Consider the following 114137-nt stretch of genomic DNA (forward strand, 5'->3'; position numbering starts at 1 on the left):
GCCCGGTGCTCATCTGTAGTAGATTTTCACCAGCTTGTGGCAAAATGAGGAAATTAAGGACAAAGTAGGGTCTTTTTATGAAGCTAAATTTAATTCAGCTAAAGGTTTATATTTATTTATTTATTTAAAGATTTTATTTATTTATTTGACAGAGAGAGACACAGCGAAGAGGGAACACAAGCAGGGGGAGTGGGAGAGGGAGAAGCAGGCTCCTCACTGAGCAGGGAGCTCGATGCGGAGCTCGATCCCAGGACCCCGGGATCATGACCTGAGCTGAAGGCAGACGCTTAACGACTGAGCCACCCAGGCGCCCCTAAAGGTTTATATTTATTCTGAGATGATCACATTCCTATTTTGTTGTTAAAATTTATTTTTATTTTTTATTTTTATTATTATTTTTTAACATACAACGTATTATTTGTTTCAGGGGTACAGGTCTGTGATTCATCAGTCTTACACAATTCACAGCGCTCACCATTAAATTTCCTTTTTTAAAAAAAAAGATTTATTTATTTATTTATTTATTTATTCTTAAAGATTTTATTTATTTAGTTGAAAGAGACAGAGATAGCGAGAGCAGGAACACAAGCAGGGGGAGTGGGGGAGGGAGAAGCAGGCTTCCCACTGAGCAGGGAGGCCGGTGCGGGGCTCGATCCCAGGACCCTGGCATTATGACCTGAGCCGAAGGCAGACACTTAAAGACTGAGCCACCTAGGTGCCCCTCTTCATTGTTTTTTTAAAGAACTAAGGCATGTTTCTAAATATCATCTCCCTTGCTCTTCACAACATCATGTTTATTAGCTTCATTTAGGTGTGAGGAGCTGAGGCTCAGATGTGGTTAACCGCCTGCCCCCCGTGTGGCCTCTCCATTCTCCTGTCCCACCTCAGAGTCTTTCTTTTGTTCTCCTGGGCTTGTCTTTTATCACTTATTCTTCTCAATATAATTTTCTGTTGACCTGTCAGCAACTCCCTCTGGATGTGAGTTCTTTACTTCCTTGAATGCCCAGTACCCAGGGCAGGACCTCGCGTAAGCGTCATGGTGTATGGAAGGGGGCGGATAGTAAGTCTTGCTGGACATGACGTCAGCGGGGCTGAGTGGATTTGATGCTGGGTGTCTCAGGGCCTTCCCTCTCAGGCTGTGCCACAAAGGTGGGGTGGCTTGGGGCTAGAAGCAAGGAGAGGCTGGTTCTTGGGTCAAATCCGCAGGAAGACTGAAACTCTTCATCTTCTCTAGCTGTGGTCACTACCCCACCCAAGAAGTGGGCCTGTCCTTTTCTGTCTCCAGCTCTGCCCAGAGGCTGCAAGGAAATCAAAGAGGGGTGCCGTAGTGCACGTGGTGAGTGATGAAGAATTTAAATAGGCAGGGCAGGGGCACCTGGGTGGCTCAGTCGGCTAAGCATCCGACTCTTTTTTTTAATTTTTATTTTTTTAATTTTTTTAAAGATTTTGTTTATTTATTTGACAGAGAGAGACACAGTGAGAGCAGGAACACAAGCAGGGGGAGTGGGAGAGGGAGAAGCAGGCTTCCTGCGGAGCAGGGAGCCCGATGCGGGGCTCGATCCCAGGACCCCGGGATCATGACCTGAGCCGAAGGCAGACGTTTAACGACTGAGCCACCCAGGCGCCCCTAAGCATCCGACTCTTGATCTCAGCCCAGGTCTGGATCTCGGGGTCATGAGTTCAAGCCCTGCGTTAGGCTCCACGCTGGGTGTGGAGCCTACTTTAAAAAAAAAAATAGGCAGGGCTGTCAGGTTTTTGTCCTCTGGGAGGTTATTTTTTAAAATTGTGGTAAATGATATATAATATAAAATTTGCCATTTTAATCATCTTTATGTGTACAGTTCAGTGGTATTAATCACTTTCACAGTGTTGTGCACCACTGTTTATTTCTCAAAGTTTTCATCATCCCAAACAGAAACTCTGTGCTTGTTAAGCAATAATTCCACATTCCTTCCATCCCCCAGCCCATGGTATTCTTTGTTCTACTCTTTGTCCCTATGAATTTGCCTATGCTAGGTGCTTCATATAAATGGAATCATACAATATTTATCCTTTTGTGTCTGACTTATTTCACTTAGCATGATGTTTTCAAGACTTATCCACACTGTGGTGTCTGTCAGAACTTCATTCCTGTTTATCCATTGTATGTATAAAGTACATTTATCCAGTCGTCGCTGAGGGACACTTGCGTTGTTTCCACGTTTTGACCACTGTGAATAATGCTGCAGTGAATACTGGTGTACAGTGTCTGGATCTGTTTTCAATGTTTTTTTGAAGATTTTATTTATTTATTTGACACAGAGAGAGAGAGTACAAGCAGGGGAGCAACAGAGGGAGAGGGAGAAGCAGACTCCCCACTGAGCAAGGAGCCCGACATGGGGCTTGATCCCAGGACCCTGGATCATGACTGAGCTGAAGGCAGACACTCAACCAACTGAGCCACCCAGGAGCCCCTGTTTTCAATTCTTTTGGGTATATACCTAGGAGTGGAATTGCTGGGTCATATGATAATTTGATGTTTAAATTGTTGAAGAGCATCTTGTGTGCTGGAGTGAGTCACTGGGTGTAACAGAACATGTGAATCCTTGTGGGGATCAAGCAGCACATGTGTAAGGTTGTATGTGTGTGTGTGTGTGTGTGTGTGTGACCAGATGCGTGTGTGAGGGTGGTATGTATGTGTGGGAATGTGACCTTTCCTTACTCTTTGCTGAGTCTCAGGGTCAGAGCTGTGGGACCCTCTGTCCAGGTACGGACAGCCTGTACCTTTGAGGACCAAACTGCAAGGGTTGGGGCTTCCAAAACACCATTTTAGCATCATGATGAAATGATATTAGTGGTCCTAGCAGAGATGTATGGATACTAGGGCATTTGTCCCTCCTTGTGTCCCTCCCTCCCTCTCTTTCTTCTGTGATGCCGTGGACACCTATGAACCACCCCACAACCCAAGAACTAGAATGTTATTATTAACCTACACCTATCCACTTGCTTCTCTAGATCACTCTGCCCCCTGCTTGCTTCTCCCTCAGTAGTAGCTGTTGTCTGATTTTGTGTTTATCATTCTATTGTTCAAATTACTCTTTAACAATCACACATACATGCATCCACATCACACATATGCCTAAGTGATACATTGTTTAATTTCTTTGTTTTCAAACTATATGAAAATACTGTATGTTATCTTTGGCACATCCTTTTTTCCTATGATATATAACTATGATTATCCTATGCTGTTACACATTCATATGTTCATTTTCTTTCTTTTTTTAAGAAGATTTTATTTATTTATTTGAGAGAGAGAGAGCACAGGAGCAGGGGTGAGTGGCAGAGGGAGAGGGAGAAGCAGACTCCCTTCTGAGCAGGGAGCCCGATGTGGGACTCAGTCCCAGGACCCTGGGATCATGACCTGAGCCGAAGGCAGATGCTTAACTGATTGAGCCACCCAGGTGCCCTCTTTCTTTCTTTTTTTTAAAGATTTATTTTATTTATTTTAGAGAGAGAGAGAGACAAAGAGAGAGAGCATGCGAATGGGGGAAGGGACAGAGGGAGAGGAAGAGGGAGAGAAGCAGACTCCCCACTGAGCCCAACACGGGGCTCTATCTCATGACCCTGAGATCACGACCTGAGCTGAAAATCAAGAGTCAGACGCATAACTGACTGAGCCACCCAGGCGCCCCTCATGCATTCATTTTCAATACTATTTATATATATCATTGTATGAATACAGCATATTTTTTCTGCTACCCTGCTTTTGAGCATTTGTTTTGTTTCCAGATTTTTTTTTCCCCAATGAAGAACAGTTGTTGAGTGTGTCTCCAGATCCATATGTGCTCAAGTTTCTTTTGAGTATGTGACTAGAAGTCAAATTCCTGGCTCATCATAATTTATGAATATTCAACTTTACAAGATAATACCAAGTTTTTTCCAAAAAAATTGTACCAATTTATACTTTCATCAGCAATATATAACTACTCAATTGATCCATATGCTCTTGAATACTTGTTATCATAAGGCTTCTTTATTTTTGTCAATTAAACTCTGAATTTGCATTTCTCCATTCCTAGGGAGGTTGAATATCCTTTCATGTGTTTATTGGCCATATGCATCTCTTTCTCTGTGGAGTGCTCATTCGTATATTTTACAAAATTTTCTATTGGATTATCTTTTTCTTTTTTATTGATTAATAGAAATGCTTTATATATTAGTATTAATTGACACTAATCTTTTGTTAGTTATATGTGTTGCAAATATATTCTCTCAATGTATTATCTTTTATTTTTATTTATTGATGGTATTTCTTGAGGAACAAGAACTCTCAATGTTAAAGATTTTTCTGCTCTTTTATGATAGCATAGGGTTAGGAAATAAGAAAAGTGTGTGTTCTGTAGTAGTTGTGTGGATATTTCCTATGCTCAGGACCTTTTGCTGGAAATGGCTGAGCTTTACTATGAAAAATTCTTTTTTTTAAAAAGATTTTATTTATTTATTTGACAGAGAAAGATACAGCAAGAGAAGGAACACAAGCAGGGGGAGTGGGAGAGGGAGAAGCAGGCTTCCCGCCGAGCAGGGAGCCCGATGCGGGGCTCGATCCCAGGACCCTGGGATCATGACCCGAGCCGAAGGCAGTCGCTTAACGACTGAGCCACCCAGGCGCCCCTACTATGAAAAATTCTTATTGTCAGAACAGTTCACTCAGGATTTTGAAGATTCAGAGAAATGAGGTTGGGTAAAACTGTTGTAATGGATATGCCAAATACATTTATTTATTCATTCATTCATTACTATTACTATTACTACTACTACTATTATTATTTTTGGATATGCCAAATACATTTAAAGAAAGTTTGAAATCTTGGGATCCTAGGGAAGTTGAAAGGAGAGTGAAAGGGTTACTATCTCTCTTGTTCACATTCTCTTGAAATTTTAAGGAAGTGAATAACTGTAGGATCCCACAGCAAATCCCTAAAGAATGGGAAAAACAACTCAGCTATGAAGATTCTGCTTCCATCTCTTGCACGGTTTCTCTGCACCGTTTGCTCTGAGGAGAACCCAATGGCTTTCATTCTAGATACAACTAAGTCTTGGAAAATCAGTAACGGTTGAAATGATAGAAAAACAAGAATTCCATTTGTCTTTCATGAAGCACCGCGTATTGAACATGTTATTTCATCAATGTTATCTATAAGTTTAGGCTGGTGGGATTCCAAGTGGGGTGGAGGGTTTAGTAATCAAAACAAATGTCGCTGTTGTGCATGCTGGAGTCATTATATATGTATGACGCACACACACACACACACACACACACTATGTATGTACAAAAAGTATTTAAGATACATGACAAGCTCGACTGGGCTAAAAAGTGTGGATGCAAAGTTGGCAGCCGAGCTGCAGCCAGGAGAAAAAACAAAATTTTAAAGATTCGACAAATTAAGAGCCAAAAGAAGAACAGGGCAGGAAGAACCACTGCATTTAGAAAAGACAAGCGTCTAGAAGTGAAAGATAAACTGTTATTTTTACGACTTGAAAAAGGGCTTGGGAGTCACATTTCTAGGGTCCAAGACCCAAAAGTTGGCCTTTGATATAGGTTGAGAAGAATTACTAAAATCAAAGTACAGGACAACAAAAGTGTCTACTGAAGGCTTCTATACCTGAAGTGATGCTTATATACCTGGAATGAAGCTGATCTATTTTTGACATTTAGTGGTGTGTCTAACTGCCTGAGCTTGGGCTGGGTTGTACAGCTGGACTGCAAGACAAGAGAGAAGCATCAGGGAAGAGAGTGGAGTGAGGGCAGGTCAAAGCATGTGACCCCAGGTCTCCGTCGTAGCAAGAAGAAAGCACGCAGGTGCGCTAAGGAGCAACATCAGAGACACCTAGAGGGGCAGGCCTGCCAGAGGGACTCTGAGAACTTTGCAAGAATAGTTATGTAGGGAGGTGGGAGAGGGGCAAGGTTGGGGAAGAAAAAGGGAAACTCTGAGGGGAACAGGAAATTCAGTCTAGGCTCTTCATCTTCTGTGGTGTATTGAGTGGGTCTGTGCGCATGCGCAACCCACACGGTAGGTGTAACTACACATAGACAGGGAAATTGCCAACACTGATAACAGCTTATATAAGACAGACAATAACATGGAATAGAATAAAATCCTCCAGGATGAAGGTTTGCCATGTCAAAACGATTTGATTTACGGTCAGTTGTGAATGTTCATATTGGTAAAATGGTAAGTCGACTCACTTGTAAGTTTTAGATTACAATACTGAGCTGTGATCACACATACATTTTTGAGAGGCGCCAATGTAACACAACTTAAAAAGTTAGAGGGAACATGGGCTTGAACAAATTACCTTATCCTTAAAGCCTTAAAGCCTTGATTTTGATCTTCTATATTATAATTCACAAAATAGGTATAACTCACAAACATGGTGTCAGGGCATCTGGGAGTCATTCTGTTTTTCTTTTTTGCAAACCACTCTGATATATTATTACATCAAACATAAAATCTCAGTATATAATTTGGTACTAATCTGATTCTGATTTATATTATATATTAAAAGATACTAATGAATAAGACAAATTTATATTTATTTTTCATTTGTATAAAGCAATTCACTGATGAATTTCTCCTGCGATTTGTGAAAACTTCTTTCATTTTTTATGTAGAAACACCTTTTTCAGGGCGCCTGGGTGGCTCAGATGGTTAGGCGTCTGTCTTCGGCTCAGGTCATGATCCCAGGGTCCTGGGATCGAGCCCCGTGTCGGGCTCCCTGCTCCACAGGAAGCCTGCTTCTCCCTCTCCCTCTGCCTCTCCCCCTGTTCATGCACTCTCTCTCTGTATCTCTGTGTCTTGAATGAATAAATAAAATCTTAAAAAAAACCACACACACCTTTTTAAATTTTTTATTTTTTTAAAAAGATTTTTATTTATTTATTTGAGAGAGAGAGAGAGCACAAGCAGGATGAGGGGCAGAGGAAGAAGCAGACTCCCCGCTGAGCAGGGAGCCCTAAGCGGGACTTGATCCCGGGGCCTCCAGGATCATGACCTGAGCCAAAGGCAGACACTTCTTTTTTTTTTTTTAAAGATTTTATTTATTTATTTGACAGAGAGAGACACAGCAAGAGAGGGAAACACAAGCAGAGGGAGTGGGCGAGGGAGAAGCAGGCTTCCCGCCGAGCAGGGAGCCCGATGTGGGGCTCAATCCCAGGACCCTGGGATCATGACCTGAGCCGAAAGGCAGACACTTAACAGACTGAGCCACCCAGGCGCCCCAGAAATGCTTTTTTTTTTTTAAAAAAAGATTTTATTTTTAAGTGATCTCTATACCCAATGTGGGGTGCAAAATCACAACCCCAAGATCGAGAGTCGCATGCTCCATGGACTGAGGCAGCCGGGTGCTCCTGTGGAAACATCTTGTTCCAGCGCCGAGAAGCGGAGATTGATCCCCGTTTCCTACACCATATTGCTAGTGTTGGGGAGTTAGCTTCCAGTTCTCTGATTGTTAGAGCTATTTCTCCATGCTGAAGCCAGGATAGCAGGTTCCTTATTCCTGAGATGAGCCCTGACATGGATTGCACTCTTTGGCTCCTGGGTCTTTGACTCAGATAGGGCTCCAGCAGGTTATTTGCTGTCCTGTGTATTGGTGGGAATATCGCCTTCCTCCAATTTAACCTGAGTCATCACACCCAACAAACAATACCTGGCAGATTTCTTCTGGTAAGTGAAGGCCCAAAGAAGATAAATACACATAGAAGGAGAAGCAATGTTCTAGCCTTTCTGAGAAAGACCGACAGAAAAAGGCCCAGAATAATGGCTGTACTTGTTAAAAACCCAGTCATGGCTTCAGAAGCACAGTGTTCAGGTGGTTGGGAAATAAAGACAATGAGTTCTTATTCAGTGACCACTGCCTTCTTTTTCTTCTGCAGTTTCAAATGAGAATGTTTTCTGTTTTCCTGGAGTCCTAGAATAGAACTTCCCCTTTCACTGGCTGCTCACTGGTGGTCTTTGAACACCCTTTCCAATCTCTCCTTTATAGTCAGTCTTCTTGACATGCTCCCGGATGGCTCTGCATCCTGGGAAGGAAGTCCGCAGATGGCTCAGACATCTGCTGATCAAAGATAAAAGTTTTTTCATTACTCATTGGTTATGGAGCCTCAGGCGTTGATTTGTGGTCATTCGGTCACCGCCTAGACCTGGAGCACTTAAGTGTCGACTGGGAGTGTTTACTGCTGTGTGTCTCTCTCTCTCTCTTTTTTTTTTTTTTGAGAGTGGGGGAGGGGCAGAGGGAGAGAGAGAATCTCCAGCAGACTCCACGCCCAGCAAAGAGCTCCACGGGCTCGATCTCACAACCAATGAGATCATGACCTGAGCGAAAACCAAGAGTCAACTGAGCACCCAGGTGCCCTCCTGCTGTCTCCTTGATGCCCATAGGATAGTTTCATTTTGCATCTCAGCCTGGCATCTCTTCCAATTTATGGATCTGGGACCTCAGAAAACAAGCCTGGAGCTTCATCCAGCTCAGCCGCTATCACTGGCTCTGGGATTTACTCTCGCATTTCAACAGGTTCCAAGGAGTTTTCTCTAGTTCTGGTGGAGATTCTCAGCAAGCCTGGGAGACGTGACTTCTAGCAGGGGGAATCATTACTCCTGATCATGAACGCCACAGGCCCATTGCATTTAGGAAGCCTTGCCAAAAGCCTGCAAGATAATGAATGGCTCCTTTCAGGCCTCCTGCTCCCATTTTTCCCTTCCTTTCCCCTGCTTCTCTCAGCAGAAGTATATAAAAGTTGTTCTTATTTTCAAGCAGTTCCCTTGATGTCGTCAGTTGTTTGCATGATTAATGGTTCAGTGCCCAGGCTTTCAACTCAGTCTGGGGTTCAAATCCCAGCTCTACTTGTAACTTGGTTTTCTTTCTTTCTTTCTTTCTTTTTTTTAAGATTTTATTTATTTATTTGACAGAGAGAGACACAGAGAGAGAGGGAACACAAGCAGGGGGAGTGGGAGAGGGAGGAGCAGGCTTCCCGCTGAGCAGGGAGCCCGATGCGGGGCTCGATCCCAGGACCCTGGGATCATGACCTGAGCCGAAGGCAGATGCTTAACGACTGAGTCACCCAGACATCCCACATGTCAACATTCTAGTGCATACAACATATGTTCAAAAAGTGGCAGAAAACTGCCTGTAGGAGGAGATCTTAGTATTATAATGAGCTACAGGTAACTTCAGGACAACTCAGGGGGGCTTCTGCAAAGGTCCTCAGCTCCAATCCAAGTCACATTGGCTCACATAAGGGGCTATCAGGCAAGACACACATAGCAAGGGGCTATCAGTTGAAAAACTTAGTTGGGCCACTCTTTGGCTAGAACTGTTGGTTCTGCAAAATAAAACACATTCCTTCCTTGCTTTTGTCCCTTCCCCTCCTCCCTTTTGCTGATAGCTTTAAGCTCTCTTATTTGAGTAACTTACCGTTGCATTCTAGCTAACAAGACCACAAGATATAATAACATGTCTGCTCCCAGTTCAGTTTCCAGGGGATGGTATGTATCCATGCGACTGGTGGAGAAAGGATGGAGCTGGTGTTGGGGTCAGGATCAGTGAAGCAGATTAGTAAATGTTGTTCATTAGTTGCTTTGAACAGTTGGACTTTGTCCTCCATCTTTCATGGCAGGAAATGTACCCTTACTTGTTGCATCATGTCTTGAGCACTACTTCTCAAAGTCAAGGGCATGGCCAGATCGGCTCTGAGGGAGCTCCGTAGGGGTGAGGGGCTGCCCCGTGGCAGAGCTGATAACCATTGAACCCGTGGGAAAAAGCCATGCAAGGCTAAATTAAGAAAAATAAAATGCAAAAAAGAAAAAGAAAAAGAGGGATGCCTAGGTGGCTCAGTTGGTCAAGCATTGGACCCTTGATTTTGGCTCAGGTCATGTTTTCAGGGTCATGACAGCTGGGCTCCCTGATCAGCAGGGAGTCTGTTGGAGAGTCTCTCTCTCCCTCTCCCTCTGCCCCTACCCCACTGGCTCTCTCTCTCTCAATAAATAAACAAATCTTAAAAAAAAAAAAAAGAAAAAGAAAACAGGACTTACCTATGTCCAGACTTCTTTTTTGTGTGTACTGTCAGCTACAGTTATTGATTTGATCCTTAAAACTACCTTGTGAGGAATGTGAGCCAAGGACTGACCCCACAGGCTCAGAAGGTAACTTGGCCAGGATCACACAGGTTGTTAAGTTGCTGAACTGTCCCTCAAGTCTCCAAATCTGTGCTCTGTCCAGAACACCCTGCTTTCTTCACTAGTAGTTGAGGCTCTAGTCTGCCTCCCCTGAGCCCAGCTTCAGACGGGGTGATTGGAAATGGATCAAAGGATGGGAAAAGAGAAGAAGGGCTGATCGGAAGGGAACTGAAAGAATTTGCTGCTAAGGGGAAAGCAGAAGGAAGAACAAGTCATGGAGCCCCAGGGTATGGCCTCAAAGCAAATGCTTTCTGGGGAAGGTGGGGTCCCACCACCTCTCCCCCTCTGCGAGGGCCTAAGAAGGATCAAAGCTTCCTGGCCTTTGTGGAGGGCGGAATTGAAGTATGGGCAGGGGAGGACAGCAAAGATGAGTTTGGTTCCTGTCTGGGTGAGAGAAGGCAAGAGAAGGAAGAGAGAACTACTATGGGAAAGGAGCAAAAGAGGAAAGGATGGGACATAGAAGCACAGATAGGAAATGAGCAAAAGCAAATCTCTGTAAAGGTATTTCAGTTTGCATGTGCTTAAACCTGGTTATCAACTTGCAGAACATCCCCGGGTCTTAGATCTTCCTGGTGTCCCTACTCCTTTCCTTCAACATTTCACCTGCTTATCTAGGGCTCCACTTCTCAGACCACACGCCCCCAACCCCTCCTCCCACGTTCACAGTGCCTGTTGGAATGGGACAGTCTGGGATAATGGCTGTTTTGTCCCCCTGCCTCTTGGCAGCTTTCTCCATATTGCCAGTAGGATGGAGAGAACTGGAACATTTCTTCCTCTCTGTCCGTTGAATGAGGCAGCCTGACTGGGGCAGAGCGATGGACAGGATTTTGAAGCTGGTTTTGTGAGTCACTGCAAACTGAGAACCCGCCCACTTGAGGCCAAATTTGAAAGTTCAGCTTGTGTGAACTGTAGGACCAGGTCAAGGTACTGGGGCTTTCTCGGTGGCCTTGTGAGCTCTCAGCTGCTGAGAACAGCCTTGAGTTGAGGAAATTGTGGCCGGACAAACAGCGAGGCAGTTCTGCTCCTTCTCACCCTCCAGCTGGCTGGTTGCTGCTGAGCCTGGGCACGAGCAGAGCGTCTGGTGGGCGAGGAGCCGGCTGACCCCTCTGTCCTTTAGGGATGTTGGGGCAAGCTCTCGTCCTCACACTCCTCCTGCTCCTCAAGGGGAATCAGGGCCAAGGTAAGGAGGCCCAGCCTGGCGTGGGGGGTGGGGGATGGCATGGACTTGGGGCCATGGCCCCCGGGGAGATCAGAACCCAGAGCCCCTGGATTCAGCTGTTTACAAGGTCGCCTGGCACCGTGACGATGAGCAGCTCCTGACAGCTCTGGACAGGCTAGGTCAGAAGGAACCGGCTGGCAGCGGGTTGGGAGGTCTTTGAGAAGTGCGTCTGGTCATGCCTTCAGCAATCCAGCAATCTCCTTGTTCCTGGGGAAGGGAGACTCCTTTCCACTGGCTTCAATTTATCTTTCTGTGTAGTGGGGAGAAAGCGTCCTCTCTGCTGGCCGTAAGGACAAAGGAAATATTCTCTAACGTGGTGTGATTACCAGCAGAGAGAGTGGCCCCTGGGCTTGGGTTTCTCTAAGGAAGTTGGGTGGTTCTGGATATCAGAGACTGACAGATTGCTCTCCAGGCAGGGAAGCTGAGCTAGGAGGAGGGAAGCGTGCGGCCAACAGCCACTCTGCCTGAATGGCCTGGCCCCTCACCCCCCAGCAGCCTCCAGCAGCCCAGAGGCTACACAAACCTGAAAATCATTAGGGAAATGCTGGCTTGGAGCAGGAGGTGGGGAAGGGAGAAGAAGGAGACCATATCAGGAAGCTCCAGAGCACATGGAGAACTCAGCTTGGGGAGATCTCAGCTTCGTCCACCTTCGTCCAACCCTGGAGTCGAGGGTGCCCTGACATGCGTGTCTGCATTCTAGGTCAGTGGCTCTTCCAGGGCCATCAAGGGTGAGGGAGTGAGTGGAGGACACACTCTGGGTGCAGAGGGAGGAAAATTGGGCCCAGGGTAGTGTTTGTCTGGGGCCTGTTAGAAGCCCCATATAGACCCATCGCGGGCACTCTTGTGTCCTCCCAGACACAGTCTAGGCTCCAGAGGACTGGGGGAGACCAGCAGTTGAAACACATGCATTTGTATTTACAAATCCGTAACAAACACAGGGAAAGAAGAGCAGAGAGCGCTGAGGACAGGGAGCAGTCAGAAAGGTCTGGATGCCAGAAGTTGAGGCGGTCTGAGAAGATGAGCCTGAGTGACAGGAGAACGGGCTGTCCCACGTCCACGCCTGGGGCGCGGCTGAGCACACCCACTGCAGGGAGACCTGGGGGGAGCTGGCCCCGCCAGGGCATGGGCACAGGCTGACGGGCTTTGGCCTTAGGGAACTTCTCTCTCTTTCCGCTGCGCCCTGTGTTTGTGGGGCTGGCCTGCTGAAAGCTGAATGAAACTGCTGCTCTGTTTATTGGTTTTCAGTTTTAAACTTTTATTTTATTTTTAAAATTTTTAAACTTTTAAAATAAAAAGTTTAAAATAGTAATTTCAGAGCGCCAGAGAAGTCGCAAGTATAGTACAAAGACTTATATTTCCTTCACCCAGACTCACCAGTTGTTACCATTTTATCACATTTGCTTTATTTCTTTTTGTCCCCATATAGGTAAGTGCGTATAAATGTGTAATAAGTATGTTAACTAACAAAATTTAAATAAAAAAATAGAAAAAAAAATTTTGCTGAAGTATTTGAGAGTGATTACAGGCATCATGTCCCTTTACTCTTAAGTTTTGTAGCATGACTCTTCTAAGAACATGGGCATTCCCATATCCTATTATATCATGTCAGCATGATTATCAAAGTTTAGTAAATTTAAGATCGATACAATCAAATACACAGTCCATATCTAAATATTACCAGTTGTTCCAATAATGGGCTTTATGGCATTCTCCCCTCCCCAGTGCAGAATCCAATCAGGATCATGTATTAGATTCAGTTGTTAGGTGCTTTTTTTGTTATGTCTCTTATTTTTTTATTAAAAAAAGTTTTTTTTAAAGTAGGCTTCCACACCCAATGTGGGGCTTGAACTCACAACCCCGAGATCAAGAGTTGCATGCTCTACTGACTGAACCAGCCAGGCGCCCTGTTTTGTTTTGTTTTGTTTTGTTATGTCTTTTGATATACAACCCTCCCTAGCCTTTCTTTGTCTTTCATGACTTTGACATTTTTGGAGTACAAGCCAGTCGTTTTGTGGAAGGCTCCTGAATCCGGGTTTGTGTGAGGTTTCCTCATGTGAGCCGGGCTATGCTTTCTGGGCGGGGTTACTATACAAGTGAGGCTGTGTGTATTTCAGAGCATCCCATCGGGACACATGAGGGCAGTGAAACCTTTTCTTTTTTTAAAACTTGGCTTACTGAAGAATTTAATATGCATAATATATATGTAAGAAGCTCCTATCACTCTCGAGGTTTGCCGAGCGTTTTCAGAAGCTTCTGAATGCAGAGTAAAAGCCACACATTTCACAGTGGCCTACGTGATCTGGCCTTCCTGACCCCCCTCCCCTTCCTCCCTCCTTTCTTGCACACCCTGTGTTCAGCATCCCTGACCCGCTGCTCCTGGAGCACACTGCACTCCATGGCTTTGCACTCAGTTTTCTCCACCTGGAACACCACTGCCCCGCTGACCACCTGGCCTGCTCCCTCAGCCCCACAGGATTCTGCTCATACCACCTTCCCAGTGATGGCTTCCACTAAAATTGTCAAGCCCGCCATCCTGTCACGCCTTATCTCCCTCTCTGCTTATTTTCTCTGTGGTCCTCATCTCCATTGGACACGCTCTCCTGTTTACTCCTTTGTTTTCCTTTCTGTCTCCTGGGCTCCTCTTTACCTCACTAGAAGGTAAGCTCCTTGAGGCCAGGGCTTTTGTCTGTTTTGTTCACTGCTGTTTCTTCAGCCTCTAGAACAGTATCTGGCACAATTAGAGTCTCAATAAATCTTGTCCCTTTATTGAATGAATGGGTGGATGAATACTTTAAATAATCTCTAGAATAAAGTGAGAGTTTATCTGTCTATTGGCAAGTTTCATTGGGAGAAGCTGTTCTAGATTTTAAACCACGTACTCCCTCGGTGGCACTGAAGAAGCTAACTAACCTCTTGTTTCTCAGTTTTCCATTCATAAGGTGAAGTCAACAGTGGAGCCTGGTCTATGGGGATGTGTGAGCGTTAGGTGAGGTATGGTATTACAACATGCTTAGAAAGTTCTTATATCGGGTCCCCCCAGATGATCACTCATGTTACTCAGTTATTTGGAGGCAGGGTCTATGTTTCTTTTTTTTTTTTAATTTTTTTTGTTTTGTTTTATTTATTTATTCATGAGAGTCAGAGAGAGAGATAGAGAGAGGCAGCGGCAGAGGGAGAAGCAGGCTCCCCGCCTAGCAGGGAGCCCGATGCGGGACTCGATCCCAGGAGCCTGGGATCATGACCTGAGCCGAAGGCAGATGCTTAACGACTGAGCCACCCAGGCACCCCGGCAGGGTCTATGTTTCACTTAGTTTTGTGATCAGAGTCAAGAAGAGAGACTAATTTGTTGGTTAATTATTTAAGACAAAAGCGAGTTAGAAAATCCTGGATGAGGGGCAGCCGCGTGGCTCAGTTGGTTAAGCGTCTGCCTTCAGCTCAGGTCATGATCCCAGGGTCCTGGGATCGAGCCCTGAGTCGGGCTCCCTGCTTGGTGGGGAGCCTACTTCTTCCTCTCCCCCCACCCCATGCTTTTTCTCTCTCATGAATGAATAAAATCTTAAAAAAGAGAGAGAGAAAATCCTGGATGAAGGGTGCCTGGGTGGCTCAGTTGGTTAAGTGTCTGCCTTTGGCTCAGGTCACGATCCCCGGGTCCTGGGATTGAGCCCTGCATCAGGCTCCTTGCTCACTGGGGAGTCTGCCTCTCCCCCTGCACCCAGCTTGTGCTCTTTCTGTTGCTCATGCTCTCTTAAATAAATAAATAAAAATCTTTAAAATAAAAGGAAATCCTGGATGAGATGATGTTTTATTTATTTTTAAAGATTTTATTTTTTTATGAGAGAGAGAGAGAGAGATAGTGAGAGAGAGCACGAGCAGGGGGCAGGGAGAAAGAGAAGTAGTCTCCCTGCCTAGCAGGGAGCCAGGACCCTGGGATCATGACTCAAGCCAAAAGCAGACGCTTAACCAACTGAGCCACCCAGGGGCCCAAGATAATAAGTTTTAATGGGTAACTCTTTTCTGAAGGTTTTCTCATTGTCATAACTGGGATCTTTGGGAGAATGCAACATTTTTAACTTAAAAGAACACACATTCAAGACACTTAATCCTATTATGACATTGTACAATGTGACATATGCTAATTGTTTTCACAGGGACATCTCCCTCTCAATTCTCACTCCTTCCCTGATGTGCTTGAACACCTTTGGGCCAGGCCCTGCGCTAAGTATTGAGAATTTGATGGTGAATCAGTACATGGGCCCCTCCTTCACAGAGCTAACATCTATCACAGGACTCAATATATAATTACAGCTGTGATTAGTTCCCTGCAAAGTGCCCACACAATAGGTACTCAAAATGTTGAGTGAATAAATGAATTCTTTTTAGGCATCTTAGAAGCAGATTGGGATGATTTTGGGGTCAGGTGTGTTGGGGAGCAGGGACCTTCAAGTAGCTGCCCACAGAAGTGGGTCCAGGCCCTAAAGTCAGGTTTGCTCTGTGCATTCTGAGGGAACCCCGAAGGACACACTGGAGACTGTGAACACGCAGGGGCTGCAGACAAAACAAAAGGGCAGAGCAGCATCTCATGGATTAGCTCTAAGGCATGCTTACTGGCTCTTCTTATAGACTGTGTTGAAATTTTCACTTCTCAGGAAGGAGTCTCTGATTCTGACTACTCTGTCTGGGACCCAGGCAAGTTCTAAGAAGACTGTATTTGTTTCTGTTTATCTCTTCCTCACTGCACTTCCCCTGAAACAAAGTGAATGGTGAAGTTGTTGGGCACGGGGGACAGACGGGGACTCAGAGAACTCAGGGCTGCAGCACCATCCTGGAGGGAATTGGTTCCATAGAAATCACTCCAGGGTTTGCTGGACCATTGTCTTCATAAACAGATATTTAAAAATTTAATTTAATTTAATTTTTGTTATTTTTAGAGAGAGCGAGAGAGCATGAGCAGGGAGGAGCAGAGGGAGAAGGAGAGAATCTTAAGCAGGCTGCACACTCAGCACATAGCCTGATGTAGGGCTCGATCTTACCCCCCTGAGATCATGACCTGAGCCAAAATCAAGAGTTGGACACTTCACCCACTGAGCCACCTACGCGCCCCAACAGACATTTTTATTAAAGCATGACACATGTACAGAAAAGCATACAAATTAGAAACATACATGTCTGTGTTACTGTTAAATGAACACGCTTGTGTATCTACCACACATTCTCTCCATTCATTAGCTCTTCCCTCTTTCACAAATACAACCACTGTTCTCACTTTTGACATCATAGGTTAGTTTGGCCTGTATATAAAGGGAATTATATGGTGTGTGCCTTATGTTTGGCTTCTTTTGCTCAACATCTGATGAAATTTATCTATGTTATTACTTGCACCTGGTCATTTCATGGCTTTTCAGTGTGTGACTATACAGAAGTTTATTCATCCATTCTGCTATTGATGAATCTTTGGGTTGTTTTTTCCCCCCTATTATAATAATGGTGCTAGTAGCCTATTGTACACACTTTTCATATATGCATGTCTGTTGGGCATATCTCTAGGTGTAGAATCATGGGGTATGTATATAGACTTGTAGCGGATGCTGGCCAGCTGTTTGCCAAAGTGGTTGAACCAAGCAGTATATGAGAGGAGTCCCATGATGCTTCAGGGCTGTTGGCTTTTTTGAGGCCCTGCAAATGGCAAGTGAAGGTGCAGGTGTGTGGAGCCTGGAAGGCAAAGGCTAAAACCAAGGGAGCCACATCTCTGGTATTCTGCACAAAATTCCTACAGTATACTTGTTTCTGGGAGTTAGCTGAGACACATTCTTGAATTTAATTAATTAATTAATTAAATAACTTCATTAAGCATTTACTATGTTCCAAGAACTATGCAAGATTCTGTTGATGAAACAAAGATGAAACATGTTGATTGTATCCTTAAGAATCTTTCAGACAGGGGCACCTGGGTGGCTTGATTGGTTAAGCAAGCGTCTGCCTTTGACTCAGGTCATGATCCTAGGGTCCTGGGATAGAGCCCCGCATCGGGCTCCCTGCTCAGCGGACAGCCTGCTTCTCACCCTCCCACTGCTGCTCCCCCTGCCTGTACTCTCTCTCTCTGTCAAATAAATAAATAAAATCTAAAAAAAAAAAAAAAGAATCAGACAGAGGAAAACGAGCATGTGCAGCAACAATTGTAAGGGAAGTGTCACCGACAGGCAAGACCCATTTAGAGCACAAAGGGAGCTAAGAAAATGGAGATTCCTTCTGGTGGGGGGCAGGGGAGTGCTGTGGGACGTGGCCTTGAAGGATGCAGCATTGCTCAGGAGATAGGAATAAGGAAGAAAGATAATGTGAGTAGAGGGAACAGCTGAATGGAAGTAGGGAAAACACAGGGTTTGGACGGGAAATGAAAAGCAAATGCACCTGTTAGCTTGGAGAAAGATAGCATAAATGAACTGATTCAGTTAACTGATACAAGGAGTTGGGGGGGCATGGGCTGAGAAAGGTCGATAGAGGTCAGGGGGTTGCATTGTCTGAGGAGAGGAGTCAATATGGCCAGTGAAGCCCCCAGTGTGGGGTTAAGTGGAGAAAGAGGGGAAATGAAGTGGGATGTGGGCCCTGGAGGGTGCTTTATCTACTTTATGATTTTGCCTTGACTGGGGCTGTCCCTGCCCCAGCACTTTTGGGATCTTACTGGGCTCTATCCACTCAGTCCCCAACGGGTGGCCCCTCTTTTGCCTTCCCCCAAGCCTGATGGCACAACCCCAAGCTGAGAAAAACCTCAACATCCTTTTGTTGGCTGGTGGAAGTGTACTGCTCTGAGACTTGCCCCCGCCCCCCGCCCCCCTCCCGGCTCTCAGCCCTCACCCCTCCTCCCCCAGCAATCCAGGTCAGAGTTAGCCGAGCTGACTGTCGACCCTGCACAGCTTTGGAGGCTGCAGCCCCTGCACTTGAGCGGGACTCCCTGCTGGCCAGATGGTCTCCTTGACCACCCTCCCTGCTGGCTGCCCATTTCTTCCTGAGGAGGCAGTGGAGTTAATCACCTAACTTCTGCTCTCCCCCTGCAGAGTTACTGTTTTACTCCATTTGTTCTTAACCACCGGAAGAGGGGCCCCAAAGCTGCTGAGCGGTAGCAGCAGCGGTGGTGGCAGCCCCAGGACCTCCCCTGACCACCGGAATCTGCTGTGGCCTCTCCCCTCTGAACAAGCCAGTACTCTTTGTCAGAGCGTCCTCCATCTCTCAGCATAGGCTAACTTGGGTGGAAGTATGTTTTCTTTTCTTTTCTTTTTTTAATTATTTGTTTCAGGGGTATAGGTCTGTGATTCATCAGTCTTATATAATACCCTGTGCTCATTACACCCCATACCCCTCCCCCACAACGTCCATCACCCGGTTACCCCATCCTCCCACCCCCCCTCCCCTCCAGCAACCCTCAGTTTGTTTCCTATGATTAAGAGTCTCTTATGGTTTGTCTCCCTCTCTGGTTTCCTCTTGTTTCATTTTTTCCTCTCTTCCCCTATGATCCTCTGCCTTGTTTCTTAAATTCCACATATTAGTGAGATCATGTGGTAATTGTCTTTCTCTGATTGACTTATTTAGCTCAGCAAAATACCCTCCAGTTCCATCCATTTTGATGTAAATGGTAAGTATTCATCCTTTGTGATGGCTGAGTAATATTCCTTTGTGTGTGTGTGTGTGTGTGTGTGTGTGTGTGTGTGTGTGTATGCCACATCATCTTTATCTATTCATCTGTCAATGGACATCTGAGCTCTTTCCATAGTTTGGCTATTGTGGACATTGCTGCTATAAACATTGGGGTACAGTTGCCCCTTCAGATCACTACACTTGTATCTTTGCGGTAGATACCTAGTAGTGCAATTGCTGGATCATAGAATAGTTCTATTTTCAACTTTTTGAGGAACCTCCATACTGTTTTCCAGAGTGGCTGCACCAGCTTGCATTCCCACCAACAGTGTAGGAGGGTTCCCCTTTCTCCGCATCCCAGCCAACATCTGTCGTTTCCTGACTTGTTAATTTTAGCCATTCTGACTGGTGTGAGGTGATATCTCATTGAGGTTTTGATTGGGATTTCCCTGATGCTGAGCGATGTTGAGCACTTTTTCATGTGTCTGTTGGCTATCTGGACGTCCCCCCTGGAAAAATGTCTGTTCATGTCTTCTGCCCATCCCCCGACTGGATCACTTGTTCTCTGGGTGTTGAGTCTGATAAGTTCTTTATAGATTTTGGATACTAGCCCTTTATCTGATATGTCATTTGCAAATATCTTCTCCCATTCTGTTGGTCGTCCCCTGGTTTCGTTGACTGTTTCTTCCTCTGTGCAAAAGCTTCTTATCTTGATGAAGTCCCAATAGTTCACCTTTGCCCTTGCTTCCCCTGCCTTTGGCGATGTTTCTAGGAAGAAGTTGCTGTGGCTGAGGTCGAAGAGGTTGCTGCCTGTGTTCTCCTTTAGGATTTTTTTTTTTTTTTAAAGATTTTATTTATTTATTTGACGGAGAGAGAGATAGTGAGAGCAGGAACACAAGCAGGGGGAATGGGAGAGGGAGAAGCAGGCTTCCCACCTAGCAGGGAGCCCGATGCGGGACTCGATCCCAGGACCCTGGGATCATGACCTGAGCCGAAGGCAGACGCTTAACGACTGAGCCACCCAGGCGCCCTCCTTTAGGATTTTGATGGACTCCTGTCTCACATTGAGGTCTTTCAACCATTTTGAGTCTATTTTTGTGTGTGGTGTAAGGAAATGGTCCAGTTTCATTCTTCTGCATGTGGCTGTCCAATTTTCCCAACACCATTTGTTGAAGAGACTGTCTTTCTTCCATTGGACATTCTTTCCTGCTTTGTCAAAGATTAGTTGACCATAGAGTTGAGGGTCCATTTCTGGGCTCTCTCTTCTGTTCCATTGATCTATGTGTCTGTTTTTGTGCCAGTACCATACTGTCTTGATGATGACAGCTTTGTAATAGAGCTGGAAGTCTGGAATTGTGATGCCGCCAGCTTTGCTTTTCTTTTTCAACATTTCTCTGGCTATTAGGGGTCTTTTCTGGTTCCATACAAATTTTAGGATTATTTGTTCCATTTCTTTGAAAAAAGTGGATGGTATTTTGATGGGGATTGCATTGAATGTGTAGATTGCTCTAGGTAGCATTGACATCTTCACAATATTTGTTCTTCCAATCCATGAGCATGGAACGTTTTTCCATTTCTTTGTGTCTTCCTCAATTTGTTTCATGAGTATTTTATAGTTTTCTGAGTACAGATCCTTTGCCTCTTTGGTTAGATTTATTCCTAGGTATCTTATGGTTTTGGGTGCGATTGTAAATGGGATCGACTCCTTAATTTCTGTTTCTTCTGTCTTGTTGTTGGTGTATAGGAATGCCACTGATTTCTGTGCATTGATTTTATATCCTGCCACTTGACTGAATTCCTGTATGAGTTCTAGCAGTTTTGGGGTGGAGTCTTTTGGGTTTTCCACATAGAGTATCAGAAGTTACTTTTTCATCCTGGTGTTTCTTGTCTCTCCATTTGGCGTATAAGCCCTCCAGGACAGGGAATGAGTCAAAGCCCCCAGCATATAGTACGTTGCCCACTCACTTTTCCGTCATTCCTTCCCCACAACATCCTGCCCCATCCCCTTCCAGCCCTGCCCCACTCTGACCTTCTGCCTCCTCCCCTTTCTCTAATCTCAACCAGACACTCAGTGTCCTGACAATTCTTGTTTCTGGCCCTCAGCACCTCCCATCCCCAGAGAGATGATTCCAGACCTTCACTATCTCGTTGAGGGCCAGTCCCATGGTCACAGGCTCCATCAACCTACACACTCCTTCTGCAAGAAAGCAGATGCCAGTGAGGGGTTCCAGCAACCCGCCAACCATTCCTCAATGTCAGAGACACCAGAGGGGGGTTCCTCAATGTCAACCACCTCGTTTACTCCCTTAAGCAACCCGATTCACCTCTGCTTGGCCCGTCCTTTCCTACTTCATCCACAAGGCTGGCCAGGACCTGCTTGTCCCTGATGACATCTCTGACCTTTCTTCAAGCTGCTCCCTTTCTTCTGGCTTTCCACTCCTAGCTCATTTCCTTTGCATTTTATTTATTTTTATTTTTTAAAGATTTTATTTATTTATTTGACAGAGAGTGAGCAAGTGAGCACACAAGCAGGGGGAGCAGCAGAGGAAGAGAGAGAAGCAGTCTCCTCCGCTGAGCAGGGAGCCCAATGTGGGGCTCGATACCAGGACCCTGGGGTCGTGATCCGAGCAGAAGGCAGATGCTTAACCAACTGAGCCACCCAGGTGCCCCTCCTTTGCATTTTAAAAACTGTATTGCAGGACGCCTGGGTGGCTCAGTTGGTTAAGCGACTGCCTTTGGCTCAGGTCATGATCCCGGAGTCCTGGGATCGAGTCGGACTCCCGGCTCAGCGGGGAGCCTGCTTCTCCCTCTGACCCTCTCCCCTCTCATGCTGTTTCTCACTCTCTCTCAAATAAATAAATAAAATCTTTATTAAAAAAAACTGTATTGCAATGCCACCTAGTTTTTCTCTCTTGTCTTCCTTTCCTATGTGACTCCTTTACTACTCACACTTTATTACTTCACTTCTGAAACTTCTGGCCACCAACTGTGTGTGGGTTTTTGCAAGCAGGTCTCTGTGACACTAGCTGGGTGTCCTATAATTCAACTCAATTCTGACACTGTCTGCCCAGAGATAGTGTCAGATCCTGCAAGTTCAGGACTCAGTCCTACAAGACTGTGTCTCCCCACTTCGGATGACAGTCTCAAGCCCTGGTTTTCAACTGCGCTTCTGACCAACTGTTGTAGATCAAATGACCTACAATCAACTGGTTGTAGATAGAATGGTTCGATTAATTTGCTGGAGCAGCTCGCAGAACTCAGAGAAACACTTATGTTTACCAGCTTATTAAGGGATATGATAAAGTGTACAGATGAAGAGATACATAAGGCAAGGTCTGGTGGGGGGGGGGTCCCAAGTGCAGGAGCTTCTGTCCCCATGGAGTTGGGGTGTGTCATCCTCCCAGTGGGATGTGTTTACCTTCCTGGAAATTCCCAAAACCTGTGCTATTGGGATTTTATGGAGGCTTCCTCACATAGACATGACTGGTTATTAACTCTATCTCCAGCCCCAGTCTCCTCTCTGGAAGATAAGGAGTGGAGCTAGATTGGATGACTACCAACTCTTCCTTCCCCACTTTATGTTGTCACAAATGATGTCCTTATACATTGTGTGCCTATTAACATAGATTTATAATGGTTGTTTTAAGCACTTGTCTTTTTCACATCATAAAAAACAGTTATAAACCAAAAATGCAATTAATACTGGCTGTGATAGTTACCTATGTAATTCCCTTTAACCCTGTTCTTTATTCCTTCACATGGCTTTGAGTTACTGCCCGTGTCTTCATCTCTTTAGGCATGCCTAAAGATCTGTTAGCAAGAACTCCTAGCTTTTCATTATCTGGGAATGTTTTCGTTGGTCCTTCATTTTTTTGCAAGATAATTTTGTCAGATATAGAATTCTTAATTGATAGCCTTAATAAGCTTTCAGCCCTTTACATATGTCATCTCACCGCTTTCTAGCCTCATGGTTTCCGAAGAGAAATTGGTTGTTAATCTTACTGGGGATCCCTTGTGCATGACAAGTTGCTTCTGGCTTGTTGCTTTCAAGATTCTCTGTCTTTGGCTTTTGACATATTATTTTATTTTATTTTATTTTATTTTTAAAGATTTTCATTTATTTACTTGAGAGAGAGAGAATGAGAGAGAGAGAAAGCACATGAGAGGGGGGAGGGTCAGAGGGAGAAGCAGACTCCCTGCTGAGCAGGGAGCCCAATGCGGGACTTGATCCAGGGACTCCAGGATCGTGACCTGAGCCAAAGGCAGTCGCTTAACCAACTGAGCCACCCAGGCGCCCTGGCTTTTGACATTTTAGAATGTATCTTGATATGAATCTCTTGTGTTTAACTTACTTGGAGTTCACTGAGTTTCTTGGATGTGTATATTCATGTCTTTTATTGAATTTGGGAAGTTCTGGGCCATTATTTCTTCAGATATTCTTTCTGCCCCTTTGTCTGTTTCCTCTCTTTTGGGACTCCCATTATACACATGTTGGTATATTTGCTGGAATCCCACAGGTCTCTTAGGCTCTGTTTATTTTTCTTCATTCTTTTCTCTTTCTGTTCCTCAACCTGAATAATTTCAGTTGACTTAGTTGTGCTGTTGAAACTCTCCAGTGAATCTTTCATTTCAGTTATTATACCTTTCAGCTCCAGAATTTCTTTTTTTAAAAATTTTTTATTGTTATGTTAATCACCATACATTACATCATTAGTTTTTGATGCAGTGTTCCATGATTCATTGTTTGTGCATAACACTCAGTGCTCCATGCAGAATGTGCCCTCTTTAATACCCATCACCAGGCTAACCCATCCTCCCACCTCCCTCCCCTCTAGAACCCTCTTTGTTTTTCAGAGTCCATCGTCTCTCATGGTTCGTCTCCCCCTCCGATTTCCCCCCCTTCATTCTTCTCCTCCTGCTATCTTCTTCTTCTTCTTTTTTTTTTTTTTAACATATATTGTATTATTTGTTTCAGAGGTACAGATCTGTGATTCAACAGTCTTGCACAATTCAGAGCGCTCACCATAGCACATACCCTCCCCAATATCTATTACCCGGCTACCCCATCCCTCCCACCCCCCACCACCCCAGCAACCCTCAGTTTGTTTCCTGAGATTAAGAATTCCTCATATCGGGCGCCTGGGTGGCTCAGTTGGTTAAGCGACTGCCTTCGGCTCAGGTCATGATCCTGGAGTCCCAGGATCGAGTCCCACATCGGGCTCCCTGCTCGGCAGGGAGTCTGCTTCTCCCTCTGACCCTCCCCCCTCTCATGTGCTCTCTCTCTCTCTCTCATTCTCTCTGTCTCAAATAAATAAATAAAATCTTAAAAAAAAAAAAAAAAAAAAGAATTCCTCATATCAGTGAGGTCATATGATACATGTCTTTCTCTGATTGACTTATTTCGCTCAGCATAACACCCTCCAGTTCCATCCACGTTGTTGCAAATGGCAAGATCTCATTCCTTTTGATGGCTGCATAATATTCCATTGTATATATATACCACCTCTTCTTTATCCATTCATCTGTCGATGGACATCTTGGCTCTTTCCACAGTTTGGCTATTGTGGACATTATTCAGCTCCAGAATTTCTATTTGATTCCCTCTTATAATTTCTGTTTATTGATATTTTCTTTGTTGAGACATCAGTCATCTGGCTTCCTTCAGTTCTTTGTCTATAGTTTCCTTTGGCTCTTTGAGCATATTTCTGACAGTCCATATAAAGTTTTTGACTAGGGGTGCCAGGGTGGCTCTGTCAGTTAAGGGTCTGACTCTTGCTATCAGTTCAGGTCTTGATCTCAGGGTAATGAGTTCAAGTCTCATACAGGGCTCCATGCTGGGCATGGAGACTACTTTAAAAAAAATAGTTTTTGTCTATTAAGTCCAATGTCTATGATTCTTCATGGTTGCTTTCTTTTTCCCCCTTGTAAATAGGCCGCACTTTCTTGTTTCTTTATGTACTTTGATCTATTTCGTTTGCTAGTCTTTTGCTTAGGATTTTTGTACCCATGTTTCTGAGTTCAGAGCCTTTAATTTTCTTCTCTTGTGATATCCTTGCAGATTTTGGTGTCAGCCTAATAAATATGTTAACCTCATAAAACAAGTTTGGAAGTATTATCTACTTCTATCTCTGAAAGCATTTGGGTAGGATTGGAGTTAAATTTTTTAAACTATTTTGTAGAGTTAACCAGGGATGCTAACTAGGTCTGGAGTTTACTTTGTGAGAAGGTTTTTCAGTATAGATTCAATTTACTTAATAGAAATTTTCTATTTAATCTCAATTTTAAAATCTATTGATGGAAAGCAGTTTATAATTCTTAAGGTCTTAATATCTGGGGGATCTGTGGCGATATCTTTAAAAAATTCTGATATTGCTTATTTGTACCTTTTCACATTTCTTTTAATCAATCTATCTATGCATTAACCATACTTTGATTTTTTTATAAAATAAAAAAATGGCTTGTTGATCCTCTGTTGTATAATTCTTTTCTTTCTTTCTTTTTTTTTTTTTTTTAAGATTTTATTTATTTATTTGACAGAGAGTTAGCACAAGCAGGGGGAACAGCAGGCCTAGGGAGAAGAAGAAGCAGGCTCCCCACTGAGCAGAAAGCCTGACATGGGGCTTGATCCCAGGACCCTGGGATCATGACCTGAGCCAAAGGCAGACCCTTAACGACTGAGCCACCCAGGCGCCTCCCTCTCTCTCTTTTTAAAGATTTTATTTATTTATTTGAGAGAAAGAGAGACAGAGAGATCACAAGCAGGGGGAGGGGTAGTGGGAGAGAGAGAGGGAGCAGCAGACTCTTGGCTGAGCATAGAACCTGAGGTGGGGCTCAATCCCAGGACCCTGAGATCATGACCTGAGCTGAAGTCAGACGTTTAACTGACTGAGCCACCCAGGTGCCCCTGGCACAAGGTCATTTTTGCTGCATTGTATTCAGAAGGCCAGCCCAGTTACTGGAGATGGGGAAGTGAGCTCCATCTCTTGAGGATGGGTGGAGCTACAAAGTCACATTGCAAGGGGCATGGCCATTTTTGCCTTTTTTTTTTTTTAAAGATTTTATTTATTTGATAGAGAGAGACACAGCAAGAGAGAGAACACAAGCAGGGGGAATGGGAGAGGGAGAAGCAGGCTTCCTGCGGAGCAGGGAGCCCAATGTGGGGCTTGATCCCAGGACCCCGGGATCATGACCTGAGCAGAAGGCAGATGCTTAACCTACTGAGCCACCCAGGCGCCCCCATTTTGCATTCTATCACACTGATTTTCTGCTGTAATTCTCAAACTTTAAATAAAAATTTAATTTAATTTAATTTTAATTTTAATTCCTTGAAACATAATTACAGAGTTATCTAGATGCCCCTTGAGCCTAATTCTATTGGTTATTTTTTCTTTTAGGTTTTGAACATGTTTCCTCTCCTTATGCTTGTTTGTTTTTTTATTTCATTTTGGACATTATGCATGAAAATTCCAGAAATAGTTTAATGCTCATGTTGATGTTATTTTTCTCCAAGAATAACTTATATTTTTATTTTTAAAAAATATTGTATTTATTTATTTGACAGAGAGAGAGAACACAAGCAGGAGGCGGGGCAGAGGGAGAGGGAGAAGCAGACTCTCTGCAGAGCAGGGAGCCCAACTCAGGGTTTGATCCCAGGACCCTGGGATCATGATGAGCCCAAGGCAGACGCTTAACCAATTGAATCACCCAGGCACCCCTAAAGATTTTATTTATTTATTAGAGACAAAGAGGGAGATGGCGGGGAGGGGCAGAGGGAGAGGGAGAGAGAGAATCCCCAAGCAGACTTCACGCTGAGTGCGGAGCCTGATGTAGGCTCCATCTCACAACCCTGAGATCATGACCTGAGCCAAAATCAAGAGTTGGATGCTTAACCAACTAAGGCACCCAGGTGTCCCATTATACCCACTTCTTCTTAACATGAGATCCCTGAACTCTGTGTTCTTTTAGTTCCTTGAGTTTACTGTAAGCCTCCAGGGAATAGGAGTCAAATATGCTGGTCTCACCTCTCTGAGTTTCCTTCTTCCAGATCTTAGCCCCATAATATTTCACTGCTTTATTAGCTCCCTGATGCCTTTAGCAGTAAGCTTTTATATTTTGCCCATTTTTTTCCTGGTTATTCTCAGTAGCAGGGTTGGTTAGCATGTCTTAATGTGGTCTTCATGATCAGAATTAGAATTCTTTAGATGAATATTTATCTCACCTATTAAGTGTATACTGTGGAATAAAAGTATGTTCTGCTTTCAGATCACAAATTCTCTGGCGTCAGGAACCATGTCTTATACACAAAGAGGCCCCAACTCTTCGGGGCCCTGGTTACACTGGGGATTGTAACCAGTGGGGATTGTTCTCAGGATTTTTGTGCAATGCTTGATTGCACCTCTTGGCCTGTTCTTATATATAGGACCATGGGAGACAAAGAGACAGTCTCTGTTTCTGGTTTGGCAATGAACAGGGCCAGTTCAAATCATAAGAATATGAATAGGAACCCTATGTGTTTTTTGTTTGTTTGTTTGTTTTGTTTTTAAAGGTTTTCTCCCTAAGTAATCTCTACACCCAAAGTGGGGCTCAAACTTACAACCCTGAGATCAAGAATCTGGTGCTCTCCTGACTGAGCCAGCCAAGTGCCCCAGAACACTATGTGTTTTATTCTTTGGACTGTCAATATCAAAGAAACACAGTCTATCAACCAAATAGTTTCTTAATTATTTACTCTGGCTCCTGAGGAAATGCCAGGGTGAAGGTGTGGTTGGGAGTGAGCATGTTTATAATGCATCCAGATATCTAAAAATCCCCCTCTCCATTGTTCTCCTCTCAGTGTCGTCCATTTTAACAGATCTGTTCATATAACAATCCCCATCTCCTATTCTATCCTCCAAATTCTTTCTGACCCTCCCTGGCAGACCTTTTTATTTCCTACATTTATTATGTGGCCATGCCACATAGCTTCCCTGCCAAAAATGGCCACTCAAACTTCCATTTTTCTTTACTGACTGCACTGGGCTTTCCTAGGGGAGGCAAAAACTAGCAGCTCTATGTCATACCCTCATTTTAATTAGCACACATCTTGATCTCTAGAGAGGACAAATGCGGGGATGTATCAAGGTCGTGTAGTTTTATTTTTCTCTAATTATTCTTAAGGGAGCAATGGCTGTGGAGACTTCTTAGTGACTAAAAATTTGGCAATCATTAATGAGAAATGACCCCCGTTTGATGTGTTAAGTGCTTCAAAAGAGGATTATGAATCTAGCTCTATGGGAGGACAGGGGAGGGAGCTATGAAGGGAGCTTGGAGGGTTCATCTTACTGGGTCTGGCCATACAGAATTTCCAGCAGTCACCACTGGCCACTGGTGGTTGCCTCAGCCCTGCGTGGAGGGAGTCACGTCAGATACAGTGTTTATAACATTGTAGTTAAGAACTCATCCTCTACAGCCAAACTGACTGGATTTCAAGCTCATCTTTCTTGCTGTGTAACTTGGGCTAGTTACTTTTCAGTTCTTTCCAGTCAGTTTTTTCACCTGTAAAATAGGGATAAAACTCTCATAAGGTCGTTGTTAAGACATATAGTTAAACATGTTTAAAATGTTTTTATATAACTTTATATAAAAGTGTTTTATGAACTTTATATAAAGTGTTTTATAAACTTTATATGAAGTGTTTAAAACCTGCTGCCCCGCAGAAAGAAGTCAAGAGATTTTAGCTATCATTATTGGTTGGTGGGCTCCTTCAGAGGAGGGGCATGGAGCTTGGGGAGGGGGGAGACCAAAGGGAAGTACACTTTCAGGTTCTCTTAGGCTCTGGTCTCCTCACACATGCCTCCTTCCTTTTAGCTCAAGGGAAGTCACATCCAACTGCCTGCAATGCTCAGGGCTGGCACCTTCCTGCCGCCTCCAACCTGGGTTCTCTTTTCTGGAATCCCTAGATTCTGCTGAACATGTGGTTGGACTCTCAGGAAATCAACTCTCGTTACTGCCCCCCAGGACACAGACAAAGCAAATAAACTCTGCTCGATGGAAGATGCAGAGGCACTCAAGTTCAGGATTTTCCGTGATACTGATTTGGAAGAATGGGTCTGAAGTTTGGACTCCGAATCATCTCAAAAAGACATTCAATTTTATAAAAAGGAATTTAACTCTTCTCATCAAAACAGCTCAGCAGAATGACAGTGGCCTCTACCTCCTGGAGGTGACTGATGACAGTGGGAGAGTTGAGAATCACCAGTTCCAGGTTTCTGTATTTGGTGAGTCCCTAGGACAGCTCAGCCTGCCTCTCTGACTCCTGCAGGGCTTTTATTTCCAGTGCCTTTCTGATCAGAATCTCTGCTTCCAGATCACGTAGGGACACTTGAAGTAGTGGAGGAGAGGAAGGTCCTGGACAGAGGGAAATGCCAAGTGTCTCTGTCCTGCTCGGTCTCCAGAGGTGATAATGTGAGCTATGTTTGGTATAGAGGGAGCAAGCTGATCCAGACACCAAGCAATCTCAGCAAACTGGAGGAACAGATTGATGTCAATGACTTGGACATATATACCTGCAATGTCAGCAACCCGGTCAGCTGGGTAAACCACACCTTCACCCAGAGCTGTCGGAGTGTTGACAAGCGTAAGTGGAGCACTTTGGACTAATAGGGGCTGAAAGTGTTGGACCCCATAATCAGTCTCATGCCAGAGATACTGGGGTATAAGATCACTTGGCTGCCTCCTCAAGTGCCTTGGTGCCCCTCCCTGGGGTGGTCCTGGTCTCTGGGCACACAGTTCCCATAAGCCCAGGCCTATCTTAGTCTGGGAAGAATTTTATCCCCATCAAGAATCTCCTAGGAGATGCAAGTTTTTCTTTCATGTAGGGAATGTTTAGCTGTTTGGTGGGTCAAAGCCCTGCTACGGCTGCTGATCTTCACTTCCTTCCTCTGAGAGACTGATGGAAACTTGCTTCCTCCTCCCAAGGAAGGATAACTCCCACAAGCCATGTAGTTCCCCAGGAGGTAACTATGGTGTACAACAGTGCCCTAGGTCATGGAAGGATGATCACAGGGGTTCCTGGAAGAGTTTCTTGGTTTATTGCTTATGCTCATCCTAAGAGTTATCTATCTATCTATCTATCTATCTATCTATCTATCTATCTATCTAATCTCATCTATCTATCATCTATCTTTATTTATTAATATATAATGTATTATTTGTTTCAGAGGTACAGGTCTGTGATTCATCAGTCTTACACAATTCACAGCGCTCACCATAGCACATACCCTCCCCAGTCATCCTAAGAGTTTTTTTTTAAGATTTTATTTATTTGACAGAGAGAGGCACAGCGAGAGAGGGAACACAAGCAGGGGGAAGGGGAGAGGGAGAAGCAGGCTTCCTGCTGAGCAGGGAGCCCGATGTGGGGCTCGATCCCAGGACCCTGGGATCATGACCCGAGCCGAAGGCAGACGCTTAACGACTGAGCCACCCAGGCGCCCCCCTAAGAGTTATCTTGAGTTAAGTTTGCACCAATTTTTATCGGATAAATAAAGACTTAATGTGTCGTCAGCATGGGCATCACAGGGAAAAACCTACTTGCTGTCCCTATCCTTAAGGAACTTACGGCCAAATAGGGGCAACAAAACTAGGCATTCCTAGGCAAAAAAGAAACCAGCGAGCTGAAGCAATCTGGAGTGACAAGGACAGTGGCTTTTGGGTCATGTCAGCTGTGGTTTCATTATTCACCAGCTCTGTGATCTCAGGCAGATTCCTTACCCTCTCTGAGCCTCAGTTTTTCTCTTGGGTAAAATGGGGATGATAATAGGTAACTCCCAGGATTGCTGGTGGGATTACATGAGGTGATGTTTGTGAAGAGACTCACCAGCTAACATCTGGAACACGTAATTCCTTTCCCTGCCCCCCTTGTCGGTGGGCTCGCACATCAGGGCACATGTGTGACACAGACGGTAAGTGTAGACGTTCCAATGAGGAAGATCAGTGGTGGCAGGACTGGAAGGGAAGGGGAGGGGAGGGCTGCCTGGCACAGAGTGGGTGCGATATGTTTTGCTGAGTTAACAAAACAATGGGTAGATGTCACATTTGCTGTGCCGGATGCTTTACATGTATTAGATCATATGCTCCACTCCCTTATGTAGATAACATCATTTCCTTTTATACATGAGAAAATGGAAGCTCAGAGAGGTTAAGGAAGTTGCCCAAGGGCACAGAGCCAGGCCGGTCAGATATTGGTACCCATGCTCTTAGCATCAGTTGGGGAAGTCACCCAACTGCAGAGAGACAGCCTTGATGGTGCAATCAGTGGGACGTGAGGGAGGAGTGCGGGTTTGAAACAAGTCCTGCAGCAGACAGGTGGGAAGGGAGGAGAGAGAGGCTGAAAGCTCAGGCCTCGTGCTTTCCATGTCCCTAGAATACACCTCTGTGAACTTTCTGATGATCATCGTGATTTTTCTAATCACGCTGTTGCTGGGTGCCCTCACCTGCTTCTGTGTGTGGAGGAGGAAGAGGAAGCAGTCAGGTGAGTGAGGGTCCCCAGGAGGTGCTGTTGTCCCACCTGACATCCCCAGCGGCATGCGCCTGGGAGTACAGCCCCTGCTTTTCCTCTGGAGCTTGGGACATGTGTGTGTGCATGTTTAGGGGAGGGAAAGCTGCTGGGCCCTTTCTCCCAGGTCATACCTTCTGGGGGTCCTCGGCGTGTTTACAGCGCAATGTGCAGATTTGCCTGCTGGTGGCTGGTTTGTTGGGGGACAGCCCGGCCCGATGGAGTAACTATGTCGGGTGGTTGCTGCTGCTGTGGTCTGTGGGCATCTTGGGGAGAGCACTAATCTGCCTCCTTCCTAGAACCTTTCTCAAGGTCTTGGCTGTCTGGGGTGGAGGTGGAACTGTGAGAAGCAGAAGCCTGGACAGGATACCCTCTGGAGGTCTCTGCAGCTCTGTCTTTGCTGCTTTTCTCCCACAGAGACCAGCCAAGGGGAAACTCTGACAGTTTATGAAGACGTCAACACCATGCAAAACAGAAGTAATCAAGTACGGTACACGAGGGGCTGGGGTCTCTCTCCACTAGCCTGGAAGAAGCTTCTGGGGAGGATAGCCATTAGGAGCAGGGAGACAAAGGGTACCACACAAGCGTCCTCTCAAAGTGATCCTCAGCCCTCCCATCTGTCTTCCCCACCAGCCTCCTAGCTCCGGCTGTGGAGGAAAAGCAGGACACGAGGGAGAACCTACTGAGAAGGATGGAGCCCAGCACACCCACTGCAGCGGGCAGAACGTGGCTCTTCTCTCCCCAGACGGCACCCTAGTGGCCCTGTTTCTGCCCCAACTTCCCAGCAGCACTAAGCCCCAAGAAGAATCCAGCGTTCTTGTCTTTTGTGTCTGGCCACAAAAGACTTTTGTCTCCGGCCCCTGCACGTCCAAGTTTACTTCTGTGGGTCCCTTGATTGTTGCCCTGGCTGCGGAGGATGCCAGCCTGACCAGCCAAAGCATCCAGTGTGGTCGCTAGCTCAGTGGTCTGCGCTCCCAGCTTTCTGGGGGGAGGCCTGAGTCCGGCTGAGGTGCTAGAGAGAGAAACCGGGTTAGCTCAGAATCAAGGAGCCAGAGCGGCTTCCTCCGAGAATCCGCTGACAACCTCTCCCGCCGTCGTCTGCGGGGAGTGGCCGCCTCAGCCTGGCATGCAGGGCTGTAGCCGGGGAGGGCCCTGCAGACGCTGCAGGGCGCCCCCCACGGCTCTGGTCCCCCCACCCCAGCAGGGCAGGAAGGGAGACAGGCCTAGGGGAAAGGCAGTGCCTAGCTGGGGAGGCCAGGAGGGGTGGGAAGGGCCCTCTTCCCAGCGGCATTCCTGGTGCTCCACCTGAGGAGGTGAGGCGGGCAGTCGGCGCCGTGGGCTCTCCCGCTTTATCACACGTGTGAGGCCTTGTAGAAGAGGCAAGCCTCTTCCCTCGGGTCCGGGCTCAGTGGGAACCAGGGATCGGGGCAGCTTCCCCGGCCTGTTTCCTTGCCCCATTAGTGGAATATCGGGATGTGAAACAGCTCCTGGGACAAATTCCTGAGAGCAAGTGCATCTATCTACAGCTAGAAGCCCAAATGCTCGTGACAAATGGCCTTTCTTCCCACAAAATGAAGATTGCTTTAGGTTAGGTAAATGCAGGAGGAGAGTGGAAAATGACTAGTCAGAGTATAAGTGGGGGGGATTCAGGCCTGTTTCTCTGCCTCTGACTCAGGAGCTCCTCCCTCTGCGGCCTCATCCCTTGCTGGCTTCCTGCTAGCTCCAGGGTTCGGTCTGAAGGCCTAAATCTCAAGTTCATGTGTTCTTACTCTGGGGCCCAGTTCTGACCTTTCTGGAGACACTTCACTCAGGTCTGGGCAAAAAAGAAAAGCAGGAAACTTCTGTTTCTTGCCTGATGCCCGTGACTCTCTAGCCTCCAAAGATAGTGAGCGTTTTTCTGCTCCTTTGAGCTCCTTCCTCGTCTAATGAACCCTGCTGGCCTCTTCTTGCTCCCCATCAGAGCCCAGCCTGGCAATATGCGCTCAGGGGTGAAACACCTCCAACCCAGTCTGCTGTGGGCAGGAAGGGAACAGGAAGGGTATGGTCTCTCTGCCTCTGGCCTCGGGTGCAAGGCTTCCCCCAGCTCTGTAGCTGCCTGGGGACTGGCTTGAGGCCAAGGGCAAACTGGCCACGAAGTCTCGATCTAGAGAGGGAGCTTTAAAACAGTGAAAGCCTCTGAATTTCAAGGCTCAGATCACAGCCCCACTCAGGGCTCAGCCCGTTATCAGTGGTCATGTGGCAAATTTGGCTGAGAAGTCCGCAAAGGCAAGTTTCTAAGTTACCAAAGTAAAGCCAGTGATCGGAGCCCCCTTGGGCAGGGTCACTCGGTGCAATCCCTTCACACGTGGGTGGTCCCTTGCACGTGACACTAAGTCCTGTGAGTCGCTCTTTCTACTGCGGCTCCCCATCCTGGGGTGACGAATGACCACCTCCTTCACCAGCTTCCGGAAGCCCCTCCTGTTTGCTGTGTCTCTCCCCACCCAGTCCCAATCTGGACAGACACAGCCATCTGACCACGTGCCCCTTTACTCTTTCTTGTGCAGGAACAGAGGCAGAATCGCCCCGGAGAAGGAAGCACCATGTACTCCGTGATCCGGTCCCAGGTACCACGTTGGTTTCTCGAATCTGTTCCAGGCCTGTCTATGGGGCTTCCTAATGCCTTCCAGAAGCTCACAGTTCTTGAATGGCAGAATAAGGGCTTGGTGCTCCTAGAATCTAAAAGCGTGGCCTCAGCTGCATTAAATTGTTTGAAAAGATCTGTGTGGCTCTGGAGTGTCTTGGCAGAGCTGAACAGAGCCGGAAAGTCTGATGTAGGTCTTCTTTTTCCCTCCATATGCCTGGCAGCAGGTGTGGTGCAGAGAGCCGGTAGGAGGAGGAAACTCGTCAGGGGACTCAGCTTCTGTTTTCTCTCCCTGCTACTTCCAACACTTGGGGCCCTTATAGTTTGTTTGTTTTGTTTTGTCTTAATCTCGGCTCCTTATATCTGTTTTCAGGAAAGGATGTATCTGGGTTGTTCTCTTTTATCTTACAATGCCTTAACAATAACAATTTTTTAAAGTTTACTTACTTGATATATATATAGAGAGAACAAGCAGGGGAGAGGGGCAGAGGGAGAGGGAGAAGCAGACTCTCCGCTGAGCAGGGAGCCTGACATGGGGCTGGATCCCAGGACCCCAGGATCATGACCTGAGCTGAAGGCAGATGCTTAACTGACTGAGCCACCCAGGCGCCCAACAATAACGTTTATTAAGTACTTACTATGTCTATTTTCTTAATGAATCTCACAAAACAGCCTCATGAAGTGGGTCTAATACAACCTCCATTTCGCAGATGAGGAGACAGACACAGGTTAACTAATATGCTCTAGGCTGCAGAGCTGAGCTAAAGGGCTTCTGAGCCTCCACTCCAACTGCCCCCTCCCTGACTTTAACGTTCTGGGATTATAGAAATTTACCATAAACTGGAAAAGCATCCTCTAATTTTGACAGCTAAAATGACATTATCGATAACCCAGGCTGGGGCATCTGTCTCAGGGGAAACACTGCCTCTTGGTGGCCAGTGATGAAAAATTTCTGATAAATATGACAATTTTTTTTCTTTTTTTCTTTTTTAAAGACTTAAGTCCTGAAGCAGTAACCTCTTCAATTTGGTGGCTAAGCTGCCGGGCAGAGGAATGGTGATAGGCTTCAGAGAAAGATCAAGAGAAAGAGGAGGAGGAGAAAGTGAAGGACAGAGGGGAAGGGAGGACAATGAAAGAAGAGAGGAGCTGAGGAAGAAGGGGGAGAGGGAGGGAGGGAGGTGCTCAACCCTCACAGCCACTCTGGAATTCCCAAGTTGGGGGTTGTCTCCTCCTGTTCCCCACAAGATAATATGATTCACTGATAGTGGGTCAAAGTCCAAGAGCCTTAAAGAGAGATGTAGGAGTGACTGTTACCTGCTAGTTTTCTGGCTTTAGCCACATTGGATTCTCGCATGAGGAATCTGAATAAATGCAAGGAAGAGCTCATCTCAGACTGAGATGTTGAGTGAGGAGCCTCCTCCTCTGGAGCTTCTTAGAAGAAGGATGGCTACCTGCCTTTGAGAACACTTGGTTCAGGTGCAGAGAAAGCAGTCATGTTGCCAACGGGAGGCACTGAGGTGTTGAGGAAAGACCTCTGGCGAGTCTGGGGTTTAAATTCCGCTTCTACTGTGAATACCCTGTCTGACTTGGGCTATTTACCCTTTTGGAACCTCATCTGTAGAATGGGGCAAATGATGATCATTCCTCTCATGTAGGTGTATTATAAGGGTTGCAGAGAATACATGTACAGAATAATGCTATCTTCACTGACAGAGGGGGACGAGCATTCAGGTTGTCTGACCTCCTGAGTCCAGGGTTCCTTTCACTAATGCTTAGGGCTTCTGTCTGGGCAGGGTTGGGGGGAGGGGCGGAAGAGATGACCTCCCTCCCTAGGATTCTGTTGGATCTCTGCTTCTGAAATACCTTTATTTCTTTTCTCATTAGTCTTCTGCTCCTACATCACGAGAAACAAAGACATTATATGCATTGGTACAGCCTTCCTGGAAGGTGAGTCTCCTCCTCCAGGGGGTTCTGTGGATGCGGATGTGGATTTCGCGTGTGCACATGAGTTTGCACAGGGTGTGTGCGCTTCCATTGTGTGTATCTGAGCAGCTTGGGTTAAACGGCTGTATTTAAATGTTAATGCGCCAACTAGAAGTGCCTTTCTGGTTCTGTTTGGAGAAAAAGAACAGCTCTGAGACTAAGAGAACAGTGGATTAAAGGAGCCTCTAGGAGTTTCTATGGGACAAGGACAATCAGAGACAGAAAGGTGGTGCTTTGTAGAGAGACCACGCCGTCTTTTGGAGGCCAGCTGAGGCTATGACGAGAGATACTAGAGGGGTTTCCAAGGTGGGGGAATATAGCCCAGAGCCAGAGGAGTTGCCCAGACCTAGAGAGACACAATGTTGACTTTCAGGAAACCAAATATAGGTTCTGACCAGTCATCTGCTGGTGGGGGCCTCTGGGCTGAGGCAACCCATCACAGTCCCCTCAAATCCTACTCCAAGCTAAGCTCACAGCTCTTTTGTGGACCTGGTGCCCATGGTCATTTTTTCACCTTGGCTGGGAGAGGGGTTGGAAGAATGGTATTTCCAAGGCTGGAGTCACAGTACAAAGACATAAACTTAATGTGGTAGTATGGGAAGTTGGGAATATGCCGAACTGTGGAAGTGTTGAGTACGTGCAGGTCAAGATCAAATGGGGGAGAGGTTACGGATTTTCAGACTTTTTATTCACCCTCCTTCCAATATGTCATTCAATCTCTTAAGATTCCACCATGAGAGATATTTATATTTAAGTTATATGCTGCAATGCATGGCCATATGGATGGTCACAGGCACCATGGTCACATGCTTGTTGTTACTAAGGAGACTCTACCTACCACTGAGAGTGCCTCTGAATTCCAGTGTTTCTAGGGTTTCGCCAGGGTCAGGGGATGTGTGTGCCAGAGTGCTTACACTAGGGGTGTGTGTGTGTGTGCTGGGAATGTGTGTATGTGTCAATCTGAGAGGTATGTGGGTGTGGGATACCAACCTCTGACTTGGGTTCAGAAATGTCATGTCATACACAAGTGCCTTCTCCGGAAACTATAAACCCCATTACTTACTCTTGGGGTAGGAGATTCTATTCACCCCTGGCTGTGGGTTCAGGGATTTTTTTGGGCCCTGAGTCTCTTTGGGGGCCTCTCATATCAGTGAGGAGTGGGACATTTCCTGACTTGAAGTTGAGCACTGTTAACCCTCTGAATTTCCAGTCTGAATCGAAGAAGAAGAAGAACCAGAGTTCTTCCTCCAGTTATACCATCTACGAAGAGGTAAGATTCTGGAGCTCCTTCTGAATGGGTTCAGTGCCCATAGAAAAGCCTTGAAATTGAACACTCGTGAAAAAGCCATGCATAGAGTCTCAGAGTTGTAGAGATTTTAGGGATTTTCTTCTCTCTTTTTTTTAAAAGATTTTATTTATTTGAGAGAGAGAGAGAGAGCACACAATCAGGGGGAGGGGCAGAGGGAGAAGCAGACCTCCCGCTGAGCAGGGAGCCCAACATCGGGCTCGATCCCAGGATCCTGAGATCATGATCTGAGCCCAAGGCAGACACTTAACCGACTGAGTCACCCAGGTGCCCCCGAGGGATCTTCTTACCCACATTTTCGTTTTAGAGACGAAGAAACTGAGGTCCAAGGAAAGTAAGGGTCTAATTCAAGGTCATAGCATGTGTTAGGGTTGGACTCTTATTGGGGAGCTTGAGTTTTAAACTAGGGCTGTCCTCCAGCTAGTTCCCCAGCTGTGGGCTTTACACTGGACATCTCTCTTTTCCAAGGGTGTGTGGGGTGAGGGAGCAGAGAAGGGAGGATAAATAAATCTAAATGATTTTCTAAAGTTAGCAAGTAATTGGGAACCATTCTGGGGCATAGGTAATCTTAAGCTGCTGCTGGAATGGACACTGTAAAGTGACCATTGAGCCTGGTGGCTGAATTGAGTCCCATCAGGCCATTTAGGGAATGAAAAATAGGGACTCAAAAGTTATTGGGGGTGTATTATGTATTTGGTAGCCTGCTAGTGGCTTCATGTGAATTATCTCATTTAATCCTCATAGAATGCCGCGAGATAGGTATAATTATACTTCCCATTTATACCCAGAGAAATTAAGGCATGGAGGGCACTCCCACCCACTAGCTTCCACCTGTGGTCCAATAAAGACGCTGCTGGTGGTCACAAGGGAGAAGGTGGATGGGTGCCCACTGGGATTCCTGGTGCTTCAGCTGTAGTCCCACATCAAAGCCAACTGGACAGCCCAGGGTTGTAGAGGACACTGTGTGGGCCAAAGCAATTTAGGTCATGTTAAAAAAACACTGGAATTGGAGCCAGAAGAACTGGCTTCAAGCTCCTCCTTTACTTCATACTAGTTGTTGGCCCTGAGTTATTTCACTTCAAGGTTCATTTTCTTAATCTGTAAAATGGGGGTAATAATTTGTATGTCTCAAGGTTGCTATGAGGATCTCCTAGTGGGAGAGGGTCTGAAGTTCTTCTTTTCTCCCACAGGTTGGAAAGAGACGACTCAAAGCCCAGAACCCTGCACGACTGAGCCGCAAGGAGCTGGAGAACTTCTGCGTATATTCCTAGCTGCTGCAGCTGTCCTCTCTTATATCCCAGCATTGCTTTGGGAATCAGCTCCATAGAGGACACCACATGAGTCTACAGAATGGTGCACAGTCTAGAGAGGACATGGGACTTCGTTTATAGTCTATGTCTTATTTTGAAAATGATTGCTAATCAGAGCAAGACTGTTAAATAATATCTCTCAACTTACAGACTGGACGAGAATGGGTAGACAGGTTGGGTAGTTCATAAAAGACTGCAAAGCAAGTTCAGAGCCACACAGCAAATTTATCAAGTGCTATGCAAATGCAGCGTGCTGTTATTATTAGCATCAAGATCCCTTCCCCTGGTTTTCTAATGTTTTACTCATCTTTCCTCCTCTCTAATCTGGAATGACCACATTTCTAGAACCTCCCCTTGCCCAGGCCCATCTTCCAAAGAGGGAGGAAAGATAATGGCGACTCAGAGGAAGAGAAACGGCGCCCCCTCTTTGAGGAAGGACTGAGTAGCTGTAAGCGGCTGGCCACTCCTCCAAGGGGGACGGGTCTAGGCTTTCCTCGAATACAGAGGAGAAACTCCCCCACCACATATTAAACCTTTACCTCTGGCCACTAGGTCAGAATGGGCAGGAGTGAGAGTAGATGGGGCAAAGCAAGCTGATCTCCGAGTGGAAAAATCACCCTGAGCCCATTGCTGTCCTGATAATTGGACAGTGAGACCAGCTTTACCTACAGTATGATGTATGACTTACAAAAACACATTATTAGAAATCTACTTGAGCTTCTTCACAAATTCTTCACAATTGAAAACCATATTCTATTTAAGTTCTGAGTCCTGATAAGCGCTCCCCACGGCATATGCTGGAGGAAGGGCTCAGCCGGCTGCGCAGCTGGGAACTGGACACTCTGCTGGGCTCCCCTCAGTCGTCAGGCCAGACTCTTCCACGAGGCTGTGGGGGCCAGAGTTGAGACTCCGGCTGAGCCCAGGAAGGGGGTGAGTGTGAACCGAAAGAGGTCCTACTCAGAGACCCCAACAGTGGCTATTGCATGGAGCCTGGTTCTTCAATTGCCCCATTCTGTATTTAACATATGAATTTAATATAAAACTATGCTGTTATTCAGAGGCATTCTGTTTCTTTTCTGAGTTAAATTTATGTGTCCCTTCCATATTCTGTACTTTTCCTCTCTATAGCTGCCAAAGGGCACTTGTGTCCATCAATAAACACCTGTCTGTTTAATTCCTACTAGAGAGGGGTCTGGATTCTTTGCAAGCCATCGGAGTCTCCCAGCCTTGTTCACATTGGAGCAGATGATCCCAGGATCCCCAGATCCCCAGATCCCAGGCCATTCCGTCTCATGGGGGATAGCCACAGCTTGCACTTGCTCATGCCCTGCCTGATCCCTCTCCCGTGGGGGCTGTTTGGCTGGCCCGCTGGTTTCCTCCTGGAGACAAGTGTGGACAGACCACATTTTGAAGCAGGTGTCAAGGGTAAAAAACCAGGAAAACATATACAAAAGGAGTCTGGGGGCTCCAAGGTACGTACTGGCAGGTCAGTGCCAGAGTCAGGAGTTTGGTGAGCAGAGGGAGCAGGAAACGATGGGGGTTGGAACAGTTCAGATGAACACCAGAGACACTGACCATTGACCCGGGCTTTCATGCATCCTGAGTTGTGTAGATCTTGAACTGGTCAGTTATGCTTTTAGGGATGCTGTATTCTAGAGTGTAATAATGTACAGCATTATCATATTACATGTCTTCACTGAGCTTCTGTAATAATGCCTTATGAGGATGATTATCCATGCAATGACCACCCAGTGAAGAAGCAGTCGTTAAGCTTCTGCTGCGTATGAAGCACTGGTTGGTCCCCGGGAGTACTCATTACAGGACACAGAAGACATATTGGCTCCACAGGACACGTGCAGGAAAGTATGACAACAGAAGCACAACATTAAAGGACAGACATGGGCTTCCAGGTGCACGTGACACAAACGTACACTACAGTATCGGGCGCCTGGGTGGCTCAGTTGGTTAAGCGACTGCCTTCGGCTCAGGTCATGATCCTGGAGTCCCGGGACCGAGTCCCGCATCGGGCTCCCTGCTCAGCAGGGAGTCTGCTTCTCCCTCTGACCCTCCCCCCTCTCATGAGCTCTCTCTCTCTCAAATAAATAAATAAAATCTTTAAAAAAAAAAAAAACGTACACTACAGTATCATGAATATAAGTCAAAGGTAGTGCAACTTACAGGCAGGGAGATAGGGCTGAGCCACAGCTGTGGGGAGAGGAGAGGTACTATGGTTGTTCCCCATCCAGACTGAACAACGAGGAGAGAAGTTCTTTGGGGTAAATATGGGAAGGTTATATGCTAGAGGCATTTTAAGCACTTAAAAATATATCAAAAGAATGATACACATATATGGTTAAAAACAGAAATCTGCAGTACAAAAAAGTATGCAGCAAAAACAACAACCCAGTTTACTCCCTGGAGGCAGCCACTGATAAGTATTTCATATTTTCTTTTGGAACTTTTGTATAACTATATAAGCATATAGATATACATTTCTTCTTTATCTAACTGGTAGCATGTGATACACACTGTCCTGGGCTTTGTTCTTTCCGTTCTTAGCGCTTATTCCATATTAGCACATACTAGTCTTTTTCTTCCTTTCTTTCTTTCTTTCTTTCTTTCTTTCTTTCTTTCTTTCTTTCTTTCTTTCTTTCTTTCTTTCTTTCTTTCTTTCTTTCTTTCTTTCTCTTCTTTCTTTCTTCTCTTTCTTTCTTTCTTTCTTTCTTTCTTTCTTTCTTTCTTTCTTTTTTCTTTCTTTCTTTCTTTCTTTCTTTCCTCCCCCCCTCCCTCCCTCCCTTCCTTCCTTAAGATTTAATTTGTTTATTTGACAGAGAGAGAGAGAGCACAAGCAGGGAGAATGGCAGAGGGAGAGGAAGAAGTAGGCCCCTGGGATCACCACCCAAGCCAAAGGGAGACGCTTGACCACTGAGCCACTCAGGCGCCCCAGTCTTTCCTTTCTTTACAGAAGTGGCAGGGTTTGTTGTCACATGGGTACACTATCACACATTTAACCACATTCCTACTAAATGGACATTTAGGTTATTTCTGTCCTTTTATTTAAAAAGATACTACAGTGGACATGATTTACATAGATCTTTGAGTCCCTGTGTGAGAATATCCATCGGATTCATTTTAGCAGCTCTTTAGAAGATGGTGTGAAGGTCCAGAGTCCTTTCAACAACACTGGACCAGTCTTGGCTGAGCTCTGAGGTGGTGCATCTGAGCTGAGAGGGGAAACTGTATGAGCACACAAGGAGACGGACAGAGCAGGGACAGCTTGAAGGCTGGGGACTCCAAGAAGGAGCCTGTGTCTGATCTGTTAATGGGCTTGGGTAGTCACAGGGGTGGAAGGAAGCGGGAGGGGGAAACCCACGCATCTTTGAGACACTGAAGACAATTCTGAAGTGCTTCTGTCTGTAAAAGCGCAGGCCCTACACCATCCAGCAGACTCTCCAACTACAAGGAGAGAGGCAGCAGCTGCTTTTCTCTGCAGGTGAAATTTTCATAGGTAGAGCTTTCAGGAGACTCAAGATCATTCTGTTGTGGTGGTGGCATCACCTGTGAGCCAAAAGACACACAAGCATATGGTTAATAAAGCCTGGGAGGCCCTGGTTTCCTTGGCCCTGTGCTGGTGAGAGAGGGAGGTCAGGCCAGGCTAAGACTGGTCCATGCTGTAGGTAGTCAGGTCATACGGACTGGCCTAGGGATGGAACAATCCATCAAGCTGATGGCAGGCATTTATGCAGAACCTCCTGCTGGGAAGTTGGCTAGGCTCTCTGTAAGGGAGATAGAGGGTGATTTAGTGCAGCAGGTTGAGGGAATACAAAAATGGCAATAAAAGGCCTTGCTCTCAAGAAGCTACTGTCTAATGAGCTCAGTCTCTGTCCTGGCTGGAGAAGCAAGACAAACATCTGTAGAAAGATATTCCAGGTGGTAGAGATTATGCATCAAAGTAATGGTCCAGACTTGTAGGCCTTCATGTTCCCAGGGTTCTGAGGACTCCTTGTTCACAGAAGGCCCTGAGGAGCAGGTGAGATGTGAGCTGATGCAGAGAGGAGGGGAGGCAGGGTGTCAGGAATAGCTCGGGAACAGCATAAACCTTTGAGATATCATGCAGAGACACATGTCAGAAAACAATGGCTAAAGTAGGTTTGAGAATTTCCTGACCAAGTGGGCAATGATAGCCTCAGGGGACCCAGAATCAAGATTCGTGGTCCTAAAAATTCTGAAGGCAAGGGATAAATTCTGTCAAGACCTTGGCTGAAGAAACGCATTCATTTCCAATTCATTTCCACTTAGACTGTGAATGAGGGTGGTTGCAGGGATCTGGAGTCCTTCGGGTGGTGTGGGAGCCATGCAGGACTGACCAGACCAGAGGTGACTCAAAGCCATTCTGAAACTCAGAGTAGGGACTGATGTCCATGACTTTAAGATTGACCAGTATTGGCCCAAACACAAAGGGCCAGGTCGGAGTAGAAAGCAGCTTTGGGAATATAGTGAAAAGTACAGATGAGGTCTCAAGGCCACAGGTGAAGTACCTTATTGGCTCAGCATAGGCGACATTTCACAAGACAGGACGTGAGGTAGATGACGGCTGATGGCTGCATATCTGCACAAAAGCGTACTGAGCAAATTGTATCCATCTTTTAAGGTGCAATCCAAATTATTTTTTTCATGAAGGCTTTCCTGTCTACCTCAGTGCAGTGGTATCTCCCACTTCCAATATCTGGAAAACCCTTGGGAACTGCACACCTAACAAGTAGTCTGTAGAGCGTTTTCATTTCCCTTCTAGGTGATTGAATTGGCTCCACTCCTCCTCCACTGAAAGCCAGGTAAGACAACAGTCTTCAAGGTTAAGGATAGTGCCTTAGATATATCTAAATCCCCACAGCATTCAGCCTAGTTCTGGGCAAACAAAAGATGTTCAATAAATATCTATTGATTGATTCATCAGTCACAGATAAGTAGTATAACTGACAAACTTTGAGAGTTTTTCTTTTTTTAAAATCTTGTTTGGGGGTGCCTGGGTGGCTCAGTCGGTTAAGCATCTGACTCTTGATTTCGGCTCCGGTCATGATCTCAGGGTGGTGAAACGGAGCTCTGCGTCTGGCTCGGCGCTCAGCAGGGAGTCTGCTTAAGATTCTCTCTCTCCCTCTGCCCCTCCCTCTCTAAAATAAGTAAATAAATCTTTGAAAATATTTTGTTTGAGCATGTTAAAACAAGGAGGAAAAACAGGGAGGGAATTCTGGGAGAGATTTGAAAACAAAAGTATATATGGACCCAATGTTTTCAGGGAAAGTGAAAGCAGAGCCGGCAGCTAGAATCAGGTCAAGGTTAATTGGTTAAGATTATTCAGGATTATTTTAAAACTCTTTGTGGTTCTTCTTTTATATATATATATACACACACATATATATTTAAAGATTTTATTTGAGAGAGAGAGAGCACGAGCTGGGTCAGGAGGGGCAGAGGGAGAAGGGGAGGGAGAAGAAGATTCCCCACTGAGCAGGGATCCCGACAGGGGGGACTCAATCCCAGGACTCTGAGATCATGATCTGAGCCAAAGGCAGATGCTTAACCAACTGAGCCACCCAGGCGCCCCGTATTTTTATATTTTTTAAAGATTTTATTTATTTATTTGACAGGGAGAGAGAGAGAGAACACAAGTAGAGGGAGGGACAGAGAGAGAGGGAGAAGCAGGCTCCCAGCTGAGCAGGGAGCCTGATGCGGGGCTGGATCCCAGGATCCTGGGATCATGACCTGAGCCAAAGGCAGACGCTTAACCACCTGAGCCACCCAGGCACCCCTCTTTCTGGTTTTTAATCCTGAAAGTCCAACTACTGTCTGTGTTAGGCAAAATTAGCGTCTGTGAATCTCAGCTTCTTTTGCTAGAAAATGTGGATGACAATACATTTGTAGAGGTGTTCTAGGGATCACATGAGAATATGTTTGTCAATGTTTTATGAACTTGATGTGAAAGTTAGTTATTATTATTATTATTTAATGGTAAATTCTACCATTAAGGGATCTTTTAACATCACAATGAAACCAATATGTTGTAGTTAATAGCACATTTTCCAAAAAATCTTGACATTGGACTATTGGCTAATTGCCATTGAGGTGGATTAAGATTAGGGTTAGAAGTAGATTTAGAAATATATATAGATCATACAGTATTTGTGTTTACAGCTTCTCATTCTGGTCAGTGTTAATAATCAGTATAAAACATTATTAAATCAATTAGAAATGTTCAGCCTTTGGCCAAACAGATGTGAATCAGAAATATTTGTTTAAGCATGTCTGTTGACCATGGAGTGTGTCAGGGGGATGCATAGTGGAGAGAACCTAAGCTCCTTTGCCATGGGGATCTAAGACGTTCAGTTAAAATGGTCTGTGTAATAGTTCTTTGCTTTAGGAGCCTTGGGATACAGAGAAAATTGTTCTCACCTTCTGAGATGTCTGTACACAGCTGTAGATTGTGGCTGAACTTTCTTTCTGCTCAGGAACTGGGGTCTTTCCCTGTAACAGACCAACATCAGACTATCCATAATCACCAGATGAGAGCTTTCCAGAGTTTCACCTTCAGCCCGTAGGGAGAGGGGACACCCCATCAGGTTTAGGTTTCACGCAGAGGGTGGTGGCTACCTTAGTGCAGTGGGGACCTTGCTTCTGGTTGCTCACATCTCCCTTATCAATGGCCCAAGCTTGGGAGCTGAGGATGAGCTCTTTCATTCCAAGGGACCCCAAGGTTTGGTAAACATGGATAGAGCTACAATTATCTGCCCATGTGCTGCTGGTTCTGGCCCCAGTTTGGAGGGACTAGTCATCCAGGATATTGGATGGTCCTAGAAGTAGAGGAGGAGGGAAGGTGTACTGATCCAAAGAGTTCACCTGCAAGTTGAGGAACACTTGCGTATACACCGTGTTGTCCACAGACGCAGGCACCATGCTTTCCGGAGTGACGAGATCATACTCTGCTTGCCCTTCAGATGATGAGTCAGATCCAGTGCTTTCCTGAGTGAGCAAGTCATACTCCTGGTGTCTTCTAGCCTCGGCTGTGCCAGTCCTCTCCTGGTTCTTCTCCGTTGTTTCACTGCTGTCGGAGGTGGGCCTATGCTCTTGCTTGGCAGTCTTAGGGAAAGTGTCCAGCTTCTGACACCCTTGGGAGAGCATATTGCATAGTGGGTGGCCAGCAGTGAGTTTTGAACACATTGTGCGGGCTTGGTAAAAAGTGTGCCAACCCCCACCTCCTTCTTGTTTTGTGCAAGGATCCAACCTACTCTGACTTCTACTCCAGGTGAGGCCCAAAGAACTGGAGGAGAGGTTGTTTTCCTGTCTCCCCACAGGGGACTCTATTCCACTCTCCCTTCCTCCTTCCTTTCAAGCATTCACTCATTTCCACTTGGTAAACATTCATGGAGTGTGACATGAGATGGACTTAGCAACGCTCAGTGAGCCAAACTGGCTCTGTTGGCTAAGCCATCCTAAGTGCCATGGTGTATACTCTGGGAAAACACAAAGGTCATTTGACCTGCTCTTGAAGGAGGACACTGTCTAGCGGGGGGTCAGATCCATACAGAAATCAATGAATGCAAGCCCAGCTCTGGCGAGGGTGACATGAAAAGTGTGAGGAAAATGTGAGGACATGGTCTCTGGTTAGGAAGCAGAGAAGAGCTCATGAAAGTGATGGGATTGAGGTGGGCCTTGATGGAGGGGTGGGATTTTGATGAGTGACAGGCTATTCTTCGTTGAAGAAGCAGCATGATTAAGGGCAGGTGTGAAACCCTTTCTTTTGGGAAAAGATGGTATTCAAAATATTTAACAGATGCAATGGACTGGGTGTAGGACAATCAGAATGGGTGTCTGTATTGAACAATTGGTTGGCACACTAGGTACATGTCTAGCTGCCTTTGGGGACACAGCAAGCAGCCCATTCTGTGTGTAGAATAATAATGGCTTACACTTACCAAGTGCCTAGTATGTATCAGACACCAGTCTAAATACTTTTCACTAATAAACTTATTCAATCTGCATGAAACCACATAAAACAAAAACTATATATATATATTTTTTGCAGATGAGGAAACTGGAGCACATAAGGGTTAAATATTTGCCTGAGTAAGTGGTAGGGTCAGGATTTGAATGTTGGAAACCTAGTCCCTGATGTTCTTTTTTTTTTTTCCTGTTGTTCTTAACTAATACTCAAAACTGCTCCCTATGGGATTTGCATAGGAAAAAAGTAGGTAAAGCGTGGTCTGGTTAAATACTGAATGAGAATATAACAGTAATTACCACCTATTGAGTTCACACTGTTGGCACTGACCCACTCAGTACTCACAGCAACTCTAAGAATTGGGCGCACATATTTTACAAGGTAGGTAAGGAAACTGATGCATAGAGATTGAATTGCCCAAGATCACTAATGAGCAGAATTGAGATTCAAATACAGGACTATCTGACCTCAGAACACATACACTTGGGCCCTAGGTTTTATTGCCTTTTGAGTAACAGACAAAGGCCATGAGGAGCCATTGATGGTTTTAGAGCAGTCAGTGTTGACTTGGCAAAGTGATGAGCAGAAGGGATAGAAGAGAGAAACCCTGGGGAAGGAATGGCCAGTTAGGAAACTGGTATACTATTTTAGAGAAGAATTAACAAGGAATGGGAATGTCTGTTAATGAGGACTAGTTAAATAAATTAAGGCACATCTGTAGGATGGAATAAATGGGAGTCAGTCTTACATATGTTAATATTACTAGGATATTCTCTTAAGTTAAAAAAGCAAGGTTCAAGAAAATGCTATAGATTGCTCCCATATGTGTAATTAAAGGAAAGGTACCTACACACACACACACACACACACACACACACAAACACACACACATGCTCAAATATATTTAATGCCCATAAATGCATTAAAGACCCCTAAAGGATTTTGAAATGCATCTTAATTATGAAGGCCTTTTGGGGGGACCAGGAGATTGGGATTGAGAAGGAGATTAAACTGTATACTATGTGAATATATGACTTTTCAATATAAAAACCCTATTCAATAAACAAAAGAATTGTGACATGATGAACCTCGGCAGTGACAGAAGATCTAGAGAAGAGGAGACTTTGGAGAGATGCTGGGGAGGTTAAAGAAGCAGACCTTGGGAGCTGAGGAAAGGTGCTGGGGAGGGAGGAAGAGCAGGGGTGACAGTGGTGTCCCTACTTCCTTACTCCCGTGCCCAGAGCACCAAGGAACAAGGGCACAGGCTGGGGGAGACCAGGGTCTGCCCCCCAGCTGTGGGGAGGGAGCTGATGGGAAGCTCCACACTTAGCCTCATTCCCACTTCTTGGTCCCTTTCTCTTGATTACATTTTCCCATCCGAAAAGTCTGCACTGTTGGATTACTTGAGCCGCTGGCATCCCACCCATCCCACCCATCACTCCTTCTGTTCCATCTCTTTGAGGGATCTCCTCCATGAGAGGTTACCTGGGTTTTTTTATAGCAGGGTTGTCCCAGTGGGTGGAGTTTGGGAATTCCTTAGAACTCCAGAGCTTAGAGTTCAGGGTGGTAATTGAGGACTGAGCAATGGGAAAGGGGGGTGGTAAGATGCAGGCATCTCAGCTCAATGCTCCAATACCCATCAGGACAGTTCCACTTTTGCACACTTTGTGCTATTGGGGTGTTGCACAGTATTTTGTTTGAAGAAAGCATTCCTTAGCTTTTTTTTTTTTTTTTTTTATTCCTTAGCTTTTTTAAAAGTTGGAAAACCACTGCCTCAGTGATGTTCTTGGGTAATAGGTGTCCTAGACAGTCTCATGGGTTTTAATTTTAATTAGGTTTTAGTTTTGCTCCTACCACAGTTTCTATCATTCTATCTGGCCTTTGTTCCTCCATTCTTGGAGTGAGGAAAATAACTCCATCCTCACCGGAGGCCACATTTAAGTGATGATAATGCCCGAGGAACCTTAGAGACCCCAGAGGACAGGCTGCCTCCCCTAGCTCTGATTACCATCTTTCCTGAGTCTGTCCTCGTTGTGGTTTCTGTTCCCCAAACCACCTTCCTTCTCCAAACCACAGTACTTCTTCAACTTTAACAAGCTTATGATTCACCTTAAGATGCAGGCTAGAGCTCAGTATCTGGGGTGGTGCCCAAGATTTGCATTTCTAACAAGCTCCTGGGTGGTGCTCATGTTGCGGGTTGGCAGATCACACCAAATAAATAGCCAGGCTTTGGAGCTTCCATCTGACCCAGGGACCCCACAGCCTGTCTCATTGGTGATATTACCTGGTGCGTCTGTTGGGGTTTCAGCGTGGCTGGAGTTGGAGGCTGGGTCTGAACCTGACAAACCAAGATACAGAAGGTTTATCAATAGGTCTGTGAGGACAGAGGTGTCTGATTCTGAGTGTCAAAGGAGACAGGGAGAGATTTCCAGGGACAAAGACAAGAAAAAGGCTCTAGGGAGGAGATGAACCCTGATGTGACTAGGAACCCATGGGACAGGGTGACCAGAGTCCTAAGGTCATCTTCAAATGAGGAGAGGGCCCTGGACCCTCCTGCCATCCCTCTGTCCCCTCTGTGGTAGCCAATCATCAGATTTGTTTGCTGTCTTGCAGGAATTGTTCTAGGGATCCTATGTGTTCTAACCAATATGCTCTTTCTGGGAACTATTCCATTTCCCCTGTAATATGAAATTCTGAGGGAGCTGCCAATCATAATAGCTAATCCCATTGGCCACAGAGATTGGTCCAAGCAATGGCCACATGACCCAAGGCTGCGCCAATCAGAGATCTTTCGAGTTGGAGGGAAACATCTTTTTTCTCTTCCTGGTGGCATATCTTAGTAGGTGTGAGTCTGGAGCTACCAACTGCTGGGTTGTGGCACACCCCACCCCCACCCTGCCCCTCAGCTCAAAGAGAAAAGTTAAGGTGAGAGATGGAGGGCTCTGGTGATTTTTGAGACTCTGGTAACATTTGTCCCTAAGGCCAGCTCCTTCCCTGTCTTTCCCACAGATTGATTATGTGAGTCTCAAAATAATAAATCGCACCTCCTGCACCCTCCCACCCTTTTAAAGGTAGTTTGAGTCAGGTTTCAAGGATTTGTAACTAAATTTAGAGTCCCAGCTAACAGCCCTTCCCCCCATCACTCTGAGAAGAAATGAACTTTTGGGAGAGTGGGGGTAAGAGGGGATCATGAGAGGGCAGACAAGTCTCCAGAGGTCCCAGGGATATGGTCTAGTGCTGGCAGGTGCCAATGATCTCAGAAACCCACACGGTCTTTTTCGCTTCCAAATGCACCAGATGAAGATCCCAAAGCACAGGATGGAGGCCATCAAGGAGAGCCCAATGTAAAGCTCTGTGTTTCTCTCAGGCCCTATGAAGAGGAAATGAATGATATTAATATAAATAATGACAAGGAGATTGGAACAAACAATGGACAAAGCATAATGGTCATCCTACCTGCCTCTTAAAATCTCATGTTATTGCAGAAAATATGCCTTTTCATTCATTCATTCTACAACTATTTATTGAGCAGGCATTGTTCTGGGCTAGAAGTTATAGCAGTACTTAAGGCAGACACTGTCCTGAGGTAGAGAAATTTATGCCTTGCTCAGTGTCCAGAGTTTTAAATACCTGAACAGGATTTGAATGCAGGCTGCCTGATCCTAGGACACCCTTATCCATCACACTACACTGCTCCTCTCTGTAAATGGTGTAAGGGCAGTTCTAGGCTCGAGACAGAGTCAAGATTCCACTTAATAGGGCTCTAAATCCGTCTGCCAGCCTGACCTAGCATTGTCACCCTAGGTAAACCTTCCTTTTTTCTACTTCCTTCTAGAGCAGAACAGAGCACAGAACTCAGGGTTCCAATCATGCTTCTGCTGTGTGACCTTGGGCAAGTCCCTTATCCTTTTTGAGTCTCAGTGTCTTTATGTAATGGAGAATAGTAAGAGTATTTGCTGTGTAAGATTATTGTGAAGTTAATTGTGTTAAAATGCACAAGGATAGAATAGTGCCTGGCATCTATTAAGAGCCACTAGGGCTTTCTTTCTAGCTTCCACTCACAGTCTGTGTTCCTTTGTGGTCTGCATTCGTTCACCTATCAATTTCTTCTTTTTTTTTTTTGGTAAGATTTTTTAAATTTATTTTTTGACAGAGAGAGACAGTGAGAGAGGGAACACAAGCAGGGGGAGTGGGAGAGGGAGAAGCAGGCTTCCCGCTGAGTAAGGAGCCCGATGCCGGGCTCAATCCCAGGACCCTGGGATCATGACCTGAGCCAAAGGCAGATGCTTAATGACTGAGCCACCCAGGCGCCCCTCTTTAACCTATCAATTTCTATCAACTCATCTCCACTAACTCCTGACACTGTGCTGTCCAAGTATGGTAGCCACAAGCCATGGTATGAGCCCTTGGAATGTGGCCAGTATGACTGAAGAACTAAATTGCTTATTTTATTTGATTTTTAAAAAATTAAAATTGAAATTGAAATATGGCGATTCAATTCCTTATTGAAAAGCTGATAAGTAGGTTTGGAAAAACTTGGATATGTAAATCTATTTTTTTCAACTGTTACTTTTAAGAAATCTGAATACAGATCAAGTACCTCCCATGGAAATTTGGCATCTGAATTGAGATGGGCTGCTGGTGTAAAATACATACTGGATTCAAAAAGTTAGTACAACATGAAATGTAAATTATCTTAAGGATATTGTATTGAATACAATCCAAAATGGTGATATTTTGGATTTAGGGGGTTAAATAAAACATATTATTAAAGTTAGTTTTACTTGTTTCTTTTGGCTTTATCTAATGTGGCTATTAGAAAGTGTAAATTAGGGGCACCTGGGTGGCTCAGTCATTAAGCGTCTGCCTTCAGCTCAGGTCATGATCCCAGGGTCCTGGGATTGAGCCCCACGTCGGGCTCCCTGCTCCGTGGGAAGCCTGCTTCTCCCTTTCCCACTCCCCCAGCTTGTGTTCCCTCTCTCACTGTGTCTCTCTGTCAAATAAATAAATAATAAAATCTTTAAAAAAAATAGAAAGTGTAAATTACATGTGTGATTCCCATTATATTTCTATTGGAATATGCTACTCTAAAGCACTCTCGCCCACACTCCCTCACTGCACTTCATAAAGAACCACTCAGAATGCAAACACTTGGACCCAAGCATCCAAGGCCCTGAGGTCTGACTGAGCAGAGATAAAGGGTAACCTGGACAGATGTTGCCGGAAAGAAACTGCTGGGAGCTGTTGCTGACAGGGTTGCTGGTGATGCATGTGAAGTTGGGATGATTTTCACCACTTGTCCAAGAGACATTGAGGTGAGGTCCCCCTTGGGACTCGAAGGTTCCTTTCGGTATGGGGGTCCATCTATATGTCACATTGTGTCCACTGTCCTCCACTGAGCATGTCAGGCTGACCCTGCAGATGCCATCCTCAGCAAGCCCAGGATGCCAGGTAATTTTTGGCTTCTTCAATCTCCCTGTGTGAGGAGAAAGACAGACCTAATGCAGAGTCAGGTCTGCCTGCTGGGCAGTCACCATGTCTTCACTCAACCAGAATACACTCATGAAGTTGTGTGTTGACACTGCATTAGGGCTGAGAAAGTGCCTCCAGAAGTCACAGGCATTTTGGAGTGCACCTGGCCTTTCTCTTGGTAGTCATGAAATCTCAGACATATCACTTCACCTCTTTGGGCGTTTGATGCTCAGATGTTAAATAGAGGAGTTAATGAAAACTGGAAAAAAAGATACCACATCACTCTATACAGTACCTTGTGAAGAACTAGCAAACCCATCGACACAGGTAAGTACAATGTCCCATGTGCTTTGAAGACTCTTGAAGACTTACATGTTGAGGTTCCATCATCTAAGTTTTTTATCCAGGAGATAAAGTGTAAAGAGGTGAGTGCAGTGCTGACATAGAGTTAGTGCTCAATAAATGTTAGCAATTTTAAAAGAAATATAACATTGGCTCCAGTTGTTCCCAGTTTATTATTATTTTTACTTAATCTTCTTGCCTTATTTTTAATATTTGAGTCACAGTATGCTATAGATGTGGACTAGCTGACTTCCAGCATATTTTAACAGGACCACGCACAGTGATTCTTCACAGATACTTAGACACCAGCAAACCCAGACAGGGGATGTGATGACCATGTCTGGATGGTACAGGTGAAGGAGCTGGCAAATGTAAGCCCAACTGTCAAGACAAGCTCCTGCGAGGCCAAAGCCTGAGGAGAAGACTGCAAGTTCTGTCCCTCACACTCGGGAGAGCCAAGCAACCGTCCCTCGTGGAGGTCATAGGGTCTTTGGACACTAAAGCCTTTCTCCTCAGTCTTCTCTGAGTCCACTCCAGCCAGCTGTGCCCTTATATTCTATAAAAATGCGGGTTGAAGAGTTCTGAGACCCACCTGACAAGCAATGCAGGAGGACAGGAGCAAGTACTGAAGGTTGGGTGGTGGAGATTAACTGGAAACTTAGTAAAAGGGGGACCTTGGCAGGTAGATTTTGCCCAGCTGCTGGCTGGAAATTTTTCCTCCTGTGAGTTGACTGGTCTGGACTCAATAGCCGTCCTAGTGATCTGAGGCATTTTGGTAGGAAGAGAGGCTCGAGGGAGGAGGGAGGCAGGGAAAGCAGCAAAGAGGAGAAACATCTCAGGGAAGGAATCTAATGATGAGTGCTCTGCTCAGAAACTCACCATAGACGAGCAGGGTGATGTGTTTTGTGCTGATGACTCCGGAGGCCTTTGAGCACACATAGGCATAGTAGTGGCCAGCATTCTCCATCTTTAGCTGGCCAATCATCAGGGAGTAGTCTTGGCTAGAGTTCTTGTTGGGATCCTTGAACTTAATGAATGGATCAGCTGTTGCTGCTTCTTTCTGCTCTTTGCTGATAATAGATGTGTTAAACATCCAGATGACGTTCTCTCCGGAGTGACTGGCCGAGAGTGTTAGGGGCAGGGTGACTGACTCCCCCAGGATCCCCACCACCATCTCCCCCATTGACTCTCCTCTGGAGGCTCCTGGAGCTGCAGTCAGAGATGAAACATTGTGGCTTCAGTCATTGGCTCTCTTCTCTTAACCCTCAGCCTGCCTGAAGGAGATGGAAGCCCCATAGGCTCTCCTGCCCACACCTCCTTTCCCTTCCTCTGATGAGGCATCCCATGAACACTTGTCATGGACAGATATGCACCTGGCTCTGCCTTTTGCATACTCAGGCCTCTCTCACCCTCCCTGTCCTTCTGAGGAGACCTCAGGAGATACCTCCACCCAAACAAAGAACAGACTAGATCTCTTCATCCATATTCTCTTCCCTTCCCTTGCTCTACCCTTGGAGTTTCACAGCTCCCTGGGAGTTCCCAAGTGCCCTGCCAGTCTCTTTCAGGCCCCGGAGGGTAGAGAACAAGAGTTCTTCAAGCCTGTCTTCTTCCCCACTCCACCTGTGTCCTGCCAGGACCCTGGCGGTTTAAACTTCATAGCTGCTCAGACCATTTCTGGAATCCCCTGGAGGGCCTAAGTGGAGCCTGTACCTGTACAGAACTGCCGGGCGTGGACGGGGCTGGAGGTGTTCTGGCTGACTGGGTTCCTGGCTGTGCAGGTGTATGGCAGGTCTGGGTCACACAGCCTCCAGTGGATGATGAAAGTGGCGCCCTCATGGGATTCAGAAGCTTGGGCGTCCCTCAGGGTCCAGCTGTACAGAACACTTGTCCCTGCCCTCTCCACAAAGCAAATCAAGGTAATGTTACAGGAGCCACTATCAGACATGTTCACAGACTTCATGATGACCTGAGGCTCCGGCACCTGCTCTGTAGGGACAACAGCAATGAGGAGATTACTCAGAGCCTTGCTGCAGCAGGAAAGGGCTGGGAGAAGGCGCTGATGATAGAAGACCTAGGGATAGAAGGAAGAAGCCAGAATACCTGTTCCAGGGGAAGTTTTCTCTTCCCACTGCAGCCTAGACCGAGTGCCTCTCTTCTACACTTCCATAAATCCTGTATAGGTGTTATCTCCGTGACTCAACATGACACTAGTGTGATTACTCCTCTCTCCCCACATCAGTATATGAACTACTTGAGGACAGGGCCAATGCCTGTGTCTGAATATCTAACACCTGAATGGCCCATAAAAGTCTCTCTTGAGTGTTTGGTGAATAAATAGATAAATGAGGCAGCCCCAAACACTGTGGAACAGGGAGCTCCGCCTCTAGAATTTGAGTTGCTTTTGCCTTTTAGTCTGAATTTATGACCGTTGTGCTTCCAGACCTTCTTCCTGATCTTTTCCTTTCCCTTTGTTCCATTTCCTCTATCCACAGTGTGTGTGTGTGTGTGTGTGTGTGTTTAAGTTTGCTTTTTCGGAGGAATTGGTAATACATAAAATTGAAAAGATACAAAAAAGTGTACATAATTAAAAAAGCAAGCTTTCTTGTCTCCAGCTACCTATTTCCTCTCCCCAGGAATTACTGTTATGAATTTCTTATTGATCTTTCTAGAAATATTCTAGGTATAGATACATACATGATAGTATACTATATTTATACTGTCCTGAACCCTCTAAAATTTAATAATACATTGGATTTCTGGCGAAGATGGCAGAGTAGAAGAACCCTAAGCTCACTTGTCCCATGGATACAACCAGATAACACCCACATCAATGTAAATAACCCAGAAAATGACCTGAAGACTGCCAGAACAAATGCTCCACAGCTAAACATATAGAAGAGGTCACATCAAAGAGGGTAGGAAAGGCAGAGATGCAGCTGGGAGCTAAATGGACCCATAGGACTGTCCATGCGAGGGAGAGATGGTGTGGGTGCAGAGGAGGGACAGAAACAGACTCTCACACAGGGAAGATGAATCCCCATAACATTTGGTTTTGAAAAACCAGAGGGGCCTAATTTCATGAGTTCTTATAATCAGCGGGGCTTAACACCTGGAACTTTAAAATTCAGCTGGCTGGGCTCTGGGAGGGGGAGAGGAAACTGAATCCCTGCCCTTAAAGAGGCAGCACAAAAAACAGCATAGAAGCAGCAGTTTGAAAAACACCTGGAATATATGGGAAGGAGATTTGTTTACTAATCTCAGAGCATGTGCTGGAATGGCAGAGATCATTGGGAGACTTCTCCAGGAACAAAGGAGTTGAAGGACATCATTTCCCTCCCCTGCCCCCCCTCCCCAGCCTAGACACATGGATACCTGTGGGAACCAGTGCAGTGCCAACTCAATACGTAACTTGCTAATAGCACCCTCGACCCCCACATTTTCCTGTAGACATGCCCTTTCCAGTCATGCCTCCATTCCAGGTCCCCTCCCACAGCAGACCTGCACACACCTTGCTAACACCAGACACCCTGCGCTCCACCCAACCCCCACTTCTGCAGATCTGCCCCCTCCAACCCAGCTTGCGTGGGTCCCATTTGCTATAGGTCCCCTCCTGCAGCCCACTAGCGCAAACCTTGATAACACTGCCCAGCTTGCCCCTGAGTTCTCCTGTGGTCCTGCCCCCTCCAATGCGCCCTGGCCAAAGCCCACCCAAAGTGGTGCCACAAACCTGGCAGTGTGCAAGGAGTGCCAGCAGGGGCCAGCACCACTCCAAAGTGATTCCTGTCCCAGGGAGAAGGGAAGATAATCACACACACACACACACACACACACACACACACACACGAGTCCAACCATTGCCCTAGCAATGGGCTAAGGGCAGACATCTGGTCTGAGTGCAGGCCTTGCCCACCAATGAAAGCTTCTCAGGGAACAAAACAAGGAAAGCACCCTGTATTCAGTGCTATTGCATCTCTGGCAAATGCCTGGTCTGACTCAACTCAAGCCCAGGCAGCCCTAGACTGGCCCACTAATAACACAAGGACCAAACCCTGCCCACAACAAGCAAGGATGTCATTGCAGATGACTGGACTGAAGGCAAAATTGTCTCAGCCACACCAGTAGGGCATACACAACACATATAGGAGACACCCCTAGAGCTCCAATTTCTGGTGAATGGGAACATTGCACTTCAGGGCACTCCAGGACCTCTTCTTTATAAGGCCACTACTTTCAAGAGCATGAGACACAACTGACTTTCCTACCACATATAAACAGACACAGATGGGAGGGATGGGGTGGCTGGTGATGGACATTGGGGAGGGTATGTGCTATGTGAGCACTGTGAATTATGTAAGACTGATGAATCACAGACCTTACCCCTGAAACAAACAGTACATTATATGTTAATAAAAAAAAATAAACAGACACAGAGAATTAGACAAAATGAGGAGAAAGAGGAATATGTCCCAGATGAAAGAACAGGACAGACTCATGGCAACAGAGATAAGAGAAACTGAGATAAGTAATATGCTGGATGGAGAATTTCAAGTAATGGTCATAAAGATACTCACTGGACTTGAGAAGAGTGGAGGCCCTCAGTGAGACCTTTAAAAAAGAAATAGAAAACATAAAAAAGAACCAAGCAGAGACGAAGAACTCAATAACTGAAATTAAAAATACTTGGATGGAGGGGCACTTGGGTGGCACAGTCAGTTAAACATCCGACTCTTGCTTTCAGCTCAAGTTGTGATCTCAGGGTCGTGAGAGTGAGCCCCACTTTGGGCTCCATGCTCAGCATGGAGTCTGCTTGAGATTCTTCTTCCTCTGCCCCTCCCACTCATGATCTCTCTCTCTCTCTCTAAAATAAATAAATAAATCTTAAAAAAAATACACAGATGGAATAAAAAGTAGACTAGAAGAAGCAGGTGAATGAATCAGTGACCTAGAGGACAGAGTAATGGAAAGCAATCAAGCTGAATGGGAGAGAGGAAAAAAATAATAAAAACTGAAAATAGACTTAGGGAATTCAGCAACACCATCAAGTGTAATAACATTCTCAATGTAGTGATTCCAGAAGGAGAAGAGAGAGAAAGGGGAGCAGAAAATTCATTTAAAGAAATAATAGTTGAAAACTTACTGAATCTGAGGAAGGAGACAGAAATCCAGATCTAGGAGGCACAGAGAGCCCCCAAAAGTCAACCCAAGAAGGTTCACACCAAAACACATAGTAATTAAAATGGCAAAAAGTAGTGATAAAGAATTTTAAAAGCAGCAAGAGAAAACAGTTACATACAAGGAAGATCCCATAATGCTATGAGCTAATTTTTTAGCAGAAACTTTGTAGGCCAGAAGGGTGTATCATGATATATTCAAAATGCTGAAAGGAAAAAACCTGCAACCAAGAATATTCTATCCAGCAAGAGCTACCATTTAGAATAGAAGGAGAGACAAAGAGTTTCCCAGACAAAAGTTAAAGGAATTCATGACTACTAAACCAGCCCTATAAGAAATGTTAAAGGGGCCTCTTTGAGTGGAAAGGAAAGATCAGAAGTGGGAGTAAGAAAAGTAGGAAGCACAAAAGCAGTAAAAATAAGTTTATCTATAGAAATCAATCAAAGGATTCACTAAAAGGATATAAAGTATGACACCATATACTTGAACTGTGGGAGGGAGAGGAGTAAAAAATGTGTTCAAATTTAAGTGACCATCAACTTAATATAGACTGCTATATGGAGAAGATGTTATATAAAAACCTATAATGGCAAGCACAAATCAAAACTAGTAATAGATATGCAAAAAATAAATGGAACAGAATCTAAGCATATCACTAAAGAAAGCCAACAAACCATGATACAAGAGAGCAAGAAAAGAAACAGAGAATAACTACAAAAATAACCATAAACAAGTAACAAAATGGCAATAAGTACATACCTATCAATAATTATTTTGAATGTAAATGGACTGAAAGCTCCAATCAAAAGACATAGGATGACAGAATGGATAAAAAAGCAAGACCTATCTATGTGCTGCCTCCAAGAGCCTCATTTCAGACCTAAAGACACATGCAGATTGAAAGTGAAGGGATGGAAAAGAATTTATTATGCTAGTGGAAATGAAAAGAAAGCTGGGGATGCAATACTTGTATTGGACAAAATAGACTTTAAAACAAAGACTGTAACAAGAGACAAAAAAGGACACTATATAATCATAAAGGGTACAATCCAACAAGAAGATATAACAATTGTAAATATTTATGCATGCAACATAGGAGTACCCAAATACACAAAACAGCTAATAACAAATGAAAAGGAAGTAATTAATAGTAATACAATAGTAGATAACCCACCATACAATAGTACAATACCCCACTTGCATCAATGGATAGATAATCCAAACAGAAAAGCAACAAGGAAACAAATGGCTTTGGATGACACATCGGACCAGATGAATCTAACAGATATATTCAGAACATTTCATCCTAAAACAGTACAATACACATTCTTTTAAAGTGCACATGGAACATTCTTCAGAGTAGGTCACATACTAGGCCACTAAACAAGTCTCAACAAGTTCAAAAAGATCAAAGTCGTACCATGCATCTTTTCTGACAACAACACTATGAAACTAGAAATCAATCACAAGAAAAAATTTGGGAAGAACACAAATACATGGAAGTTAAATAACATGCTACTAAACAATGAGTGGGTCAACCAAGAAGTCAAAGAAGAAATAAAAAAATACATGGAGACAAATGAAAATGAAAACACAGTGGTCCAAAATCTTTGGGATGCAGCAAAAGCTGTTCTAAGAAGGAAGTTTAGAGCAATATAGGCCTACCTCAAGAAGCAAGAAAAATCTCAAATACACAACCCAACTTTATGCCTAAAGGAGCTAGAAAAAGAAGAACAAACAAAACCCGAAACCAGTAGAAGGAAGGAAATAATCTATATTAGAGCAGAAATAAATGAAATAGAAGCTAAAAAACCAACAGAACAGATCAATGAAACCAGGAACTGGTTCTTTGAAAAGATCAACAGGGGTGCCTGGTGGCTCAGTCAGTTAAGTGTCTGCCCCCGATCCTGGGGTCCTGGGATTGAGCCCCACATCAGGCTCCCTGCTCAGCAGGGGGCTTACTTCTCCCTCTCCCTCTGCTGCTCCCCCTGCTTGTGCTCTCTCTCTCTCAAATAACTAAGTAAAATCTTTTTTTAAAAAAAGAAAAGATCAACAACATTGATAAACCTTTAGCCAGTCTCGGGGGGGGGGTGTGGGGGGCAGGGAGGGGGAGAGAAAGAGATATATAGATAGAGAGACTCAAATAAATAAAATCAGAAACAAAAGAGGAGAAATAACAACTCACACCACAGAAATACAAAGGATTATAAGAGAATATTATGAAAAATTATATGCAAACAAATTGGATAATCTAGAAGAGATGGATGAATTCCTAGAAACATATAACCTCCCAAAACTGAATCATAAAGAAGTAGAAAACAGGAACAGACTGATTACCAGCAATGAAATAGAATCAATAATAAAAAAAACTCTCCCAAAAAAGAAGTCCAGCACCAGACAGCTTCATAGTTGAATTCTACCAAACAGTTAAAGAAGAATTAATGCCTATTATTCTCAAACTATTCCAAAAAATAAAAGAGGAAAGAAAGCTTGCAAATTCATTCTATGAGGCCGGCATTACTCTGATTCCAAAACCAGATAAAGACACTACAAAAAAAAAAAAAAAAAAAAAAGAAAGAAAAAGAAAAAAGAAAACTACAGGCCAATATTTCTGATGAACATAGATGCAAAATCCTCAACAAAATATTAGCAAACTGAGTCCAACAATATATTTAACAAATCATTCACCACGATCGATTGGGATTTATTCCTGGGATGCAAAGGTGGTTCAATATTCACAAATCAATCAACATGGTACACTACATCAACAAGAGGAATGATAAAAACCTTTTGATCATTTAAATAGATACAGAAAAAGCATTTGGCAAACTACAACATCCATTCATTATAAAAATCCTCAACAAAGTAGGTTTAGAGGGAACATACCTCAACATAGTAAAGGCCATATATAAAAAACCCACAGCTAACATTTTACTCAGTGGTGAATAACTGAGAGCTTCCCGCCTAAGGTCAGGAACAAGACAAGCATGTCCACTCTCACCACGTTTATTCAACATAGTACTGGGTGTCCTAGCCATAGCAATCAGACAACAAAAAGAGATAAAAGACATCCAAATTGGTAACAAAGAAGTAAAATTTTCACTATTTGCAGATGACATGATACTATGTATAGAAAACCCTAAAGATTCTACCAAAAAACTACTAGAACTGATAAATGAATTCAGTAAGGTTGCAGGATTCAAAATCAATATATAGAAATCCATTGTATTTGTATACACTAATAATGAAGAAGCAGAAAGAGAAATTAAGAAAACAATCTCATTTACAATTGCACCAAAAATAATGAAATACTCAGAAATAAATTTAACCAAGGAGGTGAAAGACCTGTACTCTGAAAACTGTAAAACACTGATGAAGGAAATTGAAGATGACCTAAATAAATGGAAAGATATTCCACGCTCATGGATTGGAAGAACAAATATTATTAAAATGTCCACGTAACCCAAAGCAATCTACAGATTTAATGCAATCCCTATCAAAATACCAAAAACATTTTTCACAGAACTAGAACAAACAATCCTAAAATTTGTAGGGAACCACACAAGAACCTGAATAGCCAAAGCAATCTTGAAAAAGAAGAACAAAACTGGAGTTATCCTGATACCAGATTTCAAGATATGCTACAAAACTGAAGTAATCAAAGCAGTATGGTTTGGCACCAAAATGGACACATAGATAAATGGAACAGAATAGAGAGCCCAAAAATAAACCCATGATTACATGGTCAATTAATCTTTGACAAAGGAAGCAAGAATATGCAATGGGAAAAAGACAGTCAACAGATGGTGTTAAGAAAACTGGAAAGCTACATGCAAAAGAAAGAAATTGAACCACTTTCTTACACCATATACAAAAATAAACTCAAAATGGACTAAGGACCTAAATGTGAGACTTGAAACCACAAAAATCCTAGAAGAGAGCACAGGCAGTAATTTCTCTAACTTAGCTATAGCAACATTTTTATAGATATGTCTCCTGAGGCAAGGGCAACAAAAGCAAAAATAAACTGTTGGGACTACATCAAAATAAAAAGCTTCTGCACATCAAAAGAAACAATCAACAAAACTAAAAGACAACCTACTGAATGGGAGAAGATATTTGTAAATGACATATTTGATAAAGGGTTAGTATCCAAAATATATAAAGAATTTATACAACTCAACACCCCCAAAATAAATAATCCAATTAAAAATGGGCAGAAAACATGAACATTTTCCCAAAGAAGACATCCAGATGGCCAACAGACACATGAAAAGATGCTCATAATCACTAATCATCAAGGAAATGCAAATCAAAACCACAGTGAGATATCATCTCATACCTGTCAGAATGGCTAAAATAAAAAACACAAGAAACAGCAAGTGTTAGCAAGGACGTGGAGAAAAAGGAATTCTCGTGCACTGTTGGTGGGAATGCAAATTAGTGCAGCCACTGTGGAAACAGTATGGAGGTTCCTCAAAAAGTTAAAAATAGAACTAACATATGATCCAGTAATTCCAGTACGGGGTATTTACCCAAAGAACATGAAAACACTAATTTGAAAAGATATATGCACCCTTGTGTTTATAACAGCATTATTTACAATAGCTAAATTACAGAAGCAGCCCAAGTGTCTATCGATAGATGAATGGATAAAGAAGATATGGTGTATATATATGAATATTAGTCAGCCATAAGAAGGAATGAAATCTTATAATTTGTAACAACATGGATGGTTCTAGAGAATATTTTGCTAAGTGAAGTAAGTCAGTCAGAGAAAGACAAAAACCATATGATTTCACTCATATGTGGGATTTAAGAAACAAAATGAACAAAGGAAAAAAAGACAAACCAAGAAACAGATTCTTAACTACAGAGAACACACTGATGGTTGCCAGAGGGTGGGTAGGGGATGGGTGAACTAAGGGAAGGGGATTAAGAGTACACTTCTCATGATGAGCACCAGGTGATGTATGGAAGGGTTGAATCACCATATTGTACACCTGGAACTAATATAACACTGTATGTTAACTATGCTGGAATTTTTAAAAAGTTAACAATATATGTTGGAAATTGTTGTATGTCAGTACATATTGAGTTCATTCATTCTATTTCTATTCGCTGCATATAATTCCATTTCTTTAACATATGCAGAGCACTCAACAAATCAATAAAAAAGGCCAAATTATCTGAAAGAAATATGCTGCCAATGGCTGAATTGTGTCTTCCCAAAGTTCATATCTTGAAGCCCTAATTCCCAGTACCTCAGAACATGATTTTATTTGGATATAGGACTATATTTGGAGATAGAGGTCATTAAGTTAAAATGAGGTCATTAGAATGGTCTAATCCAAAATGACTGGTGTCCTTATAAGAAGAGGAGATTAGGAGACAGATGACAAAAACAGAAGGACGACCATATGAGGGCATATCAAAAAGACGACTATCTGCAAGCCTAATAGCAAGGTCTCAGAAGAAAGTCAACCTGCTGACAGCTTGATCTTGGACTTCCACCCTCCAGAACTGTGAAAGTAAGTTTCCATGGTTTAAACCACCCAGTCTGTGGTATTTTGTTATGGCAACCCTAGCAAGCTGGTACAGATGGGTAAAGGATATTAAAAGAGTTGCAGAAAAGAAATACAAATGGCTCTTAAAAATATTTTGGCTCTGTTTTCACTCTGACATTTGTATTTATGGAACTGGGTGAAAAGGACCAACATGGTAGTCCTATTTGTCCTAGAGAGATAAACACCTAGGGAGAAAAAAATCTGCTTTTAAAAATAAAAGATCAGGGGCACCTGGGTGGCTCAGTCAGTTAAGCCTCTGCCTTTGCCTCAGGTCATGATCTCAGGGTCCTGGGATTGAACCCCACGTCCAGCTTCATGCTCAGTAGGGAGTCTGCTTGTCCCTCTCCCTCTGTCCCTCTCCCCTGCTCGTGCTCTCTCTCTCTCTCACTTTCTCAAACAGACAAACAAATCTTAAAAAACAAATAAAAGATCAGGTGTTGGGGCGCCGGGGTGGCTCAGTTGGTTAAGCGACTGCCTTCGGCTCAGGTCATGATCCTGGAGTCCCGGGATCGAGTCCCGCATCGGGCTCCCTGCTCAGCAGGGAGTCTGCTTCTCCCTCTGACCCTCCTCCCTCTCATGCTCTCTGTCTTTCATTCTCTCTCTCTCAAATAAATAAATAAAATCTTTAAAAAAAAAAAAAAAAAAAGATCAGGTGTTCCTGGGTGGCTTAGTCGGTTGAGCACCCAGCTCTTGATTTCAGCTCAGGTCATGATCTGGGATCATAAGATTGAGCCCGGTGGAGTCTGTTTCAGATTCTCTCTCTCCCTTTGCCCGCCTCCTCTCAAAATAAATACATAAAATCTTAAATAAATAAATAAATAAATAAATGAATAAATGATAAAAACCCACAGAAGCTCTCTGGAACTCACCATAGACATGCAACATAAATTCCTTGTCAGTGGTGAATGTAGAAGTCTTTCGGTTTATCTGGGCTTTGTAGGATCCTGCATCTTCCAAAGTCAGGTTGCTGAGAGACAAGGAGAAACTGTTCCAGCTGATGGTTAGTCGGTCCTGGTAGCTTTTGACCATAAAGAAAATCTTTCCTTCTGCAGTTGCTAAAGCAAGAGCACCTTGGGGACCATTCCAGGTGACGTGCTCAAACTCTGTGTCTACTGAAATGTTCAGGGGGAAAGTTACCGAACGCCCTAGAATCCCAGGCACCACTGTTGGGGTTGAGTCCTTTCCAGAGGCTCCTAGCCCTGCAGAGACAGAAGAGGGACTTGGAGGAGCAGCTGGACTCCTCAGCCTTCATTCATTCATTCATTCATTCATTCAATAAAAACATATTGGAAATAAATGTCAGAGGTTGAGAAATGAAATGGAATTCCTGCCCTCCTCCCTCTAGGCTTGTTGCCCAGCAGAATCATTCATTCATTCCCTCACTTACAAAACACTCTATCCCACAAACGCATCTACAATAATCAGTAAAACAGACTTTCTGGGTTTCTGTCCCAATGAGGAAATTAGCCTGGTGACTTTGGGTGAATTTTTGAATTTCCCTGAGAATCAGTTTACTCATCTATAAAACAGAAATGTTCACACCTATACTATCTTCCTTTAGGGATATGGTAGAGATTGAATAAAAATAGGTTGCTGTAAATCATAAAGAAACAAAAGAAGTAAAAAAGGAGCATCTTGTAAAAAATGAGATGGGTTGATGGATGGCTAGTAGGGTGGATAGATGGACAGGTGTGTGAGAAGGGAAGTGAAGTGAAAGTAATGGTAGAGCCAGGGTGGGAAGCACATGCGTGTTAGTGCAAAATTCTTTCAAGTTTTCTCTGTGTTCAAAAATTTTCATAATAAAATGTCGGCCACAAAAGGAGCATTTCTCATCTCTATCTCACTCTTCCTTTTCCTCATTGTCCAGGGGATCTCAGACTGGCTTTGCCTTGGCCAAGGAAATCTGGTCTGTCCTTAGGAACAAGGTTTGGGGTTGGGAATAGTGAAGTAGCATGGATTCCGCTCCTGATTTCCTCATCTCGGGAAAGACCAAGATCCCTGATAAACATTGTTACCATGGCTTCCACAGGCCCAGGATCGGTCGAGGCAGCTCATTTGCTTGCAGGGGCCCTGTGAGTGTCTGCTGGGTGACCCCAGCCTGGATTCCCAGATTCAAGGACTTCTGAGGCTCTGGAGAGTCCTCTGAAAATTCCAAATCAAATCAGATGGGTTCAGGACCCAGATTACTCCAGGAATCTGGGTGGAAAAGTAAGTAGAAAATGTTAGAGAGGGGCGCCTGGGTGGCTCAGTCTGTGAAGCATCTGCCATCAGCTCAGGTCATGATCCCAGGGTCCTGGGATTGAGCCCCACATCGGGCTCCCTGCTCCGCGGGAAGCCTGCTTCTCCCTCTCCCACTCCCCCTGTTTGTGTTCCCTCTCTCACTGTGTCTCTCTCTCTCTGTCAAATAAATAAATAAAATCTTTACAAAAAAATGAAAATGTTAGAGAGAGAGGAAAAGCTGAAGCACAGCCTGGAGGGATGGAAAGAGGCTGAGGTGTGCTCTGAAGGCCCAGAGGGTACAGAGTTATGCAGACACATAGAAGAGACACCTAGATTGGTGCAGATTGGTGCAGGGCCAGGGACTGGGGGGGGATTCTCTAGCCATATCGGTCAAGAACTTGGACCTTGTAGAGAGGCAGCTAGGAGGACGCAGGGCTAGGGACCTTGGACAAGCTAGGCTAGGTCAGTTCAGGGGGATTCTGGAGGCAGTCAGCAGAAACTGGGTTGGTGCGATGCTGGTTTGAAGCTACCTGAAAGAGAGATCTTCCCATCTGGAAGATACTGTTTGTGATTGCTATGACATATTAGTACTTTGTAGAAATTACCTCATTCAATCCTCAAAATTACCTGAAAATTAGCTCCTGTTTACAGACGAGGAGCTAAAATTTTGAGAGTTTTAGCCACTTGCTGAGATGATGGGGTTGGTCAGCTGCAGAGCCCAGATTCCATGTACATGATGCCCCAGAATGTGGAGGCCAAGAGCGTTGACACCCTCCATCCTAGGACCCCAGAAGGTCCTGAATCTTGGCTGAGCACTTACGACTGCACCCATCTCTCCTCACATCAAAGATAAGCAAAGGCACACAGACTGTCAGCAATGGGAGTGGTATGTGGTTCATATGGGTCAAATCCTGTTATCGTTGCAGTAAACAATGCTACATGACTCCCAGTATAGTGACAGGAGTCCCTGGTATCAGCCATCTTATTTTGAACTATGCCATTTGGCAAATAATAAGAGTGCTCAATGATTGTGATAACTGAATTTGGCTTCCCCGCCTTTAGTAGTTTCCAAATAATGCACTTAGTGATTATTGTAACAATCAGCTTCCACCAACTATGTGCCAAGCGCTTGCTTACAGATATTGTTTTTAATCTATAAGAGAGTCTTGCATGATACATCTTACTAATCACATTCTACATTTAAGAAACAGAGGCTCACACAGCTAGGAAATAATGGAGCAAAGATTTAATTTCAAATGTTTCTGGTACTTGTAGGGGCAAAGGACAGGCTGCTCCAAGGTGAGCCACTTGGGCATGATTATTCTGAGCTGAAGGCAATCGAGACCCTGTGGGCTCAAGAGAAACTTTTGCCCCTCCCTTAACCACACAGAAGAATCTAAATGGGAGGTCTTTCCCAGAATAAGGGTTACTAGCAGAGATGAATTTTATCTGCGTGACCCATCTGCATGGCAGGGGAAACACCTAATTACCCAACATCTGTTCTTCTCTGCATTGCCCTGTGAACTACATTCCTTCCCTCTGAAGTCCCAGACCCCTTGCCCCCTTCTCCTTAGTTTGGATGACATAAATACCTCATTTTGCCTGATGGTCTTTGAAATTTCCACGTCTGTGTGGATTCCCCATATATATGCTATTAAATTTGATTTTTTCCTGTTGATCTGTCTTATGTCAATTTGATTCTTAGTCCAGCTAAAAGGACCTTGAAGGGGACAGGAATTCTTGCTCCCCAAAACGGGGACAGGACGTTCTTGCTCCTTGACATACTGAAGTGGAAGGACTTTCCACCCTACTGCCTCCTAAGTTCCTGAAACCACTCCTTGGAGACACAAAAGCATCAAAGAAACTCCCTGCTGGGGCGCCTGGGTGGCTCAGTCAGTTAAGCGGCAGCCTTCGGCTCATGATTCCAGAGTCCTGGGATCAAGCCCCGCATTGGGCTCCCTGCTCAGTGGGGAGTTTGCTTCTCCCTCTGACCCCACCCCACTCTTTTGCTCTCTCTCTCTCTTTCTCAAATAAATAAATAAAATCTTAAAAAAAAAAACCAAAACTCCCTGCTAGACCAAAACAGTGAAGTTTGAGGTCATCCCCAGTTGGTGGAGTTAGACAGAGGGAGATGCCTCTTTGCCTTGAAATTTACTTGTTGGTCGTCTGAAGCTTGGGTGACATTAGATTGGTGAACTTCAGGTTGATCCAACACAATCAGGAAGCACCCCAAGAGTTGGGTATGGATATAAGGAGCCATGATGCTTGTAATGTTTCTATGGTGAGCAAAGATGAGATGGAAAATGAAAAGAGATCAGACTGTAACCCAGCCCCAGAGTCTACGCCCCGCCCCTGTACATGCATCTGGGAGTTCTTCTAGAGCTTCCCTCAATGCTCACCCCTCCAGCCCCCACTGCTCTCAGGTCCCTAGGCTACCAGTGCTGTCCTCCAAGGTCCTGGGAAAAACAGGATTCCCAGAGGGACAGTAGATGTCACTGTACCAGGTGGCTGAGACCCTTCCTGGGGTACTGAGTCAGCTCTGCCCACTGGCCATGCTGCTGAGAGACATTTCCCAGAAACTAGCCAGACTTGGGCCTTGATGGGGAGGTAAGATGTGGGGAGAAAAGGACATTCAGAGAAAGCTACCTAGCCCAGGGCCACCAGACCATCTCCAGATCCCCAGGGAAGCCTGCTGTTTGGGATATATGATAAACATAGCAGACGTAGAAAGAAGCTCCAGCATTTCTATGTGTCCCTAGGAAAGGGGGTGGCTTGTCATCAGCATTTCCTGTGTCTCTCTGTGGATTTTATCCACATTATACAGGGAACAAACTCATCACTCGGTGTTTCTTAGCAGGAAAATGTCAGAGTGAGAGGAACATAGTCTGAGCCCAGAGTTATTTGAGACGGGGGCTAGAATGTCACCTACTCATGGTGAGTGACTGTGCATATGCACACACACACAGAGGAATACGGTGGAGCCCGCAGAAGAATTACCACAAGGAGAGGAGTCTCCTGATTTTACCAATAAGAACCCCAGCAGGGGCGCCTGGGTGGCTCAGTTGGTTAAGCGACTGCCTTCGGCTCAGGTCATGATCCTGGAGTCCCGGGATCGAGTCCCACATCGGGCTCCCTGCTCGGCAGGGAGTCTGCTTCTCCCTCTGACCCTCCTCCCTCTCATGCTCTCTGTCTCTCATTCTCTCTCTCGCAAATAAATACAATCTTAAAAAAAAAAAAAAAAAAAAACTTCTTAAAAAAAAAAGAACCCCAGCAAACAAAGTGACCAGCCCCAGAGGGACACCACTAGCAAGCGGTGGTGGCCATGACGGGGACTTACCCATGAGCAGGAAGAGGAGACGGGTCCAGAGAAAGGAAGAGGGTATGTGTGGCTTGGTCTTCTGCAGTTTACTGGAGAAGGGCCGTAGAGCCCAGTCATCTGGGTGTCGCGCTGGGCCTGCCATGATGAGGAAGCACTTACCACAGACTCTCCGCTTGTGCGCCTGTGAGTCTCAGGGAGCCTTGTTTGTATCCGGCACCACAGACTCCTCCCACTTGGTCGGGCTGGGGAAGGGGTCCTGAGATCAAGAGTCGCTTGCTCTACCGACGGAGCCAGCCGGGTGCCCTTGTAGTCGCCTCTTCTCAGTGTGGGGTGGGTATCCTGGCTTGCTGCTGCTGAGTAGAATGTGGCAGCAGTGAGAAGCTGTCACTTCTGAGATTAGGTGACAGAAGTTTGTGTCTTCCATCTCCGTGTCTCTCTCTCCCCCTCCCCCAGCTCCTTTTGCCAGGAGCTGGGTATTGTGTTGTGAGCTAAAGGCTTCGAGACAAGGAGCCAGGGAGACTGCCAGCCCAAACCCAGCAAGGACCTGAGGTCTCCGTCGACGGTTGATGAGGACTTGAGGCTGCCGAGAGCCCCCGGTGAGACTGGCAGTGCTTGCCCGGGGAGGTTGGCAACCCTGCCCACGCCTTGACGGGCACTTTGTGAGAGACCCGGACCCAGGGGCACCAGCTATGCTGTGCCTGGACTGCTCATCCGCAGAGACTGTGAGATGATAAACGCTTATTTTAAGCTGCTAAGTTCTGTAACTTGTTACCTAGCAATGGATTACAAGTAGCATGGTCCGATGCATTCACTGTTCTGCTCAAGCCAGTTTGCACTGGCTTCATGTCACACACGACCAAGAGGCTTTTAACTGGGAGGAAGGAAGCGCCGTCAAAGCTGCCTTGAGGATGGATGTGGCCGGGGCAGCTGTGCACTTGGCCGGTTGGGGGACAGCATCATTCCCTTTATCTTGTTGTGGGAAACTGACTTTTTTTCTGAATAGGCTTCATGCCCAGTGTGGAGCCCAATGTGGGGCTCTAACTCACAACGCTGAGATCAAGACCTGAACCGAGATCAAGTGTCGCACGCTTAACCGACTGAGCCACCCAGGTGCCCCGGGAACTGACTTTTTTAATAGTTGATGTAGAGTGGCTGGTTAAACTGTAACTTGGTGTCTTGAGATTCAGATTATATGTTTAGGCTGTAGCAGGAGAGGACTTGGAAAGAAAACTTCAGGAAAGTGGAGTGGGTGGTTTTGGGTGATATTCAGTGAGTGTGTGTCAGGTGCTAGACCCTCCCCTAACACCTGATACGCACGGACGCATTTAGTCCACACAACAGCTTTATGAGATAGGTATTTTTATCACCCCCATTTTATAGATGAGGAAGCCAAGGTACAGAGAGGCTAAGGGGCTTATTTTGAGTTTTATAAATAAGAATTTGAGCCCAGGGTGCCTGGGTGGCTCAGTTGTTAAGCGTCTGCCTTCGGCTCAGGTCATGATCCCAGGGTCCTGGGATTGAGCCCCGCATCGGGCTCCCGCGGGAGGCCTACTTCTCCCTCTCCCACTCCCCCTGCTTGTGTTCCCTCTCTCGCTGTGTCTCTGTCAAATAAATAAAATCTTAAAAAAAAAAAAAAAGAATTTGAGCCCAGGACCTCTGGGAGGAAGGAGGGAGAGAGGGGACAATGAGGATGGCAGGCATCTCCCATCAGAGGTCATCTTCAGAGTCTGGTCACAACCTGGCACCCGTGCAAGCCTGAGAGTGAGGACCTCCTTAAATTTGGTGTGGCAGGCTCCTCTCTTGCGTCCCGCTAGTCCTGGCCCTGTGGCTAGAGCATGGCTGCCTAGAGCGAATTGCGGGACACGTGGCTGGGAGCAGTTTCCACAGCCCAGATAAAGGGTTTTATAACCCAGGTGCCATGGACTCAAAGTTTGTGTGTCTCCCCCCTGGCCCCCGCACCACCCAAATTCATATGTTGAAGTCTTATCTCCAAGGGGATAGTGTGAGGAGGTGGGGCCTTTGGGAGGTGATTGGGTCATGAGCGTAGATCAGGAACAGAATTGGGGTCTTTATGAAAGCGACGCCAGAGTGCTCCTCCGCCCCTCTTGCCATGTGAGGTGACAGTGCCAAGACACGGGCTATGAAGCAGGAGGTGGGGCCTCACCAGACACTGAATCTGCTGGTGCCTCGACCCCGTGACTTCCACGCGGCTGTCAGAACTGTCAGAAGTCAAGTTCTGCTATTTATAAGCTGCCCAGTCTCTGGTATTGCTGTTAGGGCAGCGTGAACTCACCAAGACTTCAGACTAGAGGCAAAGAGCATCTAGCGGGTGTTTTTTTTTTTTTTAATTTAAATTCAGTTAGCCAACATATAGTACACCATTAGTTTCCGATGTAGTGTTCAATAATTTATCAGTTGCATATAACACACAGAGCTCATCACATCACGTGCGTCCCCTTAATGCCCATCTCCCATCTAGCAGGTATTTTTAAGCAGGGGTGCAGTGTTATTCAAGGACCCGTTTGGAAGCTTATTCCAGCAGCAGAGGGGAGGGCATGGAAGCGATGGGACTGTGATAAGAGGACAGGTAGGAGGGTGTTAAGGAGCCCAGGTAAGAGCACGAGAGCAGTCACACTCTGGTGGGAGGAGAGGACAAAGGTGGGAGACGGTTCGAAGATACCGATGATAATAAAAATCATTGCTAACATTTATTGAGTAATGACTATGAGTGACGCTTGGCGCTTTACATATGTTTTATTTTAATCCTTAAGCCAACCTTATTTGGTTGGTGCTCTTATTGCCCTCATTTTAGAGATGAAGAAACTGAAGGTAAACGTCACTGGAATAACCCTGGTAGTGGTGAACACAGGTGGACAGTCTTGTGATACATAGAATCCAATTGAAGTATTAGCATTTACGTACAGTAAAAAACCTAAAAGAATATGAATTTTGATATAATGCAGTTGGCAAATGGGTCCTGGACTCAGCCAGTCTTTGTCTTCACACAGTGAAGGCTAATATTCTCATTGAGCCGTGGATGAAAAGGCATCTCGTGCTGGGAATCAGGGAGGAGGCAAATTGAGTTTGGCATTTCCAGTTTCTCCGTGTCCTTGGTCCAGGTCAGCAAATGTGAGCAAATGACTGGAAAATTTCTGGAATTCCTTCTGCTGTCCCGGGAGTCCAGCCAGGCACCAGCACGTTCACCAGAATCACCCATCTACTGGGCATTGCCCCCAGGCAGCATCAGATCCCAGCCTGGGCTTTGATTTGGATCCTACAGCTACTGTCCCAAGTTCCGCTGCATAAATTCACCACCAGCCCCTAACCAGCCCTTCATTAACTTTGCAATTAAGATGACTCTGCGTTTTACACAACTGTATTTTTTTGACTTCACTTTTAATATTATGTGGGGGTTTTAACGTGTTTATACTCCTGCAGATTGGAAGAATATGAAAAGAATACAGAATTTTGGCAAGCTTAAAGCTTTTTACACCTAAGTGGAAAGATAGTTAAATATCTTAAGAAGTAAAAGAAATGCAGCATCAAATCAAGTGCTATAGTTACAGTAAAGCGAAGAAAGAATTTGGTGATATCACAGCGTGGCAAGTTGAATTGAGGGACATGGGCTATGAGACCAGCCTTTTTATTTTTTAGATTTATTTGTTTATTAGAGAGAGAAAGAGCGCTTGCACACACACGCACACACTCGAGCAAGTGGGGGGGAGGAGCAGAGGGAGAGAATCTTCAAGCAGACTCCCTACTGAGCGCAGAGACCAAAGGAGCTCCATCCCACAACCATGAGATCATGACCTGAGCTGAAACCAAGAGTTGGATGCTTAACGGACTGAGCCACCCAGGCACCTGAGACCAGCCTTTTAGAGGACGTCAACAAAGCAGGTAAAGAGACCTGGGTAGGTACCAACAGTTGATGTCTCAGTGATGTTTCGTTAAGCAACCTTAAGCAGTCGTTAAGCAACCTTAGTTGATGGGGCAGGTGCCCCAGAAAATAGCTGGAGTAGAGATGACATAAATGTGTCCTTTATGAATCTTTCAGTCGTGGAAAGATAAGGAATTCAGAGTAGGCATGTTCAAGGTATCAGTTAGTACTTTTTGTTTACATATATGTATTATTTGAGACATCTAGCTTATTAAAGTAATCGTTTGTGGTTCTGATTTGAACTATGTATTTGAATAATTGATTTGCATTTGTGATTTTATTTTATTTTAATTAATAAATTTTTACTGAAGTACAGTTGGCACACAATGTTACATGAGTTTTGGGCGTACAACATCATGATTGGACATGTCTATACATTATGTTCACCGTACATGCGGCCACCTGTCACCGCACAGCACTATTACAGTTGAATCTAAGTCTATATGAAGTATTTGAAGACAACTTAAGAATTACCCTACATATAAGCTTAGTGTACTAGATTTACAAGCCTTCTTTAAATATATGGGGAATCTTATTTATTGATTCAAGTACTTTATCCAAGGTGAGTGGGGGGGTGGGGGAAACAGGTGATGGGGATGAAGCTGTGCACCTGTTGTGATGAGCACAGGGTGATGCATGAAGTGCTGAATGACAATACTCTGCACCCGAAACTAACATAATCCTGTATGTTAACTCTCCTGGAATAAAAATAATAGTACTAAAAATATATTTATATCTTAAAAAAAGAAAAACAAGCAGAAGAGCTATATCATAAAATCTGTTTTCAACTCTGAGAAAAAAGAAATTAAAAGGAACCTAAATAAATTACATTCAATAGTGAGATTTAAAGGCCTTAAAGAAATCAATTCATAAATTTGTAAAGTGAGTCAAATATTACCAATAGCCACCCAAAAGGAGGTTAAGGGCTGCCAGATTTATAAATGGAATATGATTTATAAGCTGAACTGCCCTTAAGGCTGGCCAAGGTTTTTAATTTTTTTTTTTTGTAAATTGAATATGAATTCTTTTTTTAATAAAGATCTCATTTATTTATTTGACAGAGAAAGACACAGTGAGAGAGGGAACACTAGCAGGGGGAGTGGAAGAGGGGAAAGCAGGCTTCCCGCGGAGCAGGGAGCCGGATGCGGGGCTCGATCCCAGGATCCTGGGATCATGATCTGAGCCAAAGGCAGACGCTTAAGGACGGAGCCACCCAGGCGCCCGAATATGAATTCTTAAAGGCAATATAGTCTAGGGATAATTTTTTAATGCACAAAAACCATCTTCAAGGAAATAAATAGTAATGGGGAAGTCTTATTGCCTGGGAAGTAGTTTGCTGAGATCATAAGTAAGCAGCAGAGGCATGATACAAGTCAGAAAGCTTCATATCCACCCCACTGTACCCAACCCTGAGGCTAAACCATCCTGCATTACTTTGCCTTTCCATCAACATGGTTTTCTTTCCTACTAGCCTGTGAGCAACATGGTTGCAGAGACTTCCTTTCATCTCTGCACGCCTAGGCCCCAGGCTTGTATGTATGGCGAATAGATGAGCGAGGAGAACTCAGTGAGAGTAGTATTCAGAAGTCCAGGAGAGCGTTGGTGGTATAGTGGGAGCAAAGCTGCCTTCCAAAAGTCCAGGAGAGGAGAGAATTTCAAACAGGGAGGGTCTCAGTGTCAAATTTAACTGGTGGTCCTATAAGATAAAGACCAAAGGGTCTATAGGCTGTGACCAAAGGGAGGTGATTGGTAACCTTCTTAAAAGCAAGTGTATTCTCTTCAATCTTTTTGGGGCACCTGACCTCCATGCACCGAATGCCAGGGAGATGCTTGTCAAAATCTGAGAAGTAAGGGGCCTGACAGGAGACACTAGTCACAATGACATCCTCATGGAGATGTCAACAGTCTGCATGGCCCAGCAAAGCCATGGGGACTATTTGGTGTAGAAAAGAGGGGAAGGGGGCGCCACCCCTGTGCTTCCCGTTTCTCTCCCTCTACCCTTAGATTAGGACTTTCATGCAACTCCTTCAATCATACCACCAAAAGTGCAAAATAGCAAAATATCTGACCTAGTCGGGGTGCCTGGGTGGCTCAGTCGTTAAGCGTCTGCCTTCGGCTCAGGTCATGATCTCAGGGTCCTGGGATCGAGCCCCGCATGGGGCTGCCTGCTCCGCGGGAAGCCTGCTTCTCCCTCTCCCACCCCCTGCTTGTGTTCCCTCTCTCGCTGTGTCTCTCTCTGTCAAATAAATAAATAAAATCTAAAAAAAAAATATCTGACCTGGTCATTCGTGGTTGGAGGTAGAGGTGGTTCCTAAGGTCTTGTCCCCTGGATTCTTCCAGCCTTGTGTCTGTGCTAAAGAAGCTACCGCCAGAAGCCTGTGCCTTCTGCCTTTCTGTCCTTGAGCCACTCTGGGCTCGCTCTTCTCTGCCTGCTGACTCAGTGTCTGCCCACGCACTCAGCAAGCATGGAGGTGCCAAGCCCCTACTGTGTGCTGACCCTGAGCAAGTCACTGGGAATTGAAGGGTGAGAAAGGAAGGCTAGGGTGAGGTAGGTGAGGCAGGTGGCAGAGACTGGGACAATCCAGGAAGCAGATTTGCAGGGGCCAATTTACAGGGCTGAGAAATCCTAGGGGGGTTTTTGGGGAGACTCTAGAAACAGTCTGCGGTGACTGGAGTCCAAGATGGGAGACGTGGTGACACGGCACAAGGCCAAGGTTGGCAAGAAGCAAGAGAACAGGAAAAGCCTCGTCCCCCAGGACTGCGAGCCTGACTTTACCTTGTAGGGGATGGGGGACCCCCGAAGGGTTTAAAGCATGGCTGTGACATTGTCAGGTTTGGCTTTGAAATAGTTCCCCTGGCCTTTCTCATATGTCCCCTCATTTCTACATCTTTTGACTCTAAAGCGACATGTGATTATTGTGGTGAACTCTGAAAAGAGGAAATGTTTGTGGGCTGAGATTTACACATTCCCCGTGGGCCTGAGGCAGGTCAGTCTGCGGGTGACAATTATGGCTCTTTCTCTACCGGTGTCCTTGCTCGTGCTTGGTCTTTTCACGGGTAAGTCTATCCCTGCCGCTACCTCCCAGGCACCTCTACCTGCCTGCACATTTCTGGGAGCCAGGCCTGTGCGTGTGTGCGTGTGCGTGTGCGCGTTGCACGTGCTACCATCTCAGACCATGCAGGCCCATACTGTGTCCTTGTCACTCTCACATTTCTTCTGCTAATGATTCACAGGGAGCCCCGGGCATCCCCACACAGGCTGATGGTGGAGGCATGAGATTGAGGACCTGCCCCATCTGCATCTTGCCGTTTCAATCATGATCCTCTAACGTCTCTTTGCCGCTCCTCCCTCTCCCGCCAGCCCCCGGGAGTGATCTTTCATCCTGAATTGGGCTTTCTGTGTCCCATAAATGACCTCAGTAGGGGATGGCACTTAGCAGCTGTTTCTGTCCCTCTAGATTCTTACTGCTTTCTCCTGTCCCCGACGACCTGAGTGGTGGCAAGAGACAGGCTTGGGAACTGGAGTCAGGGGAACGAAGGGTTTGAGAAATCTGCATGAGGGGCCGGGCTCTGATCTTGCTCTCCAGAGTTTCAAGCTTTCGCTTTCATTCTCCTTCAGGGGAAAACCAGCGTGTGTGATTACAAAGATCACCTGCCTCAGGACTGTCCCCTTGGGGGTCCCCTAAGCCTGCTGATGAATCCCTTGGTACATTTAAAACTTGGCAGTGAAGGGAAGGAAAAATTCTTCTCCACCCTCAAGGTCTCCTACCTGAACTAAGAACTAAATTTATGTGAGACAGATGAACAGGAGGAAAAAAACCCCAAAGTTTTACAACGTGTGCATGGAAGCCCAATAATGAAATTGAGGCCTAAAAAAATGACCGAGGAAGCAGTTTTTGTACTTTTTAAACAAAGAGACAATAAATCTGTGAGGAATTGACAGGACAAAGAAAACTTAACTTTGGGAGCTTCAATTAGTAGGGAGTTCTAAACAGACTTTGGGCTGGGGGAGTGAATTAGTTAAAAAAAAAAGGTAACAAGGGTTGTTTGTAAGTGTTCTCGGCTCTAAATTTCCCACCTCTGGTGAACAGGATACTCTTTACCTCCTGGTCCAGCCAGGCTGCCTTTCACACGGGAGATTTGTTTCCTGCTTTCAGGGGACAGAGGAGGGTCTGAGTGTCCTTGTGCTCACTGGCTCTTAGGTAACTTATTTAAATAATCAATATGCCCAAGTGGCCCATCTTGGGGTGGCCTGCCCTTGGCCCCTATCACAGTTTATAAAGAACCTTTACTTAAGTTAAAAAAAAACAAACAAAATACCTCTGATCCCTGCATCAGACTTGTGATATAGATAAGGCAGACAGGATTACACACATTTTATGGATGACGGACGGAGGCTCAGGGAGACTAGGTGACATCTTCTGGTGCCTGGCTGGTAATCCGCCTGGCCGGCTGTGGGAACGCAGCGGCACCGTGGAAACTCAGAGAACAGTGTCCTTGGCCAAGGCAGCAGAACCGGTGTGGAGATTCCGGCAGGGTCCCCCTCACCCCCTTTCCTTCCCCGCACAGAGCAAGCTCATCTGCGAACTTGTCTCTCTCCATGGCGTCCAGGCCAGGCCCTCGGTGGTCCCTGCCCACAGGGGCATCTCCCGGGCATATGGCCAAATAAAGGGTAAGACAGGTCCTGCCTTAAAAAATGTTCACAGTTCTTCAGTTCAGTTCTGGAAACATCTACTGGGGCTCTTGTGTGCCAGGTCATGTGCTGGGTGTGTGGTGGGAAGGGGGGTCAGCAGGTCCCGGGGAAGAATTAAATACGATGAAAGCCCATTGCTGGCCGCACAGCGTCGCTAACAGAGGACCAGCTTTGGGGTCCGGTGAACTTGGATCTTCACGTGGACTCTGCTGCTTCCGAGCTGGTGACTTTGGGCAAGTTTCTTAAGCTCTTTGTGTCTCATGATCTTTATCTTTTAAGTGGGAAGAAACCCACCTTACAAGTTTGTTGGGAAGTTAGATAAATGATGTGTTTACCCTACTTGGCGCGGTGTCTGGCATTTGGAATTCGTGTCCTGACCAGATCCCTCTGTGTCTCCCCTCACTTGAATCCAGAATCAGGATTCGGACCACGAAGTTCCACACACGTCCACGGCAGCTAACCCTGAGCCTAACGCACCGGCCTGCCCTCCTCACTCAGATATTAATTCCCTTCCATCTTCTCCCCTTCGTGAGCTTGTGAGCCATGCGGAAAGACACGCACACAGCATCTGTATGAATCGGGGTGAAGTAAATGCTTAAAACCAAATAAGCACAGGCTGGAGGAAACCGGGGTGGGGGGGGCTTGGCTGGACCAGGAGCAGGGAGCCCAGCGCGGGAGCAGCGCTTGAATTAGCCCGATGAGCTACTGCGCTGGAGGGTTCAGGGAGGGGCCCCGCGGTTCAGTTGCGGTGGGGTCCTCAGCTGGATTTCAGGCCCTGGGCCCAGTGTGGGGCGAGGAGGGCGCAGCTGAGGCCGACACCTTCCGCCTCGGTATGCTTCCTCCGGCACGCACGATGCTCCAGAAGAAGTGGACGCCAGGCTCTCGAGTGCATTCTGCGGTGGGTGCACAGGACGCCCGCCTGCCCCCAGCTTGGGGTGCCTGCTCCCACAGGACAGCAACCCCTCTCCCACCCCTCGTCCCCACAGCTACTGTCACAGGACTTCTCGGGTCAACTTTTGACAAAGAGACTCACCACCTGGCCTGCAAACTGTGATGCGGCTGGCGCTTCTGCATCCCACTCTGAGTCAGGACGCAGATCCTTCCCTGAGCCAGGCAGCCTTTTCTTTCTAAACCGCCGTGCGGCACCTGGGTCAGTTTCAGACTTTCTGTTTCCTGGGACGGCGTGTCAGTGTTGCAAATATACTCCAACGGTCACGCTCTTGAGCCCTGGTCTTTCTGCATTTCTCGACCAGGGTGCTGGCTAGTTTTGGTGAGGATGCAAACAAGGTGCAGTCACCAAGTTGTCCCGGCGCCATCAAGAATCTTTATAACACCAACAGTGAGGCACTTACTTGCATTATCTCATTTAACCCTCACAAAATCCTGGAAGATGGCACTCCCTGCTTCACAGGTGAGAAAGCCAGGACTCAGAGAGCATAAGGCACCTCCCAAGGTCACAGAGCTGGTACTTAGCAAGGGTTTGAACTCGAGCAGTCTGATGGGTGCCCTGGTGCTTATGCTCTTCTCCCAAGTAGCCTGGTACTGAATGACTGTCCCCTGACTACCCTTCAACTTGCTTGGCCAGCCCAGCACTAGCCTTCCTTCTAGAAAGATGTTCCCAGAACCCAGGCGGAGCCTCAGAGCTGGCTTCTGTTCAGCCGTGTCTGAACAAGCAATGATGGGGATGCTACAAGGTGGTTTCTGCTGCGGTGGGGCTGGGCTAAGTGAGTTCTGATCCTATTGCCTGGATCAGCAAGAGGGTGGTTCAGAGTAACAGCAGAGATTGTCCCCCCAGGCACCTCCCGAGAATTTTCCTTTCTCTCCATTCCACTCAGCATCTGCAACCCTAGCACAGCATCCGTTAATTATTGTATTATATGTGAATTAGTTAATGTAAATGCTGAAGAAGACCACTTCGGCATAAAGGGAAGGGGCTGACTTGTGTTCCTGTTCTACCACCAACTAGCTATGTGGTCTGGAGCAAGCCACCTAATTTCTTTGGGTCTCTGTTTTCTCATCTATAAAATGGGAATAATAATTACTTACCTGAACTCTCTCAGGCCTGTTGTGAGCCTCTGGCTTAGTCAGGCTGCCCCTGAGGCTTCTGATCTGTGTCTCTGCAGGGACAGGTGTTTCCGGAGAGGACCCAGACCCTGTGATGGTAACTGGGACCCTCGGGGGGTCTGTCACTCTGCCCCTGCAGCTGCAGGCCGGGGAACCGGTGGAGAGCATCTCTTGGATATCCTGGTCCATCTCCATGGCCAGAGCCATTGTAACCTGGGCAGAAAGAAGCAGGAGGGCCAGACACCTTTTATGAGGCGGAGACCCGGTACCGAGGTCGTGTGAATGTGGTGGGCCCAGGCCACTCCCTGCAGATCAGCAACCTGAGCTGGAAGGATGCGGGGCCTTACCGAGCCCACATGAACCTGAGGAGCTCCCGCATCACCCGCACCCGGGAGTACCAGCTGCTAGTCTATGGTGAGTGTCCCCCCCGTCCACACGGTGGGTGGGCAGCAATGGGTGTGGGGCGGTGCCCATCTTTCAGGCTTTCTCACAGCCTTTCCCACATCTCGTTTAGTAACATTTACACTTTCTCTGATGACAAGGCTAGTATGTGCTCACTATAAAAAAAAAACCACAACAAACCATGTAAAGCAGAGTGGCCTGGGAAAGTCTCCTGAACAACGACAAGGCCCAGGACGTGCCCCAGGCCAACGGCAGCAGAACCCCCGGGTGTGTAGGGGGCAGAGAATGGGGACTTCAGCCCCAAGAACTCAGTCGTGCCACTTGAGTGCTCTTGAGCTTCCTCGATGCTAAAATAGGAACACTCCCATCTGGTGAGAATAAGCTCCTGAGAAAGAGCGTTGGGACACTCTGGACAGAGGTACAGGAGTGTACAGGAATATTGCTTAAAGATGCTTACAAATTGTTTCAGGAGGGAAAACTGCAAGGGAGACCTAGAGGCGGGTGGCAGGTACCCCGCAGCGAGGAGGGCGGGCTGATTCAGCCAGGAGGGCTACAATAAGCCGATTGTAGATTCAGACGCTTATTCCTCATATAGAGTGTGAAAGAGTACCCCAGGTCCCTCACACCAGAAAGAATGACAGAAGGGGCCAGTTGACCACAATGCAGGTGCTGGGAAGCCGGTAGCCGGAGAAGCAGCTCTAGACCGCTGTGAGGGGGCGGGGTCTGCAGCTCTGCTCCGAGCAGGGGGGGCAGGAAGCTCCTTCCTCATGAGACACTGACTCACCAGTGCCTCCCAGGGGAGAAAGTGAGGTCGGCGGAGATGGTTTCAGGGTCTCACGGGCCACCATCCTCTCGGGTTCTGGGAGGATCACAGGGCACTTTGCCAAGACTCAGTTCAGCTGTGGTTCCAGGCTTTGCCTGAGGGGCCTGAGGGACCTGAGGGACCTGGCCGAGGTGCTCCCCCACACTGGGAAGCAAAAGGGTACAGTTACGCGTGAGGATGAACACGGGGAAGCGAACTGATGGAGGGAAAGCAGAGAAGCTTTTCAGGCTTGAGTCATGTTATAGGAAATATTCCTATTTGATGAGGCTTTTTTTTTTTTTTTTTTTTTTTAGTGTGGGGAGATGGACTTGCTTCCTGGGGAGAGAGCGTCTCCGCCATACATCACGCCTGGCCTGGCCATGGCCTGTTCGCAGACAGCTCGAGGGCACACCGGGGCTTCTGGGACCTCGGTGGGACTGTTCCCTAGGGTGGTCCAGGGCTGCGGGGAGAGCCCCTCTCACTCTGCTCCAGTGGAGCGGCTACAGCGAAGTAACAGGCCAGCCTTTTGTCCTTCTCACGGAGTTCCCCAAGTCACTGGAGCCTCACGACAGCCCTGCAGCAGGCAGCAGAGGGGTTTTTCTTGCTGGGCTGCTGAAACTAGTCTCAGAGAGAAGTAACACAGAGGTAGAAAGTGGCAGAGCCAGGAATAGAACTCAGGCACCTCGACGCCACATCCTGTGTGTCTGGTTTGTCACTGCATTTACGGGCTTGAGCTTGAGAGGATGCTGAGGGGAAAAGGGCCCGCAGAAGGAGTCATGGGGGAGGGTTTGGGTTCCAGAAGACCACACGGGGAGAGGCAGCAGAAAGTTACTCAGCCTGCCTTCCCCCTGGGGGACATTCTGGGCCGTGGGGTCCTATTTTTGCCCAGTTGAGCTGCCTCTGGGGCTGCCGTCAGGTGGGCCCCAGGGCTGAGGCCGAATAACAGAGGTCTTCTTCCACACCCTGTGGCTTTGTTGAGCCTGTCCTGACTATCCACTCCTTTAGCTTCTCTTCCTGCCAATCCCCAACCCCCTGGCTCTGGCCTGGGGACACAGGAGGGCAAATAATGGCAACGTGGAAACCTTAAGGAAGCATCTGAGCTCCTGGTCCTGGGGGAAGAGGGGTTGGGGTGCAGGTTGAAGGGAGTACACGGGAGTGGAAGAACCCTCAAAGGTCAAGGGCCATATCTTCTGGGAGCCTTGTCCGGCATCCGGAAGCTCGGACATCCGGAAGCTCGATGCGCACGGCAGAGACCCCTCCTGGAGAGAGATTACAACACAGTTCTGTGTGGGTGCACATACACGGCCTTCATGTGGTCAGTGCTGGGGTGGGAACCCAGGCTTGGGGGTCAGATCCACTGGATTTGGGTCTTACATGGAATCATCATGTAATAGCTGAGATTCTGGGCAAGTTACCTGAAGCTCTCCGAGCCTGTTAAACAGAGTAGGTGCAAAACCTCTGCTACCTACTTCATAGGGTGGTTCTGGGAATCAAATGATGCTATGCGGCAGGGCCTCGTAAAGCCCGAAGCTCTCGAATAGATGTGGGCAGATTCTGCCTCTGTTTCTCCTTGTGTGTACTCAGGATGATTCAGGGTCTTGGCACCAATGCCCTGTGCCTTCTGCCCTGTGAAGGGAGGGCCCAGGGCAGTTCTGCAGTCCTCGGTTGGTTCATTTTGTGCCCACAGAGCAGCTGGCCCGGCCCTGTGTCACACTGAGCTCTAGGCTCGGTGAGAGTGGACACTGTACCTTCATCCTGACGTGTGAGGCCGAAAGCAGAGGAGGCTCTGTGACCTACGGCTGGCTACCCCTGGGACCCGGACTGTTGTGTCTCGTGGAGGGTCTGTCCTCAGTGTCTCCTCAAGGCTCGGGGACAGGGCGCTGACCTTCACCTGCGTGGTCAAGAACCCAGTCAGTAACAGCAGCTCCCTCCCCGTCTCAGTGCCGTCCTCGTGTCCAGGTACCCGGAACCTGAGCACGCACCGTGCACCGCGGCTCTGAAGTGGGCAGAGGTGGAGGGCAGGGTCCCCTTCAGGCCCCGGGGAGCACACCCTTGAGAGAGTGGCGTGGGCGGCTGGGGGCAGTGCAATCAGGGGAGGGGGGGAGGCCCACTGGAGCCAGTGTGGAGGCTGGAGGGGTTTGGGCAGGAGGAGCTCGATGGGGCCTGCATGGCCCTGAGTGTGTAGGGGAGACCCTGGCGCTGAAGCTGTGGTTTTCTGTCTGTCTGTAGGGCCAGGAATCCTGGGAGGGCACACGGTGGGGGAGACAGTGACCGGTCTCCTCAGGGACTTGGCCATTCTGCCCCTGGAGGTCCCGGCTGGGCAGGAAGTGGAAAAGGTCACCTGGAGCTCTGGAGAGCTTGTTGCCATTATGCAAGCGGGGCCAGGAGGCCAACGGGTCCTGGCTGCCGGGACTCAGGCACCATTCAGCAGACGGTGGAGTGCCCTCCACCGAGGCTGCTCTCTTCAGATCAGGCCCCTGAGGCTGCAGGGGGGCCTCTACAGAGCCTGGATCACCCTGCATAGTCCCCCGATCAACATCACCAAGGATTTCACCCTGCGCGTCTACGGTGAGGGAGGGGATGGAAGGCTCATGTTTGAACTTTGACCTTTCCTCTCTCCCCTGCTTGGCCAGACCAGAGTCTTCTCAGAGCTCGAACTTTCCTTTCTTGCACAGAGAAGCTGCAGGAGCCCAATATCACGGTCAGCTCCCGGATCACGAAAGATGGGGCCTGTTACATCACCCTGATCTGCTCCCTGAGACGGGCCAGAGAGGATGTTCAGTACAGATGGGCACCCCTCGGCCAGGGGCAGTTATGTCCCATGGGGGAACCACTCTCCGTGTCTCCTGGAGACTCGGGGTCAGTGACAGCTATCGCTGCATGGCCAGCAAGCCGGTCAGCCAGAGCTCCAGCTCCATCCCCACCAGGCCCCTCTGCTCAGGTAACCCCTTCCTTATGTGGGCCCCCGCCCTGGCAGCCTTGGTCCAGGAGCTCAGCATCCCCACCTGCCGCCCTCCTCGTTCTGGGGTGGTGGAAGAAAACGAGGGCAGGATCGTCTGCAGCAGGGGGTGTCTCTGGGGGGCAGGAAATGAGGGCTCTGGGGCCATCCTCCCAGGGCCGCGCTGTCCAGCTTCCGACGGTCAGCCCCAGACTTGGTGCCTGGGCTCTCGGCTTACTCTTGGGACTCCCCGAGGGAAAGTGCATCCCTCAGCCCACTCGGTCCTGCAGAGCCCACTGAGGAGGCATCCCAGACGTCCTTGGCCATGTCCTCAGCGAAGCCTGGAGCTGCCGTGAGACAGAAATCCCAGGCTGTGCCCCTCCAGCGTCACGGGCGGCCTCTCCCGGGTTCCATAGGCCGTGGCAGGACACTGCCTCAGTCCAGACTCACTGTGTCCCTTTCCTCTTCTCTGCCAACTTCTGAACATCTCTCCTCTCCCTGTCTCTGGTTCCTTACCAACCACTTGCTCTTCGACCCTGTGTGGTTGCTCTGCCCCCAGCAGCCGCATCCTCATTGCTAAGTCCAGGGGCTACTCCTCACTTGAGTTGTCCTCAGCCTGCTCTCCTCGGGGTCCTGGGCTGCTGGGTCCTGGGGCGTCTTCTTTTGTATCACAGTCCTTAGGGGTCCTGCCCAGGCCTTCTGTTGCCCGGGGCAGAAAGCTGGGTGTCATTCAGAACCCTCGTTTTCCACTGCTACCTGCCCAGGTGCTCACACCTCCCGGTTATCCCACTCTCTCCCCTCCAGATCATCCTGCTGATGCAGGGTCAGCATCACGCTGCTAGGGGGTGAGTTCTGAAAGAAAGAAATGCTCGGGTTACTTTTCTGCTTAAAATCTTGTGGTGTCTGCCCACTATCAAGCATATAAATATGCGATCCCCTCTTCATTCATTTAAGCTACTCCTGTTTACCGAGCATTTATTATTATTATTGCTATTTTAATTGAAATATAGTTAACATATAATATTAGTTCCAGGTGTATAACATAGTGATTCAACATTTATATACATCACGAAATGCTCACCACGATATGTGCAGTCACCATCTGTCTCATGCATAGTTATTACAATATCATTGACTGTATTTCCTATGCTGTACTTTTCATCCCCACGGCTTATTTATCTCATTCCTTGAAAGAGCATTTTATAACCTTACAGAGAGAGCGCGTGCCTGTGTGCACGTGGGGGGTGGGAGGAGCAGAGAGAGAGGGAGAGAAAATCTTAAGCAGGCTCCACAATCAGTGTGGAGCCCAGTGTAGGGCTTGATCCCCTGACCCTGAAATCATGACCTGAGCCAAAATCAAGAGTCAGATGCTTAACTGACTGAACCACCCAGGCACCCCTTACAGAGCATTTTTTTAAAGATTTTATTTATTTGTCAGAGAGAGAGAGAGAGCGCACAGGTGGGGGAAAGGGGGAGAGGGAGAAGCAGACTCCCCACTGAGCAGGGAGCCCGATGTGGGGCTTGATCCTGGGATCATGACCTGAGCTCAAGGCAGACGCTTGACCGACTGAGCCACCCAGGTGCCCCCAGAGCATTTTTAAAAGAAGATTTTATCTGTAAGTCATCTCTATGCCCAACGTGGCACTTGAACCCACAACCCTGAGATCAAGAGTTGCATGTTCCACCAACTGAGGCAGCCAGGTGCCCCCAGAGCATTTTTAAGGTGCCTTGTGTTGTTCTAGGCATTGAGGATAGAGTGAAGAAGAGGTCTGGATAAATTGCCACCCCTCAGGGAGCTCAGTCACGATTGTCACAATCTGCAGCTAAGCCTACTAAATGATTAGAGGGGGTACTGAGCATGTTGTATTAGGGCCTTCATCTGTGTCTGTCTTACCCATGGAACAAGACCAAAGCCCATTTTCGTCTTCTCGGCATCTCCACTACACAGCATGGAATAGGCATGAAAATTGTGAATCTGACAGTTATTCCGGGAACAGCCTGTGCTGGGGGTAACAGGGCACAAGGAAACATGGTAATAGGCTGCGGACACTAACGTTCTCCCTGCCCCTCCATGGGGTCCAGAGGGCAGTTCACCTCTACCCCCAGATTCAGTTTCCTTAAGGGGCCTCTAGCCCACTCACTCTTCTGAATTCTCTTCTTGGAAATCCCTTCCCCTGCCTGCCTGTCTTCCCTTTCTTCTCTTCCCCGCCTTTTACCCCAGTTCCTAACCTGTGGTCATTGTTTCATTCAGCCTCCTTCCTACCCTGCTCCTTGAAGAAAGAATTTCTTCTTTTTTTGATCCTGGGAGCTTTGCAGATTGAATAGACTGACTTTGACAAGTGGAGAAGCCAAGAGGAGGAATGTGAGAGGGGTCACCTTGTGGGACACAGAGATGAAGAATTCTGTACCTGGGCACCACCTGCCAACACCTCCTGGTGAGAAAGGGACATCAATCCCTATTAAGGCATAAAACCTATTTTGGCGTGAGCCAAGCTACTCATGCTGTTTGAAAGGTCCAAGTATGGGGGACGATCCTGAAAACAGGAGACTCCGCAGCTGGCTCCTGCTATTCTCTTTCATTTTGTTTATGGCAATCTTTATAATTGTGGGAATATTTCTGGGGTTTCATGATACAGTGACTACTCATCTTAGTTACGCCTATCTAAGCAATCATAATGAAACTAATTCCACGAAGAATTAGTTTCTATAGAACAAAATAACAAGACGGTCACGCTCTGTCTAGCACCTTTCTCTTTGCGTACTGTTTTTTAGTTTTGGCGAAAGCCAATAAGCAGAAATCAATAAAGGTCATGTTAATCATTACAAAGGAAAAATGAAAGAAGGCTATGTGTGTAGTCCAAAAAATGATCTAAGATTATCCTGATAAATTGTAAAAAAACCATAATCACATGTTATGAAAGTAGGGAAAAACAAAAATATCCTAACATATAAATAAAGTTCCTCCGAGGCTGTCAGGAGGAGATGCTTGCACCCTGATCCTGAGTCTGTGTCTCCTCATTCGCCCACGCCGTCCTTTCCTACGAGAGACCCACCCCGGCTGGAGCTGGACTCCGGCACTATTTCATTTGCAAACAGTTCAAAATCACCAAGAAACTGCTACATACCTTCTGTTTAAAATAACCTGTTTATGTTTTATTTAATCATGTTTTAAAGCGTTCAGAAAGAAAAGAGGGCTTATTCATATAAGAAAAGTTGCACATTTGTGGGGCACCTGGGTGGCTCAGTTGGTCAAGTGTCTACCTTCAGCTCAGGTCATGATCCCAGAGCCCTGCTCTGCGGGGAGCCTGCTTCTCCCTCTCCCTCTGCCTGCCACTCCCCCTGCTTATGCTCTCTCTCTCTGTTAAATAAATAAAATCTTAAAAAAAAAAAAAGAAAAGGGGCACGTTTGAAACATAAGAAGGTTTGTGAGGTAATTAAGTGTTATGAACATATGTATTCATCTTCTGTTACCATTGAAGTACATGGGCTAAGAGGGCCCAGATTGAACTTAAATTTCTTCTCCTTGGAGCAGCCTTTTGACCACCTTATTTATGCAAATCTTTCCTCTTATTCATAATCATTTTACCCAAGTCAATTTTGTCAAATTATCACAATTTGTAAATACATATTTATTTGTTGGATTTTTTTTTTTTTTTTTTTTTTTTGCTTACCTTCTGTCTCCCCCACAAGATATTTAGCTCCATGAGGACAAGAGCTCTATCTGTTTAGTTTACAACATAAATTCAGATGGCAATAGAGTGCTTGGCTTATAGTAGATATTTCAATATTTTTTGAATGCATGAATAACTAATGGATGGGAGTTGAGAACATTTTTTCTTAAAGATCCAAGAACTATCAGATTTCATAATAATTTGGGATCTATACCATTTTGTGTGTGTGTGTGGGGGGGGGGTGGTTTCTTTCTGCTTTTGATAGAGGAGGAAGGAAATGGAATTCTTATCTTGAAATTTCTGTTGTCAGGCCATCCCTCAGGCAGCCACTTTGGCATTTCGATTATGCTGAGCTCAAAACAGTCAAGGCCCAAAAGACTCAGGGAGGAAGAAGCTTTGACAAACCCCAGCCCCAAGAATTTAGACAGAGGACCAGCTCCAGGAAGACAAGCATAGATAACTATACTATAATATGAACTAGAAGTGGCAGACAGGGAGGAACTTAGCAAATTCTGTTAAAATTCCTCTCTATGTCCCATTTTTCTGTATGGCCCAGCAAACACTTATTTTTACCATTTACTCTTTTTCATCTTCCTGGGAATTGACTTCCTTCCCTTTGAAGTCCTAGGCCCCTATCCCCTTCTCCTTATTTCAAGATGACATATATACCCCATTTTGCCAGACTGTCTTTGGAATTTCCATGAATGTGGATTTAATTTGTACAAAATTAAATCTGATTTTCTCCTGTTAATCTGTCTTATGTCAATTTGATTCTTAGTCCGGCTAGAAAGATCTTGAAGAGCAGAGGAAATTCTTCTTCCCAACATCTTCTAAGTGGTTTGCTTGCATCTAAGTAGTTTGCTTGACCCTCTGTAATGGGTTTCTCCTGCTGCAGTCACTGAAATTTTAAAAGCACAACTCCTCTGGTCCAGACAACTGACTTCCTTTCTTTTTTTTTTTTTTTTTTTTAAGATTTTATTTATTTATTTGAGAGAGAGAATGAGAGAGAGAGAGCATGAGAGGGGGAGGGTCAGAGGGAGAAGCAGACTCCCTGCCGAGCAGGGAGCCCGATGCGGGACTCGATCCCGGGACTCCAGGATCATGACCTGAGCCGGAGGCAGTCGCTTAACCAACTGAGCCACCCAGGCGCCCTGACTTCCTTTCTTTCAGGTCTCACCATGTCCAGAGTCTTCGTACAGGCTCTGCCCTCCGATTAAGCTCTCCTTTCCTGTAAGGAGCTCCTACTCACCTGTAGATCTCTGCTCAATCATCACTGTGTGGGAGAAGCCTTCCCTGATATGGGCAACAGCCCCCATTATAGGTTACCCTTACACCATGTGTCTTTTTTTTTTTTTTTTTAAACAAGTCATCGCTGCTGCAGTTGTATTTGGAGAATAATTTGATTGTTGGCCTCTAAAAAGGAAACTCTTTTCTCTCTCTACTGCGCCAACTAAAGGAAGACTTCTCTGTTCTTTTCTACTCAAAGCGAACTTATCTGACACTAAATGTGTGACTTTCCCCCCACACACCAACCAATTCTCCAACACCAGCTAGGTGTCCTACAATTCAATGAAAATTTGACCCTATTTACTTAGAGTTAGTGCCAGATCTCACAAGTGAAGGGCTCAGTTCCCAAAGACTGCTCCCACCTCAGAGGCCTATTGTAAGTCTGGGCCTGCCATACTTCTGACCAACCCAGTATAGTCTAAGGACTCCACAACTGTCTCCTGGGGGTCAATAATTTGCTAAAATGCCTCACAGAACTACGGAAAAACAGTTTACCTACTACATTACTGGTTTATTATAAAAGGAAACATCTCAGGAATAGTCAAATGGAAGAAATGGACAGGGGAAAGTATATAGGAAGGGGTGTGGAACTTCTTTTTTTTTTCTTCACATTTTAAACTTTTTATTTGTATATTAAAAAATTGTGCATTCCAGTAATTAAAATCATACAAAGAAAAAAATGGCACTCTGATTAAACTGCATCATACAGCCTGCCAGATACCTTGGACCAACTTAGTTTTTACTGGTCGTCCCACCCAGCTTCTTCCTTCACCAGCATACATGTTATTTTCCTTCCCTGCCAGCCAAACAGGCAGATGGAAAGGAGGCTTGGCGTTCCTGGTCAGTAGTTCAGATTCTTTGATGTGAAAAGGGGCAGCACAGTCATTTAAACTTGATCCAACCTCTTTGCATCTTATAAAGTTAAACAGCTAAAAGAAGTAAAAGAAGGAAGTGCTTGTGGAACGTACAGCGCATATTGGAGGCACGCGCCTCATTACGATTCGCCTGCTTGCTTCTCCTGTTCAATCGTTTCTTTTGAAGGCAGTGGATTTTTCTCTTGTGTTTCTGTCTTCTTCAATTTCGACTTATCGAATTTCTCAATCTCAGCCATATTGGGTTTGTCAGACATGGTTGCAGAGGAAGCGGAGCGAGGTGCGTGTGCAAGTGAAGTCCGGTCTGCTCAGTGGCCGCTGCCGAATCGGGTGTGGAACTTCTATGCCCTCTCTATGTGTACCACCCTCCTAGCACCTTCATGTGCTCACCAGTCTGGAAGCTCTCTGACCCCTCTGGTTGGGGTCTTTTTATGGAGGTATCATTATGTGGGCATGATTGGTTCATCATTGGACATTGGTGACAGAACTTTATCTCCAGCCTCTCTCCCATCCCTGGATGTTGGGCGTAAGAGGTAGGGAATTTGGGGAAAATAGGGCTGAAGTTCCAACCCTCTAATCATTTTGTTGGTTCTCCTGGCAACCAGCTCACCTGTCACCTCATTAGCATACAAAAAGATACTTATCTCTTTGAAGATGCCAGGGATTTTAGGAGATGTGTGGAAGGAAAATTGGAGGAAAACCAAATCTATATTTATTATTATCTCTCAATATCACAGCCTCTGTCATTAGAATTAAGCATCCCAAGGACAGAGACTTCTGGTCACTGCTCTGTTTTCTGTGTTCAGCACAGTGTCTGGTACTTAGTGGTGCTCAATAAATCTTGCTGAATGAGTAAGTAATGAATGCGTGCATGGTTGAGTGAATATCTGCCTGACATGGTACAGACACCTTCTTTTCTCCCTCACCAAGGATTCTGTATTTATGAGCTATATTAGCAGCTCATAAACCCCAAACCACACAGCTTTGGGTGCTGCATTTGATGAATTTTGACGTGAAATGTGGTTTCCTGCCCTAACAAACTCGTGGTTTCCTTTACGTGCTGGTTGAGCTCATGAGGTGAAGCCTTTTTCTGCACATGGATTTGGGAAAGTTCTTACTGAGAGTCCAGACTCCAGATCTGTTGGGGTACTCCTGGGCTTGATTTTGTCACTGGTTTAAAGAGGGAAGGGGAGCTAATTCTAATTATTTCACCATTTGGACTGGCTTAAAGGAGAGGGGGTGGGGCACAGATTCATTCTAAACCCTGGCAATCATTAGTCTCCCCTCCCAATCTTTGTCTGCTCTGAAGCTCCCCCAACCTCAAACCACCCACTCTGAGGCAGACTAATCTTTTCCTCTGATCATCACATTCTAGGGCCTTCTCTCTTCTTCTCACCTCATTCCCACTTGGAGGAGGCACTTTCCGTCCTCCCCCATTGCACACCTCCCACCCCCAAGATGGGGGGTCTCAGAATTTCCCCTGAACTCCTCACACCTCTTTATACTCACCGAACACTTATTTAAAATTTCTTCCACTCCATTGTGTAATACATCCTTTCTCATTAAAGAACTTTTGGAAAATTAAGACAAGCAGAAGAAAACCAAGCCACTTAAGATATCACCTGCCCCACAAAAACCAGCATTAATATTTTGATTTTTTTTCTTCTAAGTTTTTCCTTGCATTGGTGTTTTTAAAACGTAGTTGTAATCATACAGCACATTAAATTTCACTTTCTACTTTGCTTCACTTGTGCTATTGTAGAGGAGGGAAAATAATCTTCCCTATACCTTTCTAGATTCTGTGGCTGAGACCCTCCACCTCCCGTAACAAAAGATTAACAAGAGAAAAAAAACCCAGAAGTTTAATAACATGTATACCTCCTGTGTACGTGGGAGATACCCTGGAAACTGAGTAAAACTCCCCCAAATGGCCCAAGCCACCGTCTTAAAGCTATTTAAGCCACCATCTTCAGCTAAAGGCAAAAGAAAGATGTTTTGAGGGGGAAGCTTTTTATGGGAAGTTATCAGGAAAAGTAGAGTAAAGGTGTAGTTGTCATGTAGATTTCAGTTGGTGCCTCCTCCACTGATGAGATTCTTCTGTAATTCAGAGTCATCCTTCTCTTTCTGGTATAGGAGGGAGACACCCGTACATATGGAGATTTCCTTTGTAAATGTAATTGTCCCTTACAAAAGGGACAAAGGATCTTCTCCTGCATCTGTTGTTTCTTTTTTTTTTTTTTTTTTTTAAAGATTTTATTTATTTATTTGAGAGAGAGAGAATGAGAGACAGAGAGCATGAGAGGGAGGAGGGTCAGAGGGAGAAGCAGACTCCCTGCCGAGCAGGGAGCCTGATGCGGGACTCGATCCTGGGACTCCAGGATCATGACCTGAGCCGAAGGCAGTCGCTTAACCAACTGAGCCACGCAGGCGCCCTGTTTCTTTAAAATAATCAACTGAACAATCTTTATGCTTAAGAGGCATATTTTGGGGTGGCACAGTCAACTACCCTTCAAAGTCATTACATTTTCTAGCTTTATAACCCATAATTTCTAATGTCTGTGTTCACTTCACCTTCCCCTGTGAAAGGTTAGAGTCTTAGGTAGTTTCCAGAATATCACTATAACAAATGGCAAAGTAATGCATATTTTTGTATGTAAATCTAATGGTATCTTTTTAAGACAATACGATTCTTAATCCCATTCTTGCCCAGGAAGCATTGTTTTTAAGTTCTTTCAACATGGAGGAAAATAAATTCCCATTTCTCCCACTCTTCCTGCCCCCTTTGCTATGAATCAGTGTTGAGATAAATTTCTAGGTCCAAGATGGACCACTTCTGTCCAAGGTGCCATGTAAGCAAACCGAAACTTGGATGACTTTTGTGTCCCTGCAAATGCTCTGTTTGATCAGAAACCCAGTGGTATTTCCAGTCAACTAATCTCCAAATGCCAAGCCAACTTGGGACCTTTTCACTCCAAATGAGTCTGATTTTGTGGCTCTAGTCATTCAGATATTTTCTATTTTTCTCTTCCTCATTCTTTATTCTTTATATTATAAAGTCTCCCAGCCTTCTGCCCCATTTTGCACATCTCCAAATGGAGACTGCTCACTTCACTAAGTGTTTAATAAAATTTGTTTGTATTACCTACTTTTTGTTAATTGTTTTTTAACACCATTGAAGGGCAGCAGAATATACCACCCCAAAATACATCACCCACACTTTGGCATGTGGATTATTTTGAACTGAAGTCAATCAAGACCCAGCAGACTCAGAAAAAGCTTTTTGCCTCTCCATTAATTACCTAATAAAATTTAGAAAGGAGGCCTGTACCAGAAAGAGAGCCACTACCAGAGGTAATGTTTTCATCTGAGAGATTATCCGCATGGCAGGGCAAACACTGTATACAAAACATTTGCTCTTCTCATCCTCCTGTGAATCGCCTTCCTCCCCTTTGAAACCTCAGACCCCTACCCCTACCCCTTTCCTTAGCTCAGGATGGTATAATTATAGGCCTCAGTTGCTTGACTGGTTTTTTTCTTTTTTTTAAAGATTTTATTTATTTGACAGAGAGAGACACAGTGAGAGAGGGAGCACAAGCAGGGAGAGTGGGAGAGGGAGAAGCAGGCTTCCCTCGCGGAGCAGGGAGCCCGATGTGGGGCTCCATCCCAGGACCCTGGGATCGTGACCTGAGCCGAAGGCAGACACTTAACGACTGAGCCACTCAGGCGCCCCTGCTTGACTGGTTTTGAGTCTCATATTTTTTATGGGGCTCTCATACATATGAAATCAAATTTTTTCACCTGTTAATCTGTCTTTTGTCAATCTAATTATTATACCAGCCAAAGAACCTAGAAAGGAAGAAGGGAAAATTTCTCCTCCCTTACACCAGACACCTCTCTTTTAAGGGCTGATTCTTCATTTTAATGCTTCTGTATTTTATGCTAAGTTGACTTGTGGGAAGTTAACCATTTTTTCTTCTGTATTATTCCCTTCCTTAAGCATCATGAGCCATATATGAAACTTCTACTACATATCATGCACTTACACTTGTTTCATATAATCCCACATTGCAAGCCCTATAGGAGTTTTAGAAATAAGAAAACAGAGGCTCACAGAACCCAAGTCTTTGGCAAAGGTCACTCTGTTAGTAAGGGCTTTTGACTCCAGGCCTGCTTGTCTCCAAAACTATGTCCTTTCCTCCATGATACACTTGGAAAGAGGGGGATCCACCCATCTCAAGCTTTGAGCTCCCATCTTCCTCATCCTCTGTGGTGGATGATGGGTGGTAGAGTGGGCATTGCTTTTCTTTTCCTAGCTTCGGTCACATACTGAAGTTTCTCTTTGCCTCAATTTCAACATTTGTAGAATGGACATAAGTACCCCAGACCAGCTTGCCTCATGGGAGTCATGTGAGGCATGTAAAGTATGGGGCTCTCATACATATGAAATCAAATTTTTTCACTTGTTAATCTGTCTTTTTGTCAATCTAATTATTTTATTTTATTTTTTTAAAGATTTTATTTATTTATTTGACACAGAGAGAAAGACAGCGAGAGAGGGAACACAAGCAGGGGGAGTGGGAGAGGGAGAAGCAGGCTTCCCGTGAAGCAGGGAGCCCGATGCGGGGCTCGATCCCAGGACCCTCGGATCATTACCTGAGCCGAAGGCAGATGCTTAACAACTGAGCCACCCAGGCACCCTGTCAATCTAATTATTATACCAGCCAAAGAACCTAGAAAGGAAGAAGGGACAATTTCTCCTCCCCTACACCAGCCACCTCTCTTTTAAGGGCTGATTCTTCATTTTTTATGTAATGAAAAACTTTACTTTACTTTGCATGAAAGCAACCAGCTCCTTGCAAGAGGTTGTGAGATGTGGATAGCAGTGGGAGAAGGGTGTCTTAGAAAACTCACCCATTTTTGGGACGTTCACCTTACTCAGGAAATCTCCACCCTCCTAACCAATTGTGCCCTGTTTCCATGTTGCCCCTTCTAATGCTTTGTAAAACTTGGTCTTGCCCGAAACCCTTTGAGAAGACTATTCCACTGCTTCTGAGTCACTGCACTCCCCCAATCCATGGGTTACTTTCTTTTGAATAAAGGACTTCAAACAAAACTGTTTTAGCTTTGTCATTTGACAGTTTACACCCCTCAGATCTGGGGCATCAGATCCCTTCCCAATATCTTCATTCAAGATGTGTCCAGAAACATATCAAAAGCAACCATCCTCCAGCCCATGTTTTTCATTTCATTAAAAAGGTAAACTCTAAAAAGGGAGGCAGGCATTATGTCTATTTTATTTGCCAGACTGACCTGGCAGAGATCCTCAATAAATATTAGTTGAATGAATCCTGCGACTTTAAATATTTACACATGATCACCCCTAATTCCAAGTCTTTTATAATAGATTCTAAATGTGTCTTCAGGTTCAGTTCTCCATTGAAATGGGCTTCTGAACAGGCCCTATGGCCCTGGCTTCTCACTTGCAGCACAGAGTGTAAATGAAGCTGAGGCCATGGTTCTTGTCTTCAGGTCAGGCACACTTTGGAGTATCCATCCAGCCAAACCCAGTCTTCTGCCTGGCTTCTCTGTCCTTATGCCCTTTGGCTCCCAAGTCCTATGGCTCCACACCTGACTCTGGTTATTGGGAATTTGTGGTCAGATCTGCTGCTAATGCTCACAGAAGTCATTCATGAGGAACCAATTTCATGAGAGCAGAGAGCACACCTGAGCAAAATCAGTGTAAGCTCAGCACAGTGCCAGGCACATAGGTAATGAGCTGGTTAATGAATCCATTTCTGGCTGCTACATCTGCTTTTTCTGGAAATATCTGCCGTTCCTATGTTCTCACTCTTTTGGCCACCAGACTCTCCGTCTAGTCTTGATCTCCAAACTCTGGAATGGGAGTTGTCATTCATATGATGGACAGTACATTTACATTTCAATAGAGATACGTCTAAGCCTCTTGCTTGGGGCTGGCTGATAAATTCACAATAATATTTCCAGGAAGGGATAGTTACACATTTGGGGTTTGAGGAGATTTCTCAGGAGAGGATGGAATTAGGAACTCAAATCTGAAGGAGCATAGAAGATAGTTATTCTGGAAGGAAGTCAGTGTTCTTTATTCTTCCTCAATATTTCTGGTCAATTCAGTGATTTTTTAAAAATTTTCTTTGAGACGAGGCAGAAGGGATGCACTGCTGTTTAGATGACATTCTCATAGGGAAATAACCTTGGTGTGTCTGATGATGTGGGTGGAGAGTGGGGTTTCTCCATCTGTTAGGCAGATACAAAGATGCAGATTGTTGGAGGTGGGAAGGTGCTGGATCCCACCAGGAGACCCCACCATCCCAGACACCCTTCCTTGCCAAGGTCACCCAACCCAAACCTCTCGCTATAGAGAAACTATTACTAAAGGTTAAACCACATATACTTTGCTGAATGCTTAATGAACTGAACTTTACTTCCAATAATCCTATTACTTTCCTACTACTATGCAAACTGTTTTGCTCATTCTCATCTTTTCTGACCTGGCTGGGAGGGGAGATAAGAAGGTCGCACTGCTTCTGCCAGGTGTGAAACATGAAGGAATAAGCTTTAAAGCTTAGCACGTTAGTAGTTTGACTGGGGAGAGGGTGCAAACCATATGTAACATAGCTAGACCAAAGAAAAGTAACAGAAATCTCTCCTGCCTCCAGCTTACTGGTGGCTCAGAAGCAAGCTGGAGTTGTCTCCCCAGCAATCCCTCCCCTCTGAGGCACAGCCCAAGCCATGGACTTTTCTCCATCCAAATCCTCAGGATCCTACTGATTTTCTTGATCATCCCTACCTAGAACCTCTCTCCCTCTCTATTTGTTCCATATTACTCCATTCAACTCCTAAAACATAATTCTCATTTATTCCATATATTCTTGTGTAACCCTAAGCAAAGGGAATGGGGATGTACTGGGAAAATTTTTAATATCAGAGAATACAAGAACACTGGGGCCCAAGACATTTTCAGCTAAGCTTGAACCAGGAAAAAGAATGAGACAAGTAAGGTGAATCTCAGCTCTAAAGCTTCTTACCTTTTGAGGTATTTGCACAGAGGAATAAAGTGTATTTACTGGATTTTCCTCTGGAATAATGTTCTGTTAAAAAGAGAAAAAAAATCATAGGGTCACCTAGACAAGCCCAAAGAGACACCCAGAATCCAGAAGGGAAAACAGAGGTAGGAGGAAGGGCAAGAAGGAAGAGAGGTTCTGGACCAGGAATGGGGAAGAGGGAGGAGCTCTTGTTGGTGAGTGCAAGAAGCAATTGCCTGATTTTTAAACTGTGTTGTGTTTAAATAAATTTAAAAATGTGTAAGATATAGAAGTCCCATGAGCTAGGAGCAGCCTAAGGTGATTGAAGGATAATTTGAAGTAATGTTGCTAATGTTGCAAGTAAACTTTTCTATTAGCTTAAAGGGCCGTTGGAGCAAATATATGAGGATGACCGATGGGTCAAAACAATAAAACTACAATGACAGCAATAGCAAAAACAACTTCCAGGCTGGAGAAAAGTATCCTGGGTCAGTGAAGTTTCTTCCTGAACACCCAGGACAGTCCTGTGGTCTCCTGGGAGTGTGTCTTGAGCAGAGAAGAAGGAGGATGGTGATAAAGCAATCGGTTTTGACATAAGCCAGGCTGTGTGGAGCCCAGAGCAGTCTCTTCTGTGAAGCAGAAAGGAGCTCTCAGGACACTAACAGCTTCAAAAGAAAGTGTAACGTCTCCTCTCAGGAAAGTTGTAGGTAAACACAGGAAGATGCAACCTGAAACACCAAGGGCTGCACTGAAGCTGGCATTCTGAGGCCCCAAAGTGCTTTTATTTCTTCACTAAATGGGCCAATGGGGAAAAGTGCTCTATGGCCTCTAAGGAACTAGCCCAGGTGGGACTACAGTGATTCCTGGCGGCCTTTCAAAGTTGTCTATCTAGGTCATGTCTCCAAATTGTCTTATTATTTCAGTTTCTTTAAACTTTATTCTTATCATCTTCTTTTCAAAGAGTTTCCTTTGAATTGACAATGTGTTTGTTTACCTCAGCTTGGTGACCCACGCCTAGAAAGCCTTGAGTGTGGGCCTAGAGCCTTCTGAAAGTGTGGGCCCCTGAGCCTTCTGATGGAAAAGGCATCTCTATAGCCAGTGTTCTGACACCGTAACTCAAACATCAGGCCAAAGTCACACTTCCCTACCTGCTGTGCTTTGCAAAAGGAATTTGGCCTGTTGAGTGGCCCTTGTGAGCTGTGAAGGGAAGAGAGGATTCCACAGGTCACAGAGTGAGCATTACTGGCCGGGTCAGAACCAGGGGCTCAGAACAAGAGGTCACTGACTCCTGCATGAGAAAGTATTCATAAGGACTTAAGGAGACACAGGTGTGTTGAGTTTCAAGGGCTATACATCCTCATATTCCATGTTGCCCAAGTCCACAGAGAAATCTCAACTAAAGTAAGGAGGGCCTTAGAGAGGAAGATCAGGTCCCAGAAAAGATGGGAAAGGACTCACATTAACGTAGGTGATTGTGTCATACACTGGAGTCTCTCCAGAAGAGGGGTAGGAGTTAAGAACTTCCTGATGAGTATCTTTTCCCTTCTTCTCTTCAATGGGCTCTGAAACCAAGGTGGGAGAGAATCAGAGCTGACCCTCTTTGATTCACCACCCCCACCAGCCTACCCCCTGGAAGACCCACTTAGCGTGACCATGCTGGTTTCCCTACAACTGATCACCATGCTGGTTTCTGGGACATGGGACTTTCCGTGCTACACCCAGGGAAATCCCATAATGAACTGTTTACCCTGGTTTCTTCACTTCCCAATTTGTGGACCAAGGCAGCCAAAGGGGAAGCAGAGAAAGTCAGAGACACTTTCAGAGTGCTTTCAAGAGGGAGGAAAGATCTTAACACCTACAATTTATACACAACTGATGCTTAGGTCCCTCCCCAACACTCCACATGGACAGTATCGGGGAAGCTGAGAAGAAAAAATCAGTAGGAGGGTTTAGGGATGCAGAGCATGGGGTTTGGCATGGAGAGACAGAGGTAGCCTTCTCCAGGAAGAGTGTGTCTAGACTGAGGTGGGGAGTAAAGAGAGGTCTCTGGAGTTGATCCAATGAGGAGGACTGGGTATGGTTTGGGGTCTCTAACCAGGGATAGGGATTGGAAGGGCTGACTGGAGTGTGTTGGTGTATGGGACCTCAGAGTTGGAAGCCATCGCCTCCCAGGTCTGAGGAACAGAGTCAGCAGTATAAGGCTTGTGTCAGTAGGAGGACCACACCAGTAAGTCCCTCTTGGGGGAAAGAGAGGGGTGAGCACTGGAGAGGGAACTAGGAGGACTTTGGACTTAGAAGATAAGTTATGGACTCAAGCACTCTCTTACTCCAGAATTAAGGAGTGCAAGATGATTGTGTTCTCCTTGAGTACACAGAATATGGCCTCTTCATTTCTGTATCCTTAGTGCCTAGTACCAATTCCAGCACACAGTTCAACATATGTTTGTTGAAGAAATGAGGGAGCAAATGCATGAATGAGGCTGAAGGCAAAACTAGTGCATGCTCTACCTTTTTTTCTTTCTCTTCGCATAATTAGAATAACTGGCACCAGGGCAAAGACACTGAACAGGAAGAGCACCCCCAGGACATACAGGACCATGGAGGATTCTGAGTCATCAGCAGCACCTTTAATGAGAGAATGGGTAGAGGCACAGGGAAGGGAGAAGAGTCAGCTAGGGAAAATGACCCAACTTGTGGAGCAATTGCCACCTTCCTCCCAGTCTGGTGACTTCCCAGGGGCCTCCAGTCTTCATGGGCTGTTCCCATGGGGACCAGGAGCTGAAGAAGGTATAGGTCCTGAGACAGAGGCTCCTGGAGAGAGAGGAGAGACCGTTACCTTCACAGAGCTTCCAGGCAAAGATGGGGTTTGAAGAATTGCTGCTGATGGGGTTCCTGGCCACACAGATGAAGGTCATGCCCTTTTTTCCCAGCCTCCAGGATATAGAGAGAATGGGGCCATTATGGGACTCATTGGCTGTCTGCCCCAGGGACTCCCAACTGTAGGTCACATCCTCTCCTCCCTGGTCCATGAAGCATGTCAAATTAGTCACACAGGTGCCATTCTCATTGTTCTGCAGACCCATGATAACTTTGGGCTTTGACAGGTGCTCTGCAAAAGAGAAACGGACAACCAAGGGTGGAAACTATGCCTTTTCTGAATTATTCTTGTAAAGCTTGGACCTGATTCTCTGGGGTGCTACAGAGTGGAGAGGAAGAAGCAATTCATAGCAGAATTCTCATTCTTATCTGGGAAAGAGAACTGTCTAGGTCGGCTTTCCTAGTTATATAGAAACAACAGTAACAATAGAAATAATAATAATAATTCAACAAGAATGCAGCTGCCATTTTCGAAGCAAAGCTATATGGCCAGCCTTGTGCTAGATGCATTTTAGATGTGAGCTAATTTTATCTTTTTTAGAGGCTCCCTATTCCTCTGTCTTCAGGCTTCCTTGAAGAGACTTTCACTTTACTCTCCAGGAGAGAATAGTATGGGAATACTATTTCTGGCCCTCCTCTCTTTCTCGTGCTCATTGTTCTCCCTGAGAGGATGAGCAATCGGTTCATTGATGAGATGGAAAGAGTCTGACATCCAACATCATTTCTTTATTACCTCTCTCTATTTTGAGCTGTTAAGATTGCTGTCTAAATGTGGTTTGCCCTTCTTTCCCACCCCCAGCTAGTTTGACTGCATACCCTCTGTTCCTTTCAACTATGTCTATATGGAGGACACACCTGGATCAAGGTACATGGCCTAACTCTTAAGGGCAAACCTGGAGGCCCATCTCTGGTTGTCCCTGATGCTACAGCTCAGTGAGTAAGGCAGCTATTCTTGTAATTGGTTGAGTAATTGTTTTGTAAGTTCATCTTCCCTGAATGGGCTCCAAGGTCTAGACTTTGGGGGAAAATATTTCTCCTATCTAGCTTCACCAGAAAAAATAAAGCTGATATTTTTATCTTCCTTTTGATTCTTGTGTGGATTTTTCAATTGGTTGGAATCTGTAGGGAAAGAGGTATAATTGATGTTTATACACAATAATCTTTCTAAGATAGGTATCACCTTCCTCCCCATTACAGATATGGAAATGAAATTTCACGGAGCTTAAGTAACCTGGCTAAGGCCATGCAGTTAGTAGGTAGAGAAGCCAGCATTTGACTTGTGTGATCACTGCTTCCCCTATCACCCGTCCTCTACACTACACTGCCTCTTGCAGAATCTTTGAGTAGGAAGGGGCCTGAGGGGTGAGCTACATTTACTTCATCCATGCAGGAGTTCCCTCTTCCACATTCTTGCCAAATGTTTATCCAACCTTTGCTTGAACATCTCCAATATCAGAGAGTTTACCACTTTATGAAGGCAGTCATCCACCTTTGGAACTAATTCTGCTCACCATAGACACGCAGCCCATACCGCTGGATGAAGGGGTCTTTGAGGGAAGAACTGTATATCACCACGCGGTAATCACCCGAGTCACTCTTATCCAGTTTGCTGAGCTTCAGGGAATAGTTTCCATGTAGGAAGTCCAGCCTTTCCTTGTTATGACTCTGGGTCACTATGACATTGGCTTGTTTGTCTGGTGTTTTTGGCTGTATGGTGATGAGAGGGGTTGTGTTGAAGATCCAGACAAGGCTATCAATCTGAATTCCTGGGAGCTTCAGAGGGAAAGTCACAGACCCACCAAGGTCACCAACCAGTTTTTTCAGAGCTCCAGAGGTTGCTGGCCCTGCAGATACAGAGAACCATAAAATAAACCTAAGTCCCTGCCCTTGCCACCAATTACTCACCTGTTTTGGGTCCTGGGAAGGTCCCAAGAAACCCTCTGGGGCCAACCCAACCAGCCCCTGGGAAGCCCTTTGAAACCTCACTCACACAAAGGCATTGAGGTCAGAATGCTTTGCCTGAAAGGAGGGACTGCAGGTGAACCCACCCCTTCCCAGAGACCTCAGGCTGGAAAGACCATTCTCTGAGGTAGGTCATGAGGCCCAGCTCCATCTTGGACAAGTTCCCGTTAGGGGACAAGTGGGGAGGTTACTGTCCAATCCTCCCTTTGGACTCCCAGATTGCTCCTGGAGAGCTGACTTTGATGCAGATGCAGAAGCAGCAGCTTGCCTGGCATAGGGGCAGTGGTTCTCAAGCAGAGATCGGGACACTGGGAAGGGAGCTCTAAGTTCTTAATGATAACAATAGCTGGGAAGCTGCGGGTGTTTCATCTTCTGTTTTATGATAGTTCTGTTTTATGATAGATTAGAGTGCGAAATCATCCCCGAGTGAGGTTCTCATTCACTTTAATTTCAGTGTCCTTCCTTGAGTGGAAAGGCCAAAGAGCACTGGACGCCCTACAGTATGCCTAGACTGACTCATGATGCTCACCCCCAACTACTAGGAGTTGTAGTAGGGGTTCACTTCCCCAAGAAGTTTTTGTTTCACCACAATCTTAGTTCACCTCAAAAAGTATGACTTATAAACAACCGCCACTGGTTATGTGGTTCCAGGTGGAAAACAGCTGTGGCTGTGGAAAAAGCTTCCAGAAGTGGCCCACGGAGCATTTCCAGTAAACAAGTGTGGGGAATGAGTCTTCTACCTGTTAAGATCTGAGGGACAGACTCGAGATAGCACAGAGCAGAAAGGAAATTTAGAAGTACACAGTCAGTAAGAGGCAGAGCCCCCATCAGTACCCACGGGATCAAGGCCCCATCCATCGTCGCTTACAAATGAGAAAAACAAACAACAGAGATTGAGAGAAAGTATTCAAGGGATCACAAATAGTGGCAAAACTAAAACCAGAACCCAAGTCTTCTTAAAGGTGTTCTCCATGCAAGTACAAAACCCAGTTATTTTCCCTTCTACCTCTTAACATAATGCATCATGCTGAAATGTCTAAGAGAAGTTTTATTAATTCCATCATGGAAAGCACAAAAAAGAAGAAACAAGGAAAATCTTTTTAAGTCATTTCTACACCCAATGTAGGGCTCAAACTCACAACCCTGAGATCAAGAATCACACACTCCCCTGACAGAGCCAGCCAGGTGCCCCAGGAAAATCTTTTTAAAATCTAACAAAGCAACAAGCTATAGGCTCCTGACAGTTGTATTATAATGAGGCAGCTGCTGGGCTGCACTATGACTTATGTAGGCTGTATTCACTTTTGCCTTAGTTGGTCCTTCATCCGTAAAAAAATATTAAAAATTATATTTTATGACTGCATTGGTATAAAAATGAATGTAATGCCAGCTGCATTCATTATTACATATTAATTATTATTATTATATTTATTTTTCTTCTGATTCTGAAAGAAATTCAAACTATTGTGGGCCCTGGACATTGTGCCTAATTGGCTCTGTGCGATTGACCAAGCATCCAGGTTCTACTTCATGTCAAAGCTTGATCTGTTACCATATTTTTTTTTGATTGAAATATAGTTGACATACAATAATTATATTAGTTTTAGGTGTACAACATAGTAATTCAACAATTCTATACATTATGCAGTGTTCACCATGATAAGTGTAGCCACCATACTAAGTTATTACAACGTTATTGACTCTATTCCCTGTGCTGTACTTTTCATCTCTGTGACTTATTTATCTTATAGCTGGAGGTTTGTACCTCTTCATCTTCTTCACCTATTTCACTCATCCCCTCACCCCTTCTTCCGTCTGGCAACCACCAGTTTGTTTTCTGTATTTATGAGTCTGTTTCTCTTTTTGTTTCTTTGTTTTAGACTCCACATATGAGTAAAATCATATGGTATTTGTCTTTCTCTGCCTGACTTATTTCACTTAGCATAATACCCCCTGGGTCCATCCATGTTGTTGGAAATGACAAGATTTCATTCCTTGTGATGGCTGAGTAATATTCCATTGTGTATATATACCACATCTTCTTTATCCCTTCACCTATTGAGAGACACGTGGGCTGCTTCCATATATTGGCTATTATAAATGATGCTGCAATAAACACAGGGGTGCATATATCTTTTTGAATTACTGTCTTTATTTTCTTTGGGTAAATACCCAGTGGCAGAAATACTGGATCATAGGGTATTTCTATTTTTAACTTTTTGAGAAAACTGTGTATTGTTTTCTACAGTGGCTACACCAATTTACATTCCCACCAACAGCGTGCTAGGATTGCCTTTTCTCTGTACCCTTGCCAACACTTGTTATAGTCTTTTTGATACTAACCATTCTGACTGGTATGAGCTGGTATCTCATTGTGGTTGATTTGCATTTCCCTGATAATGAGTGATGTTGAGCATCTTTTCATGTGTTTGTTGGTCATCTGTATGTCTTCTTCGGAAAAGTGTCTATTCTGGTTCTCTGTCCATTTTTAATTGGATTATTTGGGTTTTTTGGTGTTGAGTCTTATAATCATATTTTCTACCACCCTGGCACTGATGTAACTCATTCCCCTTCTAGCAAGAGACAAATTCCTGTACTGGCCTATCCAGATATCTAAAATTGCTTCACTAGAGATTTATATCTATAGTCCCTGTTAAAACTCAACTACTCCGGGGCACCTGGGTGGCTCAGTTGTTAAGCGTCTGCCTTTGGCTCAGGTCATGATCCCAGAGTCCTGGGATTGAGCCCTGCATCGGGCTCCCTGCTCCGCAGGAAGCCTCCTTCTCCTTCTCCCACTCCCCCTGCTTATGTTCCCTCTCTCGCTGAGTCTCTCTCTGTCAAATAAGTGAATAAAATCTTTAAAAAAACCCCAAAACTCAACTACTCCAGAAATAGTTCCCGATATAGTTACTATGCATTAGGGTTGATTCTGTGCCAACATTTATTGTAGAGATTATGCCTAATACCTAAAGCAATCCTGAAAACTAGGAATTTTGATCCTTTTACACAGGGATCAGCAACCTATACAGTCCACGGGCCAAATGTGGCCTGCTGCCTATTTTGGTAAATCAAATTTTATTTGGACACAGCCAGCCATGTTCTTTTTTTTTTTTTTAATTTTATTTATTTATTTATTTTAGAAAGAGCGAGAGAGCTGGGATAGGGAGGAACAGAGGGGGAGGGAGAGGGACAAGCAGACTCTGTGCTGAGTGCAGAGCCTGTTGAGGGGCTCTATCCCATAACCCTGAGATCATGACCCGAGCTGAAACCAAGAATAGGATGCCCAACTAACTGAGCCAGCCAGGTGCCCCAGGACACAGCCATGTTCTTTCATTTACATATTATCTATTGCTGCTTTTCCACTACAAAGGCTGAGTTGAGTAGTTGCAACAGAGATTATATTGCCTGCAAAGACTAAAACATTTACTATTTGACCCTTTACAGCAAAAGTTTGTTAAGTCCTGATTGATGAGAAAACTGAGATTCAAAAAAACCTAAATAACTTGTCCAAAGGCACAAAGCTAGTAAGTGATGATTTGAGGATTTAACTCAATGTCACTCTCTCTCCGGAGGCTGCGGTCTTTCCACTATGGCTCAGTTTGAAGGCCCTGGAGCCTTGTGCCCGCTCCAGCCCTCTCCCTCCCTCCCTTTCAGCAGTGAGGGCTCAGGTGTCAATTTTGAAGCCCTTGTGTCTCACAGAATCCAATTTCCCCTTCATGTCCTTTGGTGACCTTTCTTTCTTTCTCTCTCTTCCTTCCTTCCTTCCTTCCTTCCTTTCTTTCTTTCTTTCTTCTTTCTTTTTTAAAGATTTTATTTATTTATTTGATATATATAGAGAGAGCACAAGTAGGCAGAGAGGCAGACAGAGGGGCAGGCAGAAGGAGAGGAATAAGCAGGCTCCCCGCTGAGCAGAGAGCCCGACGTGGGGCTCGATCCCAGGACCCTGGGATCATGACCTGAGCCGAAGGCAGATGCTTCACCGACTGAGCCACCCAGGAACCCGGAGGTGACCTCCTTTTAAGCACAAGTGCTCTACCAGTGCTCCAGAGAAAGGGAATCCTGATGTTATAAAATGTTGACCTAGTTCCTTGATTACAGTTTTGGGATTCTTTTTTTAATTCAAAGATTTTTATCTATTTATTTGAAAGAGAGAGTGCACATGCATGAGCAGGGGAAGGGGCAGAGGGAGAAGCAATCTTCCGGCTGAGCAGGGAGCCAGATGCAGGGCTCAATCCCAGGACTCTGCAATCAAAACCCAAGCCAAAGGTAGCCGCTTAACTGACTGAGCCACCTGGGCGCCCCTACATTTTGGGATCTTACTAACTTTTTTTTTGCTAAATTTGTCTCCAAAAGTACTGGCTTCTCCCCCTGGGTAAATGCCTTTTTGGGGGGCTGATTCCTGTTTTCGAACATTTCTGCCTCCTCACCCCCATCAGTCAGTGCATTTATACTTTGGATCCCTCAAGTCTTTATTAAATCATTCTGTTAAGTAATCTGATTTTTCAAAAAGCTGCTCCCCTGCATCCCTAAATACTAAAGCAGGATGGTTTCCGGTTGCTCTGTCTTTGATAATTTCAACGGTGTCAAAATAGTCCCAGTACATGCTACAAAGTCAGTGTCAGTTTGAATTTTTGACTGATCATCTAATGTTTGCATCCTTTTACTTCAACAATAAGGTGAATATTTTGCAGTCAAATAAAGATTGGTTATCACTTGGCTCCAAATAGGTGCAACCCTGGATTTTCACACAAGGTTTGGGGGAGATGTTTAAACTGGGGAGCTGGCAAACTGCAAGGATATTACTTTAGTACTATAGCATGTGTGCACACATTTAGACATGGGTAATCATTCTTTTCACTTCTTCAGACATGTTGTGCTATATTCTTTGTGTGAATGCCAAGACAGGTGAATTTTGTGTGAGAATATTAAAAAATGTCTCCAAATTCATTGCTTCTTGTTAGGATGAAATTGGAAGATGACACAGTGCAAATTGTCAACACAAGCCTAGAGGGAGTATATTGTTTCTATCTTAATTATATCTATAGGATGAATAGAGGGGTCATGAAAGAAGAAAGTAGCTCCATGCCATTCCCCAAGTGTGAGTTCAGACGATAAGGGGAGGGGTTAATGAGTGCTAGCCAGTTTTGTTTCCTCTTCTGTGGAAAGAGTTTCCCATAGTTGACTGTGAAAAGGGATCCAGAAACAAGAGACTTCTCTCAGCTATCCAAGGCTGACCTGAAGTTCCGCATTCTGTGATGGCTTTTCCACCTGCAGCAGTCTTACCAAGTTTTATCTTGCCTATGTAGGTCATGTTTTCTTAATTCAGTCATTCTTTCCGCTAGCAAGAATTTATTTAGTTCCATATTTGTGCCACGCACTGTCTAGGAGCTGAGGATATAACTAGGGAAGGATACAATCCTGACCCTTGTACTCATGGAGTGAGGAGATAGCCATTAAATAAGTGGCTGTATGGGTTATGAAAGGGGATGTAGTAGGCACTTGGGGAACCTACAATACAGAGATTGAACGTCATCTGTAAAATTGAAAGACTCTAGAGAATGAGTGGCTACTAACACCCACCTACAAAGCCTAGGAGGATTGGACCTCATGAAATTCATCTACCCTCCCACCTAGATCAGTGTAGTGAATGTCCTAACTTGCCTTTTCTGCATCCACTTCATCCTTTCCTCATTTTATAGCAGCCAAGTGTGTCAGGTAAGACTGACAGGAACCCAGCTCAAGTGGTAGCCTTCCTCTGGCATGGTAATTAGTTCAGCAGTATCACATGACCTGGGCTGACTTATCTGAGAAACCCCGGGGTTTTGCTGAAGGGCAAGATGACCATATGATGCTGTGGGAAGATATGAAGCTGGGGACCACTTGCTATCACCAGACAAGCAGCCAGGTCTCCTCCCTCACCTGACCCCCAGTTTCCTTTGTACCTCACATTTTTGTTTGTGCTTTATCCTTCTCTCTGCCCATCCAAATCATATTCAAGACCTATAAAACCTAGTTCAAAGCCCTTCCCTGAACAAGTCTCCACCTCTTTCACCACACCTACCCCCCGAAATTCCACCACAAATATCACTTCTTTTTCCATTTTAAATTCCCCAGAAGGAGTTATTCTCCTGGATGATGATTGGACATACTATTTGTAGACCAATAATTGGTCTGCAGGCATTAGGTTCCAGATTACCTGGTGGTAGGCTCTGGGGTTGCACCCAGGGAGGGGCGGGGATGGCCTCTCCTGCCAGGCAGCATGGAACAGTGTAAAGAGGTAGTGCTCTGGCCTAACTGGGAGTCAGAAGACCTGGGTTCATTCTGGTTCCTCTGTAATAAGCAACAAACACTTGGTATCACTCCTTAGCTCATAAACTGGTTTAAAGGGCATCATGTTTTTATCCTCAAAGTAACTCCATTAGATAGAGGTTAATTAAGCTCCATTTTATGGATGAGGACACTGGGGCTCCAAGATGCTGAATGATTTCCCCAAATTGGGAAGTGGCAGATGTGGGATGAGAAGCTGGTTGGTTCTTTTGTGTCGGAGGCTTGCATTCTTTCTACTACTGCCTTGCTATTTACCACTTTGAGTTATAATGTTGAGTTGAATGAGAGTCTCAACTCTCAAAGAGAAAAATAACCTTTCTTTGCCAGGACTTGGGGTGGATGAAAGGTGAATATGGATTTGACAGCATTTTGAGAAGTACAGAGCCTTCCACCACACAGTAGGAGGTGGGAGGGAAGGGCGAGGAGCAGTGTTATGAAACAGGCCTTGAGAAGGCTTCTCATTTTTAATTCTCATTTCCTCAAGGATGGCTAGAAGTGAGAAATAGATTTCCCAAAACTTCTCTGGATGGCCTCTCAGCAGGATAAGCTTTTCAGAGGTGGTCTGGAACCTAATGCCTATAGACCATTCACCGGCTAATTCACAGCACAACACTATGTCCAGTCACCATGCATGGTGAGATCTCCTGCACCAAGCATTCCCTGCCAACCTGCCTTTGGAGGTGGAGGGAGCAGGAGCAGGAGACCCTCTGTCTTCTGTCCTGGCTGAGACTCAGATATTTTGGAATCAAAAGAGTCAACCCTAAGATGCCCTTCATAACAGGAAGGTAAACAGCTCCTCCCCTTTGCCACCTCCTTTTCCTCTGGGTTATCACCTCCTCCCTTTCACCTGCTCCCCCCACAAGACTCAAGAGTTGAGTGGAGGGAAGGAGCTAGATTAAGAGGAAGGGACATCATCAGTACAGCCAGAATTAAGGGATGGTACCAAGGAGGAAGACTTCAAGGTAGGGGAGGATGTAAAGCTCACCTCCTGCTTGCCGGCATGGTCCCCAAGCATCTGTCCCTGGATGCAGTGCCTCCATGAGAATGTACCAGCATATCGTGGCATCCTCTTCATGGAAACCAGAGCATCTTAGAGCTGGGAGAGGTCTTAGGGACTACTTAGTCCCATCCCACTTCACAATGAGGAGACTGATGCTCCAAGGGTCATGGTGACATGCTCTAAGTCAGTGAAGCCAGAACTCCTAAGGCAGGGCTTCCCAAGCTATGCCCCCAACACCCCTGAGATCTGTAGCACTGCCTCAGTGTGTTTCTGAAGAGCTTAAGAGGGAGTAGGGGGAGATGAGTGAGGGGCAGAGCAGTAGGGAACTTGAATGTGAATGTGGCGGTTTAGGGCTGGAGTATTGGCAAAGGCGTGTGGCATACTGGGAGGTTTGCAAACCTCTGTTCCATGTGTATCAGTCTTGGCACTGATTTAAAATTCTCTTTCTGTGGTACATTAGTTAAGGGGAAGTTGGGTAAGGAGCAGTAGTTTCCAAAATTGGTTTTTTCTTTCTTAAGCAGGAGTTTGCTTTTATGAAACGAAATCTTATGCAGAATCAAACATGTAAATTACTGTATAGCGTCAAAGCCTCCCTGATGGAAGAGGAGTCCCTAAGCCTCCGCCCCATCACCCCTTCCCATCTCTCACCCCCTATACTTTCTTTTTTTTTTTTTAAAGATTTTATTTATTTATTTGACAGAGAGAGAATGAGAGAGAGAGCACATGAGAGGGGGGAGGGTCAGAGGGAGAAGCAGACTCCCTGCCGAGCAGGGAGCTCGATGCGGGACTCAATCCAGGGACTCCAGGATCATGACCTGAGCCGAAGGCAGTTGCTTAACCAACTGAGCCACCCAGGCGCCCCCCCACCCCATATTTTCTTTAAGCTCTTCAGAAACACAATAGAGACACAATAAAGAAAAGATAAAGGACAATTTTGGACTCCTTTCAGGCATGGGCAATGTACCACACAGGCTGTCCACAGCCTCCTGGAGCAGGGCACACACATGTACCCTGCTGCCCACAGTTCAGGTTTCAGATGGACACCTGGGGTTTTGAAAAGCTCTGCTGTGTGCTCCCCCACTTCACCTTCAAGTTCCACTTCTGATCACTATTTCTATTCAGGGGGTGGTTTTTAAAGTGAAAACCTATTCTAGGACCACCTGCTTAGAACCAGGTGCTTCCTAAATATGCAACATTCTAGTGAACTCGAGGAGAGCAACAGTCTGCTGAACACTTAGTGAGGCCAGGTGGTGGGGAGGAAAGGATTGGGAGTACTGATTGACTATGGGGTCTTGGGCAGGTCACTTCAGGCAGGCTGGGGCACATATAAACATACCAGCCAAGTCCTCAGAGGGAGACTTCATGGTGGTACCCCATGAGTTTGATGACCAGAGAGATATTTCTAACTTATGGGGCTCCAGATCCTTTCTGAGAGCCCTGAGGATAGTAAAATCTTCAAAGACCAGAATCCTTGTGACAGGAACAGAAACGTCCTCAGTCCTTCATGGTATTAGACATAAAGTATACCTACAGTGTGAGCTGGTTTTCTAAGTAGAGACTGATTGAATTGTTCAGTTAAGAGAGAAAATTCAAATGTTTCCTTCTACTAATATTGTTGTCATGCATAATCATTTAAAATATTTTTCTAAATATTTTCTAATACACTTCTAAATATATACTTATAAATATGTTTAAGTAGAAATATTTAAAATGTATATTTATAAATAAATAAATATACACCTGTCTGATCTCATTTTGATTTTAAAGTTGCCCTCAAAGGGAAGGAGGGCTAAGTCCCGGGGAAGATAACATTCTTTATTTAATTCATGACAGAATCTGGATTAGAACACAGGTCATTCTACTACCCAACACCCCTTCTTTCAGCCCTTCCTTCCCTGGGACAGTCAGAAGGGGAGGCTGTCCCCAGATTCATTCTTTCTCCTCTCTTTCTAGTTTCTTCCTGTCCTCTGAATTAGAAACCACAGATTACAAAAATATATTAAATGAAGTAGCAGAGCTTCCTGAGTTGGGCCAGAGTCCCAGAGTGGACCCAGAAGCCTAGAGGTATACCTCAGGATGGAGAAGGCAGTCAGAAGAACAGGAGAATATGGGCTCACCTGTGAGATGGCAGAGGAGAAGGATGAGGATGAAGCATGCTGGGGGACCAAGCATGTTGTTCTCTGGATGTCAGTCACTAAAATGAACTACTTCCCTCTCCGGTGCTCACATCTCTTCCCCAGCTAGCATTTGTAAAAGTAGGAGGGGTCATGAAATGAAAAGTGAGAATGAACTGTCTATAATTTCTTCCAATGTTTATCTCACTTGTTAATTGTAGGTAGTCAATAAAGGATGGAAAAAATGAATTGAATCCCAAAGGTGATGAAGCCCCCCATTTTACAGATAAGGAAACATTGGCTCAGAGATGCTAGGAATTGATCAAGGCCATAAGGTCAGTCTTTTCTGCTACATTATATGACCTCTCAGATACTCAGAACACAGGAAATGGAAGGAAATCAAAGATTAGAAGGAGGAAAAAAGGGTGGCACTAGGGATAATAATAATATTTACTGAGTTTTGCTAAGTGGCAGGAGTACATGCATTCTTTTATTTGTTCCTCTTAACAACCCTGTGAGATACTACGATAATTTGTATTTTCCAGATAAGAAAATGAAGGCTTAGAGTATATTACAGCAAAATTAAAAAGTTATTTTAATTAAAAAAAAAAAACAGTATGAGAGGCAAAAAGTTAAGCCAATTAGTGGGAAATGATATTTATAATACATTTATTCCACAAGAGTCTTATATCCATAATACATAAAGAAGTCTCACATATCAATAAGAATTAGGCAGACAACACAATGGACAAGAGACTGAAATAGGTACTTCATAAAAAAAGATATCCAAATGGCAAATAAAGAGATATCAATAAGAAAATGATGTCAATAGGAATAGCTAAAAGGTCAATAGAGGCACTAAAATGAATTCTAAAAAAATTTCTAAAAATAACTTTTAAGAAGAAAAGAGAGGAGAAACAGTGACACCAAAAAAAAAAAAAAAAAAAAGAGTAAGCAGAAAACATAATAAAATGGCATATCTAAATTCAACTATATCAGTAATTACACTAAGCATAAATAGACTAAACACTCCAATTAAAAAGCAAAGATTTTTAAATGAATAAGAAGACAAAACCAAATTAATGCTGTCTACAAGAGGTGAGCTTACAAATAAAGACACAGTTGGGCTGAAAGTAAATGGATGGATACAGACATATCATTCAGCCACTAGGCATAAGAAAGCTGGACTAGCTCTATTGGTATCAGATAAAGTAGACTTTAGGACAAAGTGATAAAGATGGACATTTCATAATGACAAAGGATCAGTTTATTAGGAAGGCATAACAATCATAAATGTGTATCACTAGTAATCACAGATCTTCAAAATACAAAAAGCAAAAAATTTCTCTGGGATAAATGCCCAGGAATATGATTGCTGGGTCATATGGTAAATGTATGTTTAATTTCTTAAGAAGCTGCCAAAATATTTTTTAGAGTTGTAACATTTTACATTCCCACTAGTACTTTGTAACAGATTCAATTCTTCTATATCCTCATCAGCATTTGGTTTTGTTATTATATTTTATTTTCATAGTTTTAATAGATGTGTAGGAATATCTTATCATGGTTTTAATTTGCATTTCCTAAAAGCTAATGATGATGAACACTTTTTCACGTGCTTATCTGCATTCATATATCCTCACGAAACATCTATTCATGTCTTTTGTCTGTTACATAATCAGATTCTTTGTTTTTTTTTACTGTTGAGTTTTGAGAGTTCTTTATATATTCTAGATACAGTCCTTTATTAGATAAGTTGTTTGCAAATATTTTCTCCTTGTCTGTAACGTCTTTTTTTGTCTTTTTTTCTTTTTTAAAGATTTTATTTATTTATTTGACAGAGAGATAGAGAGCACAAGTAGGCAGAGTGGCAGGCAGAGGGAGAGGGAGAAGCAGACTCCTCGCTGAGCAGGGAGCCCAACACGGGACTCGATCCCAGGACCATGGGATCATGACCTGAGCTGAAGGCAGATGCCCAACCGACTGAGCCACCCAGGGGCCCCCTTTTTTCATCTTTTTTTTTTTTTTTTTTAAAGATTTTATTTATTTATTTGACAGAGAGAGACACAGTGAGAGAGGGAACACAAGCAGGGGGAGTGGGAGAGAGAGAAGCAGGCTTCCCGCAGAGCAGGGAGCCCGATGTGGGGCTCGATCCCAGGATCCTGGGATCATGACCTGAGCCGAAGGCAGACGCTTAACGACTGAGCCACCCAGGCGTCCCCCCTTTTTTCATCTTAATAGGGTCTTTTGCAGAGCAAAATTTTAAATTTTGGTCAAGTTCAATTATCAATTTGTTTTCTTTTATGGATTGTGCTTTTGGTGTCATGTCTAAACACATTTAACTAGTCCTAGGTTTCATAGGTTTATCCTACATTTTTTTTCTAAAAATTTTATGGTTTTATATTTTATGTTGAAATCTCTGATCCACTTTGAGTTAATTTTTGTGTGATGTGTGAAGTTTAGGTTGAGGTTCATTTTTTGCCTGCAGATGTACAAATGTTCCAGCACTATATGTTGAAAAGATTATCCTTCCTATATTTAACTGATTTTGCAATTTACTCAAAAATCATTTGGCCATACTTGCATGGGTATATCCTGGGGTTATCTATTCATTTACATGATGTAATTATTGATATATTAGGGCTTAAGTCTGCCATTTTATTATTTCTTTGTTTCTTCTTTGCTATTGTTGTTGTTCTTCTTCTGTTTTACTTTCCTAACCATTCTGTGGGTTACTTGAATATTTTTTTATAATTCCATTTTGATTTATCTATAATGTATCTTGAGTGTATCTGTTTGAACAGTTTTTGTTTTGTTTTGTTTTGTTTTGTTTTAGAGAAAGAGAGAGTGAGCAGGGGAGGGGCAGAAGGAGAGGGAGAGAGAATCCCAAGCAGGCTCCACTCCCAGTGTGGAGCCCAATGGGGCTTGATCCCATAACCCTTAGATCATGACCTGAACTGAAATCAAGAGTGGGACGCTTAACCAACTGAGCCACCCAGAGTGGAGGTCTAGATTTACCACTTGGCCTTTGTTGATAGAAAGGGGTCTTACATTTTTCCAGTGTTATTTGGCTGGAAGAGTGTGGTTATTTTCTAAATGCTTCTGTCTTGCTAGGTGGCATATTTTCAAGTTCTTTGCAAAGAGAAAGTAGATTTTTCTTGGGATTGGCATTTCTGGGTTACTGTCTTGTCAAACACACAACCCAGGATATATAGGTGACAAAAAGAAAACCCAA

General features: G+C 45.3%; 4 protein-coding genes and 1 long non-coding RNA gene across 13 annotated transcripts; 2 read left to right on the forward strand and 3 right to left on the reverse strand.

Moving 5' to 3' along the window:
• Positions 1 to 11112: 11112 nt before the first annotated feature.
• On the forward strand, positions 11113 to 39990 carry CD244 (CD244 molecule). Of its 2 annotated transcripts, XM_036084722.2 has the most exons (9): positions 11113 to 11394; positions 28998 to 29315; positions 29405 to 29674; positions 31460 to 31567; positions 32009 to 32076; positions 34135 to 34194; positions 36096 to 36158; positions 37405 to 37464; positions 38691 to 39990. In XM_036084722.2, the coding sequence occupies exons 1-9, from the start codon at positions 11334 to 11336 to the stop codon at positions 38769 to 38771; spliced, it is 1089 nt and encodes a 362-aa protein (XP_035940615.1). In that variant the 5' UTR covers positions 11113 to 11333; the 3' UTR covers positions 38772 to 39990. The 2 variants fall into 2 exon arrangements, with proteins under 2 accessions (XP_035940615.1, XP_035940617.1); XM_036084724.2 differs by lacking the exon at positions 29405 to 29674.
• A 1853-nt stretch (positions 39991 to 41843) lies between these two features.
• LY9 (lymphocyte antigen 9) lies at positions 41844 to 69079 on the reverse strand. 3 transcript variants are annotated; one of them, XM_036084719.2, is made up of 11 exons: positions 68914 to 68978; positions 65372 to 65552; positions 64226 to 64555; positions 54328 to 54603; positions 53497 to 53826; positions 52010 to 52279; positions 50072 to 50173; positions 49088 to 49141; positions 45702 to 45970; positions 45258 to 45329; positions 41844 to 42368 (listed from the first exon to the last, which is right to left on the reverse strand). In XM_036084719.2, exons 2-11 carry the CDS (start codon positions 65409 to 65411, stop codon positions 42267 to 42269), a joined length of 1845 nt encoding a protein of 614 aa, XP_035940612.1. In that variant the 5' UTR covers positions 65412 to 65552; positions 68914 to 68978; the 3' UTR covers positions 41844 to 42266. The 3 variants fall into 3 exon arrangements, with proteins under 3 accessions (XP_035940612.1, XP_035940611.1, XP_035940614.1); XM_036084718.2 differs by lacking the exon at positions 65372 to 65552 and having other exon boundaries at positions 68914 to 69079; XM_036084721.1 differs by lacking the exons at positions 52010 to 52279; positions 65372 to 65552 and having other exon boundaries at positions 68914 to 69079.
• Positions 69080 to 69112: 33 nt separating this feature from the next.
• Positions 69113 to 86728, forward strand: LOC118530965 (uncharacterized). Of its 5 annotated transcripts, none has more exons than XR_013449991.1 (7): positions 75807 to 75889; positions 77939 to 78936; positions 79649 to 80003; positions 81108 to 82752; positions 83023 to 83361; positions 83469 to 83734; positions 85983 to 86728. It is a non-coding gene; the product is annotated as an uncharacterized LOC118530965 (long non-coding RNA). The 5 variants fall into 5 exon arrangements; XR_013449993.1 differs by having other exon boundaries at positions 79729 to 80003; XR_013449992.1 differs by having other exon boundaries at positions 77939 to 78423; positions 78512 to 80003.
• A 2552-nt stretch (positions 86729 to 89280) lies between these two features.
• On the reverse strand, positions 89281 to 90177 carry LOC118530966 (thymosin beta-4-like). The gene has a single exon (XM_078078449.1). The coding sequence runs from the start codon at positions 89816 to 89818 to the stop codon at positions 89684 to 89686; it is 135 nt and encodes a 44-aa protein (XP_077934575.1). The 5' UTR covers positions 89819 to 90177; the 3' UTR covers positions 89281 to 89683.
• Positions 90178 to 94034: 3857 nt separating this feature from the next.
• Positions 94035 to 111004, reverse strand: SLAMF7 (SLAM family member 7). 2 transcript variants are annotated; one of them, XM_036084725.2, is made up of 7 exons: positions 110906 to 111004; positions 101011 to 101343; positions 99459 to 99731; positions 99131 to 99247; positions 98081 to 98184; positions 96626 to 96688; positions 94035 to 95834 (listed from the first exon to the last, which is right to left on the reverse strand). In XM_036084725.2, exons 1-7 carry the CDS (start codon positions 110958 to 110960, stop codon positions 95763 to 95765), a joined length of 1017 nt encoding a protein of 338 aa, XP_035940618.1. In that variant the 5' UTR covers positions 110961 to 111004; the 3' UTR covers positions 94035 to 95762. The 2 variants fall into 2 exon arrangements, with proteins under 2 accessions (XP_035940618.1, XP_035940619.1); XM_036084726.2 differs by lacking the exon at positions 99131 to 99247.
• Between the last annotated feature and the right edge of the window lie 3133 nt (positions 111005 to 114137).

The sequence above is a fragment of the Halichoerus grypus genome, chromosome 7, assembly GCF_964656455.1.
Source record: "Halichoerus grypus chromosome 7, mHalGry1.hap1.1, whole genome shotgun sequence".
Classification (NCBI taxonomy): domain Eukaryota; kingdom Metazoa; phylum Chordata; class Mammalia; order Carnivora; family Phocidae; genus Halichoerus; species Halichoerus grypus.

Coding starts and splice junctions, on each gene's coding strand:
- CD244 (XM_036084722.2), top strand. CDS start 11,334: ATGTTGGGGCAAGCTCTCGTCCTCACACTCCTCCTGCTCCTCAAGGGG. Junction 29,316..29,404: donor GTTCCAGGTTTCTGTATTTG/GTGAGTCCCTAG, acceptor CTCTGCTTCCAG/ATCACGTAGGGACACTTGAA. Junction 32,077..34,134: donor TGCAAAACAGAAGTAATCAA/GTACGGTACACG, acceptor TTTCTTGTGCAG/GAACAGAGGCAGAATCGCCC.
- LY9 (XM_036084718.2), bottom strand. CDS start 69,037: ATGGCAGGCCCAGCGCGACACCCAGATGACTGGGCTCTACGGCCCTTC. Junction 49,142..50,071: donor TTGGAAGCGAAAAAGACCGT/GTGGGTTTCTGA, acceptor TTGGTTTGTCAG/GTTCAGACCCAGCCTCCAAC. Junction 42,369..45,257: donor GTGTACAGACATCTCAGAAG/GTGAGAACAATT, acceptor TTTGGCTCACAG/GTGATGCCACCACCACAACA.
- LOC118530966 (XM_078078449.1), bottom strand. CDS start 89,818: ATGTCTGACAAACCCAATATGGCTGAGATTGAGAAATTCGATAAGTCG.
- SLAMF7 (XM_036084725.2), bottom strand. CDS start 110,960: ATGCTTGGTCCCCCAGCATGCTTCATCCTCATCCTTCTCCTCTGCCAT. Junction 101,344..110,905: donor TCTCCTCTGCCATCTCACAG/GTGAGCCCATAT, acceptor CTGTATCTGCAG/GGCCAGCAACCTCTGGAGCT. Junction 98,185..99,130: donor GCGAAGAGAAAGAAAAAAAG/GTAGAGCATGCA, acceptor CCTTGGTTTCAG/AGCCCATTGAAGAGAAGAAG.